Source organism: Candoia aspera, chromosome 1, assembly GCF_035149785.1.
Source record: "Candoia aspera isolate rCanAsp1 chromosome 1, rCanAsp1.hap2, whole genome shotgun sequence".
Lineage (NCBI taxonomy): Eukaryota > Metazoa > Chordata > Lepidosauria > Squamata > Boidae > Candoia > Candoia aspera.
In genome coordinates, this window is record NC_086153.1 from 296,257,455 (window position 1) to 296,401,633 (window position 144,179).

The window sequence follows — 144,179 nt, forward strand, 5'->3', positions numbered from 1 at the left end:
TTGCATTACCTCAGAGGGCACTGAGTAAGATGCCACATTAAAGGAACTAAAGTGCATCCTCTGTAGGGTATAGCTATCTCTGCAGCCTTTTGGCAATTTTCTCCAGTTTGTCCTCTTTCTTAATTTTGATCAATATTCTTAATATACCGCATGTCTCAGAGATATTTTGTAACAGAGACATTTTGTGTTGCAGAAAGGAAGTGTGATAGTGAAAGGTATAAAACGAGATGTTTGGTTCTTTATTGTAAAGGGTGGTTCTATGATTAAGTCTAAAACTCTTGTTGAAGACTGCAGAATTGGTATTAGCATGTGTGTTACATAGGAGACTAACATTTAAAAAGGGAAATGTAAATAATTCTAGGCAGTGAAAATGCAGTAATGGCATTTGGAAATCAAAATCTAGATCAATTTTCAAAAGAATAATCTATCTTGCTGAGGAAAAAATGCATCTAACTGCATTCATTTTTAAGGAGCATCAGAAGCAACCATAGAGCAGAAAAAGATTCCAAATGATTACATTTATGTGCTGTGATTTATTTATAAATATTTCACTTCAAAATTATATAGATCATTGCAGAACTCAAGAGATGTCTCTTGTCCACAAAAGTTAAAACATAGTAAAGTATGTCCTTGGGACAGTTACTTGCTCCACTTCTAACTTGATTGTTATATATCAAGGAGATCTTAAGAGAAAAAAGGCTAAAAGCTAAGCAATGAGTGGGAAGTACCCTCGTATCTGAATCTGAGTTTCCCTGCCATGGGCTCTCAGCCAAAAAGGTAAGTATGATAGATTGACACCACCCCAGCTGCTGATCTGGAGTTTTTCATGTTTCATAAAAAATCTTACTAGCAATTAGAACAGCAGGACAGAAAGTGAACAGTAATAAGGTTATGCTAGAGGAGTGTTTCTCAACCTTAGCAACTTTTAAGATGTGTGGACTTCAACTCCCAGAAATCCCCAGCCAGGGTGGCTGCCTGGGGATTTCTGGGAATTGAAGTCCACACATCTTAAAGTTGCTAAGGTTGAGAAACACTCTGCTAGAGAGAGGCCTAGCTAGGGTTTAATGGAAATAAAGGAGAGCAATATGCAATTCAATATCACATTCTGAACTGGCAAACTCCAAGAGCCCACTTGTCTGGGTTGCAGCAAAAGAAAAGTGTTGAAACGGGGGTTTCCTGATTCCCTGCATAAGGATCTCCATGTGGCTGACAAGCAAACTGCGTTCCTCCTCACCTTGAGGAATATCTGTTACTCTTTGATGGATTGATGGATTGTGTGCCATCAAGTCGGTGTCGACTTTTAGCGTTCCACATAGATAGATTTTCTCCATGGCCATTTGTCTCTAACTTGGCCCTTCAGGTCTTCCAACAGTATTCTTTCATTAGCAATCTAAATAAAACCCCTTTAAAGTAAAGATGCAGAGTTCCAATATGATTAGAACCCAAAGACGGGAGGAGTGGGGGCTGAAACTCCCTTGTTATTGTTCGGACCTGCATGAGGTGACTCCTTCCAAGCTCTATGAAAAGAGTTGGAACAGGGCCACAGCAATGGGGCAAAGAGATGAAGTCCCTTACTTCCCCATACCTGTTTCCTCATCCAGATTGTCCACTATCCTTGTAATTAATGATTTTAAAATTATCCACCCAATGTCTAAATATGTGAAACTAACACATAAGCAACAGGGAGAGAGTGTCAGCAGTCAGGTTGACAAAGTTGGTGCCTTTTGGATATGGCTGAATCCAATAACTAAAGGCCATTGATAAAGCAACTGAAACAACTATTATTCTAAAAGGGTGGGATCTCCATTTGTTAGGACCTTAGGAAACATTCATCCCTGCCACAGAACAGAGAGCTGCCCCTTTCACTGTCATACTTACATTAACATCTATTCATAAGTACTGAAACCAGTCCTCCTTCCTGCTGAATGTCTCTCAAGATTATCTAGATTGGTCAATCTACATGGAAAAACTATTTATAAACCAGGCACAGGCAAGCCACAAGTTAGTCCCTTGGGATCATAAAGGTCAAGTAGCAATGGAGTGATTTTTCCATTTTTTTTTAAGAGGGGCTAGTTCAAAATAATACAAGTACATCAAGTTCAGTCACATAGGTTTAACACATCTTTAAAACAAATTAGGAAAAAAAAAACAGTTAACCCAACACCACCAAATTAAGGGTGGGGAGATAACAACTGAGTGAGCCATCTGGTCCCATTGCCTTGTGCAAGGTCACTGCAGCTTCACCATTCCCTCCATTACTCTTAGTCACTGAAAAACATGGTTTTAAAAAAGGGTGGCTTCTTGCTGCAATAAGTGCTTCTCAGTGCTATAGATTGACCTCTGTGGTTCTTCCACAGCTGTAGAGGTATCTCCCTTTCCATGGGGAAACAACTTCCTTGAACATAAAATTCTAATATCCAAAAAAAATTTTTTTTTTTACAATATTGAGATTAACATTTTGTATAGAGTTTTGGCAGGTGTGGCCTAGGCTAGATCCTTGTGCAAGATGGGCAGATTTCTTTAGAAGATCTCAACTACCTCAACAGCCTCAAGATTCTTTAAAGATTATGAAAGAACAGAGTTAGGGTACAGGAACAAAGCCAACCTCTGTGCCAGAAGCCCTCCAGCAGGTGTTCCAGGAGGAAAGAGAAGATGTAGAAGAATTTGTATTTGTGAGAAAGGTCCTCTTACTGAGCTATTTGCTCACTGTCTGCAGAATAATTACTTCCATTGTGGTATGGTTGCTAATAAAATACACTCCGTTAAAAGGAAACCATCCTCCTTCTGCAAGAAAGGTTGAGCTCGAAGAAACAATTAGTGATGGGCAAAGAAGTCTGATTTTCCTCTACGCTCTGAATGTTCCTGCTCTGCTCACAATTTCCTCCTTGGCAGAATTCCTTATTTGGTGGCCTTTGTCCACTAAAAATCTAGCTTGCATGTGTGTCCACCTCCTGAAATATCCATACGTGGAGAAAATCCCTCACAGAGAACAAGGTGATATAGCCAGGAAGGCAGTAATGGGTTTTGGTTTGACTTTTACTCTGGGACCAGTGTGGTGGTTGTAGTTTCTCAGCTGTAGATTGCACAAGGTCCTTTTCAACTGCATTTGCAAGATTTCACAACCATGTTAGACAGCTGTTCCACTTTGGGGGTCCTTCCAACATAATACAAGATGGTCAGGGGATCCAGATCCTGGGGAACACAACAGGGGGAAGCAGATGCTTCAGGATTCAGGGTATTGTATAAACCAAGAACCTGGAAAAACAACCAAGAAATATATGAAGATATTAGTTAAGGCCAGCCAGGATTAATATTAGGCAGAAAATATATTTCAAAAATCCAAAATTTAGAGCCCCCACCTCACCTCAGCCACTGGATCAATATATTGAACAATTTACTGATCAAATTGTTTTTCATTTGGAGCAGCTGAGTAAGTCTTATAGCACCTAAACCCCTGTCTTAGCTTAAGTAGTTCTCTAGTATATTCTTCTCTTAAAAATAAATAAATAAACTGGGTGTAACCGTCTCACAGTCCTGTTAGAGTTTCAAGAAAAACAGCTGAAAAAAATCAACTTACTTTGGCCAGCATCTCCAAATCATACTGGATTTAATCCAGTCCTCCTCAAGTATCAACATTCACCTCCCAACTGTTTCAGTCCTCTACAAGTCCAAGTGAGATACTTGCTTTGCTCCATTGTACACATTGTTACAGAGGAGATCAGAAGAGAACCCAGGAAAACTACAGTATTTGTCCACTTTCCAAGATCAGGGTGTGGAACTTGTCCAGATATTGAAAGTCTACACTTTCCATCAGCCTTCTCCATGGCGATGAAATTATCCCAACAATTCCTTTCCTCTCATTATTTTAAAACAAAATATTGTATACAGAAGGTGATAATTAAGGCACACTTTTGAAGTTCCAAATTTTCTAGGTTGGGACAGACTGCCATTAACTACCAGAACTGCCATGTAGAGAAAGAACATGGCTCCTTCTTAGATGCACAGTGCCCCATTTAACAACAGAGACTGAGTTTTCACATTATACTGAGCCATAATATGTTTGATTCTTAGTGTGTCTGTATGAACCCAGCCACAGTGCATTAGATGTTTTATGATTTATCATTTTGTGTGAACTTTGTCAATTGCAGCTTATTTGCCAGAGGGGTTAAAGAAACTGACATAGTATAATGTCTAAACTGAGTCATGGATTAATTTTCCTAACAGGCAGATTTTAAGTATGCACAGCCAAATGGTAAATGGATGCTACTTTTTAAAATCCTGCACTGCTAAGAAATATTCAATCAATTCCTCTATATTCACAGTAATTGTGATGTAAGTAACACCTTGATGGAACAACTGCCAAAATGCTTCATTGGGTGTTTCCTCCCTGGGCTGGGTAGTTGTCTTCCATCATGGAAATTCTCTTCTACAGCCAAAGCTAATAACTGTTACAGTACTTTGCCACATAAATACTTACAACAGGCATTAACGGCCACAATGGTTTAACTACCGACTTCAATAATTGTTGCCAGAGGGGGGGAGATCCTTTTCAGCTAACCCTTAATAAATTTATTTTACAGAAAAGAACTAATATTTTCATTGGCCCAAGGCCCAGAAAATGGGTAGAAAGCAAAGGTGGTATAGAACCCAGCACTAGGTCTAACTTCTACTCATTAGAAATTCTGGGCAGAATGCTTCTTAATAGTAAGCCACTTCACACCATTCTAAAATTTGACCTATAGGGTGAGACGAGAGATATGCAGATTGTTTTCTTACCTTTTATGCCGTATTTTATTGTGGGCAGTTAACCTCTTGGACAAAATAATGAGTGCAATTACATAACATGGCCATCACCAGTTATGGTTTAACCAACATGTGCTCAGTGATACGGCTGCAAGTGATTTCTCCCTGATTTCCTTTTCAGCAAAGTTGGAGCATAAGTACTTTCAGTTGGAAAAAGCCAGAGAGAGAATGCATGATTGGTGTGAGCGTATTAATGAGTTCCTTCTCTAGGTTCTTCCAATGCAATTGTCATCACACTAGGTCCATATATCAGAGCAGCAGAAAGCAAACCATGGATGAGTGGATCATGAGGAGGGGGAGGGGGAGGGGGATCATCAGGTGTATCTGCAACTAAACTAGAGCAGATAATGGCTGTGTCATATTAGTGCCCCCTGAATAGGACTGATCTGAGAGTTAGGGGATGCCATTTTTCACTCCATTCCTTTATGTGTGCCAAATTAAAAACACGAAGCATTTTGGTTTTTTATACACTGTTTCCTTCACAAACTTCATTCTTTCTTCTTCTTCCTATTGTTTTTCCTGCAGCTGCAGGGACCTTTTTTTCGGATCAACCAAATGTTGATCCATTGGTTGCGATAGGAATTGACTGACCGGCTTGTAGCCCAAGCCTGACATCATGGGCTGAGAGAGAGGGCTTGCCCAAAGTCACCCAGCTGGCTTTCATGCCTAAGGTGGGATGAGAACTCTCAGACTCCTGGATTCTAGCCTTTTCTACAACTTAATTCCATTTTGAATAATGTCTTTCTTTACACAGTCTTGGAAAAGCCACAACCAGGATTTCATACTGCCTTTTTTGAAAAAAAGTAAAAACCAGATACCGGGAAAGTGGAATTGGAATTGGAGGGAGGGAGGCCACAGTGTTTGGAGAGGGGAAATGTTATACTCTCCATGCCATTTTCCAAATCTAAAATGGTCCCCTGTCAAAGCAACTGTTTTATTTCCTGTAAGGAAAAGTCAGGCAGAGCAGAAGGCTGCCTCTTTCAGCAGCCAGGGATTTTTAAGTGTGTCTTGGCTAAAGACATTTGCTGATGCCTACCAGCATTTGTCATTAAAAAGGGGGAATCATTCTGTGAGCAATGAGAAAGTTCCAGTGCTTTCGTTTGGGGAGTTGAGTGGAGACATGCTCAGAATTTTGCGACAACGTTGTGGGTTGTTTTGCAAAATGATTGCCACGGGAGAAAGGCTTACTTATTCACAAACAGCTGCCACGGTAGATGTAGCCAGCCACAAAACACACATTCGCCCAAAGATGAAGACAGAGGGTGTGGCAGAGAGGAAGTACTTCAAGTTTTGTTTGCTTTTCTTTCTGGGCACTTAAGCAGGCTTCCGCAGAAAGCGCTTTGTGCCCCATTTTTGTTTTCTGAGAATGCTGATGGCAGCCTTCCTCAAACAGGTACTTTCCTGACCTTAGACTTTAATTCCCATAATTCTTCAACCAGCATAGACATGGCTGATGGTTCAGGGAGTTGTACTGTACTCCACACAACCTGAGGGTGTTAAGGCTAGAAAAGGCTGATCTATAGTACTTATGTAGCATTCAGAACCATTCTTGTAACTAAAGATTATGCTAGAGACCAGTGTTTTGCTTTCCAGGATGTTTAACTTAAAGCTTCTTGTTTAACTTAAAAAAAAATTAAAAGGTTTCTTTTTAAAAAGGTGAGGTTTCTGGTGAGTTCCAAGAAATGTATCTACAACTTATCTGTCCCTCTGCCCATGTTTACTCAAGTTCTACTAAGTTTAATAAGAACTTAAGAAACTAGGTGCAAGACTGCAGCCTCAGTAAATGACAAAAGCCCATAAAATGGTAACTGTCCTTGTGTGGTAAGGAGAGAAAGAAGATGCCCTCAACTGTAAGCTCTTTGTGCATATTAAAACATAGATTACCGTGCTGTGTGTGGTATCTGCACTGCGAAGGTAAGGGCATGGCCCAGAGCAAAAGTTAGCAAAGTACCCCTTGGGCTCATGCACCCATTTCCAGCCCAGATCTTGACGAAAATCGATGTAGAGACGACGTACACAGCAGTTCTCCTCCAGATTCCTAGAACAAAAGGGAGTTGGTATTAAATAAATTAAATCACTTATTCAAATTCAATAATGTATTAAATAAACACAGGGGCAGCATTCCCCCAGACAGAACTTGTATGTAATATGGAGGTCCTCATGGATTCTCAGCCCCTGCTCAAAGACCAGGCAGCAGCTGTGGCCAGGAGGGCCTTTGCACAAATCTATCTTGTGCACCAATTGTACCATCCCTGGATCAGAAGGCCCTGCTCATGATCACTCATGCTTTGTAACCTCATTTCTAGATTACTGAAATACGCTCTTCATGGAGATGCCCTTGAAGACCACTCAGAAGCTGCAACCGATCCAGAATGCAGCAGGATGAGTTGTGGGCCCACCTCAGTACACTCATGTAATACCACCACTCCATAAGTTGTATTGGCTCCCAGTAAGCTGCCAAGTGCAAATCAAGTTTTGTTATCACCTATAAAGCCATTCTTGGCATAAGACTGGGTTATCTGTGGGACTACCTAGATCCCATTGCTTCTGCCACAAGATGCAATAGGGTGAGCATGCTCTAGGTCACTTCTATTAAACTATTATCTGATGGGACCCAGGAGGCCTGCATTCTCTGTCACTGTGCCTGCCCTGTGGAACACCATACTCTCCAAGATCTCGATGGCTCTGATCTTCTGGCCTTTCATAAAGCACTGAAGACCTTGCATTTCCCATAGTCTCTGAGCAAGGACATTAGGTAAGCCTATTTTTAAAGGGTGTAATTGTGCAGATATGTGAGTGGACATTATGTATTCTTTATTTTTTTGTTTTGATGGTTTTTGTCTATTGCTTTTAAAGAGATGTTAGACATCCACAGTAGCACTGAGTTAGACAATCATCATGAATGAATGAATGAATGAATGAATGAATGAATGAATGAATGAATGATAATAGAGAACTTGGCAACCACCATTATGGAATGTACCACTATGCACAGGAAGATAATCCAGAAAAAAAGTTGTGTCAGTCCCTGGCTAAGGCTTCAGATTTTTGTTTTATTGAGCAAAATTGCAAGAAGGAGAAAGTAGCAAATCTATCAGGCCCTCCTCCCCAGTTTTTGTTAATGTGAAATATCATTAATGGCACAGATGAAGAAGAGGATGAAAACCAGCCTGAAAAGAGAGGGCTGTTCCTTTTAAACAGGAAAAAGAATACAGGAAACTACTATAAATCTTTCAAAGAAGTCATCATGATTAGGTATGTTTTGCAAAGAAAACAAACATTGGGGCTGTCCTACACAAGTCACAGAAAATTCAGGGGCATATTACTCCTCTTATCTAGATAGCAAATCTTCCAAGGCAGTATTATTGTAACCCACTGTGATACCTTTATAGCTGGTGCTATGATGAGTAAATAAATACATGATCCCAAAAGGCTGCTGAGCAGAGTAAGAAGGGAATTATGAACAATTGATGAGAAACAGCGGTTTCTCAGCTCCACTTGCATTATCCCTCTTCATATTACATTCTGAGAGACAGAAAGGACAGTTTGGGCAGAAGCAGAGGATGAAAAGAGTTTAGTCTGTAGATAATCCTTTAATCCATACAGCTCATCTGTTTCTCTGACTCCATGCTGTGGACACCTGCTCTGACAGCAGTCTCGAGACTTCAGTAAAACAGGCCTGCATCTATCAAGCTAAATGCCGCCCACCAATTGTATAAAAGAACTCATATTGTGTGAACACACACAAACAAGTTCAGCTTATTGTGAGTCCATCTGAACCTGTTTTGTTCCTGGTATGACTGGGAGTGCATCATTTAAAAGGGATCTCTCTCTCTTCTCTCTCCCTGTCTCCATAATTCCTGGTTTCTTGCACCTAGTATATTAGTATAGTTGCAATCCACACAGTAAGTATCAAGTTTGAGCTGTGAAGAAACATGATTTTCCAAGTGCTGTTGGCACCTGGCTCATATCTGTAGCAAGATGGAGTAGCTTGGGGTTTTTGCCTCCTCTGGAGAGATGTCATATTTGACTCTTGATAGGGTAGCACTACCCCGGGTAGAGCAGGTGCACAATTTGGGAGGGCCTCCTGGACTCACAACTCCTGCTTGAGGAACAGATGACAGCCATGGGTAGGGGAGTCTTGTGCACCAATTGGACTCATTCCTGGACTGGGAGGCCTTGCTCATGGTCACTCATGCCTTGGTCACTTCCCAGCTGGATTACTACAGTGCACTCTACACGGGGTTGCCCTTGAAGAACATCTGGGAATTACAATTGCTCCGGAATGCAGTAGTGCATGCAGTTTTGGGCACCACTTACTTTGCCCATATTACACCACTGTTGTGCAAGCTGTTGTGGCTTCCAGTTTCTTTCCAGGTACAATTCAAGGTGCTGGTTATCATCTCTAAAGCTCTGTATGGCATGGGGCCAGGTTACCTGCAGGACTGCCTCTCCCTGAAGATATCTACCTGTTGCACCAGGCTGGATAGGGTGGGCATTCTCCAGGTCCTTTCTCCCAGATGTTGTTGTCTAGCAGGACCAGGAAGCATGCCTTCTCCAATCCATGACCCAGTGGAACACCCTCCCCCTGCTAGCTGGCAGGCCCACACCCTTCTGGCCTTCCAAGAGGCCTTAAAAAGCTGGCTTTCCCCCCAGGCATTGGGACAGGGTGAGCCTGGAGCCTAATGATTGTGGGGGTTTTATGTACTGGGTGTGGGGTTTTTTTTAGATATTGGTTTTAATTGTTTTTTACTATTGCTGTGAGCCACCCAAAGTTATGGCCCACAAGATGGGTGGTCATGTAAGACAAACAAACGAACATGCAGAAGAAGGAGAACACTTGCCTTCTCTTTTTCTTGGGCAATGACTTGACTCAAAAACTTGAATTTTCTCAAAAACTTGGGCAATGACTTGACTCAAAAACTTGATTTTTCCTTCTCTCAGCCAGAGAATAGTTTTCAGTTACTCATCTCATATTTAAAGTGAAGATTAATAAATTGCCAAGATTTATATTTTGGAAGCAAGAATGACAAATCTCAGAGCCAGCACTAATGGTCAACTCACCAGTGTGGTTAATCAGTTGCACTTAACTATCAATTCCAAATCTATCCAAAGCCTCCCCAACTTTGGTTTCCAGAGCATTTTTTGCCAGAGAGATGGTTAATTTCCAGAGGAAGGTAGGTGCAGAAATCTTAGCTTACCGAAAGCAGTAATTGGTGTCCAGTGCTCGTTTCTTTCTCTGGCTTCTCACAGTTGAACTCCCAAGACGATGTGGAGGCAGCATCATCAGGATCAAGTGGGGGTTTTGCAGATCTTTTTGCTTTTTCAGGCTCCCCAAGTCCCCACGGCCATGACTATCTTCAATGTCTATGCCTGCAAAGGTTGGGGGAAAGGCAGGCGTCAAATCCCATAGTTACTTTAGAACTGCAATAGGAGCTCTTGGAATCCATAAAAGTGTTGAGAAGCATCATTTGTAAGGACTGTGGCTTTACCAGAATAAATCTGACAGAAAATCCTGCAGGTCACTTGTTTTATAATTTGTAGACTGATGATGAAGATAATTTTAGTCTGTTCCTTGACATTGCAATCAGTTCCTGAACAGGCCAAAAGAGATGAATTACTTAATGATGGATGACATCTGATAACTGGAACTGAACATTAGAAAAAATACCTGAGATACAAAGTTTGTGAATAGTACTGTCCACAGTGCAAAGCCAAAAGCCTGGCACTTGTCACTGCTGAGTCTACAAGCTGCTGGCTCCCTATGGTACCACAAGCCATTCCTAATCTCTGTGCCCACATATTCCAACAGCAAAGCAGAGCTGGGTTTTTGAGAGGCTGGATGTGTACAGATTTATGAACTTTTATATATACCTCAGTAATGAAGGTAATATCTATAACAATTAGCAGTTTTATGCCAGTTTAACCATCACAGGTTTCCCCAAAGCTTTGTGAAAACTCTGAGAATTCTGTTAAGAGATGCCTATTCTAAGCACAAAGCTTAGAGTTTCCTGAAAAAGGGATTGCTATTAAGGTAATCTGTAAGTGTACAAATGCCCACACTCATTATCTATCCACTGCATTTCTACTGTAAATCAATCTATCTATCATCTATCTATCTATCTATCTATCTATCTATCTATCTATCTATCTATCTATCTATCTATCATCTATCTATCTATCATCTATCATCTATCTATCTATCTATCTATCTATCTATCTATCTATCTATCTATCTATCTATCTATCATCTATCTATCATCTATATCCAGCAATTGCTCATATAGAAGCACACATGTTATCATGTAATGTAATACAATTAGGGCAGGAGTGCCATAACAATCTTCAGATTTAGGTGAGTTATTTTACTTTCCCCTCCAGTTTCATTTCTGTCACCTTTGAATTTGATTTCCAGCACTTCATGCAGATTCTCCAGAATGTCACCATTGGACTGAAAGGTGTTGCATGGGCAATGGACACTAATTTCCAGTCCCAGATTAGATTCTGTTGGAAAATGAAGAATTAAAAAAAAAACCTTACAAACCAATATTCCTGAAAGCAAAATAATGATTCAGCAATTTCCATTTCTTTTCTTCCATCAATTGAATCTATTAGGAATGGAGACCCTGAAACTGATGTTCACTCATGACTGTGGAAGTAGGTGACAAGGAAGAGCTTGTCATACAGTATATGTGCAAACAATACTGGATTCTGACAAATAGCAGATCCGTATTGAGTTTTCTGTCCTGCTCTAGATTGCTAAACTGAAATTACTGCAACCCCCAACAAAAGCAAGTTGTGTATAATATGCTGTTGATAATATGGAGGGGGGGAGGAATGACCTGTGGGTAGGCTGGACTGACCTATCAACTTTTGACAGGAATCTTAATGGTTTTTGCCTTATGTAGTTTGAACCTTAGGTATAAGATAGTTTTGAGTTCCTCAGAGAGATACATTACTTTATGTAGGGCTTCTTGTTAAAGTAGGATTTGCCTGAATGATGTGGATAAAAAGTCTAGAAATCAATGACACCCCATTACAAGATTCCCAAACTTTGTTTGGATGGAGCAATACCACTTAACTCAGTTCCTTCTAAATAAATAGAAAGAGGGCTGGCTGTTGTATTTTTACGCAATTATCTTTTCCCAACCACATTCTATAAATGACATGACTAAGTAATGTACCTGTTGGAGGTCTAAACCACTGAACTCAAAATCCAGCAAGAAAAGACCTTCAGTACTACAATTAGGACTTGCATGGGAAATAAAAGTTCCAAGTTTACATATAATATTTGTTGGTATTTAATTGTCATGGAATTTGAACATTCTTGGCAGGGCTGATGGAGGTAGGAAACATGAGAGTAACAAACATCCTGCACAAGCGGAGACTGCTGGCTGTGGCCGAAAGCATAGTCTGAGGCTCAGGCCTGAAGCAGCCTTTAGCACCTGTCTAGTCTTCCCAGCTAGCTGCAGCTGCTGAATCCCACAGCGTGCGTTTTGTTCTATTATTCTCTGTTGAGTGCTGATCTCTGCTGCCTAAACTATAAGGTTCCAGGGCAGGACCTTGTCCTTTGTAGCGCTCAGCATTAGTACCACAGCAAGTTATGGGAAAAGATCTCCTGAACTTGGCCATACCAACAGTTCAGGCACATGATCACTACTGTGCTAAAATCACCTGCCTATATCTCAACTTTGGCTGACACCCAGATGCTAGTGTACCTGTGAACCTCAGCAACCAAGAAACCAATTTGTAAATCATGGTATGCTGTGCTTCTCATTACTAATTATATAAGAAAAAATGTATATATAAAAACAATACTGGAATCATTTCACACCTGACTTCTCCAATCTGGAATTTCCCTGTGTGTTGGACTTAATTCTAATTGGCCATGATAGAAATTACAGTCCAATACCTATGGCACCTGCCAAGTGGGGAAAGGCTGGTAGCCTATATGTCTCTGTCTGAGCAGGCACATACACCTTGCTAACAGAGAGGAAGGTGACTTCATGTGCCACTCACCTCTATGCAAAAGCCATTCACGGACAGTCTCTGTGACATCAAAGGACAGCCATTCAGGGGAGCCCCGTGTCAGTACATTCCGGCCACTGAGGTACCGCTGCTTTGCGATATGCTCATCAGGTTTCAGGATCTACAGAAGAAGATAATACAAGGCATTGTTTAGTTCACAAAGGACAGTTACTGGATTTCTTTTGATAAGGCCAACTCTTCCTGTAAAAACACCTGTTTTTGCTTCTGGTTTCCGGGGTACAACAGTGATCATATGTAAAATGTCTAATAATGTGATTTATAGGCACATCTAAGCAAATTCTAGCCATACTTCCCAAAGGAAGAACTGAGTATGACAGGAAAGCATGCACATAAAGACTGACACAAGGGATGATAAAACACAAGGGGATTAAGTTATAGGCTGAGGCTGAGCTGCATAATAATTGGGCCCATGGTTTCACTAGAAAACTGTTTGAAAGCACCCCATGTCCTTATTGTTGGAAGTCCTGGCAAATCCAGCATGCCTCATTAGCATGTGAATTAGCATGTAAATTGAGTTGTCCCACAATGCAACTCTGAGGAAGCTGTTTGTTGCCACTCCCACTTCCTCATTCTCTCTTCCTTCTTCCACTGATCAAGCAGGCAGCATGGATGCTGCTCTTCTCATCAGGGCCATGTGCTCAGGCCTTGATGAAGAATTCTGCCCCTTTCTTCCATGCAGCTCTTGGCAGCTGTAGAGCTGAGAGTTTAGGACAAACTAAGTATTTAGAAAGAAAAGAAGAACAAAGGAACTTCATCTTTTCCACCAAGATGGATGTAACAGAAGCAACAGTAAAGTCAGTAAAACTCTTTTTTACTTATCTTAACCTAATCTGTCTAAGTGTGTGATTCTTTATGCTTTGGATGGCTGAATGTGTAAGATCAATAACATGCTCATTGAAGCTATCTAAAGCTATCTGACATGCTCATTGAAGCTATCTTTTCTTTTTCTGTGCCAGCTTCTCAGCTGTGTTATAAGCTCTACTCCATTTCAGTGGTTCTAGCAGGCCACTAAATTGGCTTCACTTATTCTCCTGGTTGTGAGAGCTAGTTATGTCTCCACATGAAGGGCTTAGCTTCTCATATGCTACCATTAGTATGAATTCTTGGAGCAACACTAGCCTGGGGACCTAAGTTGCTTTTCATCTTCCTGGAAGCAGCTCTGTGTAAGCAGCTGGCAACGTACTGAAAGGGACAATAGATGAAATCTATGGTTCAAAGGGTTAATACTTTCCAAAATTATTAGTAGGGCATCTAGCTTTCAAATACTTACCTTTCATTCTGTTTAATAAAGGTGCTTTGAATAAGCATGGTACTCAAACTATTTCTGATACAACACACCCATTTGATATTTTCTCACTTCTCAGTCCAGATTACAACACTGGAGAACTAGGATAATGTAAATGACTAATAGTGTGATCTTTCACTTATCTACTTAGAAGTATGTTTATTTGTTTATGTTTATTTGTTTATTTAGAGGACAGCCCAAATCCTAAATGGCTCCAGAAGACTTAAAACTAAAAATCAATTTATGAAAAGAAAATACAACAGAACAGAAGAGCAAAGTACAAAAACCAAACCAAACCAAAGCCAAAAAGGGGGCTCCCCGATCATCCTGTCCCCAAGACCTTGGGAAACAACCAGGTCTTCAGAATTTCCTAAATGACATAAGGGAGGGAGCCACACAAATCTCTGGGGGGACCGTCATTCAGTAGGGTTTTCTCCTAGGTGAAAAAGCATATTTAACAATGAAGATATAGAAGTGGTGGATCAAACATCAAAAGTAAAAGAACAAGCAGTCAAGAAATACTCCACAGACTAGCACTTGGTAGAGCAGCCATGAAGGCCTTGGAAAAGATATTCAAATGTGGTGATGTTTCTATACGTACAAGGATCAGAATCATGCAAGCAGTGGTATTCCCTGTGATACTCTGTTGAAGAGAAAGTTGGACTTTGAAGAAGCAGGATAGGAAGAATATTGATGCTTTTGGTGTTGGAGAAGACTCCTGAGAATACCATGGGCAGCCAAGAAAACAAACCAATGGATCATCAAACAAATCAACCCAGAGTTTTCACTGAGACACAAATGACCAGACTTAAATTATCCGACTTCAGACACATTATGCGAAGACCCAGCTCTCTGGAGAAGGCTTTAATGCTGGGAAAGGTGGAGGGACTCAGAAGAGGATGATCAGAAGCAAGGTAGATGGACTCAGTTACAGTGGCGATGACTGCATCACTGGAAGACCTGAAGGACCAGGGTAGGGACAGATCATCATGGAGAAAAATCTATGTAAATGGCTGCTAAGAGTCGACACTGACTTGATTGCACATAATTGATCAATCAATCAAATAGGCATAAGCATTGCATTATGCTATGCTGAATTATGAAGTGGAATTCCTTGATTCAAATGGAGAACTTTCTGAGTGCCTTTATGCAAAGTATTCATTCTTTGCTGCTAGATTATAATCACAGAAAGACCTAGGCCAGGGGTGTTATCCAACTAGGGAACAATCAGCAACATGATCAGGTGAGAGACAGGGCATGGCTCGAGGGTTCCCTGCTGCACCATTGTTGACCTATGCCCTGTCTGCCCCCTGCCCACCATGTTCCTGGGATGGCTGCAGGGGAAGCAATTGGCTTAGCAGGCTGGCACTGAGTCCATCTTCCATTTGCAAGGGAAAGAGGGAGTGGTGCTTGACGATGCAGTGAAAGGAGGCTTCTTCACCCAGTAACCATCCCTGCTGGCCTGCTTCTTTTACCCCCCTCCTGCTCTACATGTCTCTTGTTCACAGAGTGATCTGCCTATAGGTCCCTTCCCACAGAAGACTCACTGCTGCCCCCTTGGTTTGGTCTGAAGGTACAATGCCCAAGAGCAAATCCCCTGTTCTCAGACCAGCAGTGCAAAGTTCTAGAGCCATTTGTGCAAAATGAGGAAAGACACAGCTCTCCAGATCTTGGGAGAAAAAGAACCAACTGCTTTGCACAAACTAGACCAGATTAGTTAGATCACATCCTTGGCTTGGCCCTGCAAAACGATGGAGCCATCTCCCTTAAATGTTAGTTTTTTATTTCACTCCAGAGAATAACTTACTCACTTATGTGATAATAAAGGAAAATGGCAGTATTCTAGCCAGTAGCTCAGAAAGAAGCAGAGTAAAGAAAGTCAAGATAGTGGCCACAATTGAAGCCCCACCTCTTTTTTATGTGTATTGCACACTTCCATCTTGGTTATACCCCCTGCCCCACCCCGGTGGAGTTCCCTGGTAAGAAATTAATAAGTTTCTCCTTCCAGCATTTTTGCCATGGGCAGCAGTGCCAGATGGACAATTTCTAAGCACTTTTTAAAATGCCATAAAATAAATATTTTTAATATCCAATCCAATTATTTTTCTACTTTTTAGGTATTTTAACTTTTAGGTATTTTAATTTTTGTTAAATTTGCTTTATCTATCTTTTATCAACATATATATCCCAGTTGCTGCCCTTAAGCGAGGATCATGTGGGTCGTTAAGCGAGGACCTTATGTGACCATGATTTCCAACTTCCTGCCGGCTTCCCCGTTGACTTTGCTTGTGGGAAGCCAGCAGGGAACATCAGAAATCGCAATCATGTGACCGCGGCTTACTGCGACAGCCAGAACTCCAAGGACCTGTTGTAAGTTCCCCTTGGTCAGCGCCGTTGCAAGTTTGAATAGTTGCTGAACGAGTGGTCATAACCTGAGGAGCACCAGTATATACATACATACACATACATTAAGTAACAATACAATGGAGATCTTAATATTAAGTAATTAGTTCAAGACTGAAACTATTATCATATAACCAGTACTTTGATGTGAATTGCAGTGGTTCTTTTTTAATCTTATACAGTGCTCAACTTTGGATGAAAAGTTAAATAATGTAATGCTTGTAACACTGACATCCTAAATGGCAAGTAATACTGATAGAATTTTTACTTTTTTCTTTTTATTTTCAATACTTTAAACTTTTTAAATAATAGAAAGTTAATAATTTTAATCATATTACATAAACGTTACAGTACTGAAATCTGCATTGAAATGATACAATGCATCAAGATCTATAACATTACAATAAAAGGAAAATAAAACTATTTCAGGTTACCAGCATTTAGGTTCCTGTTAAACCTTCCCTGAGCCTATACTAATGCTTCACAGTTTTTTCAGTCTAGGGTTCCTCAGCTTTATCCCACCTGCCCCCATATTTGCTATAACTGTACCTTAAACTGTGACTGAGATAAATGTATGTTAAGCCCTTGGAATATTCAAGAAAAGCACAGAGTGTTATAGACTGCCTACGGAATGTCTATTAAAGGCAACATAGCCTGTGCTGTGAAGGTTAGGAAGAGTGAGGTATCTGTCTTTGGGCACATCCTGATAGTCAATTGAACATGCTGTCCTCCAGCACAAAGCACACCAGCACAAACACGCTCTGTCCAAATAGCCAAGCTAGAGTCCGCATCAGTTAAGATTGTGGCTGTCAGAGCCATTTACTGTGGGATAAGTTAAGGAGCAGCAATTTGTGGATTTCCCAAACAGTGGATAAAATTTGCATCGGTTGCTCTTCCTCATGTGGGGCGGGGAAGGCAAAAGTTGTGACAGACAGTTAGCCATCTGTTAGAACCTGATCCTGGGGGGAGGGAGATTTCCAGAAGAGAAGAAAGTGCTCTCCTGATTTACCAGGAGCCCCTACCCCATGTGACCTGCCTCCCCACAATAATATACTTGCCTTCCAGATATTCTACACAAAGACCTGCAAGGGGCCATTGCCTGGAATGGGAGAATTCTCTCACATAGCCAATGAGTTACCAGTCAACATGCCGTAGGTTTATCCCCGAGATACCCCATGTGGTGCATTGGCATCCATGCTAGCTGTTTGCACATGATGATAATGTTGGCTGCTACCAGCAAGGTGGGGTAGTGGTGCAGGGAGTTGGGACTTTTCCACCTTCTCCTGGCAGGAGCATGTCAGCTGAATTGTGAGGAATCCCTGCCAGTATGTTGGCAGCCATGCCAGCTGGCTCACACATCATGCAGTGGAGAACAAGGGGAGGGGGCATGCCAACAGCAGCCAAAAGTGGGCAATAGGAGCTGGACAGATCCCATCGCTGTGCATCATTGACTTAGTAGCAGCCAAAGTACTAAGCACAGTGCGAATATCCTGGCTTCTGCCAGGGGAAGGTGGAAAACCCCCATTCAGTTTCAGTTCAGAAAAACCTGAAATCAGCTGGTTTTGGCTACGGGCTATGGTAGAGAGGAAGGCTGTATTAGGTGTAGGATCCTTCAAAATGGTTAGCCAGACATCCTCAAGATGAATGTAGGAGGATGAGAAGATGCACCTTTCAGTAACGAAGAACAAGCAAAGAACAAGAAGAGTCACTTACTAGATTTTCACCTGCTGGGTAATAGGTGGGTTGGTTATTGATTTACTTGGCATAGGAGTCAAAGCACACACCGTGGCTTGTCTATAAAATGATGGGGATGAATGTCCTAATGCTAAGACAACCATAGCCTTACTCCTCCTCCCTTTACCACACCCCTGCCTTCCATAGGAAAAATCTGTTCTGGGAAACAAAGCTATTCCATAATGGATCAGGCACCAGGGACCAGTTAGCATTAATGGTCTGGGGAGGGGAGGGGAGGGGGACTGGAAAGAAAGCAGAGATGTTCACTGCAAATAGCAGATCCTCCCTCTAAGTGCCTGGGAGGCCCTGCTAGGAAGCATGCTTACTTGAAAGAGTTCAATTCGCTGCTCAGAACGCTTGGAGCTAAGATTCGGCAAGCGCAGGACCCGAAACTCTGCCCGGAAGAGGTTGGTGCTGTTTGTCTCTGCTGAAGACACATTGAAGCGGAACATGTTGGAAGTTACTCCTTTGGGGCACAGTGGCAGCTCATCTAAGAGAAAATGACCAAAGTATGTTAACAAATGGGCTGGAATGGCACATAAATATTGAGGCATTGAGGATGGTTAGGGTTTGGGGTTAGGGAGGGTTAGGGTTAGGGAGACCATAATCCAGCTTTTCTCAACCTTGTCAACTTTAAGATGTGTGGACTTCAAATTTTGTTCGTGCAATCTCGAGGAAGCCTTTGGACAACAAATGACAAGTGGCAGTATTTGGCAGTGTGATTTTTCCTTTTTCCCCCAAATAGCCTTAGAATAGATGTGTTAACACTTTAAGAAAAATAAATAACCTACATCGCACATATTTTGGTCTCTACTGCAATTCTTGTGTGTTCCTTACCTCAAAATGGCAGGAAACTCAAATCTAGTGTTATAACCAGAGGAGATTCTGAGGGCCCTAGGATGCCCCCTCCTGATCTGTTATCGAAAGCTACAGAGAAATCCAAAAAAATCAACTCCCAATAGAAATAATTCATCAAGACCACAACAATGGATTGACTGCCAAGTCGTAGGTCAAACTCAGATTGAAATGGGTAAAGGTAATCTTTTTCAGCCCCAAGTGCTTCCTTACTCGTCCAAGCTGCTGTGCTTCCTTTTCTCCTTCTGTCTCCTCTTTGGAGGCTTTGGTTTTTTTCCAGAAGTTGGCTTCACACCTTAAGCCCAAAAAGCAGACCACCAGGAGAGGGCTAGGTGGGGTCTTTAACTCCTCGACTCCTCGCCCACACACAGGCTGCTCCCCCAAGCCCCAAAGATGTAGTGCTCTCTGCTGCTTTTGACAAGAAACGAAGATGTAGTGCTCTGGGAAGCCTGCCACATGGCGTCATGTGGACAGCAGCCATTGGATCTTTTTTTTTGCCATGCACACTCCTGTCCTAGAGATGAAATGTTGGGGAGGCAGGGTCCGTGCATGCATAAAGGTCCACTTCTTCTCCTGTCATCATTTGGAACCAGGATGTGGGACTGTCTGCTTTTCTATCAGAGCAAAAGCTCTCCTCCTGCTATCTTGTTTCCTCTGCAGGACTAAAGTCCTGGAACAAGACAAATACTCTCAGCTATCTGGTGAACACTTCAGAGCCAGGACTATTTCCTGTGTGTGCCGTTCGGAATTGTCTGTATCAGCACTGAAACCTCAATGGAATAAGACTCGCCCCACTTCCTTGGGTGGCGGGGGGGAGGAGAGTGGGTTTGGCTCTATGTTCTGAATCACCACCTGGCAGAGAGACAAAGCCAGGGGAAAGTTGAATACTGGCCACTTTTGAAGACATGGGACCAAATCCATCATTCAGGCAAGGGGAAGAAATGGCACAGATTTCAGCAAAGCAGGCCTCTGCTTTCACCAGGGTTAAATTGCACTCTTACTTTTCTCATCATGATCTAACCTCAATGGCATCTCTTGGAATGCAAATTGTTTGGTCCCAGGAGACAAGTCAAAACAACACTTTCTCCCAGAGAGCCCATAGTTCAACTTCTCACTGTTAGCAAGTACCTACCTGGTTGACTCTGGGCTAATGTCAGCAAACCTCTGCTCTTCCTGCCTTTAACTTGGCCTGCAGTTTCTCTCCCTGCCTGAGTACCCTGACTTTCAGTCCTGAATAAGCTCACACACCTCTTTGGCTAAATTTCTTTCCAGGACATCCTTCAGATCAAATATCCTTTTTCCTAGTACAGAATAGAGAACTCTCTGGGGCTCGTCCATATCTGGGATTTTAGGAGTATGTTGTAGTCACTCTCACAAAATAGGTATTCATAACACAACTGCCCGAGTTGATAGGGCCAACCACAAATCCCCTCTTAAGCAGAAGACAGATTGTTGGGGTTGTTCCCTGACATTCCCTTAGCCGCATCCAGGATACCTCTATTGCCCAACAGGGCTGCAGACACCCACCACTTTGGTTTTCTAAGAACATCCATAGTCCCCTCTTCCCACCAACAAAATGTAGCTCATTACTGTTCTGTGACTAAAGCTAAACCATTAACAACGTTGACTGCTGTCTCTTTCTCTGTCCCTTAAGATGTGCTTCTGACAATCGTTGCTGTTGACATGGATCATTTTATGGGGCAGTTTAGTCAAATTAAAATATGGAGACATTTGCATTGTCACCTCATCATTTCTTGCAGCTTGGAATAAATAGGAATCCATGGATTACGTTTTTCCTGGTTGTGATACTGGAAAGCTTGTGAAAGTGTGGTATATGTTATATCCATTAATTGTTTCTCTGCCTCTTATGCAGAGCATTGCAAGTTTCCACCAAATTCCTTGCTGATTTATAGGAAGGTGAACAGACAGAAATAGAGCATATAGGCAAAATATGCCATTTCCTAAATAACATTTCAAGCAGCCCCTCCCAGTGTTTTCATTTATCTTCTGCATAAAGACATTCTTAGGCTGCTGCACAATTTGTTCAGATAGTTTCTATATGGATCAGGAAAAGAATTGAGTAAGTTAGTAAAGTTCCAACTTTATTGAACTATTAACTCCCATGATCCCATTTAATATAACCATGTTGTCTAAGGTATTTTTTATCCTTCAATGGTACTTGTTCAGGGAAATTTGCCTCAAAATACTGCTACATGAAGAGATGTGAATGGGGCAGAATTCAAAAGGTGGTGACAAAGTTTCAAGGTATATCTTCTGTTAAATGGTTTGTTGACTGATTGCTTTCAATAACTGGATCTTCCTCAAACCTTCCAAACAGGGCAGTGGGGCCCTCTCTCAGCTAAGGCTGATGTAATCTAAGTCAGCAAAGGAACAATAGAAGCAAGTTTTGAGACTGTAGTGGTTTTTTTGAAGGCGACACAGTAAGTGGGCTGAACTGAGTATGTTATAGAAGCATCCTGTACTACTGGTTACTTCTCTTAGAGAACTGAATATGAAGGAGTGGAATTAATTTGAGGGATATTTAAAAGATGGGTTTTTTAACCTCTGCACAACTTGTATATTTGTAACTAAACTCAAATATGGCATAATTCCATAAGCCTCCTGTGACCGTCTTAAAATGAATTTACACTGGATAAGAACTGAACCTCTGAAACTTCTCACCACTCAGGAAAAATGAGGCAATCATATTTGTATGCAACAGCCTAGGTACTGCAATACCTTATTAACTCCTCTTTGGCTATTTTCCTACCACAGTGAAATGCTGAAACCCAGCAATATTATTTTACATCTCATATAGCTTCAGGGCATTTATTGTTTGTTCAACTTCTCTGACTCCATATTTCTACTGTTTCATAGCAAGAGGAGGCACAGATGTACAACATCTGTATCTTTGGGTTTTTTGACTTTCACAAAGCCCACTCAGAATCTTCTTTTCCTCTGATTTGCTGTAATGTATCTGTTCTAATGTGTATCATTTTCATAATCCCCTCAACATTATAAAGACGCTACTGTGCCACTTCTGTTCTTTTGACTCTGATTCATATCTGCATTTTTTCAACTTACAAATTTCTTTGGAGGGGAAACAGTATAATGTTGAAAATGTAAAAAACTAAGCTCTGTGGATGTCTCTCACATGAAAAGCCACTTATGTAGTGTAGCTGCTCATACATAGTCTAATGGTTTCTAACTCAGACCTCTGTTGCCAAGTTAAGGACTGTGCTGTCAGAGCTGAGATTGCCCCCAACGGAAAGAAAGCCAATGTTCTGCATGGAAAGGCACCAGCACCTTTTTGTTTTCCAACAACAACCTGGCTGCAAAACTATCGTGTCAATCAGGACATACAACCACAATGGGGAGCTGGGGATAAGGAGGAGCTTTCTGCATGCAGAACTGGCAAAAGGTTTAGGTGGCTGAATGACCAAAACTGCCAAAGCCTTACCAAATGTTTTCCTTACAATTCCAAATCTGCTCCTGAGTGCAGGCTGAATGGTCATATTGACTACTGATCATCCCATGACTTACTTCATTGCATGCAAAGCAGAATCCAAATCCACCATGCCAGTTGTGGCTGAATATACATTATGTATTCTCTGTAGGAGAAAGCTTGCCCGGCATCTGCAGTGATTGCTAGTCACATATGGAACATATTAATATATCTCAGTCCTTCAAAAATAATTTTGGCTTCAAAGCATCAAAACACTTTTTGCTCTCTCTGTCCTGAAGTGCATCGCTCCCACCCACTCATGTTCTTTGTTGCTCCCTTCCCCCCTGCCTCCTACTTTAGCTTTGTAGATATCCTTGGTTCCTCTCACACTGGCTGGATTTGGGGATGATGTTATTCCAAGACACTGAAAGCTGGCTGAGCCCTGGCTCGCTTCTTACCAGTGCTAAAGATCTTCTACCTGTGGGGAGGAGGCTGAATAATATCAAGAACATGACATTTGTAACTCTTGGATTCAGAGAGGTTAGGTGCAGGCTTCCAAGAGGCTATCTATGTTTGCTCAGAAGCCAGCCCTACTTTCCTTAGTAAAACTTACTTTCAAGAAAGAGTGCAGTGATTGAAGCCTGAATTATTTAAGCTCTGGTCCTCCTCACTCATCCCATTTTCAGCCCCTCTACACTCATCACCAACTGCCTGAAAGATATTCCTGCCATTCTCTTCTCTTGTTGCTTCTTCTACCCCTCCCTCAAGGATACTTGGCCACGTCCTCCATCTCACCTCCCACTCAGCTCTGCTGTTAATTCAAGAGCCCACGAGGACACCTAATGGCAGCAAAGGAAAAAGTTGCTATGGCCAGAGACTCATAGCCTCCTTCCCTGACTCTTCCATTATTAGAAAACCCAACTGAGCATATTATCACACCTAAACCTAAAATGTGCTTGCTAAGAGATCAGATCACAGATTGGCATGAACAAATCTACGTGCAAGTCTGTTTGGCCCACAGCTTTCAGACGTGAGTTAAATTTGTATGCCACTTCTAAAGTCAGATGCATTTTATTCTCCTATTCAAAATGTTCTCTCCACATCCAAGACATACACTATGTAGGAAACACATCTACATATGTATTGTATTTGCTGAGATACACAGACATGGATATATACATATACACATATCTATATACATATATCTACACATATACACACGAATCTTTGCAAAGATCAGTTGTGCAACTAAAGTATGTCCAGGCAATATGCATACAAATACACTGCATCCATTTGCCTAAACATCAGTGCCTTGGCAGGCACTCACAACAAATACATGCACAGTGCAGTCAACGCCGCAATGAACGGTTGTTGCCAACCTCTTGGCCAGACAGGATTCTGCATCCTAAAGAGAAAAAAAAAACCCTTCTGTTGTCAGAATACATCTTTCAAGAGACCCAGCAGAGAAATGCTCTTTATTTCTGCGACCAGGAATTTACAGACAACTAAGCGACAGGATTCAGATCTGAGCTTATGCAGGGACTCAGTCAGTCTAAGGCTACTCTGCCTCCCTTTTTTACTTTCCCGGACTGTACAGCAAAAGAAAAAAGAGAGCCCAGATGTTGTCATCCAGTCTTTCCCACTCTTGAACCTCTAGACTTCGTCTTCCCCTCCCCTTCCCCAAGATATCGCCGTCGCCCTTTCAGGCTGCTGCCTTTTTCTCCCTGAAGCGTAAGGCTCGGTAGGCAACCTCTCTCACCTCTTCCCGCTCTTTAAATGGCCCTCCGGGGACCCAGAAGGAACAAGGACTTACTGTGCTCCGGAAAGCCCTGGATCATGTCAAACTTGTGGATTTCCTTGGCGTAGTACTCGGACTCGGAGTTGTCCTGGGAGCAGCTGTCCTCCTTCTCCTCTTCCATCTCCTCCAGGAGCTCCCGGGTGCTGTTATATAGAGCCAGGACTTGATAGGGCACGTGGCTTCGCCCCACACTCTCTGGAGGGCTGGTCAGGCGCAACTTGCTCAAGATTTGGCCCCGGATGGCCTCTACCCTCTTCTTCTTGATGTGCTCCAGGTCCAGCGTCGTGCAGGAGGAGAGCGACAGGCTGACGGTGGCCAAGCTCAGGAGGGAGAGGAGCAGCAAAGTCCTGCGCAAGTGCATCTTCAGGCGTGGTGCTGGGTGGGGAAAGAGCAGCGGGGTACCTCCGCAGGAAAGCACGCACGCAGAAAGGTGCGGGCGACCGGGCAGATCCTGCAGCTTGGCACTTGGCGAGAAGGGGCATGAAGGATCTCCCCGCCGGCCTCGGGAGCGGGTTGGACTTCTAGCCTAGGAAGAATCGCTGGCCGCTCTCGAAGCAGAGGAGGAAGCGGATCGGCGCCCCGCCCCGCCGGGGTTCCTCTCCATGAGTCCGAAGGCGTGCGCGCAGGGGGCAAATCGGGCCGGGGGGAGGGGCGCGCTGCCGGCTTCACCGCCTCGCCCGGGCTCCGGATCCCGCTACGCTGCTGGGCAGCTTCGGAGGCGGCAAGCGCCTGGGAGACTCCGCCGGGAGCGCACGTGTCAAGCGGGCCCGAGAGCACACTTGTGGCTGCCTGTGCGCCCCATTCATGCCTCTTCGTCGCTCGCCATGCCGGTGGGAACAGCGCCCAGACAGGGTCGCCTCAAGAGCTGCGCCTGAATTGCCTCAGCCGCCGCCGCCGCCGCGCGCGGGGCGGGGGCGTTTGGCGCGGGCGGGCAAAACTGCTGGCGCTGCCCCTCGCCGGCTTTCGGAGCTCGTCCGCCTTCCCCCGTCGCCCGGCTGCCCAGTTTCTGGTAGAAGCCGTCTCTTTCCTTCTCCCGAGACGCTGACGCTCTGCTCGCGACCGCCGCCGAGCTCCCCTCAGACCCCTTCGCCGTCGCCTCCTCTGCGTTTTCTCGCAAGGCGCACTGCCTGCTCCTGTTTCTCTCGCTTGAAATTTTATACCTCCCTCTCATGACGTCTTTGAGACCGGGCCGGGGACAGGGGGAGCAAATGAGGGCTCTCTCCAAGCCCAGCCTTCGCGTCCAGCGCAATGTTAATGGGGCGCTTCCCGCTGTGGGAAGGCGGTCGCGCTTGGGAGTTTCGGCTTCCGAGCGTCGACCGGGTTATCAATAGGTGCTGAAGAGGTTCGCCCCACAAATTGTATCAGCCTGCTAACCGCTTTTCCTTTCTCTTTCGGAACAATCGCTGTCCCGAAAATCCAGGGTACGGGGCGTGAGATAAAATAGGGAAAATTGGTCCGAAATTCTTCAAGGAGCCTCGATTACCGCCGACGTCCTCGAAGCATCACGAAGCGTCCTTTCTGTGCTGGTGTCTTATCATGATCTCGTGATCACCGGTGGAGCCAACAAGTGAAATCTAAGTGTTGGCACACCTGTATGATCCTGCGCTCAATAATTCCCTAGTACCAAACACTTTTGACTAATTGAGCTGATTCGATCCCGTAGTCATGCTCAGATATAAAGCTTGGTGGAATGGCTTCTTCCGAGTAAACCTTGCAGATCGGTTGGATTGTAGCGAAGATCCACATTTTTAACTGTGGCCTGAGAATATGACATTAGGATGTATTGTTACAGCACTGAAGAAGCTCGCCTAACAGTTGCCCTAACAGCGTCATGACAAGAGGTTGATCCTGAAAAAAAAAAAGAGGGGGGATTATGTTGTATTTTGAAGAGGTTGTTGTTCTTTCAGGTTTTGCTTTTTTCATAAAATACTGGGGATGGGAAGCTTTCGAATGTGAGGTTACAAACTGAGATTGCAAGCGGCTTGGAACTACTGTATTGTTCTCTTTTTACAGTAATTTAATTTTCAGAATTTGTAAACCCGTTTTTGTATTTCTTTTTTATTTCCCCCCCGTTCTCTTCTTAAGGATCTTTAAAAATAACAATAAAAAAGAACTATGCTGTCTGTAGCAGCCCCGCCCCACTAAATTAATTTTATTTATTACATAAATCTCTACGGGCTAGGAGTAAAGTGCAGCCAAGGAAGCGAATCATGCCCTCTAGTGGACAGCGTTCTGTTCAGGAACTTTTAGGAGAAGCCCTTGTTGGAACAGTTTTCAAGAAAACTTGTCCCTGAAACGGAAAAGGAGAATGGATTGAATATTTTGGCATTATGTCGTCTTCCCCTCCCAGTTAATTCCAGCTGCTAAACAGAATCTTGAATCTTAAAGCTAAAGTGTACCTAATGTGACTTTTTCCGTTTTATGAACCATTTCTCATGCTGTGACATCCTATTTCCAGTTTTATTTTAGTGGCTCTTAGAATGAAAAGATGCCTGTTGGAAATATGCCATTCCTTACATCCATAACTAATATTTTAGTTGATTTATTGTTAAATATATACATTAGTTTTCTATTACAAAATAATACTCCAAACATAATATAAAATATAGCAACCAAAACACAATAAAACAATTCAATGACAAAAGTTCTCTAAACATATAAAGAGGAAGAAGATAATACAAATAGAAAGCAGCAGTTTATTTAGAAAATAAAGAAATCCTTTCTCATAAAGATTGAGTCACCTGATGAAAATCAATCACTAGTGCCCAATGAATCCAATTAACATTATATATTCCAATGTGACAGAATTGGCCACAAGAGCATTCAGTGATGCACTATCACTATCTGCATGCTGTAAGAAAAGAAGAAATTTTATGCACACTGCTGTGCATTGAAGAAAAAAATGTGCAATGAATACTCTATGTGACTGCTTTGCTAGCATGTAAGTGCAAAAAAAATTCCAGCAGGTGGAATTATGGAATTATGGAAATCAAGACAACAAACAGGCCACAGCAAATGACATAGAAAGGGGTTTCACTTTTATTCTGCACCTAAGTAAATAAAAATGCTTTCAATAGCACATTTTGTAATGTTCACTTTGTGATACTATGTTTAATCTCTTAAGTGCCATAACTTTGAAAATATGAAGGGACTCCAGGAAATATAAGCATCTGGGGCATCAGCCATTTGCAGCCCATCGAATTGCTTTTAATTATGACCTCGGTGCATCAGCCTTTCCCTTTGGTGCGTTTCAGGCCCTGGGACTGCAATTCCAATCACTTCCTCCAACCAGCATAACCACTTAGGAAGGAGGGCTGGAACTTTACATCTGGAGGACACCAGCTTAAGGAAGGCTTCTTAGTGATTGAAAGTATGGACTAGATACTTGTATATAAATGTGACCTTCTGGATCCTAAATGTTTATCCTGATTTTATTTCTACAGTCACCTCCAGTACCAGCCCTAGGCAATGGGTACAATTACTGGCAGAAGAATTGTATATAGGGAAATACAAAGCAGAAAGAGGTAATTCCAAAACAGTTACTTGCATGGAAATTTCTAATAGGAGAAATGCTCTGGGGTTCAATCTCTTGAAAATCAAATATTCGGTTCAGGGAGAAAGACTTTCTCCACTTGAAACACAAACGCACAGCCCTCGTGGGCATTAAACTTTCGACTTCTCCGCTTTTTTTAGAGAGCAGCTCGTTCTCATTACGCTTCCACAGATCCCTGACCTAGAGATATTTCTAGTTCTTTTTAAGACTGAGCAATGCTTAAACACGTGCCTTGCTGGACGTACGTCTGTGTTTCCCAGCCTTGAGAATTTTAAGATGTGTGGATTTCAACTCACAAAATTCTCCAGCCAGCTGGAGGTATACAAGACTCCATCAGCCCCTTTTCTCAATTCCTCCAGCCAGAAGTCCGCGGACTCTTTAAAGGAAGTCGCGGTTGCTATGGACGCTTGAAGGGCGGGACTCTTTTCCGGAAGTGAACGGCTTCTCTCTCCTCGCGACCCGCACATTGGGCCTGAGGGATGGAGGACGAGTTGGAGTTGGATGAGGAGGTCTGCAAGGGGGTAAGAAGAACGCGAGGACTGGGGCATGGTTGCCATAGTGATGGAGGGGCCTCTTTCCTGCCCGGTTTTTCAGCCCGCCTTGCGTGATTTCCTCTGACAGGCGAAGGATCGCCTTCCTCAGGCATTTGGCCGGACTTAGCGGCCAAGGTCGTTGCTCCCAGCTCATCCCAAGCCCTCCATAGGCGCGGAGCCGAGTTCGTGCCGCGGCTCAGCTGAAAAAACTCAGACTCGGCGCGCCGGTCGTTAGAAAAGCTTTAAATGGCAAAGCGAATTGTTGCTGCAGAACCTCCCGGGCAAACGGTTATCTCGGAGGGAGGGCGGTGTGTGTCTCAGCAGAAACGCACCTTGATAGCTGTTGCAAGCAAATAGTTGGCATCCGCAAACGGGGAAGCTCTGTCTAATTTGATTTAACAGCAACAGTGACAATGATTTTAGCTGATCACTTAACTCTTCCTGGTGAAGCCTTTTGACTTTTCACACTTCCATAACATCAGCCACCCTCAAGGTGTTTCCTACGCGATAGCTCCAAAAACCATTGCTGTGAACCTTGTCCGTCTTCCTCTCCTTAATGAACTCTTTCTGGTAACATAAAGGCATATCAAAAGAAATGGTAGGAAAACCTGATGGTTATGAACGGATCACCTATACAATGTTGTGAAAGAGACAGGACTATTAAATAGCAACAACAAAAGAACTTCACCCCCAAATACTCTCACAATAAATTTAAGGGATGGGGGAGCTTGTAAGCATGTTTCTTCAGAAGTAAACTGTACTGTATCCAGTTGAACTTACTTCTTAGTATTTTTAGGACAGGAAAGTTTGTTCAAAAGAATTGAATCCTTCAGTTTTAACCTAGAGTTGTAAACATGGCAAACATAACACACTAGTTGAACCTAAATGCTTCCACTTTCCTCCCTTGAAACTGTTCCGTTTTCACCCCCTCTCCTGCACTGGCTTATTTTTTTCACTTTTTGGCACCTTGCTAAATTTTTCAAGAAGGAAGGTATCTTGTTTTGTTTGCAGCACATGCTTAATGTTGGATTCATTTTTCACACGTAGAAATCTTTTCTCCACAAGTCACCATGCATGAATTGCTTTAGACTAAAATAGACTGATAACCACAGATTGACTATCCCTGTAGTACCTTCATTATTATGCACAGTTCTGAGGCAGGTCTTTTGAATAACTACAGTAATATTCTTCACGTAGGTGGTAAAGATGGGTAGACGTGCTCATCACGATTACTTCCCAGAAGAAAACCATCTTAGCCAGATGAACTCTCCAGCTGCACAGGTGGGTACAACTAAATTGAGCAAAATTGTGTGGACAGCTTGGAATTGAATTTCCTGGTAAATGGAGCATATTACTCAAGTAACAATGTAAGGTTACCCTATCTGGGCTGCAGAATTCCAGCTGACCACTAATTGGCCACAAAGCAACAGAAAATTATACAGTAACTTGGCAACCATCTGGTAGTTGTCTATATTTCTGCAGTCCAGATATAGTAGCCATAGATAGTGAGGATTTCTAATTGTGAGACTTGCTGGTTGTAGAAATCTTGTCCTGGAACATGTTGTCAAATATAGCTTTTCGCTGCATGATATATTTCCATAGATATATCAGCAGAAGTTCTGTGGTAGAGCTGGAAAAGCTGGTGAATTAAACTCTGGGTGACCATATACCAAGTAACCATTTACAACATGATGTATTGAATACTTAGTAAGCTGGTCATTGATACTATTTTTTCAAATAGTACTACTCACCATATTTCAGATTGGTTGCTGACATCACAATGTCTTCATAATTACTAGAAAATTATAATAGACTACTGGAATGTTTTCATGTGATTACTTGAATTCCATGACAAGTTATTCAGTGTTCATTTATATGCAACAATATATTAACATGTGTAAGGAATAGATAATCCTCTTACAGCAGGGGCATCTTCAGAAGGGCCTTTTCAGCAGATCTGAATGGATAGGTTTGTCACAGATGGGGAGAATTCTTGAATTGTCATCCCCTAAAATGTGTAGGGCTTTGGGGATTAATACAAGATCTTAAGTTATGCTTGTTAGGCAATTGACCAGCAGTGCAGATATTTCAGTATGGGCATCATGCAGTCTCTCTTCTTTTGCTAGTTAGCAGCCTAAGTGCTGCATTTTGTAACTTGTAGACACTTCTTAAAGATATTTCATGTAATGAGCATTTATAGTTAGGACCCAGTATAACTTAGGCATGAATAACTGTTGTCAAATCTTGCCAACTCAGGAAGTGTTGTGTTTGCTACACTAAGTGTAATTGTTCAAAAAAGTTCCTTTGCCATAGCTGCCACCTGCACATCCAATGACAGCTGAAGATCAAGGTCCTGCTCTTTTATGGGGAGTGCAACCCTATCTAAAAGAAGCTGAACCTTAAACCCTGAGTTCATTTCTTATTTACCAGCAGCACATCTATCTTGTCTAATTTAATTCAGCTTAATTTCCCTCATCCTACATATTATCAACAGTAGACAGTTTTAAAGAGTACTATTCTCAGTATACTGATGGTACATCACTCCAAATGATATTCCCAAATAATTTCATGTAGATATTCAACAGAATGGGGAATAAAATAGGGTGCTGTGGAGCTCTGTAAGTCAGTGGTGCTATGTGTTGTATGGTGTTCTCTAACACCACCATCTGGATTCCATTTGACAAAAAGGACCAGAGCCACTATATCAGTGCCCCTAAGGCCCATTACTGCCAGATAGTCCAGAAGGATGCCAAGTTTGATGGGTCAAGCATCATCTGGAAGTATTTGGAGCTGCAAGATCATTACCTTTCCTAAAAAGAGAATTTTTTAGATTTAGCATATAATTGAACAGATCTCCTGGGGCAAGGAAGGGTTTCTTAAAAAGAGATCTTACAACTGCATCCTTTAGGCAGAGACAATACACAGCTAGGCACTGATCTCTTATCTATGGGGTCCATCCTGTCCTGGCCAATTCAGTTAGCCAGGAGGGGCAGAGGTTGAGTAAGCAGGTGGTGGTTCTCATTTCTCCATATACTCAGTTCACATCCTTGAGATCTGTGAACTTCAAAGAATTCAAAATAGCAGGACAAGCTTTTGTCACACAGAACAGTGTTGTTCTGTTCTTTTCTGGACTCAGTTCTCTTCTGTTAATCTTTTGTTCCTGTCATTCCCAAAGAGATGAGCCTCCATCTGTGTGATCTGATCCATCTGAGGATGAGACTGTCTTTCAGCTATTTCTGTTTGTGATTCAGCTATCATTTTGTTCACCATCACTCTGAGCTCTGAGGTAAACTAAGGAGCTGATTTGTTTTGTAAGAGGACAGAAGGTGCTAGGAGCAATATTGTCAACTATATGGGCTATCTCTATGTTCCTGAAATCAGCCAAAGCTTCAACTGTATTGCCAATAGATGAGATGGAAACCCTCCCAAAGTTGAGACTTCCGGGGAAGAAATGGCAAACTGAAGACGGCTCTGCTAAAAGTGGAGCCAAGGACTACAGTGGAATGAACAGCGGGCGAGTAGACCAGCTCTTCGTAATTCCTCTCCGGACAAGGAAGGGCCTGAGATTGCCCATAGGTGCTGCTTACAGTTGCTTCTCACGAGGAGACTGTAAGACGGCTGTCTCCAGGAGGTTTAGAGCTCTGGAGACGAAGGAGTAGCTACAGTATCTTGCTCAACCCATGGTCAGTGCCTTTAAGGACACTGGGTTTGCATATTTCCTTTTCTGATCACTTTCAGAAATTGCTTGTTAACTGCTTTTCAGCTATTGGGAACCTTTGGATCGACTCGTTTTACAGCACTAGGTGAGTTTCCTTCAATCCTTAGCAAAAAGTTTTAAATACAAGTTTAAGGACATTTTTTCTGGAATAAACAGAAAAAGGCTGATTAAAACTTTGATTTTAGAAAGTTACAAATGGACTAAGGGTCCAGATAAATTTGAAATAAGATTTTGGAATTAATTATAAGAATACTTCCTGTGGGAAAATACTTTTGTTTTGAATTCTTTAAAAAAAACATGAAAACGTGATAGGATGGGACTTTGAAGGCTGGAGAGTAGAGGGAACTAGAAGGAATTAAGGATTACAATTAAAAGATACGAACACTTAAATTTGACTTACTAATACAGAATGGAGCAAAATATTTTAACATTCGACATATTGAAGGGTATTTTGAACAATGGACCCAGAAGTTAATTGTAAGGGTGTCTGCCTCTATAAATAGACTGTGTTTAAAAGATGTTATGGAAGAGGAACAAGTTTTACTGGACAAGGCTGAGACTGATCTGAAAGTGGATTTAAAAATGATAAGCCTCAAGAATGATATGGACAAAAGATGCTACACTGGACATATAAAAGAAACCAGCTGGTGTCTTAATAATTAAAAGGGATATACAAATAACAAACCAAGAGAGTGACCTGGATAATCTCCCTATACTGGAGTTACAAAAGAGGCTTGTTAAAGCTTTGAAGAATTTTGTGAGAAGGGACAAAGAAAAAATGAAAAGAAATCAAGTTTTAGGACATATTTGAAGAGATTAAAGATCAAGATTGTTAAAAGTAAAACAAAGGAATATAAAGTTGGTTTATTTGACCAAGGTTAAAATTTTGTTATCTCTGGTAACCCTTAATGGACTTTTGCTGATTAGGATTGAAATAATGAGGTTTTTAAGGATTTGTGTATAGATAAGAGATGGGATATGGGAAGAAGAGATCATTTGTTGTATTTTAAGAGTAGGTGGTAAGTTACTAAAATTGTTTATACTTGTGATGAAGGGAGAAACAATTTCTTTATATATTTCTTTTCTTTTTCTTTACTATATTATTTTTCTTTTCTATTTCTTTTCTATTTTCTATTTCTTTTCTGCACCTTCTATTTTTTATTTTTTATTTTGCATTTGTTTTTTATCATTGTAGTTGTAATTTTTAATATAACTACTATAAAAAAAAGGAAACCCAAAGTCATTCTGGAAACTACCTAGATTCAACAAGGACTGAGGTTTGACTACTTTATATGGTTTTTCATTGTTGTAGAATTTTGTGCCAATCTAAAGCTAACTAAAGAGTGATCTGTCCATGACAGTGGAGTCACACAATCATCTTGAGATCACCAGTTCCACCCAACATGGTACCAAATCTAGTGTGTGCTCTCTGCTGCATCTTTTGGGCCAGATACCATACATTTCTGGAATGACCAGTACTATAACTGGATGTTTTAAAAAGCATTAGAGGCAATTCCTTGATGATTAGTCAAGCTGACATATGTATTATATTTTATCATTTCTCTTCTTTGGCCCTATGATTTTTGTCTGAATTTCCTGGGGAATATGCTTAGATTTATCTGTATTTGATATACATTCTGTACTGCAAAGGCAAATGTAACTTCTGGTTGACTAAATCCTAAGCAGAACTATCTCTGCAGATTAGACTCAGTTGATGTGTTGGGTATCTGTGGCATTTGTGTATCATTTGCCTACAACTTAACTTGGTTAGTTCTGTGTATCTCCTAATTATTTCCTATATTGGGATAGTATTGGCTGCTTCATAAAACTGGGTAGTTAAACAAAGAAAGGAATAGTAAATAGGGTTTAGTGTGATATGTTGAGCTGGAAGAAGTGAATATGACTTGAAAGTGAAGAGATTTAGCACCAAGAACTTTTTTTACAATATTTATAATATTTTTTTGCTTGAATTAATAAACCTTAACAGGATCTTGAAAGTAAGCAATCCTACTTCCTTAATGTTTTGTGTGATAGTTGGTCTTGATGGGCTGAAAATTGATTTAGAGCAAATGCTGCATGCTACAGTTGTAAGGATCAGAGTGATGTGTATGGCTATATGCTGAAGAATCACTTTTAACTATTGCCATAAACTTCAATTTTTCTCCTCTTTGCACTGAAAAGCCTTGAAATATTCAGTGTATTTATTTCCAATTTAAAAATATAATAACTCTAGGTATTATTTATGTGCTTATCAAATGTTGCTTATTAGCCATAATATGCATATTCTGTGTTCTTCCTAATCTCCTTTTGATACATAGCAAATGATGGAAAACTGCATTGCCTTCTGCAATATCAGCATAGGTAACTCAGAAGTTCTGAGGCTATATCGTAGATGGAAAACCCCAGCTATGGCATTAGAGAACATTTTATACTTGTTGCCAGACAGTGTTTCTTGACCTTGGGATGAGAACAAATGATCTCTTTAGACTGAAATTAGGTAATATTTGCCAAGATGTTTCTAAGCCACCTTCTTCTTGCTGAAGAAGCCTGCTATGATTTGGCATTTTTCTTTTTCTCACATAATATTAAACCCTTATTTTATCATAATAATAATGAGCAGAAGTGAGTCTTGGACTTTTATTCTTCCTCACTTCTTCCTCCTCCTATGTGGCTGAGAAGGAGGCATTCAGACGTTTTTGCTTAACTATGGTTTGTTTCATCCAAACTGACAAAATGTTTTACTATTAATTATATTAAAATTAATTATTTATAACAAGCAAACTTGAAACCATAAAAATTTAAAGCAGATAGAGGTACAGCAAATATAGAAATATGGTATTAAATAATTGCAATATTTATTATATCATGCAAAACTGAGACATTATTCTTAATATCTTAAGATAGCATTGATGGGAACTGTCCACTTTCAGCAATGCTACAGTTTAGTTGTTGTTCCACCTGTTTTTTTTTTTTTGCTTAATTCAGTGCTTATGGATAGATTAACCAAAACACTTAATGTACTTCTGGGACATAAAACTCAAGTGTGGAAGGACAATGTTCACAATGATGTGCTCTGAATAACATGACTTGGAAACATTGAGATCTATAGAGTTTTTCTATCTGAATACTCGTATCTAAATATATATGTATAACTTGAAATTAAGAAATACATCTTCCATCAGAGGAGGATCCAGGCATTATTAGTATTGCCCATCCCATGCAAGTCTTTGTGGAATGGATCAGCGTTACTTCTTTTGAAGCCATCCAGCTGCCTGTAGAAGAAGTGTTGGACTTCCAACTGTTCCCTTGGAATGTTGCCAAATTCTCCAATAGGAATCTGAAAAATGTAGCTGAACTCATGTTCCCTAATTAGGCCAGCTTTCTTAAAATGAGCTGTAGCCTCATTCAGCCTGGAGCTCCCCAAGGTCTTTTATTTAGCCTGTAGAACCCTGAATAGCTGCCTAGTTATTTTCAGCCTGCTGAGGTTATCTCCTTATCCTCAATTACATTTTTCATCGTTCTCATCAAAATAACTCTCTTAAGCATCTATAGTTCCCAGTACTTTTCATTTTGGTCTTCACTGTTAGTCTGTGCTGATCATTGTGGAGTGTTGAGCACAAGCCCATGGGAAAGGGTTGTATTAAAATTCTAATTCTAAACTTGTATATCATTCTTCGAATTCTTCCTAACCTGAGCCCACCAAAAGATGAGCGAAATGGCTATTACTTGAATGCTGTTATTCCTCACATTGGCTGGCCCTGCAACATTGGAAACTATTGAGATACACTGTACTGTACCATGGGTTATGTCTCCATGGAAAAGAGTTGAGATATTTGGATATTAACAACATAGTCATGGGTATAAGGATAATAAAAATGCATTTTGCAGTTAGAGTTAAGTAAGACAAGAAATAAACCAGTTACAAGAGATATTGAAAGTTTAAACCTTTTTAAAATGTTTCAAGTAGGGGTTAGTTACAAGAGACTCTAGGATTATATTAAGGAAAAACACTTCTATTTGTGGATGAATGGGTTAATTAGACATAACAGCAATTTATATACATATGTAGGATGATCACACTTGGTGATTAATTTGTGAGATCCATATAGAAAAAAGATGACTTCCACTGGAAAAAAAATGTATTATCATGATACAATATGAAACAGCCTTCATTCAGACATAACACCTGAGACCTGCTTAGCTCCAGTGAAGGAATATGTTGTGCTTCCCTTACATCCAGTCTTGTTAATTAATTAATTAATTAATAGATCACCTGACTCCAATGTGGCATACAATATAAATTTTAAACAATAGAATACAAACAATACAAAAATTAGATGTCCAGATAAATAACAGAATTCTCAAAAATCAATTGTCACCACAAGAATTTTTACAAACCAGTTGCCCATCAAGGGATCCTCTACCCACTATAACCCAAGGGGGAAGAACCAGGTGTATAGTATCTGGGAGGATATTTCAGGGGCAGGTGCTACAACAAAGAAGGCCCAGTTCTTGGGTCTCATCAGATGGTACTGTTTAATCAGTTGGAAATGGACAGACAAAAATACCTTTTGATCCTACGTCTTCCACTTATCATTGTATGTCTCCCTTTTGTCTCTAAACTTTGCAAGCATGTACAGGTAGTCTTCGCTTAACAACCAGTCATTTAGTGATGATTTGGACTTAACAACTGTGCTGAAAAAACACATTTACGACTGGTCCTCATACTTACGACCATCTCAGTGTCCCCATGGTCACGTGATCATGGTTTGGGCACTTGGCAACCAGTTTGCATTTATGACCATCACAGTCTCCCATGGTCATGTGATCACCATTTTCAACCTCGGCCAGCTTCTGGCAAGCAAAATCAATGGGGAACCACATGATTTGCTTAATGACCACGTGGATCACTTAATGCCCATGGTGATTCGCTTAACGACCACCACAAAAAAGGTCATAAAATCATGTTGGATTCGCTTAATGACCACTTCACTTAGCAACCAAAATGCCAGGCCCAATTGTGGTTGTTAAGTAAGGACTACCTGTACTCTATAGGTATTTACTTTTATCCTCCCATTTCTATTCTTGACTAATCTATTTTTTGTCCAATCTCATTTTTACTCAGCCTTTTTCCCCCTGTAACTGCTCTTGCAAAGTTTCTGATGCCCTTCTGCCAAAATCTAAGGGCATTTTATTGACTGTCTTCTGCCTTTAACAGCCATGATACCATTTATTTCAAATACCCCTCTTCTTTGTAGGTTAAAAATTATGTTCTCTACTTTCTGTTACTTAGTGTTTTAATCTGCATCTGAAATTTATATTTGTTTAAATGAAAGTTATCTTGCTAAATCTAGTGGGATGTTTGTTTCTAAGAAAAGCCTGTCAAGGACTGCAACTTTTGTCTCCCATGAAGTTTGAATCTAGTCCCCTACTTTGACCTTATTTTTTGTCTATCCACACTGCACACACACTTTTATTTATGATTGTGGGTTACTTATTAAATCTACCTTTCTATTCTAATAATTCATCAGCTCTGTTAACCACAAATCCTCAAAGCCATTCTATACTCAAAATCTATGTAATATGTGATTTAATGTTTTTGTTAAAATCAAGCACAATTAGTTCAGCCAATATCTCGGGCACACATGATGAAAAAGTGAGGGAGGAGTGCAAGAAATGGCAGGCTAACACGTCTCACGTGATTTCAAGAACCTTTTAACATCTATATCTTGGATTATATTTTTATTGAACGATATTATTTTTTTGTATTTTAACTAGTATTTATTCTTGCTTTATTGTAAACCACCCGGAGTCGCTCTCTGAGTGAGATGGGCGGTGACTAAATTTGAAATATAAATAAATATAAATAAATAAATGATTGCTGAGTTTTGAAAAAGATTATTTTTATAATCATCATGGTTTTGTAATCTCCATTCTCATTTAAATAACTTATATTGCCTATAAGGTTTAGGAGCAAATTGGGAGCTTTGCTTTGTGAGTTTCATAATGGTATGTACAGATATCAACTATTTACACTTTAGGAAAAAGTTATTATAGACCTGTTTTTTTTAAGTATAATAAATAACAGCTTGTTCAGATATATAACTCAAATTAGATGGCTTAATGCATCTAATTAATGTTTGGGAATGCATCTAATTAGTGATTGGGAATTCAGTATAGGGTGACAAAAATATGTATGGGGTCTGCTGTGTATGTGCACTTTTACATCCATATGTGGTGTGTTTCCCTAAAGCATCCCAGTTCAAAATGCTCCTTTTTTGGCACTATAGTTTCCTGGGTTTGGCATCTTAAGAATCTGGAGAAATAATTTAAAGATCAGAAAACTCCATTCACTGCAGCCCCTGAAGGCTTCACATTTTGTGACACAGTCATTCCAGTCGACTGAGCTCTGTCGCTTGCGGATAAGCCCATGTAAGGAAGCTATTTCCTGCGTTCTAAGCTCTGTTTGTCCTTCTGCCCTTCTGCGCCCCCTTTGCTGAAGAAATCTGGTATGTTGAAACTGCAGCATTTGGCTTGTTCCTTCTCCCTGTTTATTTTTGGAGAGTGACTGTTTTTGCTCCTGTTAGGGAGTTATGCTGGGTCATGTCTCCTCCTTCCAGCAGGCAGCAACCTCCAATTTAAAATATTGTCCATTTCCCACACTTATAGATAGTCTACCTGGAAACCAACTGCTTCTGTATCTATAGGAAATGCTAGAGTTTCCCCCCAGAATTTAATATTCAGGAGTGCTTTCCATTCTTTGTGATTTTTTAAAAAAGAGAATGTCCATTTTTATTGCCTTATTATCATTAAAGAAACTTACAAAAACACTAATCTACAAATATTGTTAGAACACTTGACAGCCAGTTCAAATCTGTATTAACTGTATCACTTCGGACAGCAAGCATTACTGGAGATCACATTTTAAAAGAATAAGAGCATTGCAGATTCAGACTACAGGACCATCTAGTTGAGCATCCTGATTTCAAAGTAGCCAGCTAAAAGTTTACTAGTGGGGCATTGTAATCAATGCAGCTATACATCCAAGATGGCTCTGAGACCAGAAGAATGTTCCGTTCTTCCTTCAGGGTGCTGTAGCACTATCCAGCATAGTTCTCGCAACTTCATTCAGGTAGCAGGTTTTTCCCACCCACAGTACTTCAGTTCCCTAAGAGAAGTTTGTAGAAATGGAAGACATTCTTTTATGTCATTCTTAAGTAACAAGACTTTAGTCCAAACATTCAGATGACTTTTCTTAGATATTAACATGGATATTAATAAGCAGAAGAGAAATGATACAAACCTGAAGTACTCCAGTTGCCATAGGGCAGAACAGTAGTCCAATATGATTTTCTAGGAATGTCCTTAGAAAAAAGATTAGAATCACTGCAGTTCTCTCAGCTACTCCTCTATTTTAGACTAGGTGCTAAAGAAAAATTCCACAGCTGGTTATGTCAAAAGCTGTTGATAAATCTCAGGAAACTATCAGAGTTACATTCTGTACCTTCCTTCTCCAATTTAAGTTATCCTTTAATAGTTGCCCAGTCCTGTATTACAAAAAGTGTGCAAAAAAGATGTAATAGAAAAAGTTTGAATAAAAATGCACATATAAGGATAAATGTGCATGGAAGAAGGTAAGTTTCTAAATACTAGGTTAATACAAGGTTAGAGAAATGTGAAAGTGAGTGAAATCATACTTGACAGATTTCCAGTACGTATAATAACAGTACATTGTTTAAATTGTAGCATTTAGACTGTGTAAAAATAATATTTGGGTTACAACTATTGATTTGGCTATAATTATTAGCCATTATAGAAGTCCCCTTCTTGGGTCACAAGAATAGAATACAAATGTTGATAAATAATAATTGGAGTCTTATTTTCCTTCATATTGCTTCTTTCCTTCTTAAGCGTCCATCATCTAAACCACATATACGAGAAGGAGTGTGGTCTGGCTTGGTTGGTGTAAATGTGTCCAGGTAAGTACAATTTTGTTTAATTACACTAGAGTTCAAAATATGATGTTGTTAATCTGGGCAGCTTCCTAGCAAATGGTAATAGGAGCTTTTACAGCATGGTGTCAGCCCTTCCAGGTAAACCAGACAAGAAACACAACTAGATGAACTAATTCTACTTTATTGTAAGGCTACTCATTTTTCTTTGCCATGACCTTTGCTGCAGATGCCTTCAGGTTAGACCTGCATCTGTATGGGCAGTTGTCTAGCCTCAATTTTATCAGCTTGGCTCCCTATCTTCCTGCATCATTGTCCAGCAATCCTATCCTGCCCCTGCATTCTATTTTCCAGGGACAGATGCCTCAGCGTCAGCTTCCGTTTTGACCAGTGATTAACATGTTTTAGACTAGTCTTATATCTCAAGGCCAGGGATGAGTATCTTATGCTATTTTGACTGCATATGACCTACCAAGCATCCATAAACAACATCACTAAAATTTGGCAGGAGAATGGCTGAATTTTAATTTCACCATTTTGGGGGGAGTTGGGAGGGTTGAGTGGTATTATGGAGGGGCAATGGGAGCAGTTAGCATAACTCTCTCTCCTATCATCACTCTTAAAACCTGCCCCAGAACATGCTAAAAAAACCCTCTACCACACTCCTAGTGACCTCAGAATGTCATTGGATAGCCTTACGCAGTCCTTCAGAAGGCTGGGAGGCTGAATTTTGGCCACTAATCCCCTGTCTCTCTTATGCTCCTAGTCAACACCACTTTCTGATCTTGCATGTACTAGACTGGATGTACAAATTTCATTTCTGTGGCTCATTTCTGGGATTTATTTTATGCAGAATGTGCTAGAAAACAAAAATGGACTCTATATTTATGGTAGATGTGAGAAAAAGAAAGAGTAGAAATGAAATCAGCATAAATGATTTGACCCATTTTCTTCAATTCTGGCTAACAAATTTTACTTAGTCCAGTCTGCACTAAATATTTTTATTTATTTGCAATATATATTTGCAAGACTTTAGATGGATTAGAACAATATAAAAACACAATCACAATAAATAATTAAGACCCATTAAAATCCCACAACTATTGTCAACCTTATTTAGAGTTTTCCACACTAAAAACCCTGTAGAAGCACAGTTTTTACAACCTTTCTGAATGGTAAGAATGGATCCCACATATTGGGGCAATATTCCAAAGTGAGGAAGCTGCTATCAAGAAACTTATCTTTCAGGGCTGTGCCTCCCAGTCTCTCAGGGGATAGGTACCCACAACATCCCTTCTTGACCATCCCATATTATGTGAGCTGATGCCACCTATAGTTGGTGGTCCCAATGCCAGTGAAGGTCCAACCCTTCATAAATAATAACTAGCCCCTTGAATTGGGCCCAGAACCCTATTGGTGACTAGTGCAGCTCCCACAACATAGGTGTTACTCTCAAACTGGTTAGTATTAGGCAGCAAGTAGGTATCCATATTCTGTACTAGCTGTAACATTCAGGTAATCTTTGAGGGCACCCCATGTACAGCAACTTGCAGTAGTCTAATCTGAAGCTGACAAGGGTGTGAGCCCCTTATGTGCACCATTTGGTCCAGAAGAGGTCACATCTGGCAGACCAACTGAAGCTGGCTGAAGGCTCTCCAAACAATTGCCTCTACCTGCTGCACTCGCTGGATCAGGAATGCCCCAGACTGTGCTCCTTTAGGGGAATGCTCTATCAAGAGCAATAGATAGAATGTCCATGGTATTGAGTGCCTCTATACTAATAGCAACTCTGTCTTATGGGAATTCCATCCAAATCTGTTCCATGCCATCCAGCCTATAGGCATTAGATCAAGAATTCTGCCACATCTCCTGCTTATTCTGGGGTAGAGATACACAACTCCTCCCCCTCCCCCTCCCCCTCCCCCTCCTTCTCTGTTGTTGTTGTCATCATCACCATCCTTTTTATCCCATTTTTTATATATTTTGGTCAACTCAAGGCAGCAAACATACATAATACTCCTGCCTCCTATTTTCTCCACAACAAGAACTCTGTGAGGTGAATTGGGCTGAGAGAGAGTGACTAGCCTAAAGTCACTGAGCTGGCTTTCATGTGTAAGGCAAGCCTAGAACTCATAGTCTCCTGGTTTCTATGCCAGCACCTTAACCACTACACCCGACTGGCTCTTTTATATATGCTGATGACATCACATTCCAAACCAACAGATGAGCTCTCCCAGCAGCTTCACGTAAGAGGGCTGAACCCTGGGGCACCCCTACTGGAGCAACCAAGTGTTTGAATGTTCCCCATGGAACTACCCATTCAAGAAGAATAGTTTTGCTTTATTTTATTGTTATATTATGCACTGCTTTTGTGATTTTATTATGTAGTTATTCAAATGCTATTTTAAATGTACCATGTATGTTTTAATGATTTTTCTTATGTAATGTAAGCTATTGCAGGATATAAATCTAATAAAATGAATGAATAAAGAACAATACCACTGTTGAACAGTGTCTCCAATCCCCAACTCTTACAAGCAGCTCAACAGCATGGTCAGCAGTATCTAAGAGGACCAGGAGAGCCCTGCCACAGGTCACCTCTAAGAGTATCTATTACAGTTTCTATCCCATTCTGGAGCCTGAACCCCAACTGGAAGGGATCCAGATAATCTGTATCATCCAGAGTACTCTGTAATTGCTGCCCAATCATCCTCTCTAGCCTTCCCTAGAAAGGGAAGGCTGCATATTGGTTGATAATTATCTTAAATGGCTGGATTGAGTGATGACATCTCGAGAAGGGGAGCACCACCATGTCCTTCAAGCTAGTAGCATTACTCGCTCCATCAAAAATACATTCACCACCCCTAGCACCAATTGTCATTCCCTTTCTGGCTGTCTGAACAAGCCAGGAGGGGCACAGGTTTAATTTACTGATGGCTGAGCTTATCCCACAAAGAAACCTGTCCACGTCCACTGATGTCATAGGCTCCCAAACAGTCCCAGATGATCTTAGGAGGAAGAATCCAAGGTGATCCCACAAGACATTATGTTTGTCATCTCACAAGACACTGTCCCACTGGAGTTTAGCTATAAGCGGATATGAGCATTTTTCTCTGCAAAGAGCCTGGCAGACTGCCCAGTGTATGATGGCATTTTCCATCAATTTCTGGAATGAGAGAATCAGCATCTTTCATCATATTTTGACATTTGGTTTATTGAAGTGCTGAAAAAAATCTATGTTTATAAAAGAAATGTTGAAGGAAAGGGTAGTAGGGCCTTGTGTATATTCTCACCAGAAGCTCATATTCTTTCATCCAAAGATATTCTAGTAATGCAATTCCAGATAGGATGCTTGCTTAGTTAATGAAATTAAATGGATCAAACCCCCACAAAAGCCTTCTCTTGGATCTTGGGACCATCTTGTGGAATAACTTCAAGTTGTCTGAGCATCGCTGTTGTTTCACGGAACATAGTTTATGAAGCACTACTGTGGTGGGCAAGATAGATCATGGTGTATCAAAAAGGAAGATTAATCCAAGATATACTGTATATGAAAATGAGGTGAGAAATTAAGTACAGTGTGTTTGCATTCTCTGTATAGTTACCATCTACTCACTTCTTTACCACTTCTGTTACATTGTTTTGTCTGCAGCAAAATATATTTAAGTCTCAGTAGATATATTTCAGCTTTATAATCAGTTGCACAATCAGTGCTCCAACCAGTAGAGGGCACTCAAGTTCTGTTCTGAAAATTGTAGAAAGTTATTTTGTTTTATGACATCATTTACCTTTTGATAAACAGACTTACGGTAAATGGCTCATTATGTTAGCTCATGCATTATATTTATAAAACACAAGGGGAAAGGAGCATGTGCTTGCTGAAGAAATCACCAGTCATCTGGCAAAGAGGCACTTATTTTCATGTGTTAAGGAATTTAAATGAATGAAGGTGGGAGAGATGAGGTGGGGTGGAATGAGATAGGATGAGAGATTTGCCAATTCCTTCTTTTTAAAAATTTCATACGTACTGCTTATATCTTAAATCTCTAAGAGAAAGACATGTAAAACAGAGTATAAAAGAAATCTCTCTTTTACATGTCTCTCTCTCAGATTTAACATGTAGCAATTTATGTAGGTTTCTCTTGTTCATTTACACATGTATACCATAAATGTCTTGTAATACAAATACTTGGAAAGCCATCAATATTATTATATATTATGTTACTCTTCAGTGATAATTATCCCTGGAAAAAAAAATCTTAAAAGATGAGTCATATATTTTGCTCTCTACAGTTGGGGAGTTGAAGCTACAGTGGTGTGACTTTAAAAAAAGCCTTCAATGAAGGTTATAACATGCAAATATACAAGCCTTCATATTAGCACCCTGAATAGTTTAATTAACACTTGAACAAGACACTTGCTGATTTGATCAGTGTTTCATGTGTTCCAAACTGTTGTGTGTGGGTTGCTGTGCAGCTTGTTATTGGTTTGCTTTTTTCCCAACTTCTTCCACTTCCATCCTAGCCTGCCCTGTTGATGTTGAGCTTCAGGATAAAAATGAAATAATTCTGTGTTGGTTTCAGCTGATTTGTTGAGCTTTGGCGTGTGTGTGCATGCTCTTATGTCTTGCTGTAACGTTAATATTGTTTATTCATTTAAGTATCAGGACTGTGTTTCAGCCTTCCAACTACAATGTAGAGATAATAGTGATAAGCCTGCAAAGCTATTATAAGAATAACAGTAAGATAAAACATGTGAAACACAGTGAACATTTCATGAAGTTGTTTATTGCTTCCAAAGATGTTTCAGGATTTGACATTGGTAGATTGTTCCTCTTCCAATTGAAACCAATGGGGAGAAGATAGATATGCCAGCCAGCTGTAAGATGAGGGCCCAATCCTAACCCTGACCTAATCTTTCTTTCATAGCCCACTATTGAAGAGAATACCACCACTTAGAGATATACTTCTGCAGAGTTCTGCATGAACTTAACTGCAGCCTATGGGATAGAAATAATGGCAGAGGGGCTTGACCAATTTGTACTAGCTTCCATTTGTCAGTGAATTTGGAATTTATGATGGGCTACTTAGCTTGGCAATAGTATATATGAAAGAAGTCTTGGAACTGTAGTTAATCAAGCTGAGTATGATGCAGAAATGTAATATGTCTGTGGAAGGCACACACAATTTTAGCTACATTAATAGAAGAATACATTCCATGATCAAGGGAAATAGTAGTTGCTACTCTTTTGTTTTGGGCACCATCTCAAGTACTGAACTGTCATGAGTGCCGTTGAGCTAAAGTCATCAGCGCAATGGCACACATGACAATGACAAGGAAATAGGTGAAGGGGTACAAGATAAGTAGCCATCAACCCACAACGACTAACGGCTAACAAACAATAGCTAAACGGATCACGGAGCCACCCAAGCCATCAGCGGCAATACAACGGGGATCGCCCAGCTGAAAGCAATCAGCAGAGGAATGGGAAACCTGATGATGGGCGATCCCGGAAACCCTCACCCACCGGCAGGGCAACGTATTGGACAAAGGGGGGTGACGTGACCGTGAGCGAGGGGGCGCTGACCGGCGCGGGGTATTTAAACCCCGCACCGGCGCGCTCCTGTCACTCTCAGCTTTTTTCTACCAACGCTGTACCTGCCCTGCAAATAAACCAGAGCCTGATCCGCGAACCAGTGTCTGAGTATTATTCAGAGGTAGGCAGCGCATGACATGAACTTTATTCTGGTCATTATATTTAAGAAGGGTTTAGACAAATTGGAATGGATTAGAGATGGCAAGGAGGCAAGAGAGATTATTAGGAATTAGACATTTTCAATGATTAGGTGTAGTTAGCACTGAAAAGAGAAGACAGAAGTTACAGTAGTATGTTTTGATATCTGAAGGGCTATCATAGAATAAACATTCATTTCTCTATCATCCTTAACTGCTAAACTTGGAATAATTGAAAACAGATTTTACTCGAATATTAGGAAAAACTTTCTGATAGTAAGATTAGTTTTGCATTGAGACCTGTTACCTAGGGATTTGGTGGACTCCTCCTTTTTGTTGACTAGTGAGCTGAACATCAATTTCTGTAAAGATGCTAGAACTGGTAATAAAGCAGGCCATTTGTAAGCAACTTGAAGACAATGTCATGATTGCCAAGAGATAGTATGGCTTTGTCAAAAATCACGTGATACAATTTTGTCTCCTTCTTTGACAGAGTAGCTAATTTAGTGGACAAGGGGAATGCTGTAGATATAATCTAACTTGATCTCAGCAGTATTTTTGATAAAGTTCCTCATTAACAAGCTGTTAAAGTGTGGTTTGGGTAGCATTACAATACAATGGGATTACAGCTGCTTGACTAATTACACTTAGAGAGTCAGCTCTAATGGCTATTTCATGTTGGAGAGCAGTAAATAGTGGGGTTATGCAGGGATCAGTTTTGGAAGCAGTATTACATTTCATTAATGACTTGGATAACAACTTGGATGAGCTGCTTAGTAAATTTGCAGATTTATTTACAAAATTGAGAGGTCTAGTCAACACCCAGGATAACTATATGAGACTGCAGTATAATTTGGAAGGTTTGAAGATTGGGATGAGAGGAACAAGATGTCCTTTAACAGGGAGAAATATAAGGTTTTGCACTTTGAGAGAAAAAAAGTAGGACACACATATCAGATGGGAAGTTAATGGCTTGGAAACACCACATCTAAAAATGACTCCACTCTGGTTATTTACAACAAGCTGAATTTAAGTCAACAGTGTGAGACAACTGCTAGATGTTCTACCTTGCATGAGAGGAAGCATCATATAAAAAACATGTGAACTCTCTATTCAGCATTGGTGAGACCACACATGGAGTACTGTGTACAATTCTGGGCACATTTCCAGAGGGATATTTACAGGTTAGAGATGGTTCAGAGGAAATCAATGAAGATGACAGAGAAACTTGAGGACTGGTCTATGAAGATAGGCTGATGGAATTTGGGATGTTCAGTCTGAAGAACAGAAAACTTGAGGTGGCATGGTAATCATGTTCAGATACATAAAAGGAAGCTACAAGGAAAAGTACTATTTTTCATGGCCACAAAAACTAGGACCAGAAATAGCAGGTATAAATTGCAACTACCTAGATTTTGTTAAAATATAAGAAAAAAATTATTGACAGACTACCTATAGTGGTTGTCGTTTCTTCACCTCTGGAGGTTTTTAGGAAGAGGCTGGACAACCACCTTTCATGGATGGTTTAATTTTCCTGCACATTTCAAATGGTTCAACTAGATGATCCTTGTGGTCCTTCTAACTCTACAGTTCTATAATTCTATTGGATATGATCAAGCAGTATTGGACAGCTATCTTTCTGGGATGCTTTAGTCTGGATTTCTGTACTCACCGAAAGTTTGAACTTGGTGACTTAAATGTCTGTTTCTCATTTTATGACTTCATTAGAAATAATTAATTTAGAGAAGCGATACTGGAAATAACATGAAGTGTCTACGGACAAACGCTGGCTCTTCTGCTTTGAAATGGAGATGAGCACCGCCCCCTAGAGTTGGACACGACTGGACTTAATGTCAAGGGAAACCTTTACCTTTACTTTAGAAATAATTAATTTAGAGAAGCAATACTGGAAATAACATCTGCAGCACAGAAAACAAGAAAGAGAATAAGAGAAAAGCATGAGAGAGAATAAAAAACTAGCATGAACAGTTAAACTGAATGCCATCATTATTGGAGCAAAGAAGTTTGCATGAACATTCGTGCACTAACTTATAGTTGTTGGAGCATTGGTAATAATTAAATTGATATCTGAACTTTCCAGAAATAGACTCAGAATGGTTTATAATATAAATTACAATAGAGAGTGCAGAACAAATCACAATATATAATTTTTTAAAAGTATTTGTAAACATTAATAGAACTAACAGTAAAATATTCACTGACTTAAGAATAATAATACACCAATTTTATAGCACAGCAGTTTATAGCACATTAAAATGAAATACTGCTTTCTTAGATGCTTGACTATGAACAGCAAGGAAGCCAAGCAGACCTTTTGAGAAGGGTGTTCCAAAGATATAGCACCACAACCAAAACAGACCTTTCTTTGACTATCAACTGTTAAAGCTGAGAGATCCTAAAGAAGTTCAAAAGATAGGCTGATGTGTGATTAAGTTGTCCTACATAATTCAATTTATAATAAATGCTAGACAGGAAAAATAGATAATGTTCTGTACCATTTGTGATAGTAAAGTGGGCCCACTTCCTGGTGACTGTATGGATAAATGCCCTCTATCTCACCCTGTTCCCCATGATAATGCATAGCTCTTCCAAGGACATTCAGTGATCTTGATTTAGTCTATCCATCTTTTCTGTTTTCTATTTCTTTTTCCTTCAACCTTCCAAAGCAGAATTATTTTTTTTCTATTTCATCATCTGCTTGCATCACATGTTCAAAATAGATGAATTTTGGTTTGCTGATCATCATTTCAAGGCAGTTATCAGTCTTTATTTCATCCAGAATGATTGGCTGGTTCTTCGTGTAGTCCATGGTATTCTTAATAACTATTTATAATTTGAAAATGTATTATTTTCTTTCTCTTGTTCTCTTGCTCTTTTACTGTTTCATTAATGTACATTTTGAATAGAAAAACAGTGCTTTAACTATTCTGATCTTTCTTGTCATAGAAATGTCCTTATCTTTCATGACCTCTCAGAGTTTGTCAATGTCTTCCTCCCTAGGATTAATGTCTTTACTGCTCCAACATACTATCCATCTTTATCTATTATTAAGCTCAGGAAAACAAAACTATCTAGTACCTTCACTTCATCATGGTCAATTGTGACCAAGCTGGTTGACATTATCTTTGTCTTTTTATTTAATATTAACATTTTTCACTTCCCATTTTTGTTTTCATAATGAGATCTTCTAAATCTTCCTTACGTTCAGCTACCAAAGAGGTGTCATCTGCATATCTCAAACTGTAAGTGTTTAGACATCCAGTTTTGATTCAAACTGTCATCTCATCCAATCCTGCCATTCATATAATATATTCACTGTACAAGTGAAGCAGATATGAAGACAATATGCATCTACGTCTCACTCAGTTCTATATTCTGGACCATTTATTTTCTCCAAACTCAGTTTTTACTATACTTGTTGATTGTTAAGCTTTATCCAAAAAATAATCAAGTATTCTTGCACACCTGTTAGGTTTAATAGATTCAGCATTTTGGCATTATCAACATAATCAAAGGCCTTGTTGAAAGCAATACAGCAGAGGTAAATTTCCTGTGTAGTTCCCATGCTCTTTGCATTATTCATCTTGTATTATGTCCCTCTGGTTTTCTGAAGCCTACCTATTTATTTGGCATTTCTCTATCCATATTTAGCTCTAGTCCCTTTTTCTAAGACTTAAGCAAATCTTTGCTTGTATGAGGACTTAGTCTAATGGTTCAGTAATATGCATATTCTCTTGCCATCTATATTTTTCAGTATAGTCATTTGCACTGATCTTTTCCAATCTCTAGGCCACAAACTCACTCCATACTTGTTGACATAGAGTAGAGCTTTAAACAGTTCAGTAAGTATTTCATTTGTGCCTGGTGCTTTCCTATTTGACAGCTGGTCTTTGCCTCTTATACCTTACTTTCTAGTGGAGTTAGTTCTTGACTATACTTTCTCTACATACGTTTCTGCCATTTGAAATCTTATTTGCAAAGTGTTTCAGTATATTTTCCCACCTTCTTTTAACCTTCTTTGCTGCTATTATATCTCATCTGTAACTCTTTTGAATGCTCGTAGCTTAGCTATAAATATTCCTGTGATTTTAAATTTTTCTCTAATCTTAAAAACATTTCCTTATTATTTATCTCTATTTGTTGACATTTTTGATTGAGATATTTTTCCTTGTCCTTTCTTGCTTGATGTTGAAAGTTGGCCTTCAGTCCTCATATGTCTTTCTAGTTGCTCAAGGCTTTCATCATCCATCTTTCTTGGCTTTTATAATAACTTATTCTGAAAGCCACTTAGATCTTTTTCTCTTTGAAATTTTGGAAGTATTTTTTTCTGTTTCAGTTACCCCAATTTCTTTCATCTCTTCTCAGAACTCCTCAGATTCTCTTTCATATAAGTTAAGTGTACTGAATCTGTTCCTTACACTGTTCTTCGAATCTTACTGTATGTAATCCAGGTCAAATCTGGCTAGTGCATCTTGACTCTCTGATTTACCAAGTTTAATCCATATACTTGACACCAATAATTTATGAGGTTCCATAGTCTGCGCTTGGAAGTATCCAGGCTGACTGGATTCCTTTTTATATCTTCTGTCCCTTATTATGTAGTCAGTTTAATTCTGATGTTGTCCATCTAGCGATGTCCATATGTACTGTCTATGTTTGTGTTAGCAAAATAATTGTGTTCAGAAAACTCTGTTAAGCTGTGTCCTGCATGATTGTGTTTATTCAGTCCAAATCTTCCTAAAATTCCAGGTTCCTCTGTTTCTCCATCTTTTGCATGCCAGTCAGGTATTAGTTTTACTACATCCTTTCTAGATGTTACCATTGAATTCTTCAGTGTCTTCCAAGTATAGATATCTATCTTGTATCTGTGGTAGGGACATAAGTTTACATAACATCAGTGTTCATTGAATATCCACTGATTCTAATGGATATTATAGCCAAAACTTATTTACTGCAGCAGTGTTTTTTTTTTAATATTACTGTCATTCTATTCCTTTGTATGATCTTATGACCTGGTCGTATATCATGTAATCATCTGATTTAAAATGCCCCATTCTGTCTAATCTGAGTTCACTTATTCCCAAAACATCCAATTTTGTATGCTGCATTTCAACAATTGTAGGTTTTTCCATGACTTGTGGTTCTCACATTCCATATTCCAATTGTTTGTGTCCTTGTAAAATGAAGAATTCCTCTTTCAGTACTGATACATCAGTGACTATGCTTCCTTATAGTTTTGGTCTGGGGATGTCATCACTACTAAATCTACTCATGAAAATTCAATATTCAGTATTCTTTCCCGGCAAGTGTCTTCCAACCCTGAAGATTTGTCTTGTTTAATGTTTCAGTTGTTTCCTGCTTGCCACTGAGGTTGATTTTGGAGTTCCTTCTGGTAGGTTATGTGATTTCCTTCAGACCTACAGAGCCTTAATCTGCTTCATTCCCACTGTGGATTACTCTTAGCTTCACCTGTTCCTTTGCAACCCTTCCAGCAAGCTTCTTCCAGCTTCACTGTCAGGGTAATGGAAGTGACTGAGGTTTCCCACCATGAGATGATGCTAGTCCCCTAGGAGGAACAACATGCAACATGAATAGAGAAATAAGGACTTGCTCTATCAGCTTTGTTGTTGTTTATTCGTTTAGTCGCTTCCGACTCTTCGTGACTTCATGGACCAGCCCACGCCAGAGCTTCCTGTCGGTCGTCAACACCCCCAGCTCCCCCAGGGACGAGTCCGTCACCTCTAGAATATCATCCATTCATCTTGCCCTTGGTCGGCCCCTCTTCCTTTTGCCTTCCACTCTCCCTAGCATCAGCATCTTCTCCAGGGTGTCCTGTCTTCTCATTATGTGGCCAAAGTATTTCAGTTTTGCCATTAATATCATTCCCTCAAGTGAGCAGTCTGGCTTTATTTCCTGGAGGATGGACTGGTTGGATCTTCTTGCAGTCCAAGGCACTCTCAGAATTTTCCTCCAACACCACAGTTCAAAAGCATCGATCTTCCTTCGCTCAGCCTTCCTCATGGTCCAGCTCTCGCAGCCATATGTTACTACGGGGAACACCATTGCTTTAACTATGCGGGCCTTTCTTGTCAGTGTGATGTCTCTGCTCTTAACTATTTTATCGAGATTTGTCATTGCTCTTCTCCCAAGGATTAAGCGTCTTCTGATTTCCTGACTGCAGTCAGCATCTGCAGTAATCTTTGCACCTAGAAATACAAAGTCTTTCACTGCTTCTACATTTTCTCCCTCTATTTGCCAGTTATCAATCAAGCTGGTTGCCATAATCTTGGTTTTTTTGAGGTTTAGCTGCAAACCAGCTTTTGCACTTTCTTCTTTCACCTTCATCATAAGGCTCCTCAGTTCCTCTTCGCTTTCAGCCATCAAAGTGGTATCATCTGCATATCTGAGACTGTTAATGTTTCTTCCAGAGATTTTAACTCCAGCCTTGGATTCCTCAAGCCCAGCTTGTCGCATGATGTGTTCTGCATACAAGTTGAATAGGTAGGGTGAGAGTATACAGCCCTGCCGTACTCCTTTCCCAATCTTAAACCAGTCCGTTGTTCCGTGGTCTGTTCTTACTGTTGCTACTTGGTCGTTATACAGATTCTTCAGGAGGCATACAAGATGACTTGGTATCCCCATACCACTAAGAACTTGCCACAATTTGTTATGGTCCACACAGTCAAAGGCTTTAGAATAGTCAATAAAACAGAAATAGATGTTTTTCTGAAACTCCCTGGCTTTTTCCATTATCCAGCGGATATTGGCAATTTGGTCTCTAGTTCCTCTGCCTTTTCTAAACCCAGCTTGTACATCTGGCAATTCTCGCTCCATGAACTGCTGAAGTCTACCTTGCAGGATCTTGAGCATTACCTTACTGGCATGTGAAATGAGTGCCACTGTTCGATAGTTTGAACATTCTTTAGTGTTTCCCTTTTTTGGTATGGGGATATAAGTTGATTTTTTCCAATCTGATGGCCATTCTTGTGTTTTCCAAATTTGCTGGCATATAGCATGCATTACCTTGACAGCATCATCTTGCAAGATTTTGAACAGTTCAGCTGGGATACCGTCGTCTCCTGCTGCCTTGTTATTAGCAATGCTTCTTAAGGCCCACTCAACCTCACTCTTCAGGATGTCTGGCTCTAGCTCACTGACCACACCGTCAAAGCTATCCCCGATATTGTTATCCTTCCTATACAGGTCTTCTGTATATTCTTGCCACCTTTTCTTGATCTCTTCTTCTTCTGTTAGGTCCTTGCCATCTTTGTTTTTGATCATACCCATTTTTGCCTGGAATTTACCTCCAATGTTTCTAATTTTCTGGAAGAGGTCTCTTGTCCTTCCTATTCTATTGTCTTCTTCCACTTCCGCGCATTGCTTTTTTAAAAATAATTCCTTATCTCTTCTGGCTAACCTCTGGAATTTTGCATTTAATTGGGCATATCTCCCCCTATCACTGTTGCCTTTTGCTTTCCTTCTTTCTTGGGCTACTTCTAGTGTCTCAGCAGACAGCCATTTTGCCTTCTTGGTTTTCTCTTTCTTTGGGATGTATTTTGTTGCCGCCTCCTGAACAATGCTGCCAACTTCTGTCCAGAGTTCTTCCGGGACCCTATCTACTAAGTCCAGTCCCTGAAATCTATTCTTCACCTCCACTGCATATTCCTTAGGAATATTAGTGAGCTCATATCTAGCTGATCTGTGGGTCTTCCCTAATCTCTTTAGTCTGATCCTAAATTGTGCAAGAAGAAGTTCGTGATCTGAACTACAGTCAGCTCCAGGCCTTGTTTTTACCAACTGTACAGATGTCCACCACCTTTGGCTGCAAAGGATGTAATCAATCTGATTTCAGTGTTGTCCATCTGGTGAAGTCCATGTATAAAGCCGTCTCTTAGGTTGTTGGAAGAGAGTGTTTGTTATGCAGAGTGAGTTGTCTTGGCAAAATTCTATCAGCCTATGTCCTGCTTCGTGTTGTTCTCCCAGGCCATGCTTACCTGTAATTCCAGGTGTCATTTGCCTGCCCACCTTAGCATTCCAGTCTCCTGTGATGAAAATAACATCTCTTTTAGGTGTGTTGTCCAGTAGGTGCTGCAGATCCTCATAGAACTGCTCTACTTCAGCTTCTTTAGCATTTGTGGTTGGGGCGTATATTTGGATCACTGTGATGTTAGATGGCTTGCCCTGAATTTGAATTGAGATCATTCTGTCGTTTTTTGGGTTGTATCCAAGCACTGCTTTAGCCACTTTACTATTAATTATGAAGGCTACTCCATTTCTTCTGTGGTCCTCTTGTCCACAGTAGTAGATCTGGTGGTCATTTGATGTGAAGTGGCCCATTCCAGTCCATTTCAGTTCACCGACGCTCAGAATGTCTATCTTTAATCTTGACATCTCACCAATAACCACATCCAATTTGCCCTGGCTCATAGATCTTACATTCCAGGTTCCAATGGTGTGTTGATCCTTAGAACATCGGATTCGCCGTTCACCACCAGCACCGTCGGCCGCTAGCCGTCCTTTCGGCTTTGAGCTAGCTGCGTCATCACGTCTGGGGCTAGTTGAGCTCATCCTCTGTTCCTCCCCAGTAGCATTTTGACCATCTTCCGACCTGGGGGTCTCATCTTCCGATGGTATACCGACATATCTCTGGTTGTACTGATCCATTTAGTTTTCACTGCAAGAATACTGGGGTGGGTTGCCATTACCTTCCCCAGGGATCGCATTTAGTCTGACCTCTCTGTCATGACCTTCCCGTCTTGGGTGGCCCTTCACGGTTTAGCTCATGGCATCATTGAGGTGCTCAAGCTCCAGCACCACGACAAGGTAACGATCCTTTGCTGAAGGCTCTATCAGCTACCACAATTAACATGCTCAATGACCATTCAGTTGCTTGTCCGTGTTTGTGTGTGTGTGTATTTAGTACTTGTGTTTGATGCTGAAGATGAATGCTTCTAGAGGAGAATACTACAATATTTCTGTCAATTATATTTTAGAATGGAAGCTTGTGTAGAAACCTGCCTTGGAACAGATGATCAGGCTTGGCAACATATGAATGTGTTCTGACACTGTAAATCGGTCATTAAAGTGAAGTATAATAAAAGCATATGTATGGTTTGATGTACTGTAAAATATTAAATGGCAGGAAATACTGTGGGGTACAGTTCTCTTCTACAAAGGTAAAGACCGTCACATTCAAGGCTGGTGACTGCATAAATGCATCCATGTGGTTTCCTTGACAATGGTATAGAATGGTTTGTTGCTGCCTTCTTCCAGTTTTTTTTTTAATCTTAGTCTAGTTTACACCCTGATATTTCCTGGTGTCTCCCAGTAGTAACCCAGCACAACTACTGCTTACCTTTTGGGGATTAGCCAAACTCACCCATTTATGGAGTATATTCAAGTCATAAGTGAGAATGGCATCTATTCAGAGTGTGATTAGTAATTTCAGTTTCTGGAGGTAGAAGGTATTGAGGATGAAAGCACTGAAGAAAAGAGTTTATCACATAAAGCTGATATCTAGGAACCGGAAGTATAATCCCTGGAGACTGAGCTCTCCGTTTAAGGGCTATGATAAATTGACTAGATTTTAATAGTGCAAATTCTAATTTTTATTATTGTCCATCCTATAACTTTAAAAACACAAATAATTAATTGCTCTTGAAAACAATACTCTTGTATCTTCTGTATATTAAAAGACCTTGAAGGTATAATGGAAACAAAAGGTTTTGTTGCCAGTGTAAGGATTATGTCATCTGTGCAACTTGGATATTTGCTTAATTTTTTTTAACCACACAGGATCTTTCAATATAAAGAAGTATGAGGAAAATTCTCCATATGAATACAAGCTGGTTCATACGGAGTTTCTCCATCCAGTTCTTTAAATGAGAAAAGACAATAAATCAACCATTGGTTGAACTGGTTTGTTGTGGCATATCTGTAAAGTCTGATTCTTAATTGTTAAATTTAAACTCTTAAATGTTGAAAGAGAGTTTTCTGAACTTTTCATTGCTACCTGTTGCTCTGGTCACTGGGTGGGTGGGGGAAAAGAGCTGGAACAGATAGCAGTGTGAGGAAGCAAAACTTGAGAAAAAGGAAGTGTGGTTAAGTTTTGGCTTGAAGTGTCAGTTTTTGGGTTTGTTCCTGCATTGATCTGCAAGGGAATGAGGCAAGTAATGGCCCCTTGGGGACCTTCAGGACTTTCTTCTCAATGTCAGACGTCATTTTCAATCACCCTCTCCCTCCCAGCTATTAATTTTGGCCTGGGATCATGGGGACTTGTCCATCTATCACACCTAATTGACACTAAATGATCTGTCAGTTTATTGATGAATGGCAGGAGTGGAATTGTCACAATATATTTTACTTTCTAACAACTCCTCCTGACAATTTTACCTTGTCCATCTCACTCTCTTCACATAAATCTCCATTGGCCTCTCATTCCTTCTCTTGGGCTGTTCTGGTGCTAGCCGCCTTCACACCATCAGCTCTCATCAAGGACATCAAGATGGCGGTAAAGCTGCAGTCTGTGGGTTTCTTTTTAATAGAGTAGATATTTCAGGAATGTTAACTGGTTCCTGTCCTCTTCTCCTTCACTGTCATTGCCAGGCTGGTTGGCTTTGCAAGTCAGGCAAAAGGGATATTATCATCTTAAGGTGCTCCTAAAAGTGCAGTGATGACTGCAGACTATTTGCTTTTGTGTTTCTCTTTTCTAATTTCTATTAAGAAATCCTGAATGAATAGTATTTGACAAATATTCTTGATCTTTTTTTTTAAGGCATTATTTTCCAGGTAGCAATAAGTTAAGAATAATCACCTGAATTTCCAGGCTAAGAGTACTGATTGTCAAGGTAGACTCAAGCTATAGGAAGTAGCATGCAAATATGGATTACAAATAGAGGCATAATTCTGACAGTGTGCCTCTCCATAAAAGTTTAGGAAGGATTGGGTTAACATTTCCTAACCTATTAAAGATTGTGATTCATCCTGCATTTTAGTAATGTTTGTATCTTGTAATATCTGTCTTTTACAATTGTTAGATCACTGAAATAGCCAAACTACGCCAAATTCATCCAGGCCTTTGGCGAGGGAGGGTGAGACCCCTTGCTTCATTCCATCTGGTCTGTCATTCTTGCCATCTTTTATCTTTTTATCTTCTATTGGTTTTATTGTAATTTCTTTGTTTGATTGTTGTGAGCTGCCTAACATTATTGGGAGTTGGTGGCATACAAGTTTAAATATAATAATAATAATAATAATAATAATAATAATAGAATTGAAATTATAGCTTTATATGAGGATATTGAGACCATATTGACCATACTTAAGAGAAACAGGAAACCCTTCTAGTTAATAGCTTTTTGGGAATACTATTTGGCATTTGTTTCTACAGGAGTTTGCTTTTTATCTCTATTTATCAGTATATTTATCTGTTACAATTATATTCCACCATTTCTCCAGGTGCTCAAGGTGGCATATGCTGCCCTTCTTCCTCCTGTTTTTTTCCAAAACAGCCCTATGGGGTAGATTGGGCTGAGAGAAAGTGACTGGCAGAAAGCCAACTAGAGAGTTTCCACAACTGAGAGTGGATTGGAACCTGGCCCACCCCATTAGTAGTCCAACAGCTTAACCTACATACCATCCTGGCTCTCAACTGTTGCTTTGTATTTTACTTCACTTAATTTTGTAATCAGCATTCCCTTCCCAAGATTTTAGGAATGGTAGTATTCAAATAGATTACAATTTTTGTTGGAAAGACTGTAACACATTGCCCTGTTGGGTGATACCACTCTGGTATAATTAGGGCAAAGCCAAAAAGACTCAGCCTTTCATACTTTTATGATAATCCCACCCAAAAATGAAATTTCCTTTCTGTTTGTTTCTATTTCTTTCTTTTTCTTTTTTAATACAAATTAAAATCACGAATACATCTTTTTGGGGGAAAAAATTGCCCAACTATGATGCTACTTTCTACCCCCAGGCTCAAAGCAATTGTAGTGAAAAGACATACTTCAAGAAACCTTGCACAGTTTAGCACTGGCTAAATATAAATATAAATCTCTAGTTTTGCTAATTGAAGTACTTAAAAAAAAACTATGTATATCATTTACCCCTTTGATTCATTTTTAAAATTTAAAAAAAAGTATATAATGGCCAGACATCTGAAATTTTGGCAGATACAAAGTTTATAAGTAGAAATGGAAATCCATGTATAGGCCAAAATAATATATTTTCTGAAGAGTATTAGAAAGTAGATTAAGTGCAGAATTCCTCTTATAGTAGGTATTCGGAATCCTGCCCTAATTCTTTAGTTTGAATCTACAGCAAGGTACTGTCCAGGTTCTGTATCATGACAGTTAAAAACTTCGGCCTTGCAAATTGTTTTATCATAGTTTATGCTTTAGAGATAAAACTCTGTTTTTTTTTTCCATTCCTTGAGTTGGGGGCTATCAGTGCATACACCTAATATTTTCAGTAGCTTTGTTCAGAAGCAGAGATTTTTAATATGACAAGCCTAGCAACTGGGTCTGCTTTTCCTTTGATGAATCCTCTCTTCAAAAATAGAATTTCTGTGAACATCAGTACTTTCTTTTCCTTTCTGTTCTTCTAGCAAGAGGGCATCTTCAAGGAGCTTTCCTTTTGCAGGTCATTCATAAAAGAGAAGCAGCTTAGGATAGGAAGTATGTTCATTTCCATTTGGAAACATCCCCTTCAGCTGCGATGGGTCTTCTGCATTTGGACCTACAATACCTTTGATATTCTACTCACTGACTTCCTGCAGAGCTCATAACTGGCAGCACTGGGGACATTTTTATTTGTTACTCTCCAGAAGTAAAAAGTCAAGCAGTGTATTTCTGTGAACATATTACATTTGTTTTTCATTTCTGGAAATTTTCAAAGTAATATATGACTCCTTGAGTACAACACTACTTGTTGCTGAGTTCTGTCAAGTCTTCAGTATTCAGAAGTGCAGCTAAAAGTCATTTTTAAAGATTGCAGAGTGTACTGACCATATCATTCCAGTTACTCACTGAATGCAAACCTTCTGTAATGCGTAGGTTCTTAAAATTGAAGAAGAATAGTGGACTGAATGGTGACTTGGATAAATATTTAGCAAACATGAGATTTCTTTGTATTTGTGTGATCCCTATTAATTGGTGTATTAGGCTTTTGCTTTTCTTTTTTTAAAGCAAAACTTCCCTAGAAGTGGGGAATTTAAAATGGAGAAGGGATAGAGGAAAGGAATGAAATGGGAATACTATTCTAAATTTAGTCAGAAGGGGGCAAACATTGCACAGAAATATGTACACATTCCAGTATAGTTACAGCCCTGGCAGTCTTTGTTCCAGTGGCACTTGGAGTTATGCCCCATCTGTACTCACTCAATTTGCCTTGTAATGGTTATAAATAATTTGTGTAGTATAAACAAAAGTTTTGTTTGTACTACTTGCTTAATTGGTCATGGGAGGGGCCATTGTGTCATGTGAACACCTAAATCCAGTCAGCTATAGATTAAATTAGAGATGAACAGCTTTAATTCAAAATAGTCTTGGGATTTTGTCGGGGTTAAATGCCATGCACTTTTCAGTAATGTCATGCAAATATTGTAGTCCATTCAGAGAGAAGCAGTTGCACAGCCCCATTTATTCAGTCTTCTGAGAGAGAGCTGGTGACATAGGAAAACTCAAGTTCTAGTAGCTGCTGATCAATCCTTTAACAATGTTTGGCTGCAGGATTCAACCAAGCTCGCCCTTTACCCACCACAGTGAGACTCTTTGTGGTTACTGCCAATGAGAAAAACCTCAGCAGAGGCTCAACTCTGAAAATATTTATGCAATATTCCCAAATATCCACAAATAGTAATGCTCCAAACAATGATATTTGGGAGCACTGCTTGTTTGCCTGGCATTGATGATGCAGTTGGGATCTCGTGTTATGCTGTCCTGTTTTCCAGGACCTGCAAGTCCTGACTAGGTATTCTGGATCTCTGGGGTGTGCCCTGGTTTCTCAACCAGGGTTCCGTGAGAGGACACTAGGGGTTCCCTGGGAGATCCCGATTTATTTAAAAAATTATTTCAAATTCAGGCAACTCCACATTAAAGAGGTAAACTTCATTCTTTATTTTTAGTTTAAGCATATATAATGCATATATACAGGCCTACACATGAATGAATATAATAATTTTGTAACTTGTGGCCTATATTTGAGCCTGAATGTGCAGGGATTCACCAATGCCTGAAAAATATTTCAAGGGTTCCTCCAGGGTCAAAAAGTTGAGAAAGGATGCCTAAACTACTTAAAGTTGTTCTTGTCACCTCCCCATTCTCCCTCTCCTGGGTTGCTACAGTATATGCCAAGGCTTATCTCCTTTTCTGTTACTTTCTGTCTCCTTATTGGTTTTGTTCTTCTTGCAAGGAGTATGATCATTTTTCTTTCTTATGAGTTACACATGGAGGGCATGGGCTAGTTGTTAGGGTTAGTTGGCCAGGGAGAGGGAATCTTTTCATTATAGCTCATTTTCTATCCTCTAAGCAGGAACCAGAAAAGTGGATATTGTTTTGTGGAGGGGGAGGGTGTTGCTGCAAGGGAAGAAAACAACAGGGATAGTCAACCAGAGCAAGTTGTAAGTTTTTGTGTAAATTGGGGCACTGAGCCTTGCCTGTTTTCCTCCTCCCCATTGCCCTTTTCATCTCCTTTTCACACCACTAATCCCTGTATAATCAATGAAAAAGAGACTGGTGATGTCATGAAGCTTGCCTGTATTCCTCTGTTTCTCATTGGATACAGGCAAGATCGGAGAAAATAGTTGGGGCTCCTGTTTTCCTAAAATTGTGATTGTGTCCCATTCAATGTGGCTGAGTGCCACCAGAATTCCAGTAAGGAGATTGGACTTCATTAATAGCTGATTGAGTAAGTACGTTGTGCAAACAGGATCAGAGAATATCAGTCTGTAACAGAACTGGAGGAGAGTGTGGCTTTGTTGCTGAGGTATGTTTGGATCTCTCCTTCTCCATCAGACTAACATTAGTCTGACTGCTGTGTAGGAAAATCACCTTAATAGATTTTTTTGCTTTTCTCAGAACTCATCTGCGCATTGCTAGCTTAGTTAATTTTAACCTTATGGATTATTTGCCTTATTCTACTTTCTTTTCCTTCCTTTGAATTGAATATGCTATTTGATTGTGTTTTCAGCATATCCAGTCATAAATGACATGTTGGACTTGGTTGTGCCAAGGCAATAAGTAAAATTATACTATTTACACTCATTTTCCTAGAAGGTTGCTGGTGCTGAATTGCCTATAGATATATTACATCAGGTTCATATTTTGCACTTAATATTTGGAATTGATAGTAAGTGTGTATCTTTTATTTCTCTTGCTTAGAAGCTGTCCTGAAGTCCATTTTGGATTAAGGAGATCTAAAAATAAATAATTCTTAAGAAACAAATTTCAGGAAAACAAAGTTAGCATCTTGAAAGGTTTAGTATGATTATCTTACTACTTATGCCTAGTACTTTTTTTTTCATAGCCTCTTTCAGTTCATGCTCTTTTTATCCAGTATTCATCATAATACGTTATTTTTAATTCTCTCCCTAAACAGTCTAAAATACATTCATTTTCTGTTATATGCTTTACAGTAGGCTGACTTGCATGTAGGGACGCGGTGGCGCTGTGGGTTAAACCGCTGAGCTGCTGAGCTTGCCGATCGGAAGGTCAGCGGTTCGCATCCACGTGATGGGGTGAGCTCCTGTTGCTAGTCCCAGCTCCTGCCAACCTAGCAGTTCGAAAACATGCAAATGTGAGTAGATTAATAGGTACCGCTTGGGTGGGCAGGTAACGGCGTTCCGTGTAGTCATGCCGGCCACATGACCACGGAAGTGTCTACGGTCAAACGCCGGCTCTTCGGCTTTGAAACGGAGATGAGCACCGCCCCCTAGAGTCGGACACAACTGGACTTAATGTCAAGGGAAACCTTTACCTTTTAGGCTGACTTGCAGTGTTCAGCTACATATACTATAGGTACAAGAAAAAAGAATAACTATGTTCCTTTGTGGGCTGCAGATATTAAAGAATTTCAAGGGCATTTGCCTACATTTATCCCACTTATGTCACCTGTTAAAACAGGTTAACGGTGTCTAATTAACTGCTGAACATTGTCATCCTGTATGAATTTAGCATCCTAGCTCTTCTTGAAGCTTAGCTATTTTATATCCATTAAATCTTCAGTATTCCATTAAATAGGAATAAAATGTTTTAACAAAGAGGATGTCTACATTAATGCTGTCTTTCACCCTTTAGCACTTAACCTCTGAGATATAGCACTTATGGAGAACTGCTTCCTCACTCCAAACCTAGAAAACTTCTTAGGGGTGAAAGAAGAGATTCTGAACATCTCTGTTGTATACATATGTTTATAGGAAAGCTGCTTCCATTTCAAACCTTTGTCCTCTGATATGTATCCGAGAAGGGAAGAGTTCTATCCAACAATGTATTTTACTTTTTTTATTGAAAGGTTCAGGAGAAATCATGGTACATCATGGCCTTCTCTCTTTTTAATAATTCTGCTGGATTATTTTCCTTATGAAATAGATAGAATATAGACATAAAAACTGTTATAGTTTTGCTGATCCATAAAACAAATTTATAGTTGATTCTAATCCATATTAAGATTAATCAAAGGGCTGAACAGAGCATACAAGCTTTTGAGCTCTCTGGAACTCTTAGGGAAGGTGCTAGAAAAAGCAGGGAATCAGTTTTAGTGGGCAGATTTAGGGTTGTATCCAACTATGTCTGCCAACAGAACAGATACCACTTGCAAACATGTGAGGGAAGAAATTCACATACATGACATTAGAATCAGAGTACCCCATAATTAGATTTGACAGCTTTCTAGGGATGTGCAAATGATTCAAAAGTGGTACTTCACAAAGTATGTTAGTGAGAGCAAAGCTCTCCACAAAGCAAACAACTGTATCTTTTGGGAGGCTTGCGAAGGTGTTTTGAAGGATGTTCCTGGTTGTTCGTGTGTCTATGCCCAGTTGTTTTGTTTCACAGTCTTAGCAGAAGTGCAAGAAGTACATACAAACTTCTGGGGACAGGCTTCAGATAATCACACAAGATTTCCAAAAAGATGTGCCTACTTAACATTTCAGGGAAGAGGGCTTTGCTCACACTGACATGCTCTGTAAAGGACCCCTTTCAAATGTTTTGTACAGTCCTCCTGCTTTCTTCTCTCTCTTTTATGCACTGTCAAACATACTTACGTGCATGTGAGAATCACTGTCTTTGCCACAGTGACTCACAGGTGACTGTATAAATTGTTTATAGTAAAAGATACTGCAATTGAGGTGATACGGACTTTTTCTCTGTGATGGTTTTATCTGTAATGGCAAATTCACATATGAATCTTATCACTTGATGTTACAGTTCTCAAGTAATGGATAGTCATGAGTGAACAAGCTTTAAAACATGGCAATTTAACAACTTGTTCTTAAAATTAAAATAGGGCATTCAAAAATGTGCAAATAAGGGAAGCATGAATGATCATCTGATATATATGGTCTAGCTAAGGTAAAATAGTAGGAGTACAAATTTCCATTGGAACTGTTAAATGCTTTCTTTAAGTAGATGACTCTTATGAGCAACACAATAAAGCACTAAGGTATTATAGTCATAAAATGACAAATACTTAACCAAAACTTTCTGATAGCAGCTCGAATCTACTACAAAAATTAAGATTTAAATATATATTTGAATGCTAACATTTTAAATTATTTTCTGTTTTACTAGATTTATATCTGACTCATTTGTACAGGAGCTCGAGGCAATGTATGTAGTGTTCCCTCTTCCTATTTTTCCCTACAACAACAACAACCACAACCCTGTGATATTGACTGGACTGAGAGAGAGTGACTGGCCCAAAGTTGCCCAGTTAGCTTCTCCCTGCTGCTATTCCAATACCTTAACTACTACACTGCACTGGCTCCCTTTCTCTCTTTTTTGATACAGACATGAACAATTTATTGTATTTTGCTTAGCACAGCATTTACCTTTTGTTAAATCAGGCTTTGAAGAAGGCTGGCTAGCAGTTTCTTCAGTACTACTTCCTGATGCATCACTGCTAGTTTTATCCTATTATCTTCATCAGCATCTGTATTATCACTGACATCATTATCACTCTCTGCTCTTTTTTGTAATCACTGTAATCTGATTCCTCTTCAGATGTAGGTGAATTTGGGTCTTTTTGCATCATCAGCACATTCTGTGGCACCAGCTCCCATTTTGCTCAGACCTTGCAGATACTGCTTTTGGGCCAAGACAGTTTTCAGTTTAGGATGTTACTCTTCCTCCTATCATTTGGAGTCTGTACTGTTGGGGTCATACTGTCCTTGCCAGAGGGGAACCCTTCTTTGGAGAATGGCCCCAGCTTTATTCTCATGTTACTGCTTCTTAAGGCATAAGGTATTTTGGATGCTTCAACTCACTAGCCTCAAGCTCCCTGTGATGCACTGCCCATGTTCTCCCCAGATGACTACATTCTGTCCCTCTCCTTGGCCTGCCTTCATGAACTACCTGGCCTACTTGTAGATGATACTGCCACAGCTCCTTTGCATTTCTTTACATTGCTGTGACTGGGGCCGAGCTTGCAGAAGTCACAAAGGCTGGGGCATATGCATCAGCAATTGCATACATGCGCATGGAGATCACACTTCCTAATATAATGGTAATAAAAATTGTGGTAGCCTGAACTGGAGAATAAAATTAATTTAACTGTCAGAAAGAACAATTTACCTATAAAGAAAATTGTTACAGCAGTTGTTAGGCCCATTTTTTTCCAAATTGCTATGATAGTCAAAAATAATTGTATTAAGGTTATGTTGATCTTTAAAGACAAGATTACTGGAGAAAAGCAAGTGTTTTTATCCTCAAAAAGGGGAAAAAGGAGGATGCAGGGGACTACAGACAAATGAATCTGACATCCATATTTGGGACAATTCTAGAGCAGAACATAAAGACATTGATCAGTAAGCACAATGAAAACGATGCCATAATTACAAGACGTCAGCATGGAATTGTGAAGCACAATTCTTACTAAATTAACACTGTCTTGTTTTCTGATTAGATAACCTTCTTAAGAGATTGGGTGAATCTTATACAGTAATATATCTTAATTTCAGCAAAGCATTTGAGAAAGTTCTCCATCTAATTAACATGCTTATTGAGGGCTGGGTAGCATGACAATCAACTGGATGCATAGTTGGTTCAAAAAAACAATTCTGGTTTAATAGTTCATCTTCAAATAAATCTGCCACAAGCTTCAGTCCTGAGTTCTATATTTTCCAATGTTTGTATTAATGACTTGGGTGAAGAAATGGTAAGAATGCTTAACAAATTTGCTGGAGACAAAAAATAGGGTGGGATAGCTTATACCTAGAAGACCAAAACAAAAAGCAAACCAAAAAACTGAAGGATATTGGTAGTCCAAAAATAACAGGATAACATTTTACAGAAGCAAATACAAGCTTCTTCACTTAGGAAACAGAAATAAAAAATACAGGTCTAGAATGAAGGTTATATGGTTTGATTAAGGAATTGTGAAAAAAATTGTAGTTGGTTGCAAATTGATTATGATGTGGCTACAGAAAGATGTTCAAACTATCGAACAGTGGCACTCATTTCACATGCCAGTAAGGTAATGCTCAAGATCCTGCAAGGTAGACTTCAGCAATTCATGGAGCGAGAATTGCCAGATGTACAAGCTGGGTTTAGAAAAGGCAGAGGAACTCGGGACCAAATTGCCAATATCTGCTGGATAATGGAAAAGGCCAGGGAGTTTCAGAAAAACATCTATTTCTGTTTTCTTGACTATTCTAAAGCCTTTGACTGTGTGGACCATAACAAATTGTGGCAAGTTCTTAGTGGTATGGGGATACCACGTCATCTTGTATGCCTCCTGAAGAATCTGTATAACGACCAAGTAGCAACAGTAAGAACAGACCACGGAACAACGGACTGGTTTAAGATTGGGAAAGGAGTACGGCAGGGCTGCATACTCTCACCCTACCTATTCAACTTGTACGCAGAACACATCATGTGACATGCTGGGCTTGAGGAATCCAAGGCTGGAGTTAAAATTGCTGGAAGAAACATTAACAATCTCAGATATGCAGATGATACCACTTTGATGGCTGAAAGCGAAGAGGAACTGAGGAGCCTTATGATGAAGGTGAAAGAAGAAAGTGCAAAAGCTGGCTTGCAGCTAAACCTCAAAAAAACCAAGATTATGGCAACCAGCTTGACTGATAACTGGCAAATAGAGGGAGAAAATGTAGAAGCAGTGAAAGACTTCATATTTCTAGGTGCGAAGATTTCTGCAGATGCTGACTGCAGTCAGGAAATCAGAAGACACTTAATCCTTGGGAGAAGAGCAATGACAAATCTCGATAAAATAGTTAAGAGCAGAGACATCACACTGACAACAAAGGTCCGCATAGTTAAAGCAATGGTGTTCCCCGTAGTAACATATGGCTGCGAGAGCTGGACCATAAGGAAGGCTGAGAGAAGGAAGATCGATGCTTTTGAACTGTGGTGTTGGAGGAAAATTCTGAGAGTGCCTTGGACTGCAAGAAGATCCAACCAGTCCATCCTCCAGGAAATAAAGCCAGACTGCTCACTTGAGGGAATGATATTCAAGGCAAAACTGAAATACTTTGGCCAGATAATGAGAAGACAGGACACCCTGGAGAAGATGCTGATGCTAGGGAGAGTGGAGGGCAAAAGGAAGAGGGGCCAACCAAGGGCAAGGTGGATGGATGATATTCTAGAGGTGATGGACTCGTCCCTGGGGGAGCTGGGGGTGTTGACGACCGACAGGAAGCTCTGGCGTGGGCTGGTCCATGAAGTCATGAAGAGTCGGAAGCGACTAAACGAATAAACAACAACGCAGAAAGAGGGCAATACAGTTTTAGGCTGCATCAACTGAAGCAGTTTCCAAATCATTGGAATTAACAGCAACATTTTATTCTGCATTGGTCAGGTGTCCCACTGAGTACTGGGTACAGTTCTGGACACCAGATTTTAAGGAGAGGTCAGAGAAATTGAAACAGATGCAGAGAAGAGTTACAATGATGAGCAGACTATAACCTAAATCCCATATAGAGAGATTGAGGGACTTGGGAATATTTAACCTTGAGAAGATAAGAATGAAGAGGGGGATATGGTAGCACTTTTCAAATACCTGAAAATATGTCACACAGAAGGTTAGACCTATTCTCCATAATTTCATAATGTAGGACAAAAAATTAGGGATTCAAGTTACAAGAAATGCCAGCAGGCCTGGAATGGGAAGGGGAACAGTCACCCTTGGGGATGGCTAGTGCCCTAGAATGATCTGAGAAGGGCCCGTTATACTCACGGACTGATAGAGAACTCTCAGCCATCTAGATTCTATCACATTTTTATTTTTTATTGTATTTATAAGTGTTTTGAATTTTAACTCTTTTTATTGTAAACTGCCCAGAGTCCCTCCTTTGGGGGGAGATGGGCGGTGATAAAATTTGATAAATAAATAAATAAATATTCTGTTTGAATATTTGAAAAAAGCTTCCTATCCTGACAGTAAGATCAATTTGATAGTGATACTAGTTACCCAGAGAAGTGGTAGGTTCCCCCTGACTGGTGTGTTCAAGTGTAGGCTACACAATCATCTGTCTGGGATGCTTTAATTTAGATCCCTCACTGAGTGGTGAACTGGACTTGATGGCCTGCATGACCTTATAATTCCATTATTCTGTGTGGATGGTAGGTGGCATATTCTTGCTGAACCACACTCTATTTTAGACAGTAACTAGTCTTAGTCTCTTGTTTTATTGGTTTATGCTGTATTATTTTATTTTTCGTCTTTGACCATAAATCACATTAAAAAAAAATCTATATTTGTTTGATAATGTTCTTTCCTATTCCTTGCCTTCATATTAACTATCTTGTCCTCTCTATATGTACTATATGTGCATGTGCACACACAAAATGTCCAGAACTAGCATAGTAAAACTGTTACAGTATGCAAAACAGAAATATCTCTTCGTCTAGTACCAAATTATTTTAACCAAAACATGAAATGTTTATACCGTCTGTTATCATAATTGGGAATAATAGCTGCTTTTTTAAAAATGAGAGTGAGACAATTTCCACACTTTTAAAGAAATAGGTATTATCTCTGGAATTTTCAAAGATAGCTTTTTTGAAAAAGCAGAACATGTGGTGGTAGAGCACAGCCTTATTATGTACCTTGTCATGCTGTGCTCTTTGCTCTAGGGAGTAGAAAAAGAGTATTTCCCAATGTGCAGAGTTAAAAAACTTCATCTTGTGAAACAGTCAAAGCAATCAGCAAGTGATGGAGTATCTGTTAAAAAGAAACCTGACATTTAATTAACTTTTTAAGGTGCTGGTTCAGCAACCTCTATGTTCTACATTTTGAATATTGAACAAGCACTCCTAATCGGATCTGAATTAGTTCTGGGCTTGCTGGGGTGAAGAACAAGCAAGTGAGTTGCCTGCTGACTTTCTCTGCTCCATCTTTTTCCTCCAACATCACAATATTATTATGAACTGATAGTAATTCAACTAGATTTTGCCTGATCTGCAGGGGATCTGAAATTGGCTCTTCCAGTATCACATGAGATAGCTGGATTTATGGTTTATAGCTAAAAGTAGAAGGGAGAAGCTGTTATGCAGAAGGAGGGGTTGTGCCTATAAATAGGTTATCATAATCTTCCTCTCAGGTTTAAAGAATCTATATTTTTATATTGCTCTAATTTTGTACAAATATTCAAAGGCAGCTTTTCTGGTAGTGTTAAAAAATATCTCCCCAGGAACTATTTTTGTCTCATGATTCAATATAGCATTCCCTGAGAGCAACTTCAGATGTTACAAGAGAGTAGTGACAGTGATACTGTGAGTAATTTGTGTATCTTCACTTGGTTCACATACTGTATAAAATGAACTATGAGAGTTTTTGTATCTCTTCCATAAAGCTATGTATGAATGCAATAGAGGCAGACTGTTGTAGTGAATGTGTCATGAGCACCGTTGAGCTGAATGCATCAGCACAACGGCACACATGACAATACCTCGGAAACTAGAGGAAGGGATTTAAAGATAAGCAAAGCACGCACAACAACAGACACAGACCCCGAGGAGAAGGGAACGACCCCGGCTGGATGAACCAGCCATTAGAACACAAAGGGGGAAGAAAGAATGACAAAGACAGGGCGGATCACGAGGCACACCTGAAGCTGTCAGCAGGAACGCAACGGATATCGCCCAGCTGACAGCAATCACCGGCCGGAGGAAGAAAACGATTATGAGCAAAGCCCGGGGCACCAGCAGGGGCCCCGCGACCCCTCACCTACCGGCAATGAAGCATACAGGACTTGGGGGGATGACACAACCCAAGGTGGGGGGGGCGCTGACCGGCGCGGGCTATTTAAACCCCGCACCGGCGCGCTCCCTTCACTCTCAGCTTTTTCTAGCTATGCACTATGCTGAAATAAACCTGAACCTGCTCTTCCCTGAATCAGTGTCTGTGTTTTACTCAGTAGTAGGCAGCGCATGACAGAATGTGGGGAAATGTCATTTCAAGAGATTTGACATTAAAAGAGTTAAAGAAAAGTTGCTGACATATCAATCTCGACAATGAGTCGAGAAGACAGGAAAAACAAACATTTGTCTCAGGTGGATTTTTACAAGGGAAGAATAATCTCCATTTTATTTTATTTTATTTATTTTATTTAGTAAATTTATATGGCCACCCATCTCACTTGAAGTGACTCTAGGCAGTGTACAACTATTAAAATAAAACAAATATGTAAAACCAATTATTAAAAAAATAGTCATTATTAAAAATACAACCATTGGGTACAGGAGATAGTAGATTAAGCACAATGCTAGAGTCATCTTAAAATATCCCAGGTCGCTGGGACCCCCAGGCCTGATGACAAAGCCATGTCTCGAGGGACTTATGGAACATTAGAAGGGATGGAGCTAACCTCACTTTGGGGGGGGGGGAATGTCCGTAAAGCAGGTGCCATGGCAGAGGAGGCCTGTCTCCTTAGACCCGCCAAGTGTAGTTCCACAGCAGTTGGGACCTGAAGCATGCCCTCTCCACCAGACCTAATGGGACGGGTGTTTTGTGTCTGACGTTTGTTTAACGTATTTATATTTAATTATTTATCAAAATTTTGTATATGCTGCTAATCTTTTGATTATGGATGACTTACAACTTATGAGAGAAAACATCAATAAAATAATAAATCATTCATAGAATCAGTAAGCAATAAAACTATTAAAAATTATAAATAAACCTGTAGCTGCTGTTAAATAAATACAAATGTTCTCTTGAAGACTGGGGTCTGTTTGCTTTTTAATGTTTAGTGACATAGAATAAAATAGACAGTGATGATACAATCAGATAATTTTTTAAAAGAATATGCATAATACTGAATAAAATGAACTACAATTTTAAAAAAGAGAAAAGTGCCACATAGTATTAATGCTGAACAGCTCAAATGTTTAAAATATTATTAAATCTAGACCACATAGAAATATGTGGCTCCATCTTCTCATTTTCATAATATAAAGACATTTAAAAAGTTAAACAACTGTTTTTGTCATTTTTGTCATCAGGTTAGGGGCACTTTTAATCTTGAGGTACAAGATTTCTGAGAATCAATCTTTGGGTCCCAGGTATCCTGATTTCTTTCAGTGTGGGTACCTGGCACATCTCCTTTTTAGTTTGTGTAAGTCAGATTCAACATGAAGAAGATGGTGCTGAAAGTAATAAGGGTGTGAAGAGTAATAAGATGTGAATAGCTTTGTAAGTAATCACCAAAGTTGGACCCAGAAGTATACTGGCAAATAGTGCAGCTACTGCACAACAGGTGTTATTCTGCTAAACTGGCTAATGCTTTCTGTGTTCCTTATACCATCGGAGTCATCTTTATTGGCAGCATGTGTAAAGTGAATTGCAGTAATCTGAAAGATGACAAAGGTGTGAGTTACTGCTTTCAGTATCTCCTGATCCAGGAGGGGTGCAACTGGCACCTGAAGCTGGTCAAAGGCTCTCTGGATCACCACTTCCATCTGCTGTTCCAGAAAGAGTGTAAGCTTAGGAGAAACTCCAGATTGTGCACCATCTCCTTCAAAAGAAGCATTACCCCATCAAGAGTTACAGATGGAACATTCATGGTGTCAGAAGGTTTCTGAACAGTAGCAGTTCCATCTTGCTGTCAGTCAGTTCACAGTCATTTCACTCCATCTAATCCCCTACAGCCTCCAGGCACTGGGTCAGGGCTTCCTTAGTATCTTCTTTTCAGACTGGAGCCAAAGGCATAAGGTTGGGTTTCACCAGATCATGGATGATACTTAACCCCAAATAAGAGCAGGTAAGAGCAAAGCCATAGCCAACAGCAACCCAAATGAAATCTAGTGAATTTGGACAGCCAGCTAGGATCAGTAAAGCTAGCTGCAGTATACTTTGTGTTTTAATTTGTGGACTCTTGTCTAGGCTCTGTGTTCTGATGTGCTCTTCTATGAGATCCTGGGCTGGAAGGAACAACTGACAGGGATCAGCCTCTCCATAAAGCAATTGTTCATTCTGTCTCCCTTTCCTGTTTTTTTCTTCAAATCTTTCTAGGTCTCTGACATTGTTAAATATAATAAAGATTTAAAATTCTTAATGAGCCAATGGTACTCATTCTAGAAAAGGGATCTAGCTTTTAGCACATATCTCACCTAACAGAGAGATGAAGGAAGGGAGGTTGCCAATTATTCCCCTTCTGATAAGAGGATTTCTCTGGAGTAAAATAACTGGTGGCAGCATACCTAGTCCCCAGGAATTACAAGGAGGTTGCAGGAGAAAAGTTAGGAGAACCCTTGTGGGAATCATTAGGGCCCAAGCCACCATATCCCATGCTCATCACACCTTATTCACAGGTTTCCATTCAGCCAAACAATTTAGGATCTCAGAGTTAAAACCAGCAATTTAAATTTATCTAGCTATTGCCTTCCTCAGCACTAGTGTGATATGTGGCTTTTATCATTTTATTTGTTTGTTTGTTAAATTTACATCCTGTCTTTCCTCCAGGAGCTTAAGACTGTGTTCAGTTTTTCCCCACGGTAACTCTGTGAGGTAGGGTGACTAGCTCAATGCTCAGAAGGAAGCTTAAACAAAAAAGAACTGATCTGGCTTCTTTGCTGTACCCTCAGTGAATCAAAGATGATCCTTTTATTTCCAAGGTGAATAATTTGGAGAAAATGTAGACCTCCTTTCAGATAAATGCATTATATTTAAATGTACTTCTAAAAGAACACTTTGAAAAGTTATTGTGAGCTTTGTTTTTCCACTGTTCAGTGTAGGCCTTTTGTTGTCTTTTAGGTCAAAAAAGAAACCTGCGGAACAAGAAGTTGAAGAGTAAGTGACTCCCTCACCATCTACTTTGTTTCCGCATAAATGTAAAGAAAACCTGTCTTATATTTATTATTTTATGTTGGGGCAACTGTGCCTGTATATGTTTTTGCAAATTTTTGTAATGTTTATTGAAATGGATATAAGCTATTAGGGCTATGCAGTGATCTAGATTTGAAGGGGAAAAGGTGATCCATAGCATATATGCGTGCACCTGCCTATACCCCCTTTGATCAAACAGATCTGCCTGAGATCATGTATGACCCTGGGAAAAGACACACCTTGGCAACATGGGCAATGTATATACCCATACATGTTCCAAATAATCTTTTCCTCTTAGAAACTGGATTGCTGCACAACCTTATGAACCATATTCTAAATGCCCCAAGGGGAGTAGATTAGACTGAAGTCTTATGATCCCCTGAAGATCTTCAAATTAAAACCTGAAATATTAAAAATAATTTAAAATAACAGACATTTGGAAGGCATACTTTTAAAAAGCTGCTTTTATCCTTATGCTTGTGCTTGGATTTTTACAAGGGTTTGTTTGTTTGTTTACTTATTAAATTTATATGGCTGCCCATCACAATTACATGACTCTGGATGAATGAAAAGTAATACCTCCAAGGTTATATCTCCAACAGATGGCAGTACTGATGCACTAGAAGTTCTGAAGCGTTCTTTAGCATCTGTTCTTTCCTTCAGTTGGTAGGAATTTGCTGTGAGAAAAAGTTGTGTTTGTGAAATGAAAACCTGCAGTGAGTACTTGTCAGTATGCTTTAAGCAACTCACCATCATTGAACTTTTGACTGCTGAAGACTGCTGAATGCAGGTTGTTTGTAGTGATGACTGTGTGATGTGAATACTGTGCATCTCTGTGCATCTCTGTGCCAAAAAATGTAAAGATGGTGAACCAGGAAAAACTGATTTGTGTGTGTGGTTAAGAATGAAGTAGATGACCTATGACAGCAACTGATAAGTTTCACATGAGAAAGGTTGATGAACTGAACTAGGGGAGGCATGGCAAATTGAAGATTTCTCCACAAAAGTGGAGCTGATGACTACGACAAAGACCGAAGAACCGGTGAGTAGACTGGTTCTTTGGAACCTCTCCAGATAAAGAGAGGACGGGTGATACCCCACATATGCTCCAGATGGCTGTTTCTTGCAAGGAGATGGCAGGACAGCAGTCTTCTGTGGGTTTAAGGGCTGGGAGACAAAGGAATTAGCCATCCTGCTTGCAACTGCAAGCAACTGCAACTGCAATGGAGCCTTTTAAAGGATACTAACTTCACAAGCCTCACTTTCTAATCACTTTCAGAAAGTGCCTATTAACCATCTTAAAGCTATAAGAGACCTTTGGAATGACAAGTTTGAAAAGTCACTGGGTGAATTTAGCTTCAACTCTGAACAAAAGAAACACAGACACAGATGTCCAGATAGAGTTTCTTGAATCTGGCACCATTATCAACTCATCAAACGCTCAAAACTTTGAAACAATGATGAAGTGAAATTCAGAAGCACAAGAAGGAAATTTTGCTGCAACATGACAACACTAGGCCTCATACATCATTAGCCACCCAAGAAGTGATTGCAAAGTTGGATCTCATTGATTTATCCCATCAACCATATAGACAAAACTTGGTGCCATTTGCTTCCATTTTTTCCCAAAATTGAAGGAATACCTTTGAGGGCATCTGTTTGATTCATATGAAGAGGTGGATAGAACTGCCAGGATCTGGTTAAAGAGAGCAAGTGTGGAGTTCTGTTGTGAAGGGTTTAAGAAGCTTGTCCATCATTGGCAGAAGTATGTAGCAAATGGTGGTGCTTATGTAGAGAAGTAAATATAGATGACAAAATAGCTCATTTCAAGGATAATATTTTTCTTTTAATTTATTAAAATATCCCTATTTAAGCTAAAGTTATGAAATTGGAGGCATTACTTTCATTCAACCTTCATATATGGTCTTCATTGGAGTCAGTGAAATTGTGAAAGACCAAGGCTGATATATGTGCAAAAGGATATGCAAAGATGCACTCTCTTTTCTAATAATTTGTAGGTTTATAGTTCTTCAGAGGAACTTAAGAAGATGCTGTTTTATACACTTGTCTCTAATATTGACTTCACTTTGTAATATCTTCCAGTCACCGCCTAAGACAGCAGAGCACAGAGGCAGATGATGGAGGAGGTAAGAATTTCCCATTTTAATTGAAATTAAGGTACCTTCATGTTTCTGACAACTCCAGTTACAATACATGAATTCAACTTTTCTCTGGCTGGAAGGCAACAGAGAAATTCAGGATATCTTTCTAATGTAAAATCCAAATGTAGAATCAACAATGCTGAGTTGTTTCTGTTGTAAGAGATATGATGGTGACCAGTACCTTCAACTTCTCTGTAATGGAACAAGGAAAGAAGAAAATATTTTGATGATTTAGGTTTAGTATAAGAGGATACAGAAGTAGCCCACAACATATTTGGATAACATGAGCCTTTTAAAAAATTCAGTTTTAATTATTCCCATGTCTCCTAGTGGTTCCTTAGTTTACCCCTAAGGTCAAGCAACTGTAAGACATTTCTGAGTTTTTCCAACTCACTGCTTCTTGGTTTATGAGTCTCTTGCACTCCTCTGGCACTCCTCCTCCTCAGAAACAATTCTGCAAAGATACCAAATTATATTTAAAATATCAAGCCTATAGTATTTGTCATCATGACTGTCTGTAAAGAATGACAATGTGCAGCTTTGTTTTGTTTCTCTGCTATTTTTCTGCTGGCAACTAAATTTTCCACATCTTCCTGGTTTCCTTCTGCTATGCCTAATTTCAGTTTCTGTGAGTTTCCAACACCTAGGAACAGTTTACTCAGCCAAAAGAAATAAATTGAAAAGTACTCAAGGTATTTGCCTAAAGAAATATTATCTAAGCCAATAGGAAATCTAGCAGGCAAGAACACACCTTTTGCCAGTGGCTCCTACATTAAGGTGACTAGAGCAGAATAGATGTGTTAGATTAATAGCATACAAGTATACCTGTTTATTAAGTGCAAAATATTAGTTAAAACTTCCCTATTAAGATTAAGTAATAATATATCTGTTCTAAAATACAGAACTAATCAAATGAGTTCACAGGGAGAACTTATTTTATGTTTCAGGAACCTAAAGATTGGTTCTTATGAACAGCAAAGTGAAACTGTTGTGTGGTGGGGTAATTGATCTACATGTGCACTATCCCTCCTTGGGGGTTGTACTTTTTTTCTTTTTAGATGAATGGTTTGTAGAATAAGCTATAATGGTATGTTTTGTACATAAAGCTGAGGGGTAAGATATCTTCTCAGGCTAAGAGCAAATCTGGCACTACCTCTAGCCTTGAGGAGGTCATCTCCTCAAGAGAGTATGCATGCACATGCACATAGACCTCTTACATCTACTCACCCAGCTTCTCTCCTACAGCTATATTGACATAGGCACATATTCATACTCTCACATAACCTCTCTTGCACACACACACATTCAGAACATTCTACCTCTTCTCACTATTGGGCAAAGGTGGAAAGTTTTCCTGCCACTGAAGGAGGGAAAATTCGTTGAGTTTTGTTCACTCCCCCACCCACATGCTAGGTGGAAGGTCAGTAGCAACAGTTTAGAGGGGGGGGGGGCGGCACTGCCATATCTTCTTGTGGCCTTTCAGTGTGAACAGTCACTGCCTCTTTATTCTTGTACTCCTGCCATCTTCTGCCACTGCTTTGTCCTTGTCCTCATCACTTGCTCCTATTCATAACCCCTGCCCTCATTGTCATTTTCCCTGCCAATGACCTGTTTGACCTGTCAACCATAAAAATTCATTGCTTTGACCAGCTCAGCTGAGACTGCAGTTGGGTGGCAGACCAATTCTATTTTAAATAAACTACCCCTTAACCTCCTGCCAAATTGGAATAAATGCCTGCAAAGTTTGGCCATGGCCTTCTGTGATATTCCGCATCACCCCTTGCATCCCTCTGTGATCAAGAAAAGAAAGTTGACTATCTAATGTAAACTATGCTTGACTGATTTTACACATCGTATTTTGAATATCATGTTTTAAGTTCTGAAGAATTTAGTAATGGTGGAAGTATATTTTTGAGCAAGAAATTAAAAAAATAGGGATTCTAAAAAGGGATATTGTTTCATTGTTATACGTTTTCATGTATTTTGTTCTATTTATTTTTTCTTCTTGATATTAAGAGCCATTAGGATATAAATGTATATTATTAATTTACAACTTCTTCTAATATACAAAATTTTGTACTCAGTTTTTCTTTAATGCATGTTTTTAAGGCAAACACTTTAATAAATCCTTGTACTCTGCTTCCCCAAATATAAACTTTTACAAAGTTTAGTGAAAAGCTAGAGTGATATATAGACTTGGTAAAAACAATTGAGTTAGAGAGATATAGTGAATGATGCTGGTATAAATTACATTTAGTTATATTCCCTTTTCTTATCTCATGCCTTCCTTTAAAATTTTGCTTACTCTTTCTTACCCCCTTTCTGCAGTTTTTCTGCACTTTCACATTTTCATTGTTTATTCCAAATCTGTATGTACTACACATACGCTCTTTTTAATGCATCTTTTGAAAGTATATGTATATGCAGATATTTGAACAAAGAACAATGGCACTAGCAGACTCCATTGTTGTGCATCTATGTTACAACTGACATTCTAATTTTTATGCAACATTTTTGTAGACATTGCTATTGCACTTTTTAATTCAGCTCTACAGTCATGAAAATTAGAAACTTTTCATATTTTAAAAATTCTGTATCAGAGATAAGATTCATTAGCAAAGTTTGCACATAGGAAATAATAGAGTCTAATCAATGCACTGTGTCTTTGTGGTACATGTCTGTATATGAACATACTTGACCAATGCCCACTGAGTGACTAGTGGAATAACTTAGTTATTTCAGTCTTGTTTTTATCTTGTTTCTAGACTTAGAGAAAGACTAGCTTGCACCATGGGAAACCTATTTTAATAGGATTTAGTAGATGACAACCCTAGGAATAATAAACTCTTGCAAGCAACAAAAATTGTTTAATTCCTAAAAGACAGACCTGGTTGAACCACTTTTGGCCAGGGGCAATTGAGGACTTAATATTGTGTATGTAGCAATCTGGGTGATCTGAGAGAAAGGCATTTAAGGGTAATTGCTCAATTTTCTATCCATGTCAACAGGGAAAATGGGCAGAAATGACTGAGCTCAGCACAATAATAGAGCTGGATGAGATGGGAGATGCCAGGCTAAAATGGGAATTGAAAAAATGCTATCTGTTAAGAATTTCCACAGAGCAAGGTGCTTATTCCAAGCTCAAACTGCTTTATGGATCTAAATAAGAGGCATTAAGTCTTTTAAAGTAATCAATTTGCAGGAAGTGGTATCCTGTTCTTTGGAACTATTCTGTTTTTTCACCTTTGATTTGCTAAGTGCAAGTGAGAATGGAGTTCTGAATATAGCTGTACAATATTGTCATTACTGACTTAATTAAAATCTTCCTTCTGATTGCAGTTACTGTATGTTCTGCTATTCTTTGGACCTTGTTTTATTTGTTAAGTTCTTCATTAAGAACATAGGCAGTGCCCTGCTGAATCAGACCCTTGGATCATTTAGTTCAGCAGACTGTTCTCACAGTAGCCCAACCAATGGCACAAGGAAATCTAATCTCCCAGCAGAAGGGCTTCAGAGGCAGTCACACTGCCATGGAGGCTAATAGCCACTGATCCACTTGACTTCCATGAATTGGTCCAATCCATTTTTGAAGCCAGCCAAGCTGGTAGCCAGCATCACATCTCATGGTAGCAAATTCCAAAGTTTAACTACAAGTTGTGTAACAAAAAAAATCCTTTTGTCTATCCTGATTCTTCTAGTATTCAATTTCATTAGTTGACCTCTGGTTCTAGTATTTTGGGAAAGAGAAAATAGTTTCTCCTTGTCCACTTTATCCACACTAGGAATAATTTTGTACACTTCAATCATGTCCCTCTTGTTTACCTTCTTTCTAAACTAAAGACTAGCTGTAGACTTTTAGCTCTGAAAGACTAGCTTTCTAAACTTCTAGACTAGCTCTGTTTATGGGAAATACAGCTAGAAAATTACCTATTAAAAAAAAGGCAGGAATTATAATCTTTTGCATTTGATTGGCCTAAACAGCATAATTCTTGGCAGGTCAGCCTAGTACTTCGCTTGACTTGTATCATTTCAGTGCTTGCTTGTTCCTACAAATGAAACCTAAATACTGTACCTCATGACATGGATAAGTTAAGGGCAAAACCTCCAATCAATCTACATGACAGATGAGTTGAGTGAAAATAGTTTTTTGTCCTTTGCATACAGTCTGGTATTTCAAGTGTATTATTTATTTTGTTTGTTATTTGTAAGAGGACCTTGAAAGGTGGTAGAGGGAACATGGATGGATTGTCCCCATCGTTGTATGAATAGTATGATTAGATGACACCTACCTGGACTGAGCCTGGATTTAGTCAGTTTACCTGGATTTGGTCCTGCTTGGGCTGTCTTGTAGGTCGGAAGAGACAGAGGAGTTGGAGGAGCCAGAGGACAGGCCGGAGGACAGGCCGCACTTGCTGCTTAGCCACACCAGCCAAGTTTGCCACACCTGTGGGCCTAGCGTCAGTCGCATTTGGAGGCTTGGGAGCTGCTTCTCACTTGCCACCTGCCACACTTGCTGCTTGGCCACACCGGCTGCATTTGCTGCACCAATGGGCCTGGCATCGGACGCATTTGGAGGCTGGGAGGCTGGGGGATGGGCCAGAGGACAGACCATGTTACAACCCTGGCCGTGCTGGCTGTGTTTGCAGCTCCTGTGTGCCCTGCTTGCCGTGCTTGTGGAGGCACTTGTGGAGGGGGTCCCTTTGTGTATTTTGTGTACTGTTTTTTTTTTGCTGCTGGCATTTCTAACCCCATGGACTGTGTCCCTGACAGTTGTTGCCAGGAGCTGTGCCCTGGCACCTCTTCATCTGAGAGGCAGGGTGGAGATAACAGTAGAGTGGCAGGCTACTGTGGACCCTCCTCCCTGCATAGTCTATTTTGCCTCCCTCTCTGCTAACTCCAGAGAGAGAGAAAATGATTACTTCAGCTTGACTCCATCTGCTGGCTAGGTGCCTCTGATTTTGATTGTGGACTGTGGGTTTCCCATTGTGTACTGATTCCCCCCTCTGGGTGAGAGCCAGAGGAGAGGATTGGTTGGGCCAGGGTGAATGGAAGGGAGCCCTTAACCAGTTGGTGACAGCAGCAGGGGGGTTCCCCTGAGTGTGTGTCTGTAAATGTGTTGGTGAAGTGTGGGAGGTGGTTGCTGGGTACCCTGATGTGCTGAGAGCCAATGAAGCTGAAGTCTCTCAGGGTGCCTGCCTTCCCCTTCCTGGGATGGATGGGATTGAGAAGTATGAGAGGTCCCCGGTCTTGGGAATTGGGGGGCCTAGATTGGGGGATGGTGCTGCCTTTGGTGGGATGTGGGTGGACCAAAGCATTACAGTGGAGATGGGCATGGGGAAATATGGTGGGAGACGGGGAGTGGGCCATTCTCAGGGAACATGGGGCCGATGCCTCATACCAGTTTTGTATTCCAGCTCCTTGGTCTTAGCCCCTGTACCCAGTCGACAGGCCTTCTCTCAGGCCCAGTCCAAAAACAACAAAGAATCAGTCAATTCAAACTTCAGTTTTTTGTTTGCTCACACCATATTGACAGAATCTTGACAGACTAAAGAGCTACTCTACCTAACCTAAAGGGAAATAACCCAGGAGAGCTCTAGGGAGGAGCTATTCTGAACCTCTTCATTTTCCCACCATTGCCTCCCAGACTGTGCCTCCTCTTATCTCCTCCATCTCCTTGGAATGTGCTCCCTCCTTCCTGAGAACCAGCAGTACTGCCAAAATCCACTGCATCACCCCTCCCCTTCAGAGACACATTCTATAACACCTTCAGAGGCCCTGGCTTTTGGCTGTTGCTTTTAAATGCCAGGTTGATCTGTAACAAGGCCTCCCTCATTAGCGATTTAATCGTTGATGAGGGCTGACCTGGCATGTATCACTGAGACCTGGCTTGTTTTGGAAGGGAGGTAGCCCTTTCAGAGATATGCCCAGATGGGTTTTGGGTGTGGTATCAGCCAAGATCTCAAGCAGGGATGGAGGTGTGATGATTGTTATCCAGGAATCACTTACAGCATTCAGGGGTGCCAGATGTGAGACCCTGTTCATTAAGTTGGGCTCTAGGGATCAATTGGGATTGTTGCTGTTGTACCAGCCTCCCTGCTGCATGGCAACCTCCCTGCCTGAGCTCCATCTCTGGGTTGGCAGTAGAGTTCCCCAGACTTATGGCCTTAGGGGCCTTCAATCTGCCTTCTCTGAGAGGGGTCTGAGGCAGCTGAGGAGTTCCTAGCCACCGTGATGGCTGTGGGCCTATACCAGATCATCCAGAGCCCAACACAGGACAGTGGTTACACACCGGATCTGGTGTTCCTGTTGGAGCAATGGTTATATGACCTGAAATTGGGGGAGCTTTTGGTGTCCCCATTGTTATGGTCAGATTGCGCCCTGATTACCATGGGATTCTCTTGTGCTACCATCCACTGCAGGGAGGCTGGACCCATTAGATCAATCCACCCCTGGCAACTGATGGACCTGGATGGGTTTCAGATGGAGCTAGGGATTCCTGATGGTCTGCTGCATGGTCCATCTGAAGCCTTGGTTGCCACTTAGAATAAGAGGGTGGCTGAGGCTTTGGATCAGATCATGCCTATGTGACCTCTCCCATCTCGTGGATCCTGTCACTCTCCTTGATTCATGGAAGAGGTAAGGGAGATGAAATGAGAGATGTCTAGAGCAGGGGTCCCCAACCCCTGGGCCGTGGACCGGTACCGGTCGGTGGTCTGTTAGGAACTGGGCCGCACAGCAGGAGGTGAACTGTGGGCGAGCGATCGAATTTACAGCCTGAGTATTTATAGCCGCTCCCCATCGCTTGCATTACTGCCTAAGCTCTGCCTCCTGTCAGAGAAAGCAAGCCCATTGGCTGCCATCTCCAAACAGCGTGAAGAAAAAAGAATAAAAGGTCAGGAAAAAGAGGAAGCGCTTGAATCATCCCAAAACCATCCCCCCCCCCCAGTCTGTGGAAAAATGGTCTTCCATGAAACCGGTCCCTGGTGTCAAAAAGGTTGGGAACTGGTAGTGTAGAGCATTGCTGGTATTCTACAGGGGATGAACTCAACAAGCACAAACTAGAGCTGCTATTCTGGCCTACCTTGTGGCAGTAAGGGCAGTGAAGCGCCAATACTTCTGTTCCCTTATTGCACCTGCTTTGGGTGACATGTGCCCTCTTGGGTAGAGGGGGCTCAGAGAAACCTCTGTAGGGGTGTGTGGAATAATTTGTTCAGCATCTGTCAGATAAAGTTGCTCAAATTCGCTCACAGTTGCTCAAAGTTGCTCAAATTTGCTCACTTGTTGCAGGTCCAGGGGAGATGCCTGGGGTGGAGTCTTGCCTGGTTACCTGGGAACAGTTTGAACCTATTGGGCCTGATGTGGACAGGGTCTTTAGGACTGTGAACTCAGCTACCTGCTCTTTAGATCCATGCCTTTCCTGGCTTGTTAAAGCAGCCTGGGAGGTGTTGTGTGAGAGGATCCTAGCAGTGATGAATTCTTTGAGTGAGGGGTTTTTTTCCTTTATCTCTTAAGGAGGCCTTGGTTTGCCATTCCTCAAGAAACCATTGTTAGACACCACCATACTGGACAATTTTTGTCCAGTATCTAACCTCCCCTTTTTGAGGAAGGTAGTTGAGAAGGTGGTTGCACAACAGCTTCAGAAGACCTTGGATGAAGTGCATTATCTGGATCCTTTTCAGTCAGGATTCAGACCCTGGTATGGGATGGAAACGGAATTGGTCATGCTTATGGATGATCTCTGGTGTGGGCAGGATGGGGGTTGTGTATCCATCCTTGCCCTACTTGACCTCTCAGCAGCTTTCGATACCATAAACCATGGTATCCTTCTGGATGGCCTCAGAAGATTGGGGGTGGGCGGCATGGTGTTCTGCTGGTTTGCCTCCTTTCTCCAGGGTTAATTCCAGTTGGTGGTGATTGGACAGGAGAGATCCTGCCCTCAGTCCCTACTGTGTGGGGTGCCGCAGGGGTCAGTGCTCTCTCTGCTCCTATTCAACATCTACATGAGGCTGCTGGGTGAACCCATCCATCCATATGGGGTAACTAAGCATATATCTCTGCCCCTGGTGAATTAAGCAATGCTGTAGACTTCTTATCCCAGTGCCTGGAGGCTGTGAAGGTCTGGATGGGGAACAACAAGCTTTAGCTGAACCCTGGCAAGACTGAGTGGTTTTGGGTTTTGAGGCCCTCTGGTTTTAGGACTATGCCATCTTTGGTGCTGGATGTGGTGGCACTGCCTCAAACAGACCCTGTGCACAATCTGGGGGTCCTCCTAGACTCATGACTCCTACTCAAAGAGCAAGTGACAGTTGTTGCTAGGAGGGCTTTTACACAACTTTTATTGTGCGCCAGTTGCGCCTGTTCCTAGATCGAGGGGCTCTACTCATGGTCACTCATGCCCTAGTCAGTTCCCAGTTGGATTACTGTAACGCACTCTTCAGGGGACCGCCCTTGAAGAGTATCCGGAAGCTTCAGCTGGTGCAAAATGCAGCGGTGTGGGTAGTTATGTGTGTTTCTAGAACAACACATATTTAACTTCTGCTCTGCAAGCTGTACTGGTTACCGTTGCTCCTGAGTCCAATCTCAGGTGCTGGTTTTGACCTACATGGCATGGGGCCAGGTTATCTGTGGGACCGTGTCTCCCTGATTACATGTGCCTGGCACACCAGATCCACCAAAAAGGGCATGTTATGGGTCCTGTTGGCTAGGGAGCTACATTTGACAAGTCCTAGGTGGCGGGCCTTTTCTGCCGTGGCGCCTTCTTTATGGAGCATCCTCCCCCTGCCCCGAAGTTAGGCTGGCTCCATCCCTATTGATTTCCGGAAGTCCCTCAAAACATGGTGGTACCATCAGGCCTGGGGACCCCAGGGGACTGGTGAGATACTGAGCTGGCTCCATTATTATTAACGTCTCTTTGCTTAATATTTGTTCTCTTTTTAGCCTTTTGTTTTTATAGTTTTCAAAGTTTTTTTAATAATAACAACAACAACAATTGTTCTTTATATGTTAATGTTTTTTTTTAGCTTTGTTGTATGCTGCCCAGTCACTTGTTCCTGAGATGGGCGGCCATATAAATTTGAAGCATAAATAAATAAGTTGCCTTGTGGAGAGGGTGCTGTTCAATCTTCTTCAATCCCTATGTCAGCTATATTTCTCACTGAAATTCCTATTCATTATTCTCTTGAGAAAAGTGAATGTAGCCTTCTTGTTGATGAGTACTTTGCTAATTATTTTGAGATTCAGATGATTTCAGTTATTGTGCCCTAAACAATTAACACGAACTGTTATTTCTTTAGCAAGTCTTAAACATGAACTCTCAATGCAGATCAAAGTGCTTGCATTATAATTAAGGTGTCTTGGCAAATACTATCTAACCACCAAAGCTATGGAAGATTTATGATTTTGGTGGGCAGAGGTGAGGAAAATATGATGCAGCTATTTAGGAAGGACATTGTGGATTGGATAAAATGAAGGTTGGAAGGAGGAAGGAACAAATTAAATAGTGATTATTTTAAGTTTGAATTTAATTTAGAATTTTATGCAGATCTGATAGTATGATAGATTTGTAGTATAGTCAAAGAATTACCAGAGAGTAAAGGATGTTATAACTGGGACAATCAGAGAAAATATTTATAAGGATTACCAATTTCTGTGCTGTAAGCTTGATCAGAATTGGTATGATAGCAATTAGGCATCTAAAAAAAGTTTATTTCTGAAATTTCTGAATTTTATTTATTTTTTAATAGGACTTAGTGACTCTGGAAAGAAATGGTTAAAACAATATAGAGTAATGTGCATCATTTGGCTAAAGGTGTTGGATAATGTTAAGTGCATGTGTTTGTGAATGTTTGATGTTTTCATGCCAAAATTCTGAAAAACAGTACGTTGTCATGTTGCAGCTGTGATTGTTGAATCCTTAAGTGTGGTTGATGGACTAAGTTTTATCTAAAAGACCCTTTAAGAAAAAGCTCCTGAAATATGATTACAGAACTGAGGTGCCATCATTTGAAAGTGCCTAAGGCAAGTTCCTTTGAAAATTGCAGCTGTAGAGGGACAGCAAGAGAGCTGCATAGCCCTTAATTGTAGTGTTTTTCCCTCAGGATCTGCTCCCCACCCCCATCAATTTCTCATCTGATAGCACGAAAGAAAGCAGCAATTGGAGTCCTTGTCTGAATTATGAAAATCTGATTCTGAGTGACTGTGATCAGTCCCAGTGGCTGTCAGCTGTAATGGCCTCATGTGCAATGAAGGGGCTTCTGAGAAATTTCTGGATGTGAAAATGTCATGAATGCTGCCAACCATATATATATATATATATATATATATACACATACACATACACATACACATACACATACACATGTGTATATATATATACACATACACACACACACACACACACACAGACATACTCACAATAAGAAATTTAACGTAAAGGAAATGCAGTTTGTCTTGGTTTTTTTCCACTGGAGTATGAAAAGGATTAAATACATTCAGACATATATATATATATACACACACACACACACACACACACACACACAATAAGAAATTTAACGTAAAGGAAATGCAGTTTGTCTTGGTTTTTTTCCACTGGAGTATGAAAAGGATTAAATACATTCAGACATTCCTGTGCCCCAACAAAATTGAGTGAGATATTTATGAGAAGTTTCTTTTTGATCATATATTAAAGTAGGACTCATTAATGTACCTGTATAGTATAATAATATAGATTTTGTATTTCCTTTCCCTTCCTACTTAGTTTGTGCATTCCATGTATAAAATATCACACAGTTTTTATTTATATTAAATAATGAATATAGCTATCTCCTCTTGATTTTGTGTTTATAACTAAGATAAGTAAACATTTTACATGGTTTGAAGAAAAAAGCCCTACCCCCATTTTTGTACTGTATGTAAAAGAGTTGTTACAATGAGTTAAATTATTACACCAAAGGTAAGTTCTTACCTATTGCCACAACCAACTTTTGAATTTGAAATAACATAAAGATGAAATTGAGGATCATTTATCAACAGACTTTTAAAATCAAATTAATAACCGGCCCCAAAATTAATTTTATTGTAAACTGCCCAGAGTCCCTCCTTGGGAGGGAGATGGGCAGTGATAAATTTGATAGATAGATAGGTAAATAAATAAATAAATATCCATCTAACTACTTTCTTGTCTTCTAATTCTGTTGGCGTTAGATTCTTCTGTAGAAGTGTGTAACACAGACTGATGTAATCTAATATAAAGAAGTATTTTGATTGCATACTAGTGGTTGGAAAACTTGGATCAGATGTTCAGAAGGAATGTTATTTAATATCTGGCTGACTTGTCTGGCCAGGGAAGCAAAGTAGAGTTGGGCCTGGTTTGTACCTGGATGGGAAATGTCCAGGGAATAACAGCACCATAAACTAGATTAGGAAGGTAAAAAAATCCTGGATGAAGACAGTGGCAAACCACTTCACTAAGTTGAATATTTTTACTTGCTTGCTAAACTACTCTATAATCCAACTGGATTTGCCCATCTAATTTTGGTACACAATTTCAAATCCTCAGGGGAAAGTAACCCTAAGAAAATTGAATTATTATGGCTTTTCCTGTGATGCTATCTTGCCACTGAAGCTATATCAAGCTAAATTAATTTTAAAACAGAGGATTTTAGATATATTGTAGGAGGTCAGTTAGAATCTGCTGTTCTCTCACAGGGTATATACATAAACAACCACATTTTAGATTCTAAGCCAGCTTTTTATTTATACCACACTTCAGTTCCTAAATTTAGAAGGGCTGTAACAGTCTGGTTCTGCGTGCCTCCGCAATTCTGGAGGGGAAAAGTATCCTTCCTTTTGAAGTCTGCCTCTGCCCTGTGGTACAAGTGCCATAGAAACTCTGGCCCATGCCCTCCTTTACTGTCAGTTTTACAGGGATGTTCATCATCTGATTACCACTCTTATCAAAATTTCCTGGATGCTCTGATAAGGGTTTTTTTTTTTACATTACAGTATTTACTAAATGATCACAATAACTTTATTTCTCTAATTGTCGCAAAATTCTGTTACATCATGTGTAAACTCTGCCCACATATGATCAGTAACAGTTAATGATGTAGGTTAGGTGCTTATTTTATTTTGTGCAGACTATGACCATACTATTACAAGTCACTTACTGAAGCCATTAGAGCCATCAGAGCCAGACTGATGACTGTACCCATAAATGTGCATATTATCAGTCATTTTTAGCTCTGCTGTATAGCCTTTTAAAATTCTGTTATTCCTTTATTTTCTGTTTTATTTTATACTACACTATTATAGTTCTTATAGTTACAATATTAATATTAAATATAACTTACCTGTAGATTTTAGTGATACAGTGATTTAACGTTCCACATTTTATTCATCTGTAGTTATCCTACAGTTTTATCCAAATTATATAAATCTCAGCTGTATTTGTTAATGGTTTTCCTACTAACAGATTAAGGTGCTATTGTATCTAATCATTTTGGCCGGGTGCAGAGGTTGAATTCAACTGCCCCCTTTTCGAATGTTAATTATTGCGCCTGGGGGAGGAACCTGCCCGGACTTGTTTCAGTTCCTCTTTCTCTTCTGTGCAGGCATGTAGGAGAGCTAGGTTGCTCTCAATGAGAGCCACATCCTTTAAATATGTTTTGCTTTTGGTTTGCTTTCTGTAAATAAATTATTTTTATAGAAATGCCTGGTGTGTGTGACTTTTTTGATCTCTCCTGGGCTAAAGGCTTTCCCAGCAATCTGCCAACAGTATTCCCTTTTGAATTTAAAACCTTAATCTTATAATCTTACTGATACTGGAGTCACAATTTTATAGTTTGTGGTAGTGATTACATTTCAGTTATTTCTTATAGTGCTAGACTATAAGTTAGACTATCATCCCAATGGCTTTTGTAATTTTGCTCTTAAATGCTATGTTATGCTGGCCAATGACTGAAATAAGGCTATTACTATTACAAGTAAATTTAATAACCTTAAATATAGATAAACAAAGTTAAAGTATTGGATGTTGCATTTTAATCACTATTGTTTTACCTGAATTGTTAAAATATTAAGAAATTATTAAAAATACTTCTGCTAACATCTCTGAAATTTTTGTTTTAAAGTTGTATACATAGTCTGCAACTTTATATTTAACATACTTATTAATTTATTGAAAATCAGTTTAGGGAAATTTTAAATATGAATATTCATACCTCAACACAACTACTGCATAAATACAGTAGGCACTAGTATTATTTAATATTATTCAGTTTTGGTAGTTTAAACAGTATCATGATGAATATTTGCTATTTATTTTAGAAACATTCTAGTACTTTATAATTATAACTTCTAATATTTGTGTTTCCTGGCTCCAATATAGCTGTTTGTATATGACTTACAGTTTTGTAAATGTTTCCTATTAATTCACAGGCTGAGTTTTGAACATAAAGACTTCTACTGTGCCTTCTATGCCAACTCTGTTACTTACTTCTCACCATTATATCAATCAGTATTTATATATTCTCATTTTCTTTCATAAGCTGTTGATAAATGCAAGGAAATACTGTGTTTACAATGGATAATTGAATATGAAATTCCAAGAAGCCTTTCACAGGTACGCCGCATTAAAGAGATATTTTCCTCAGGTGGGCTAGGCTGCTTTGCCACTGCTTTTTTGACTGTAGAAGAATGAGATATAGTACAAATACTGAAAGTCATGCTTCTATTAATATTTATCAGAATAAAAACTGGTCCAAATTTTAATGATATATTATTTCATAAGTGGTATAACATTGTGAACAAAATGTTTAATTAACTGAATAATAAAGTTACTGTATTTTAAATGAAGAATTTTTTTGGTTTTTTAGTTTTTATTGCAATCTTTTTGAACTTGGCCAGTGCTGCTTTTTAAAAAAAATTGCTTTGTTTTTGTAAAGGAGAATATACTAGGTCCCCAGGATAACGCAAGTTCTTAGTAGCTTGTATAACCTTAGTAGTAGTTTTCCTTCTGTTCATTTATTCCCTCTACCAAGTATTATTCTGTGTTTTATAATTGAGTAGTTGTAGCAAATCTCTGTCTGCAAAAATTATATTAATTATATAAAAATGGAATGCTGTTCTCTAGTGTTCTTAATATAGGAATTGTAAGGCTCAGTTCTTCGGCATTACAACTAGTGAACAATTAAATATAAAAACTGTTCTGTAGGAAGCAATAATGTGTGGCATCTACAGATGTCATTTTTGTATCATGCCCTGAGGCAGCATTGATATAATTAATAGGAAGACAACTGAATCTACTTGCTTTTTTAAACTTTTGCAATCTGTTAACATTCCAGGGTAGAATCACCATGATTGGCACATGGCCAAACATAAATTCTTATATGTTTGTTATATTAAGCCAAGGAATATTATTTGGCTGAAACCATTTTATCTAACTTGTTTCTTAGCAATATGGAGCACTCCAATTCGGTAATCCAAATTTATTGTATATTGTCCATTTTTTAAATATATGGTAATAATAAACTGTTGATTTAGACCTAGTAAAAAACTTCTCAAATACGGTGAGTGCCTCCAGAATTTCAGAGGCTACAAGAATGAGGCCAAACAGTGAAGATATTCCAATGTTTTTATAGATCCTGGATAATTTATAACCACCCATGTCACCAGATGTAATAAACAAAACTGAAAATTTTAACTATGTGAAACAGAACTTTCTTGCCAAATGGCATAGTATTTGATTTACTCCAATTTATTGTATATTCAGAATATTTACTACATTGCCATACCACTTATACAATTTAGGTAAATATTTTTGTAACAATTAAAGAAACCAAAATATCTGCATATAATATCATCTTATATTCATATTCAACTAGGTGGATTCATGGATTTCACCAGTTTGTCTTATCAGGCACACTAAGTACCAAATTAAAAATTAGGAGAGATAAAGACATCAGGTTCTGTCTTGCATTTTTATTACTAGTAAAATGTCCTATTAGTAGCTACACAAGCAGAGGGATTAGAATAATATATTATAATGCATTTGAGCCAAAACTTGATTTGAACCATATCTAAAGCTTTCTTTGCATCCAATGAAACTAACACTGGTGATTCATATGTAACAATGTATAAGGCTATTATATTAACCAAAGTCTTCTATTATCTGAAGATTAAATCCTTTTATGAACCCAAATTGTGCAGAATAAACAAATGTAAACAATTTTAATTACTAAAATTTTGTAATATCTTTCCAGAGCTAGAATAGCTTGTTCAACTATAGAACTAGGAGATGTTTGAACTAAAATCACCACTTCTCTGGCAGATTTGAATTTCCATTTGTATAAATCTGCTTAATGCATTTACTTTTCCAAAAATATTTCCGATCCAGTAGAATATGTGATGTGATTCTTGTAAAGGGAAGAAAAAAAGGACACCCTACTTCATCACCTTCAATATATAGAACATCTGCCTTCCATGTTACAAATGTATTTATTATCTGAAAACAAATAAAAATATGTTGTTTCTTGGAGTGATGACCAAACTGATCCCAGGTCTAAATTGCAAATAACAATAAACAAATAAATAAATAATTGAAGCCTTAAACATTCTACAAATTATTTTTTTAAAAAAGTCAAAATGTATCTAACAAAAATACCATTCTCAAAAATACTAAGAAAACTCTTTACACAAAACTCTAAATATCTAATTAATAAAAATTAAACTGAAAAAAAATTACATCTAGTTAAGAATTGGGCAGGGGGAAGGAAGGATAAAAAAGAAAGGAAAAAATATAATCTGTTTAATTGATAGGTTCATCAAGCTTCCAATCCAATGAATCATTTCTGGGTAAACTGTTGTGTCCCTTCTGTGACTGCCTGAGTAGCCATTCATTGTTTGAAGTAAAGAACAGCCATTTCTACATCATAAAATTTCCTTACACTGGTATCCAATAATAAGCAACATATTACAGAATATTTTTTAAAAAGTCTTTATTAATTGATGCCTCACCCTGAGGTCTGCTTGGTGAAACTCTTCATGCTTCTGTATCCCTCTGTAAGGTAGATCTGGAAGTAATACAAACTGCTTTCCTTCATATTCCAAATGTGTTGCAATTCTAGCTGCTTGTAATATTTTATCTTAATCTGATCTCTGAAGAAACTCAATAACAACAGGATCACGGGATTGTGAGGAACTAGAAGACAGACAATAAGATCCCTCAGTCAGTTCAGCACAGTCTGTCTAAAATTGAAACAGGTCCAGAAAGCATTTTGTTATAGCTTCTACTAATGTTTCTTTGTGCTCTAGAGAAATGATACCAAGCAGAAGAATATTTTTATGGCTTACTTGATCTTGGATATGATTCTGGCTTCTTGACATGCCACCAGCTCTTTAGTTTTTATTGCATAATGAGCAATTAAAACTATAATTAATTTCTTAGTTTATTTAAGCTTAGTTTCTTGTTCTTAATCTTACTATATCTTTTGTTCTTATCAATTTTATCACCATATTCTGAAAGACAAGGAATAATAATTTATTAAATGTACAGTATATGCCGCCCGACTGCCAGCTGGTAGTTCATAGTATAACCAGAATCTGAAAACTGCTAACATCCCAAACTAGAACATTAGATGGAATTTCTATAGTTCCCATCTGGATTGGACTTTCAGCCACAATTTCCAACTAGTGAGGGTGGTGAATAATTATTTAATTACCATGCCCCAGCTCTGTGACAGTTTCTCTAGAAGCTGAAGCTGTGTAAAGGGCTGTTGAAGGGAGATCTGTACTGTAGCAGAAGAACGGAGGAAAAAAACAAAGGCACTTCCTGGTTTATAAGGTATTATCGATTTCCCAGAATACCAGTAGTGGCAAAAAATGGTATGAATTAATTTCCTGCTTAGTAGCTCATTTCAAACACAGTCCACAAGTTTTATTTATTTTGGGGGGAAAGAGAGAAAGAAATTGCATTTTAGTACATCACATCTTATTGGAAGTCCATTTCTGCTTGTCTTCTTGATAACCTGATGCTACAGCTTCTCCTCTTTGGTATCTCATGTTATCTTCTTCTCTGGATTTGAGTCTTTTTTTTTTTCTTTAGATGAAATTTCAGTTTTCAGACACACATGCCAGTTCTAGCTGAAACTCCCACATTTGCTTCTGTCAGGTCTCCTTTTATCACTTAGGTGATAAAATTTATACACACACAGAAACACAGACACAGACACAGACACACACACAAATATAACATTTATACAGTGGGTGGAGAAAGTACAGATTCTGGTACTTCTGGAATAGTTCTGTGTCTTGTACCTTCTAGAAGGTCTGTGTTGGCTTCCAAGCATAGAACAAAGCAGAACAGAAAAAACAGAAATCAGATAGGGGTGGGTGGGTTGCTCTTTCTTAAGCTCTCATTGCCATACTTTCCTACAAAACAAACTGGGTTCTCACCTTCCAGATTTTTGTATGACACTTTTCCTCACAAACTTCTCTAAAATAATTTATGAGAGAGAGAGATTCATAGAGCTTCCTTCTATCCAGAGTTCCAATCGCTTACCCATTTGATGGACTGTGACAGTAGTTTTGTGAGTTCTGATTATAGTCATCTGGGCATTGCCAGGTTTTTTCATTGCTACCAAGTCTTATAAACTTTTTAATTTCAGGTTAGTAATGGCCTTTAACAAATTTATTCTGGCTGCATTCCTATAACCCTCTTAGATGTAAGTTTTCCAAAAGCCAAGGAAAGCTGGCGACTTGGCAGTTTGCTTGTTTATGTGATTTCTGTGGCTGCCTATCTCATAGCTATGATTCTTTATTGTCTTGCACCTTTAAATGTATATCTTCATGCTGTTAAAATGCAAAAGAAAGTAATTATTTGCCTTAGTTTCTTGTATAAAATTATACCCATTAACAATGACACTTAAGCTGAATGTTTCATTCAAACTGAGCTCAACTCTTAGAGATTTAATGATGAAAGAATGTGCTCATGCAGTGCTTTGCCATTGTTTTCTTCTGTAATTTTTTTGACTTCTCAGTTCAGCCTCCGGTCTACAATTTTTGACTTCTACAGTTCAGCCTACAGGATTTCCTGGCAGTCTGTGGTCTCAGTACTAACCAGGTCTAACCCTGTTTAGTTTCCAAGGCTATACAGAATTGATCAGATGGGGCCATTCAAAGTACAGTTGTTTATAATAGGTATATTTTAGGAAATCTGTTTACTTGTAGTTTATAGCATAATAGCAATACACACACACACACAAACACACACACACACTACATTGGCCATGAGGCAATTTTTATGTCTCAGATTTGCCTAAGAGGACAAGGTAGACATATGCTGTACTTGCTTAGTGGCAGAGAGTCAGTTTCTAGTAATTAAAAAGTGAGTGGGATAACAGCATGCTGCTGTACTTTGGTACTCTATGACTGTATCAAATAATTAAATGATTATTAGAAGATCTTTACAGTTTGGATGAATTTGCAGAAGTTCTGCAGGGATAATAGCATGTTGCAGGACATCAGCCTCAAGCATAATCTCTATTTATACAACACCTTTGAACCTTCATAGACACAGAAGCATTCTTAGAATAAGATTGTGGGCAACTGAAGCCCAATACTTTGCCTTCCAATAGATGTCTGTTTTGTGATTGGTCCACCATGACAACTATTTCGTATCTACAATGTGCTTTCAAAATTCTAACTATATCTTCCAATTAATTCTTCCAATTAATTTTTGAAGCATGTATAGCCCTGCTGCATGCCACCCAACCTTCTACTATAGTAAAAGAGATCTCTAAATTGCCTAAGTTTATATTGCTAAAGGAAGAAAGCTCCAGAAATGATACCCATGTAACCTTTATAATTTAGAACCAAGCATTGCATTCATAAAAATGTTAGAATCAAGATGTGTGAAAAACCTCTTGGGGTGATTTTTTGTGAGCTACATTCATTCATGATTAGACAGGAATGGCTGTGAGTGCAAATCCACTGTCAAACTATCATTGAATCCAGAAGGAGTGACATTTCTGATATATACTTTTTGGGATAAGATTGGTCAACAAGGTAGAGATACTCTGCTAGAGTGGGGAACTTGTAGATGTCCAGATATCACTGAACTATCCAGCAGCCCACTTGGCTGATAGTAAGGATTACTGGGAGTGTTAAGGAGCATCCAGAGGGCCTCCATTCCATTTCAAGGTATTTTAAAGAAAATGTTTAAGAATAAATGGACAGTTTTGACCGCGCGGCGGGGTGAGCTCCCGTTGTTAATCCCAGCTCCTGCTCACCTAGCAGTTCGAAAACATGCAAATGTGAGTAGATCAATAGGTACCGCTTCGGCGGGAAGGTAACGGCGTTCCGTGAGTCATGCTGGCCACATGACCCGGAAGTGTCCTATGGACAACGCCGGCTCTAAGGCTTAGAAACGGAGATGAGCACCGCCCCCTAGAGTCGGACACGACTGGACTTTACGTCAAGGGAAACCTTTACCTTTACCTTATGCTTAAATTTGCTGTTAACATGAAAGAGCAGTTCAGACTGACCACACTGTGCAAGTTTGTAATTTTGTCAGTCAAGATAATTCCAAACTACTTATAGCTGGAATAGTTAAATGAAACATTTCTGTACAGAGCCGATATATTTGAGAGGTTGGGAAAAGATTATAATAAGGTAGCTGTTGAATACAGCTTATGCCAAGTCGGTCAGGAGTCCTGTTTGGGTTGGTTCAAGGGGAGGGGGACTCTTTTTCTTTGGCTCTTCAAGTTTTCAAATTTTCACTGCAATTTTTGCAGTAAGTCCAGTGGTAAGCAAGCAGATGAGATAGTACAAAGACAATTGGGATGCTGAGAGTCAGTTGACATTTCATGAGCAATGCAATAAAACCAGGATTAATGTAAATCACAGTTTAATGTTATATATTGACATGACTAATCTCTGTTTTTAGGAAGCCAATCTGCTGCAGTACAGGCCCAGCTTTCAGAAGAGTTCTGAGGCTGATGGATTATACTTTTTCATTTTTTCCTTGATTTTCTAAAGCTTTGGATTTGTTTTTAGTGAAAAGATTTGAAACCCACTTCCTGATACTCCACAAATGGATATTAGGCTGATGTCAAAAAATAAACTATAACTCTCAGATGTTTTTCTAGTATGGTAGCCAGTAGTACATAGTTCCTAGGGAACATATGTTTCATCAGCTTGCTTAGTGTCCTTACAAAAGTGAATGAGCAGTCTTATCTGTGTCCTGCTTCCATTCCTGATTCCTTGCAGTTTTTAAAGGCTATAGCCTGTTGCTTTCTGCTTTTCTAATTTTATTCTTCTTATATCTATTTAGAAGAAAAATAATTATCAGATTGAAATTTGCTAATTAAAGCTATTTTCTAGTATTTGGTTACTGGAGTCTTTGATGTCTCTCTGACAGGACCATGAAATGCATGGGGTGTCCACAGGGACAGAATTTGCTGAACATGGTGCTTTGTAAATGCGGGGACACAGTGTCGCAGCAGCTCATGAATATGAAACGCCCATGATGCTACCTCAGTGGACTTGAGAACACAGATGAATCCTGTCATGTGCTAAATGAGACCAATTTCTTTCATTTAACTTCATCTTCAATCAGACCCTCTTCCATTTGCCTGTTTAAAATTCCCTAAACGTGATGCAGAAGGTAACAGCACTTAGTAAAAAAAAAAAAAAAAAGTTTTGCAGTAGTAAAGAAATTAGAATTGCATGTGGCTGAAGTTCCATGACTTAAAAATCAACTTCTTTTCGTTTTAAAGCCTCTCATTGCACAAAACAGGTCAGTTAACTTTTCAAATCTCTTATTTTATGTGCTCTGCTTTTCTCTAGTTTTGTACAGTATATAAACATTATCAGAGATTTATATTCTTGTATTCTGTGGCTATAGCAAAAACTAGATGATAACTAGGAGACTTTTGTATTCTAATTTGGCTATTGAAAATAACAGGTCAATAATTAGGATCAGAGCCTGTCCCATAACAGTTTGGGTGAATTTGAAAAAGTTCTGCAGGGAACTTAACAGTTGTTTTTCAACTTCGAACTTTGGTGCACAACCCCTTGTAAAAGTGAAGGATCCTATAACTTGAAGACATAAACAAAAGGAAGAAAAATAATCTTACATAAATGTAAACATAATGTAGTTTCTGCCTTCTCCTCACAGATCAGCATCATTGTGGATTTTATGTGACAGTACAGCTGCTTTGGAATTGATTTTAACAATGAACATATGAGCAAAATTATGTATAAATAAACATATTCAGTTCACTGCTATATATGATATGTGGATTTGACCATTAAACTAATACTGGTGTTGGAAAAGGATATCTCTTCTCATCCTAAAACATGGCTGGGTTATTTATAGCTTTCTAGATGTTATAATATTAAACCTACAATCCATTGGCCATCCTGGTTAAGACTGATGGAGTTTAGTGCTTTTGTAGGGCCATGTCCTTTCATTCCTGCCATAAGATTATATGCCATGCAACGTTAGAACAAAGCAGCAACTCTTCCTAAACTCTTGTTATCAGATAAGCATCAGGCAGAGGATAGTCATTCCCAGGAAAGTAATATGAATTGTAATGATCCTTTGCCATGGAACTCTATCCACCCAGTTCCCCCTTCTGCAGTCTTACTCTGTATGTAATATGTGTCACCCTGTTCCTTTAGAAGGGTTTGGGCCCACAGTCTGAAAATCTAGAGACTTCGCTGCTTCAGAGGGGCTCAACTAAGTACCACTTTCTATATTTTACTTTAATTATTGTTCAGTATATTTTTAATCAGCCCAATAATTGGAATTCTCTAGACAGATTTGGAATGTTTAATCTGAGATGCATATATTTGAGATGTGGTTATTAGACTTCTCTGTTCCTCTGTCTAGAGTAACTTGTCTAAACCTATTATCTATCTATCTATCTATCTATCTATCTATCTATCTATCTATCTATCTATCTATCTATCTATCTACCTACCTACCTACCTACCTACCTACCTACCTACCTACCTACCTATTGAATGCAAAGGTTTCAGAAGTAAATGCTATTGATATTATTGAGAACTAAAGAAAAATAGCAAAGTTAACATGTTGCCTTAGATCATCATTTCTGATCACTTGCATCTTGTACTGATTATGTTCTCTGCACGCAGTAGTCTGAACCATGTAGGTTAGTCTATACGGAGTTAATTTGTGGAAGAACTTCCAAAGAGTTGGAAAAAGCCATTAAGGTCATCAAGTCCATTCTTTTACTCAGTACAGGGATTCTGCTTGAACTGATCAAGTGAAGTGAAACGTCTCTTCTTTTGGTAATTGATTTTATTTTTGAACTGAAGTTATCATTAGAAAGTGTTTCCTCTACCATTCCTTTGGAATCTGCCTGCCTTAACGTAAGGCAGGTTAAGGTGGAACCTGACCAATGAAGAATAAAGTTAAGCTGTTACTTTCCATGTAAACTTTGCATTTCCTTGTGCTAAATTTAATTCTATTGAATTTTGTTTCTGCCTAGATTAGCTGGCCTATACAATTTTGTATCATCTGCAATTTGGAAAAGTATTCCTTTCACGATGTCATTAAAAAAAATTGGAAAGTACAATGGCCTAGTTTGAATGCTTCTCTCCAATTTGATGAAGAACAGGTTTGAGCATTCATTGAATATATGCTTTGAGCCAGCTATACATCCTCTTGATTGTCATGCCATCCAGCCCACACTTAACTAGCTTGTTAATCAGAATGTCATAGGGTACTTTGTCAGATGCTTTCCTGAAACCATATGTAACATCTACACCTTTCCTACGTTCTACTACAGAAATTATTCATTCAACAAATGAGATCATGTTAGTTTGGCAAGACCTTATTTCCAAGGTGCTTATAGATCAATCTCTAAAATCCTCTCTGGTATTGATGTCAGATTAACTGGATGGTAGTTCCCTGGATCCTCTTTTTCAGGATAGGCTATCTTACCTCTTTCAATCATTATGTGTTTCACTAGTTCTCTACTTCTCGGCCAGAATATGTGCAGCCACATTGGGGTTTTTTTCCTATTGCCTTTTTGTCCATTGTTTGCAACATTTTAAAAACATTTCCAGTCAATTTTGAATTCCTTTTCTTATGGAATTTAAATGTATTATTGCTCAGGATTCATTTGACGTCCATGTTACAAACTTGTCTACACTTCATTTTGGTTTCCCTTAAAATCAAGGACTCAGTACTATATGGTCATTTTCCTCCAATATTCTTGATTCTACTTCCTTAAGTAAAGGAATTTTATATTTATTGGTTTTTTAATTAAATGTAGTACGCTGCCCAGAGTCACTTTTCTGTGAGATGGATGGCTATACAAATCTGATAAATAAATAATAATACTGAGATGCTAAACAACATTTTGTAGGTAAACAATATCTCTAAAAGCTAGAGGTTTTTCTTTAATGTTATCATACCCACTTCTGATAATGCAGGATATTTTATTAAAATTATTATTTATGGCTCCATAATGCTTCTGATAAAACAAAGCAGTTTTGATAGCCACTCTTATTGCTCAATTTTATACAGTATTCTCTTTGCTAGCTGAAAGAATCTTTTTCATTCTTGATATTTTTTTCTTCATTTTACATTTTGTAAGCTTTGGTTTGTTGTAGAGGACCAATTCCATTAGTCTTTTTAGTATAACCAGCATATGATGAATTCAATTCAGCCTTGACTGGTTGGCAATCTCAGTCCTGTGGTGAAGCAGTTGGATAGCCATCACTGTATTCAGTCCTCACAGCAGGCCTTGCAAGATTAAATGAGTTGTATGAATTGACCTCAATTCATTACTTAGATTAGAAGTTGCCCCGTGGTCTGTGAATTTTGTCTGCTTGCTTTAATAGCTGCTGAGTTTATTAGTTTTAATTCCTGGCTTTTAGTATGTTCAGGCATTGCAGCTCTGATCTAGCATTTTTGGACACTCAGTCTCTTAGAGGCACTCAAAAGGCAAGTTACTCTATGAAAGTATTGGGTCTTAAAGACAACGTATGTGACTTATGCAAGGACCTGAATATTAGGTAGGTGATTCCTAATGATTTAGCTATTGTCCGTCTCTGCTAGTAGATACCTTATTCAGGTAGAGCAGGGAACATAACTTCCATCTAGCTAATGGGTACATATAGTTTTGAGAGGCATAGGAAAGTATACTTCAAAGTGGACATGGTCATGTGAAATAAAAAGTTAAACATAAATAATGTACTCAAACACAGCTTTAAAGTAATGCACACACATAATTCAAACAGTGCACCCATGTGTTCATACATACCTATATTGATACAAACATACTGTACTAAATAAAGCATGTCTTTTCTTTTAGTAGTTTACTATCCTCAAATATACACACACCCACACCAAGTTTTAAAAATTGATATGTACTGTATCACTCCAAAGGAAGATGACCCTGAAGTTAAGATAATTTCCTCAAAAAGAAAATATAGATAGGAAAAAAAATATTTTGTCATAACCAGTTTACCCATCCTGTCCTCCCAGCTGAAACCGGTCCTGGAGATGTTCTCCTTCACAAAAATGTATACATCTGTTACCTTGTATGTACATGTGCTTACATGTATCTATACCTATTAGAAGCCACACTCCAAAAAAGGCAGGACTAGAACAACAAAAATGGATGAATATGAATTGTATTAATAACTATTGATTAAAATTCATTGTCTATAAAATAAGGTTCCACAATTATAAAAATCAGCAATCAAGTAATCCCTTCCAGTTGTGATTCATCTTCAAAGGCATCCATGCTTACCTTCCACCCATTTGCTTGTTTTTAACAACAACTTCTATTCTTAGTTATTGTAAGACAATCCTCCCCCCCCATTCAAGGAAAAAACTTTGTGTTCCTATGATGAAATATGGTACTTTATTCCCCATTTATAATTTATTTCAAGCCCAGTAGAGGGAGCTAAGTCAGCACTAAGGAGACAACTGAGGTAAAGAACACCATGACTGAGTTTTGGGACCAAAAGGAAGACAGGAAGATACAGATTGCTGCTGCAGAATAGAGGAGAAGAGCAGCACAGGGATGTCCACTGGGGGAGGGGAGATTGATGGTACCACATCAAGCACGCATACCTACATGCTTCCATCTTCCACCAGAACACACCACCAAATTTATTGTCTATAACTAGACTTTATGTTACAACCGCATTTCTTCTGACCCAGAGATGCTTCACAGAGATGCTCAACTGATGGAATTAAACCAGTAATTCAGGAGACTGAACTACCCACCTAGCAAGATCAATTGACAAATCAGTAGAGCCAGATCGATCCCCAGGGCAGACCTATTAAAAGACAGATCAGAAAAGTAAAACAAGAGAACACCACTGGTTGTCACCTATAGCTCACAACTCAAGCCACTCAAACGTATTACTAATAACTTACAACTCATATTGGACAATGCCACTTTTGTCAGGCTCTGGGTAGCAAGCCCAAACTTGCATACATTCAATCACACAACATGAAGTAGATTCTCACAAGCAATCAGAAGAAACATGAAAATGATGCTGACATGGGAATTAGAGCCTGCAACAAACCAGATGTCTACGATGCCTCCACTTTTTGTACCAACAGCACTATCACAAGTCCCAACTATTTCACACACAAGATTAGAGATGCCTTCACATGCTGTTCCTCTAACTGATCTATGCTATCCTCTGCCAGCAATGCCCCTCTGGGATCTATGTAGGACAAACAGGCCACACTTTGCACAAAATAATTAATGGACACAAGTTTGACATCAGGACTCATAAAAAGGACAAAGTAAAAGTAGAGCATTTTAACCCTTCAGGACACAAGTTCTGGAACAAAGAAACGTCACCAGCACAATTGAGTGAGAGATTGCTGAACTCACATACTGTACAGTACATCAAAAGGTTTCAGGCTATCTCAAAAGGTCTTAACAAACACAGTGGCATTTTAACACATGAAAATTGTTACTTGATATGGTACTTGTAATCTGCCACACAAGTACAGTAACCTGTATCTGCATAACTACCCTGTCTTCCCCCGCTTTTTCCCCTATCCCAATTTAAATCCTACTTTCAGTTTAGGCATTCCATGCATCTGATAGAGTGAGCTGTAGTTCATGAAAGCTTGTGCCTTTTAATAAAATAGGTTACTCTGGAAATGTAGCCCTTTTGATTTTCGGCGACTACATCAGATTTCTCCTTTTACTGAACGTTACTAGGAAGATGTAAGGAACAGAAAGACAGGATGGAAAAGACGGAGAAAGAAAGTGATGTGATGTGAAATGCAATAGAGTGCAGGTAAAAAGTACAGTGGCAAATGGGAGCAGGAGGCAAAGGAAAGCTGTGAGAAGGTCGTTGTAAAATGCATTCAACCTGTTGGGCTACCTGCAGCCTGGAGGCTGCATTTTTTGCATCTGAGAGCAAAATGCAGTCATGTAAAACTTCAGTTCTGTTACAGAGCATACTTTATCACTCTAGCATAGATTTGCTAAAGAAGGAATCTTAACAGCTCCATTTCCTCTTTATTCATTTGGCTATGAGCTAAAAGCCACTCTGCTTTAGGCAGCAAGTCCTTGGATAGTTGAGGAGGTGGAAGGTATAACTCTGCTGAGACTGTCCAAGCTGTCACTGTCTCTTGCTTTGGTTTGGCTCTGCTTTCAGATTCTCTTTCATTCAGCCCCTTCACCAGGCAGCCAATTAGAGAGAAATCCCACTGTGTGGGTTGCTCCAAGCAATACCCTTGTCAAAAGTCCACGCTAACCCTTGCCCTACTGCAGATGGACCAGTCCTGTTTCCATCAAGGTCACAGGAATCTGCAGAGGAGAAGGAATGTGAAGACGGGACCTGTACATTTGGAACTGTGAGAGGGGATTTTGAAAAAGGCCTGGATATGGGCACTAGACTTCATAGGAAGGGCACTTTTCCAGCTCTTGAATATTAATTTCAGCCAGGGTTGCAGGCAAGGCAGTGCTTAAACAATCAATGGCTTGATGCAAAAGCCGAGTTACAGACCAAATCTGAAATGGGCTTTGCAATGCTAAAATGCCATCATTTAGTTAAGACTGTGTGTGAAGGATTTATTATTTTTTTATTTATTGATCACATTTGTAGGCCACCCACAATCCTGAGCAATGTACAGATTAAAAATATTTAAAAAAATTAAATAACAATCAAAACTTCAGCTGAGCCTGCCAGTTCCCTAGCCATCTGACTAACCTTGACACTAGAATAAATTTCAGAATTGGAACAAGGCAGGTTTGAGAACAGGGTTGGCCAGTGCCTTAAGCGTGAGAGCTTTACACTTTAGCACCAAAGTGTTCAAGAGCTGGTTTACTGAAAGCAGACATGATGTGATTGAGGGAGATTTCATTATACTGGAATGTAAATGGAGCCTGTGTTTCTATGAGTAAGCATGTGTGCGTCTTTGTGCAAAATAAATAAAGATTATTCTTCCATTTACACATAACAACTATTTTTTTTCTTTTGTTTTTATCTGTTGGAATATAGTTAATTTTCTTCGAGAGCATATATCTGTCTGCTTAAACAGTTAAAAAAGAAAAAAGAGGAGGATGTTAGTAGTCACATAGGTTAGGACAAGGGCAAGGATCATGTGTCCCTAAAAATGTTCCTAACTTATGTCCTAGTGCCAGCAGCTATCATGGCTACAATGTCTAACAATATCTGCAGATTCCCTACACCTGTACTGTATTAAGTTACGTTTTTTCATAGAAACAAAATTTCTACAAATATTTGTACTGTACCTGCCTTGAGGTAAACTGTTAGTCCATCTGATTCAGAATTGTCTGTTCCAGCTTTTCTCCATCACCTGATGTTTTTCATTTGAGACGCCAAGGATTGAACAAAGGGCCTTCGGAGTGCAAAGCCTACATTCTATCAATGAGCTATGGTCCCTCCCCAAGTTGCTTCTCCAAAAATAAACTTGGCAAAGTAATTCTTTCTTACTCCTCTTTTATCTCTTGTAGATATACCAGTGATCCCTGACTTGGAAGAAGTACAAGAGGAGGACTTTGCCATGCAAGTGGCAGCCCCCCCTAGGTAACTGTAACCAGAATTGGTTCTGTCTAGTGTGGATCAATTTCTGCCCCACTTGGTTGAATGTTGTGCCATGTGTTATAATGATGGCAATTCAGCTCCTCTGAAGAGAGGAAGTAGCTGCTATAGCTGCTGAGTAAAGATAATAAAAGGCTTTTTTATTAGGACCAACTCCATACTTTAGGCTTCCTGGTGAATGATGGAGGATGCTGATTTCATTTCTGCTCTAACCCCAATCACAGTGTTCAGGTGAATAGAGTGCTGACCTACCGTGACCTGGACAATGACCTCATGAAGTATGCTGCATTCCAAACCTTGGTGAGGCAGTCAGATGGAAACTCAGATTTATTTATATTTCTTCCAGAAAGAAGGTAGCAGCAAGCCTTTTCTGTTGACACTAAAAGCTGACATTTGTTACCCTCTAGATGTCCCTTTTCATTCTAACGTAATATATGAATATTTTACCCACTCTTTTGATAGAGCCCTTGGTCTTGGAAGACTAGATAATATCTAGTGAGCTTATCTTCTTATTGCCTATGCAACATCTTTGATGTTACTTTTAACCATCTTTGGACATTCCTTAATTATATAGTTCATTTGGCAGAATGTCTTTCCCTCAAGTTTTCATAATAGGTTATCATATTCAGTTTATATTTGGGAGATAAATCTGGATGCCCGCCTTCTGGGGGCGGAGCAAAATGTGGGGGTTTTCCCCCCGCCCAGCTCTTGCAACTGCCACGTGGCCCCCCTAGTGTGTGCCAGGGCGCTGAACCAAGGTCCCCTGGAGGCGGGAATGAAACAGGGCTCCGTGCGCATGGTTGGTGGTGCTGCTGCCGCTGGCCAGCAGTCCGCTCGGGTGCTGTGGGGATCTGAGCTCCCTTCCTGCCGGTCTTCTTTCTGGGCTCCCACTGCCTGCCGCCTTTCGCACTCACTTTCCCCTCCCACAGTTTCAGCTCGGCCAAGTGCGCAGCCCTGGCTATTGCTTCCATCCATAATTTTTGAGAATTACAAGGATGTAATGTAGTTGTAACCAGAGAGCCTCACCCAAGAAGAAAACACTTCTCCAAATGTTTGCTTGCTGTGATTGCTTTTGAAAGCGTTTTTTGATTGAGATGTTAGTGCATTTGGTTTGCTTTGCTCCCATGCTGGCTCTGTGTGTTTTTCAGAGGAGGAATAGGACTACCTTGCTGTTAGTGGATAAAATGCAGAGGTTGCTACTTGCTCTTGGAGCAGCTGTGATTTTTAATGTGTTTTCATAGGATGGAGAGATTGATCTCAAACTGCTCAGTAAAGTCTTAGCACCAGAGCAAGAAGTACGAGAGGTGAGTTTGTTCTGAAATGGAACAGGGAGAAGAACATGAACACATCTCTTTGCTAGGCCTGTCCTTCAGTTCAGCATTGATTGAAGAATGTTTGTTCCAGTGCCACTATTTCAGTTCTTCTCAGTTTCCTTAGGAAATTTTCTTATCAGAATCAGAGCACTGATTCAGCACCAGATCTGGACAACCTTTTAATGTTACTAAAGTTTTTTAATTGGGGGTGAGGGCCACTGTGTCAAGGAGTTTGGTCTAGTGGTTAAGGCACCAGGCTAGAATCCAGGAGACCATGAGTTCTAGTCCTGCCTTAGGCATGAAAGCCAGCTGGGTGACCTTGGGCCAGCCATTCTCACTCAGCCCAACTCACCTCACAGGGCTGTTGTGGGGAAAATAGGAGGAGGAAGGAGTATTGGGTATGTTCCCCGCCTTGAGTTATTTACAAAAATAGTAAAGGCAGGATTAAAAAAATGAAAAAAAAAATCTCTATGCAGCCATCTCTATGCAGACAAGCTCAACTGAGAAGTTCTTCTGACTTTCTCCTGCAAAGAGAGCTGCTCCCGCTATTATTTTTAGCACTTAGGGATTGGGCCCTTGCTGTAGTGTTTTTTTTCCCTGCCATTTGAATTGTGTCAGCATGTTTAGAAACATCTCTCCCCTATTGGTACACGTTTTACATCTGTTATCGTTCTTTGACAGGATGATGTCATCTGGGACTGGAACCATCTCTACACAGAGGTTGCCTCTGAACTTCTAAGCGAATGGGACTCTGGGCAGTCAGAAAAAGAAGAGAACCTTGTTGTGAACAAGAATACTTGAGCTTTGACTATTTGATTGCACAGAAGCACAGTTGTAGACACATTCCTTTTTAGTATGATATTTAACTGAGGAATTATTTTTGTCTACATAATGTAACAATCGTTTTTTCAGAAATATATCTAATAGAACTCAAAAGGAGTTTTGTATTGGTGTTCAAGTTAATTGGTTATAATTTTTATTAACTGGGCAGTACCTTCAATTCTCTTCAGTACTTAATGTTTTTCCAAGTACTTACATATCCAGCTTAAGATGGTTTTTCTTAAATACATGTATGCCTCATCTTAAAAAGTGATGCTTTATCCTCAGAGCCATTATAGATAGTTCATAGATGAGTCCAGGCATATTAAATCAATTTATTACTTTTCCTCACTTAAGTAGTGACTCTAACATATATTCAAATTTATTTAAATGTACGTGAATAATGAATGAGTAAAGAGGCAACACAAACAAAAAGCAGCACAAGTGCACCATATATCACATGAGCTTTTTGAATTTGGAAATGAACTGGGAGTACGAGTTTCCTGTTCTAAAATATGCTGGCGGTTTGCTGCTTTCCCAAGATCATAATGTGTGAATTTATCTATGCTAAAAGTACACTTAGGAATGCTGTGGGCAGTGAAATGGAGCCATCAACAAAAGAACCCACCATGTTTCTGCATTGTCAGTATATTGTAGGTGTAAGAGAAAGGGAAATGGAAAAATTTTCTGTTTGACGTGCTGAGCCACAATAGTAGGGAAAGCAGCAGGGCTGAGCATATCTTTTGAAAGAGATTTGTCAGAATGTGCAAATGCATCTAAGAAGCCCCTTGTTTTAAATTGCCAAAACAGCTATGGCTCTTTCCCAGGTTTGCCTGGTTCCTTTAGAAGCTGCTCCCAGCTCCCTCCACTTGTATGTGCAAGTAGAGCCCCTCTCCCTCTTTTCCTGGCTGGTTGGCTGCTGAACCATATTTCCCAAGGGGAAGGGAGAAACAGCCTGCTCAAGAGCACCCCCACCCCCAGATCCCTCTTGCAAACTCCAGCCAAGAGGAGGAACTGCTATAGCTGCACTGCTTGAGAACTGACTTGCCCTGACGGGGAGGAGAAGTCAGGATAACTGGGCACCCCAATTTCAGAAATCAGCCTGGAAGGAACAGGCAGGCATTGTCAGTACTGAAGCTATCTATTACTCTGTGGCAAGCATAAAAAACAACTACAGCAAATGAAGGGTTTGAGTCCCTGCATTTTAATTCTGCATCCCCTTGGGCTCTTTATGTGCAGAGGTGATGCATACATATAATAATATAATAACAATTAATTATTGAGAGAGAGAGAGAATCTGGAAACATCAATTTCATTAATAAGAAAAAAAGAATGTGCAGGCCAGCTGAGTCGCTTGTTGAGCAGCCCAGCCCATTTTCTCTCTCCCTGCCCATCCCCATGGCTTTTGAGAATAGTCAAGAGTGACAAAAACAGTCAGGGGCACGGGGTGGTTCAATCTTCCTCCCAATGCTGTGCTGCTGAAAAATCTGAAAAAGAAGTAGAGGGGAGTTGATAGCCAGTATTTGAACTGTCCCTATTTGGACATGCGTGGGTAAATAAAAACAAGGGACAAGCCATTGTCTTGTATTAAATTCACAAGCAGACTGCTTTTCCTTGACAGTCTTTCTTCATTCAACTGCCTTTTCTTTCCTCCATGACCAACATAGGTTTGCTCTTTTTATTCAAAGATTTAAACAGGTAGAAATAATTGCAGATTTTCCTGAGCCAAAACCGCCATTCATTCACATCAACCTGCATACCAACCCAATGCAAAATCTAGCTGGCTAGGCTAGGTCTGAATTCTGGAAGAACTCAGGCAGGGTACCCACCATGCATAGTATCTTATTCTGGATGATGGTTCCAAAGAACTACAGTTCTTGTGGATTGTGTGTCTTCCAAGAAGGTGTGATGACTGGAACTCTCGTGCATTCATTCAATTACGACTCATAAGCTTCTGCTTATAAATCTATTTTAATGGAACGTAGCGTTCAGTACAGAGAAAAAGTTGTGAATGGAATTTCCCGTGCATTTCTACATTTTAAAATCACAGTAACTTCAATTCCCCCCCACTGTCCCCTTAGGTATGTGCCCCCTCCTCGTTCTAGCAGAAGGCTGTGACAGTTCTTTGCAGATGACCTTGGTGCGAAGAGCAGCTAGCCCAAACAAGATGATTCACACTCCAACCATGCCCCCGCTTCCTGCCGGTCGACTCGCAGGTTGACACGGGTTGCTGCAAGATGGATGCAAGTCCGATAAGATGTTCTGGGAACATTTGATTGGGGAGCATGAGAGAAGGCTTGACCAGTCCATCAAAGTTTTTCCGATCCCATCTTGGCGCTTTTATCATACTTCCTCATATGTTTCCAGCAGATTGCCATTTCCGCCTCCAGTTGTTTCAGGAACTATCTTTTGGTGTCAGAACTGTATCTCTTGTATCATGTTGCGTTCTTATTCTTTGAAGTTGTCATTCTCTGTACAGTGCCTAAGCTGAAATCTTCCTGAACAGATCTTTCTGCCTTTTTGGCTTGCCTTGAGTGGGACTCTCACACTCTGTCTTTCATACATATCCATTCACACAAATACATGGCATAAAGTTCTACATGGCTTTACTTACATATATTCTATCTTTCCTCTAGTAGCAAAGGGCAGTATACATAACATTCCTTCCTCTGGGTTTTCCCCACAACAATCCTGTAAGGTAGCATGGTGTGAGAGAGAATGAATGGTTCAAAGTCATCAAGTGAATTTCCTTAGCTGAGGGCGAACTTGAACCTGGGTCCTAGCACAATATCTTAACTGCTACACCACATTGGCTTTCAGTAATTGGCATTATATGCTGGTAACCATATCTTGGCAATCCTGATACATTAAGGCTTCACTAATGTTATACGTGGTTAACACGTTCTAACATTTTGGGCCAAATGAATTGAAGGTGCATACAGCTGTGTGCAATAGCTTAGACACCCATGTCAAATTGTATGTTTTGTTGAATCCCTGAGAAGTTAACATAATTTGTACATGTAGTAACTAAGTTAAATATATATTTCTGCATAGTTGAATGCATACTTACTATTTGTAGTGGTTTACAGATTCAGAAAAAGAAAAGAGTGAATATGGCAGGTGCAGAACTTTGTGCACCCTTTCAGTAAGTACTTTGTAATGCTTCCTTTGGTAGAGTCTTTCTATTCTTGCTTTTAGAATGTCTTCCCATTCAGAAAACAATGCAGAACCCCTCTGAGAAATATTCTTACATCTCCTCGCATGCATGAATCTCTGCACAGAATCACCATTGTCGTCGTCGTTGTCATCATCATCACCATCAGTATTCAGTCTGGAAATTGGGAACGAGACTGGGGAATCGCCACTTAACTGCTGTTAAGGTGCTTTTCAAAAGCTTCGCCATTTTTTCTCCACGTATCTCTTGTGTAGTAGTGGCAAAACAGTTCAATTTTTGTTTCTTCAGTCCAAAGCACTTGGTTCCAAAATGTTTCAGGCTTATGATGATTTATCGTGCATACCTTAGATGATGATTTTTATGATGGGGGGGACAAAAAGGTTTCCTTCTAACAACTCTCCCATGAGGATTATCGTGGTATAAATGATGGTGTACTGTGGACCTGTGGACAACTACTCCTGTGCCAGCTTCACTCTTCAGCAGGTTGTTTGCAGTGATCTGTGGGTTCTCCTGTGCAGATCAGGCATGTTTAGGGACAGTTCTAGGAGAATGTTTTTCTTGAACTTTGGGATCTTACCTGAATTTCAACAATTCTGTGTAACTTCTATTTCTTAACCGTGTTTCTCATAGTTGAAATTGCTAGCTGGAAGCAATTCAAGATTTTTGATAGCTTTCCCTGCTTTTTAAGAGTGCATTTTTTCATTTTCAAAGACTCAGATAGCTGTTCAGAGGATCCCACAATTTTTGAAAGTAGGCAGAGCAACAAGCACAACCTGAGAGGTTAGAAGGGCTAAATATTTGTTTATCTGTGGAATTGTCTTCACCTGGTTAATTAAATAATAAACCTAATCAGTCATTTGCTTTTGGGGTCTTATTAACAACTTTGCTGTACAGTAGAAAAAGAAAAAGGTAGAACTGAATCAACTGGGTATCTAAAGTTCTGCACCTGCCATATTAACTTCTTTTTTATTTTGAATTTGTATGTATTCAAAGTTGCAGAAAATTGGGTTTAATTTTGTACCATATAGAGATTGTATCATTTTCTGTTCATGTAGGGATTCAGTGAAACATACCATTTGACCTGTAGTGCTTAAACTTTTGCAGGCAACAGTACCTGGAAACACAGAAAGAAAATGTATATTTCACTTCTTAATTGCAAGCTGTGGGACTTACAAGGAAAGGATGCTTTCTGTCTTTGATGTTAGGGTCAAATTTGAACCTGTTCTTCTCTCCAGTTGGTGTCCTGGTGTCTCTGCCTTTCTGCTGTTCATCTTTGCATTCTAAAACCTGAAGGGACTGTGTACCAAGACAGAAGGTCTCTGTTGCCTCTGGGCAGGGTTGATGCAGTGGACCCTAAATCTCCTTAGATTACATGGCCTATATTTCCAGCTATGCACATTTTCCCTTCTGACGTACACATTTATTTCATTTCAGCCTGAAAACAAAAGATCTCCAATACTGGGCAATTGAAATTGAAACAGGAAAAGAAGCTATTTCATTCAACTTCTTAGACATTGTTTCAAGGACACAGAATGGAAGAGCAAAGAGCCAACAGAAGAACACAAAAGCAGGAAATCCTAAATAGGATCTCCAAAACTGACATGTATAGCATATTTTTCAGTTGCATTCATATATTGAATCCAGCAACTTCTTTTGACTTGATTTTGTCACTCTGTTAATCTCTCTCACTTTATTTCAGTCAGCTACAACAGAGAGAAGAAGAAACAGCATGATGAAGCAGGCAGATCTGAAACTCTTAACAAGAGTCTCTGCGATTTGCAGCAGATCAGGAAGGATTTTTCTTAGGGTTACTTCAACAATAGTAGCACCAAAGGACTCCCTCTGTCAAAATTACACTGCTGAAATGAAGCTTAGGAGAAAACAGTAATTCTATGTGCAAAAGAACAGTAGTTTTATTCAGTTTTGATACTCAGCTTCCTGGTTTTAGAATTACTTTGTTCTAAGTGAATGGATGCTTCCAAATGGAATGACTCCTAGCAGTATTAATGAAAAGATATCATGGAGCTATTCTGAAGACTTGACCTCCTTAACAGAATTGATCTGATAAATACAAAAGGAGAAAGATTGCTGGGAAAACACAGAACACTCAAGAGGGAAAACAACTCATAAAACCCTATGAATGAAACAGAATGACTTATTGAAAACTCATTTGTATCAAATAAGGATTCTTGGGTCTGTATGTAGTAGTGCTGTACTTTACCTCCACTGACCCACCCATGTCTGAAGCTTGCCTGCCCTTGCCTATTGAGACAGGAACAGGGGACTTCCGGTAGGGACATGGAGGACTGAACAGCTGTGCCCGTGAGCTCCACAGGCAGACTGGCATTGTGGCAGTTTTTTCAGGCTCAGGCTGGCTTCTCCTGAAGCTCAGAAGCATTTTTCTGGACCAAGGAAAACACTCAGAATTGACCCATTTGTCGGACTTCCAGTGAGAAGATGGCCGACTGAACAGCCTGCCTGAGTGCTCAGCGGGCAGATCTGGCAGTGTGCTTTCTTTTGCGGGGATGCAGGCAGGCTTTTCCTGTTGCCCTAGAGTATTTTCATGGACAGAAAACACTTGGAATTATCCCATTTGTAGTTCAGAACATCCCCTTGTAATCTTAGGTTCATCAACAGCGTTGGCACTAATTCGGTAAGAGGAGACAGGAGTCAGGGATACCATCATTTTCCAGACCACGCTGCAGCCCTTTTGGGACATTAGGTTAAGCCTTTCTCATTTCTAAATCACCTAATCTATATATGTTTTAAGTTTTGTACCCCACGAGGCTTTTTACAGCAAGAAGAAACGAATCTCTTGGTGTTAAACATCGTTTCTGAATCAGATTTAAAAAAAAAATTTTTTAACTGCTTGCTTACTTCCCATTTAAAATTTAAGGAGGACTGAGAATAAATAATAATTTCACCATTACTATTTCTGTATCTAACTTGAAGGATTTAACTTTTTCCTACATGTTTAATTTGATGTTTTGAGTTTTGAGTTTTCTGTTCACTTTCCTTGGATGCTGTATTTGCTGGTTTGAATACTTTTTGTTTTGTTAATTTTATTCAATACCTTCTGGAAGCCTTTCATTAACTCATTAGCTTTTATCTTTATTAGCCAAGTATTTTACTGCCTGAACTATGGACGACCTTAAAAAAGCTGCTTCAGAACTTTGGGCTGAACTCGGTGCTGACTTCAAACAAATTATATATGAAACTACTCAAGCTATTTTGCAAGACGTCTGGGATATGATCTTTAAAATGTATCAATTGGCTGGGGACTTTCTAAAGGGAGAAGAGATTTACCAAGAAGGAGGCATTTTTTCCGATTGTGAGAGTGAAGAAATGCCAGCTGATGAATATATGTTGGTCATGAAGGAGTTACAATCTGACTTGCAAGATAACAACTGGTTTGTTTGTCTTAGTTTGTTTTGAGAACGAGATAGTTCTGTTACATGAAAAATTTTCTGTTGACTTTTTAAGGGGGGCAGTGGGCTTGTGTATAATATGAAAAATAAATGTTCGGGTTTATTTTGAGGCAGGATAAGAAATTAAGAATAAGTATGTGGATTGATTCTAAGGCTGTATGATTCTATTTTTCTGTAATGATTTAAAGTCTGTTTTTAAGGTTTAATAGAGTTAAGATTATAGTATTAAGCATAAAAGTAGATAATTTTCAAATATTTATATAATTTGATTGTTAACATAGTGGCCAGAAATATATAGAATAGTGATAGGAGGGAAATACTTTATAAATGGGTTTTTATGGGCGGGGGGAGTTGATTTGAAGGTTTATATATTTATTTTCTTTTATATATAGGGGGAAGAAGCAATTGCTTTTATTGATATATACAATGTCTATGGGATGATTTATAGAAATAATGTGATTTTTGGTTAGATTTAGAGTAAGGATTAATTATGGAAATTGCTATATATTCTTGCTGAAAGTCAGAAGTCACTTCTTATGTAATCTTTAAAATTCTTTTTCTTGTGTTTTTCACTCTTTTTTCGTTTTTCTTTGTAGTTTTTTTTGTTCTTTGTCTTTTTGTAGTTTTTATCTACACTCTAAACTTAATAAAATTCTTTAAAAAAAAAAAGGAATTGACCCATTTGTCCTCCGGATGGCGAATTGCAGCCAGGAGATCGTAAACAGTGCTTGCAACGATGAGTTAAGAGTTCTCCAGGAGGCTGGGATGTCACCATTTCCAAGCTGCACTGCAGCCTTAAAGGGACATTAGGTCCAGCCACCCCATTTCTAAAGTATCCAATTTATTTATTTTTAAGTATTTCTACCTAAGAGAGGCTTTCTACATTAAGGAGAAATGATCCCTCTTGGTGCTTGTTATTTTTGTGATTAACTTTAAAAAAAAAAATGGATTTTGCTTTCCAGCCAATACTAAGGAGTATTGTATTATACTTATTGTATAAGTATAAGTATATTATCGTCTCCCTGTTATTATTTTTGTGCTAATTTGAAGATTTTACCATTTTTCCTATACGTTGAATCTGCTGTTCTGAACTTTTACTTTCCTTTTGTTACTTTCTCTGGGGAACTGTCATCTTAATTCAGTTTGGAAATTTTCCATTACCTTTCACTGTCTAGGGGGCATCATAACTTACTGCCTCAGACATGGAGTATCTTAACCAGGCTTTCTCTGACTTCCATTGAGATATTAAAGCAGATATTAAGCAGATTTTTTTCTGATTCCTGCCAAGTTTATTATGCAAGACATTCAGAGCATTGTGGAAAATATGTGGTCTAAAATGTACCATCTGGTTGGGGATGTGGATGAAAGTGAAGAATCTAACAGCAATGGAAATGTCTGTCCTAAGAGATTTGGGCTTCTGTTGAAATGCTGGATGAAATTGACAATGCTGAATTGAAGAACTTAAATGGAGAAATTGAGCTGCAAGACATGAGTGAATTTGACTTTCTGATGGAATGTTATGGAAAAAGTTATTATGTATGGGAGGTTTTTTGAAGAGAAGTCTGTGTTTCTGAGGGGAGCAGTTGAGCTGTTTGATTTCTTTAAGAAAATAGCTGTGTTTATTACAGGGATCTGTAAATGTTTTGGTCTATTTTGAAGTGGGTTAAGGGACTAAAAATATTTATCTGGATGGTCTTTTGGCTTTGGATGATTTTACTTATCATTAATGATTGGGATTATGATTATTAAGGATTTTTAAAAATATTAATTCATGTTTCTTGTATTATTAATTATAATGGCAGACAATTTACATGCTTTTTTATTTTTGATCTTTATTATAGTAGACAGGAATGTATAGAATAGTAGTAGGAAGGGAATAATTAAGTAATTGTTATTTTAGGGGGGGAATTGATTAGGTGATTTATACTTTTCTTTTAATGTAAGGGGAGGGAGCAATGGTATTTAGTGATTTTTGTAATGTGCTAAGGGGTTGACTTGTAGAAATAATGTGATTTTGGTTTAATATAGAGTAAGGGATTGATTATGGAAAATTGCTGTATATCCTTGAAGTTTAACATTGGAAGTCACTTGTTTTTGCAATCTATTTTTAAAAATTTCTCTTGTGTTTTCACACTTTTTTAGTTCTTTTTTTGGTAGTTTTTTGTTTTTTTGTATCTTTTATCTTTTTTTGAAATTTAATAAAATTATTTTTTAAAAAAGAGACAGAAACAGGAATAGTCAGTCTACCATCCCATGCCTTTACATAAACATCTAATATTCCTTCAGAGCTAAACATATGCTTTATAAATACTGTAGTCCCAAATTCAGCATAGCAAGGTTGGAAAAGCCCTTTCCTGAAACTCTGAAGAGCCACTGTGGGTTGTGGTAGACAATATTCATGGACAGCCATTTTGTTTTCTGATAGCTCAGAGGGTGTGGTCAGCAACATAATGCCATGGAATTATGAAATTAAATAAAAATAAGCTTTTTTTTAAAAAAAAGATATACTTCCTGTTAAAATCACAACAACAAAAATATGCTGCTGCTGAGAACTGCCATTTTGGTAGCACAGGAGATTTGAGGGAGCACAAAATAGGGCTTTGGGGTACAAGAAGCCTGGGGGCTGCCATTTGCCAACCTCTGAGCTAGATAGATGATTTTGATTTGGTATAAGAAAGCCAGCCTTGTTTCTTCCTAAAAATCAGTGTTGCAGTCATGTCAATTATAAGCAATTACCTAAATAAAGAATATGTATAATTTGAGTTCAACACTCATAATTTCAATTATGCAAATTGCATCAGTAGGAACAAAGAGAGTTGATTTCTCCATTTTATCTTCCTCTCTTTGTGGCTTCTTTTAGGTCCTAATTTTACCTGCATTTACAGTGTTTAGAAGGCAGCTAGGAATGGTTACTTCCTCTTTCAAATGACTTGATGTTCCAGGATGAGCTGTGGATAATTGTTATATAATCAAACAGAAACAATGAGACTGAACAAGTTCTCAGCTGTGTGCTGGAATGTATCCAGGTGTCACAGGTGAGATAGAGTTGCACAGCGAACACTGGTTTCTAAGGGGGTTCTCTGGAAACTAATTGCATCTGTTGACAACTACAGAGCACAGTATTCTTTTTTGTAATTTCTCTGGGTTGCATTGAAGGTCTTCTGAAACAATTCTCTTTAATTCACCAATATGATCGTATTCTTCATCATTTTCTATATTAAAATTGTTCTTTTAAATATAGATGGCAATACATGGAGAGAATGCAGTGCGTGCTACTTATGCATTAGAGCAGTCAGTCTTGAAGAAATATGATAATCAGGTGTAAAACATCAGGGAGGTTTCCCAAACAACTCTCATAATAAAGTCTCTTGCCACCTGCAAGCTCCAGAAAGGCCACTTCGTTAAATGAGACAAAGAGATTGGAGATCAGCAGAGCTACTATGTTAATAACTTGGAAAGATGATGCCAATTCCTCAAGCTGGAGGGTTTCAGGGAAAGCAGAATTAATTCATGGCATATGCTCTCAGCATCTGTTGCCATGGCCTGCAATGGCAGGATCACAGGGCAAAAGAGCAAGAGGCAAACTCTTGCCTTCCCTCATCCTTCTCCGGCTTGGCAAGAAGCCTGTATCCACTGGCTGGACAGGAGAGCAAGTGTCCTGCCCACTGCATCTGAAGTGCCCTAGAGCTCAACCTGTGGCTTAGGAAAAGAGCTGGCTATGAATTAGTTTTATATACTGTGCAAATGTCTTCAGTTATTTGGACAGGCATAGGATGTTATACTTAGCCAATATTGTTTCCCACAACCCAGATTAGGGTGGCTCAGCCTTCCCCAACGAGGGCATCTTCCAGACATATAAATATTTACTACCCAGAATCCCACAGCAAACCATGCTGAGAATTCTGAGAGCTGAATTCCTACATGTGGTTGGGGAAGGTTAAACTATAGAGGGATAAGGAATAAGAAAAGTGCATGAAGTGCCAGTCCTGGGTTTGTTACTAGGTTATTCCTCCAGGGAACCAAGAAGGACAATATAAATGGATTCTTTACCAACTCTGATCTTCACACAGCAGCCTTGAAACTAAGAGTTGGTGGGTGATCCAGGGTTTTCAACCCTGATACTTTTGCTCATGACTACGTTGTGCTGTTAGTTTGCCAAAGAGCTTATAGACTATGGGATTTGGTTCTGTCATTCTGCTCGAGCAATTTGCTGCAAATAGATGGGTTTGCAGTGGCTACCTGCAGCTTTGTCTGCATTAATATAATCCAGGAAGTTGCCTGGCATCAGGGAATTCTCTACTAAACGCTAAAAATGTTCTACAACCCATCCCAATAGTTTGCAAGTGACCACTCTGAAGCTCAGATGTTTGGTGACTGCAAATAGCACCTCTGAGTGGGCACTGCTCCTGTGCCTTTAATAACAGCCCAATACAGAGAATTTTGGCAAAAAAGTTGCTATCATTTCAAGAGCAAGGCTTATTTCTGAAACAATAACAATGGCAAATTGAACCAAACAACAAAATTCCTTCTCCCCATTCAGACCCCCATTTACCTTCCCCTCTTTTGCCCCAAGTTCTCCCATAAGCCTTTTGAATGACCTTTATCAAGGCCCATCTCCTGTCACTTTCAAGACCACTTAATTATCCCTTCATTATTCTGCTTATCATTATTAATTATCACTCTGGATTGGTTAGAGTGCTGACAGCTGCCTCTTGTCAATTCTTTTCCTCTTGTTTTAATCTGACCTCCTTATCTGAAATAAATCTGATCCTTTTTCTTTTAATTAAAAGAAATCTAGTCTGCCCTGCCCTCTTCCTTGTGTGAAGAAAAAGCTGATGGCTTCTCCTGATAGGTAGGAAGAGATTGGCAGGCTGGAGTTTAGATAACTGGGCAGCAAAAAGATCCACAGGCTGACAGTAGAGGTCATCTTGATAGTCACCATTTGGACCAGGGATTTTGGAGGGGGTCAAAAAAGTCAAGATGGCAGTTTCACCAATGTGGCTGTGGCTGCTACCCTGTATTTTTTGGAAACCTCTCCCCCGCTTCCCGCCCCTCCAAGAGGCTTCTGATTAGGACCAGGCCTCTGGGGTGTGGTCAGCCATATTCATGTGACAGAATAATCCTTCGTACAGCCATAGTTATCTGCATATTAGTAGGGCCTTCTACAAATGCTTTTTACAGCTTCCATGCAAACAAGGAGAGCCTTTCTAATAATCACTGTGCATTTTTTCTAGTAGGCATGAGTCAGTACATTATGTGTATGTTACTGTATTTTTCTTTTCATTCCAAGGTATAAAATAAAATACAAAATAGCATCTATTAAACAAGATGATAAAATAACAGGTATTCCAAAAGAACAATTAAATTATCATTTATTTTTATTACTGTAATATATTTAGAGGGGGAAAAAATCTACAAGATGCAAACCAAAAATGAACAGAAAAGATAAAAGAAAAAAAAAATCAACACCAGCACACAGATACCCAGATACATAAACACACATTACTATAGATATGCAATGGCCACTGAGTAAGAGGCCACACAAAACACTATTGATTATTCTTTTTATTATGTTGATAAAGAGCCAATTCAAAGGCCAAGAGAGAAAACATTTCTTTAATTGAGGATTTTAAGTCTGGAGTAGTAATTTCTTTCCAGCAAAGCAAAATTCTCTTTTTAATTATACTTTATTTATTTATTTATTATAAATACTATATTTATTTTGGTATTGATAAATTCTAACTTTCTGGCATATGATTCAACATCATATTATCATCTTTAAGCAGTATTATTACAAAGCCTAGCAGACCTTAGTGGGAGAGAGAAAGCACAATCTTAATTGGGGACATTAATCCCAGGGATTTGGGGAGGCAGTGCTGGTGGTGCAATTAAAAATAGCTTATGTAAATGATACTTTCCTACCTTCATACCATTACTACAGAAATGTAGTAACTGCTCAGAGACAATGCCAGACACATGCGGCTTTGGTACTATACTCTACTGTTGGTCCAATAGTGACTCCTCCTCCTTTGAAATAACCCCAAGTCAGCGCTTTTTAGGGGTCCCACACACTCGTTGTGCCTAGGGGAGGGGGTGTGCCTTCGAGTCAATGTTTTGACTCCTGGTGACTGTCTGGACAAGTCCCTGCAGTTTTCTTGGCAAGGTTTTTTTTGCTGCTGCCTCCTTCCCAAGGCTGAGAAAGAGTGACTGGCCCAAGGTCACCCAGCTGGCTTCATGCCTAAGGTGGGACTAGAACTCACAGTCTCCCAGTTTCCAGCCTGATGCCTTAACCACTACACCAAACTTTCTCTCTCTAGGCAGGAGAGGGGACTAAAAAATGGGAAGAACAGAGCACCATAACAGAAGTGCATGCTATTGATAGGATTTATAGGCTCACTACGAAAAAATGACTAATTCACAAGAATATTCTTTTGGATTATTTTCCTTTTTAAACACTGCTTTTTCTTTATGAATGGAGATGTTTAAAAACTGCCATTTTCATCAGAATATGCACCGCTCTTAAATTTTCATCAAGTCAGCAGTCATCAAAAATTGCAGAAAAGAAAAAGTAAAGCCAACTTTCTTGCTTTTTTTTTGTTCAGAGTGAACATGCAAGAGAAATTGACCTTGGGAAGATAATCTATGATTGTGCAATGGAAAAGTTAGAAAACCAAAAGCTTTAGGACATCTTTGAAAATATTCTATACTGTATTAGCAAAGCATGAAGTGGATGTGATCTTTATTACAATCAAGCAAAAATTACAAAGTAGCCTGAAGTTGTTATTCATTCTTTTAAGCTTCATTTTTTTGTTTGACAAATGTAGCAATAAAAAGGTGTGTGTTATGTTTGGAGGCATGATGGAAAAACTGCCCTATACAACATGGTATTCTTTCAGGACATTTAATACTTTGAAAGTTAAAATGGACACTTTTCTTTCTCATCCTTCAAACATTTCTACATGTGGGAAGGGTTATGGAATATATGGGGGGATAGCCATGTTACAAGTTTATACTGGATCCCTTAAACAATATTTTGACCCATTCAGAAATGCCATTCATACATTTAGCTATTGAAAATGACAACACTCAGTAAAGCACCAATTGAAGAGAATGTTTGTAGCTCAGGGTTGAATTGTGGAGTCCTTGGTGCTCTCTGAGCCTTGTTTTCTTGCAGATGTTTCGTTGTCAGACTAGGCAATGTCTTCTCACTGAAGAAGCTGCCCAGTCTGGCAATGAAACGCCTGCAAGAAAACAAGGCTCAGAGAGCTTTAGATTCTCCTGTTCAGTCCCTTTAATTATAGGATGAGACTTAAAAGAAGCATTGGTGGCACCCATTTCTGCAAACCCCAATTGAAACATAAAATCACTGTGAAGAAACAGTTGCATAAATCTGGGCTGAACTTCTATACCCACCCTTTCCAGCATGTCTACTTTGATTCTGGTCCTTGTCATTAAACCCATACATTTTTGTGTTGCAATTTAAGATCCAGTCTCTGATGCTATGCCACCTTGTCATGAGGTCAAGAAGTAGCTTGGGACTAACCGGCGTTAAGGGTTAGTCTTGCAAGACTGTAAGCTCTGGATTCTAGCACCATGTGGAAAGAGGTCCCAAGAGGGCCCTTTGGCGCCTGCTAGAAACTGAGGTAGAGAAGGCCTCCTTCAGCCCTACCATGGCTCCCAACTGTCAGCTTGAAGTAGGTGAGCAAGGAAGATTTATAGCCATGGTTACTGAGCAATGCGTGAGCAGTTTGTCACGCTGAACCCTGGCACCTTGTCCTACCTATGTTGTGTGTATTTTATTGGTGTTGAGCAAGAGGAGGCTGGAGCAGAAGGGAGACTGGAGAAAAGCCACTCAAGTGAAAAATGAACCAAGTCAAACAGGATTGAGAAAGAGAGACATGTAGGGGAAGGGGGTGAAAAGGGCCAGAATATAAAACACAAGATAAATGTCCTTACTGGCAGCAAGGATAGGGAGAGGAGGATGGGCAGACAAGAGGGAAAATAGAGATGTGGCCTGTGGTGGGATCCACTAACAGGAAAAAAAAACACCTCTTTAGCCAGAAGTGGTGGAGGAGCCACGGCAGAGCCACACGGAAGACTCATGTTGCAGACTAGCCTGGTGGGAACTTAAGCAAAACCTCTCATCAAGCCTCGTTCCCCATGGGAGGTGCTCCTTCTATCATCAAGGAGGGTGGGAGAACAGAAAGTCTTTTTAAAATTTCACATGCCTCCCGTCACCTGAATGCTGAAACTTCCAAGGCAAAAGGAGGAGGGGAGGAAAACAACAAATAAGCTGGCTTTATTGGCAAGGCAGATCCTGAGATTTTCTGTTAGGAACAAGAAAGGAAAGCGGGAGGGAGGGAGGGAGACGGAGGCTTGCTTTGTGCTGGCAACAAGCCACTGAAGGTGCATTTTTAATTAAATTTATACAAAATGTGTCAGTTTTATCTCTGTATTTCAAACCTGTCTCTTTTCTATCAAAGTAAAGTATTGATCTTCAGTACCCTGAAGCTACCTGACTGAATTAAACAGAATAAATAGAAGGAGGACTGCAAGGGCTTAGAAACAACTGCAGAGACAGAGAGGCGCATGTTTAATGGCTCTGCAGTCATTTGCTGCAATTAAAAAACAAAACCATTTAGAGGAGCTGTTAACACCTTGAAGTCTGAAAAATTCTCACTTCAAAAAAAATCCCCCCAAACAGCTTGCAGGCAAAACATTTTAATTGCCACAAAAACTTCCAGCCTTGGCCACTTGCTGGTGCATATGCGCACAACCGAGACAGGCAGGCGGATGAAGCCTGAAATAGGTGAGCTTTGCAATCTGCAGACCCAACAGGAAGCAAAAAGTATTATTTTCCTGATGCAGGAGAGAAAAATAATGGGATCCAAGAGATGATTAGCCATGTACACAAAAGACTTGGTGATCACACTACAGTGTGCATGGTTGTCATATGCTCACAACTGACAATGCCAAAACGCCACCCCCCCTTACATTCCTTTGTACAGCGACCTCACAGCTAACCTAGGAATTCACCTAAATCAATGTCCATTCACACATGCAGGTGCTTTACTCAGTGGAGTCCTTGGTTGGCTGAGAGAAGGGTGGGTTCTATCTAAATGAATCCCAAGACGGACTCCCTTCGTTCCAGAAATTTGATTAATAAAGATACACATGAAGTATGTACAATACTTTTGTTGAGAAGTTTATGAGGGCAAAAGAAGTGTGAAGTCCTGCAATGTAAAAGACTGTGGGAAATCTATTAAAAATCAATAAAGAATATATAAAATATATAAAAATGTAGAAAAGCAGTTCATAATGTAGTCACTGATATAGTAATGTAGTTAATGTAGTTTGTAATTTCCCTGGACTATAGTGATAGGACATCTGAGGAACTGTTTTGGGAATATTTCAGGCCTTTTTCTTAATCCTTTTCTTAATTATTTACATGCACGCCACCATTTCTGAGCATGGTGCCTTCCGGAATAGAAGATGGTAGGTCCCAGTGCTAAAGGGCTTGGGGGCCAATCTGCCAGAAGTGTCATCTATGTGTGCATTTGCATGTTCAAACCATGCAGGGAGTCCTTAAAGTGGCCAAGCTGAGCCTTTGAGATCATGTGGCAATTTACTGCTTCCTAAACAGTTGCTTTGAATGTCCCTGCCTTGGTCTACTGACCACCTCTCACTAAGAGGGCAGTCCTAGGCTTCAGGGCCATTTGCAGGGGCTGTCAGACCCAGGAGGCCATACTCTGCAAGTTGCTCACTGCTGATCCTCAGAGTCCTCTAGCTTATGTTTTCCATTAAGACAAAATAAAACAAAACTCTGGAGCCAACAGAATTGTTTTTTAGTTCTAAAACATGGTCTACATATGAACTGTGTAAAGAAAGTATGTTACCAAGCATGTGCATCATTATTTCCGCTGCTGATGAACCTCCAGCCTGTTCATGTTCATCTAAGATTCATTAGCAGGAGCATGCAGGTGGTCCTTGCTTAACAACCACTTGTTCAGCAACCATTCGAACTTACGATGGCACTGAATGAGTGTACTTATGTCTGGTCCTCAACGTTCTGGCTGTTGCAGCATCCCTGCGGTCACATGATTGCCATTTGTGACCTTCGCTGCTGGCTTCAGACAAGCAAAGTCAATGGGGAAGCTGGCAGGAGGTTGAAATGCCAACCACATGACGTCACACTTGATGTCATGGGATTCACTTAATGACAGCAACTGGAAGTGTCCCTTTTGGGAGATGAGCAGTGATAAATTTGATTAATAAAATAAATAAGTAAGTAAGTAAGTAAGTAAGTGCCGGAACTGCTGTGACTAAGCGGTGCAGTCACCTGATGTCACTCTTTGACTGCATTGCTTAGCGATGAAAAGTCTGGTCCCAATTGCTGTTGTTAACCAAGGACTACCTGTACAGTAGATTCCCTAAGCTAGGGGAAAATGGTTGACAGGCAAGCAAGGAATGTGATGTATCTTAACACTTATCTTGTCAGAAACCAATCCCTCCAGGATAAGAGTGTTAGAAGGATAAAACTCCTTCCTTTTCTCTGTTTGTTCCCAAGCCGAGAATTTAATAGAAATCACCAGACAATCAGCGGAGTCAAACTATATTCGCCCAAAGTTGTCAAGTTGCTCTGAGTGGCTGGCCGTGCACACTTCTCTTTGTTTCCCTTTTTATAGGCTTCTGAAGTTTAGAAATTTAGCCAATCATTATCATTGGAATGGAATGCACTAGCTTGTTACACACAAAGTTTTCCTTATCTTAGAGTGAAAGCAGATACCTCCTTATTTATGGTTAAACAATTGTTTCTTTATCTAGAGGTAAAGCAGAAATGTTTTAAATGGGCATTTTGTCTAGACATATGTGTTTTCTATGCATAAGATGTATGCCTTCCTTTACATAGGCATGCATGGATTTTGCTACGTGATGTCTCTGTTTTTCAAATGGAGAAGCCAGCTTTTATACAATGGTATTACTACTGCCTATTTATTACTGCTTATACAAACTTTAAACATATAAGAAAAAATATTCTAACAAGGGGATAACCTTGTAGGCTTAGAAAGACCACAGGTGTTTCTCCTGTGACACATCATGTGTTTTCGGTGCAAGAACCTATGTGCAAAGGAGTGTGGGAGCCATCAGTTCCTCTGAGCCACACCTCTGGGAACACAGCATTGAAGGAGGTTAATGCGGTGATGTGCTTTGCACCTCATTCATCATATAAATGAACCATAATAAGGCAGTGCCTCTGCTTATATCCTTAATCTTGGCAACTGGAAGTTTCCAAGCAGACAGTAAAGATGCCAGCTTTTTGTGTGCCACAGGGCTCTTGATTCTGCTTTTGGTAATTGCAGAGACAAGTGGTGGAGGCTTGTGTTTTGTTTTCAGTTTTAATGGCAGATATAATTGAAACAGAATTTGGAATCAGGACCCTGCGGGTAGCACTTGTTGAAAGAAGAAATAAAGATCATTTGGGTCACCTCTTTCTGTAATTTGTGTTTAATAATCGTTCCAGGAGGTACATACAAAGGGAGAGGAGACATGAGCTGCAGCAACTCAGCCAGCGTCTCCCCTGCCTCACAGCCTTTTCTGAGGAAAAGAGAAACGCCTGAAAAAGGGACTCTCTTTTCATCTGGGAGGTGGGACAATGCTTGAATCTGCTACAGTTCCCCTGGTGAGAAGCAAGGGAGGGCTGTGTGGGGAGGAATCATTGTGCCTGTGTTGTATTCTACAATGAGAGACTCGCTGAACCCAAAAACATGTTCTTTTCCTGGAGGGTCTGACTCAGATTGAGGAGCAGAGGTCATTCCAGATGACACGGATGCTGATTTTAATTGAAATTACAATTGAAATAATCTCTCCGCTCTCTCCCTTCAGCTTTTATGGGCCTTGCTCCTCCGCAGCTCTTGGATTTGTCTGACTAGATGGCTGAAGGATCATTTCAAACATAGGTGTCCATTTTTGGATGACAACTTGGGTGGTCAATGCAATGCCTGGATGGTTGAGAGGAAGCTGTACTGAATGGCATTAAATATTGTAAGAAGTTGCGAACACAAGAGTCATATATATTTATTGTCTAATATCCCTCTTTTCTTCATAGTCAGAAGGCAACCTATAACCTCTAAAACCTTTTGATGTACCTTCCAGAAACTTCCAAATTATTTTGACCAAACTATAATTTCTGTAATGGAAGGGAAAAGAATGAAATACATGACTACTGAGAAATCCTAATAATCATATTTTCATGAAATGAAATGAAATTTAGTTCATTGTTTGGAAGGTGGTCTCTAGAAAGCTGCACCAAGATCAAACATGGATTCTGGTCTAGAAAATACTGTGTAACCCAATACAACTTAGAAGCTCAAGGCTTCTGTTTGTATTTACTTGGCTTCCTTCTTCCACTCCCCAAAGTACTTACTACAACAACCTTATGAAGTGGTTGTGCTGAGAGGTAGTGACAGGACTAAGGTCACTCAGAGAGCATCATGGCTGGGTGGGGTTTTGAACCTTGCTTTCCCCTTCCTAGCCCAGCACTTGGAACCACCATGCCACCTGGCAATTCCGAGTGCTATACAGAATAATGCATCTTAGAAGTGCTGCTATTTGTATTTACAAACAAGAATGTAAGGAGAACTATTGGGATCAGACCTTAGAATTGTAGTGTGATGAACGAACGCTACAGGAACCCTGATATGTAGGCCTTGTGCTCCCACAGTGGCTATCTTATGGCTTAGGGGAAGCATACCAGCAATACAATAGTGCAAGAGCATCTTCTGGCTGCTATGCTCAGAGGAATATTGTTGTAAAATTGAAAGCAGCAATTCTCAAATTTTGGGATCAAATATGTGTTAATATTCAAAAGATTCTTAAAGTGGACTTAAAAAAAAACAGAACTGTTCCTTTTGGGTTTGATGGAGAAGCAGCTTGAGAAACAACATAGGACTTTGCTTTTATATATGATTACAGCAGCAAGACTCTTATATGCACAATGATGGAAAGATCCACAAATACCTACAGTGGAAGACTGGATTATCAGACTGATGGAGCTGGCCCAAATGGCTAAGTTAACAGCATTAATAAGAGAAAATACCGTTTCTGGATCTGTTTCTACTTGGCAACCACTTTTAGACTACTTGCTTGTGTCAGAAAAAAATGAAGCTTTGATTTTGGGTTTTAGTGATTAAATGGTTTGTTTTGATAGATACAATGTTACTAAGGTTTAACTAATGGTAAGATATTATATTTGTACACTTATTCATATCTGTATTGGAGAAAGTCAGAAGTCACTTTCTGTTTCTGTTTTCTGTCTGTTTTGCACTTTTATAGTTTTTTCTTTTTTCTTTAGTTCTATATTCCAGTTTTTCTATATTCTATATCCTATATCCTATATTTTGTATTTTAATTATATTTTGAAAATTAATAAAGTTCTTATAAAAAAAAGAAAGCAGCAATTCTCCATGAAGCATTTAAAACAGTTTTAAAATAATTCAGGTTGGCATCTATCAGTCCAGCTTGTGACACTGAATTCCACAGTTTGACTATGTGTTGTGTGAAGTCTTTTTTTCCCCCTCTTTTGCACCTTCCATTATCCAACTCTGTGGGATGAGCCTGGATGAAGTCTACATGTGAGAAAAGGATTTCTATTTGGATTTCTTCTCAACTATAACACATTTGCAGAACATTTTTTGTTGTTTTTGTTTCATTCAGAGCACTATAATGGTCGAATAAATCAAAACAGCTTAGCACTCCAGGCTGTTGTGAGGATGCAACACTGGTGTGGAATTGTATATAGTTCTAAGAGGAGAAAAATTGGGTTGAAATGCAAAACAATACAGTATATAAAGTTGTATTTGTAGAAATTAACTCTATGGATTGTGTGTGAACACTATCAGTGGAATATGAAGGTCACATATAAGCCTTGAAGGAAGCCTTTAAAGAAATCAGTAAATAAAAGTAAATAAATAAAACGTTAGTAAATAAAAGTAAATAAAACCATATGCTTGACTGCTTCAGAGTATCTTTGCCAACCTTAAATTGGCAAAATTGAAGGAGTCACCATGTATGAGTTGGGTGGCCTTATAAATCTGTTTAATTAATAAATAAAATAAATAAATTATCAGACTTCTACTTCAAAGATCAATCTGTTGCCATTTCTTATAAGACAATGCAAGCTACGTCTCACAAGTATCTGTTGGAGCTGCCTTAACACTGTTTTCTGTACTTGTTGCCAGCTCCGCTTCTGGCCAATTTCTTCCATTCTTCCTTAGTTTGTTAAAAATGGTATATTTATATTGTTCACCAACTATAATTAGACCTGGGATGGGAACTGACATCTGTATTAATGCTGTAATGAAGTTGGGACATCTTGCGTTGAAAAGGCCTTATGTATAGGATGCTCTGCTTCATGTAAAAAAATCCTTCTTTGTATAGTTATGTTTCCTGTCTTCCTTTCAACATTCTTGAATGTTTGTCCTTTGGCCAGCCTATGTTTAATACTTCTGGAAGAGTTACCCTTGATACTTTGCCAAAACATGAGGATTCCAACCCTTTCATTCTTGTATTTCAAATGGCATCAGCTGTAGCTCCACTGGCTGATTCAAAGCAGTTCAAATTATATATTAGAATTATATTTAGGTTCCCTCTGGAGAAGCTGCAACCAAACCATGCTGAACACAAATCCACCTTCAATCATTAATCTTGCATGCATGCATACCTGCACACACACCATACATACACCACATACTGCTAGTTCATCCATGTGAATCTTATATCATTTACGCATGTCTTCACATCCATGAGACTCAGAGTTTAATTTGAGCCAAAACTCTCTAGGAGAGCTTAGTTTCAATGTAAAGGCTCAGATCTACTGTATATGTCAACTAATTTTTTTTTTAATTGTATGGCATAGCAGTTCAGTGTTCATGCTACTTTTTCTTGCTGGGAAATCCTTGTGAGGTCCAGCAGCCAGATGTGTAGACTATTTAGCCATGACAAGTCACGTTGCCTGGGGTGCACCACAAGGAGGCTAGTCTACATTGCACTGAGTTGGGCTGAGAGAGAGGGACTGGCCCAAGGTCACCCAGCCAGCTTTCGTGCCTAAGGCAGGACTAGAACTCACAGACTCCTGGTTTCTAGCCCAGAACCTTAACCACTAGACCAAACTGGCTCTTATGTCAACTAATAATCATAAAGATGAGAGTGCCTTTACACATGTCTTTCTAGATCTAAAATCAAGGTATAAATCTTTCAACTTTCAACTGTGAACTTTTCCTCTGAAAAATTAAATCAGTGGCCACTCTTAGATGAGAGAATATCAGTGTGAATTAACTATTCCAACTCTATTAGGTGTTGCCCACTCACAGCTGAACACATGGGCATGTGCAGGAGGGACAAGAGGGGACAAATGACAATAACGTATGCATAATGATATAATCCCACATAAGCTGTATCTTATATGCTGGCATTAGATGCCTTGATGCTACTATGTAATTGTAGCTTTTGTGTGATTACATCATCATGTGTTATCATTTAAGGGGACTTGCAGTTTGTACAGATGCCACTGTTTCAATACAAACTCCTATGTGACCTCTGAAGTCATGTGGAAAGTCAATGCTTCAGAGAATGCCCTTCCAGCATATTAAGAGAATAAAGACTGAGATGGACATGGATGTAAATGTGTTGGAAGATTGTTTGATTTCTGCCAAGATTGAACAATATGAAATAATTAATACTTAATTTGGTGTTGTTACAACTTTATGCAAGTTATTTTTTAAAACTGTGCTCCTAAGTGTGAGTGTTATGCTACTATGTTATGCAACACAAAGAATACTTTATAAATAAATAATGTCACAAACATATGTAATCTTCCCTGGAATCTTCATTTTCACATTATGAACTATTACAGCTAAAGAAAAATTTACATGGTAAGACTCATGCGATCTGATTCACCCTTAAATGTTGATATCTTTGTGCTTATATTGCAAAGTTTTTTAATACTTTGGTTTTAATTTGTTTTATTGCATTTTTTATTTTTTGTAAACTAACCTGGGAAGAAATGTTAGAGACATATAAAACACTTAAATAACCCTATAACATTATTCTTTAAGTATCCCCCCTATCTTTTCCTCCTTCAGTTTTTAAATGAAGGTTTTAATAGTTACATATGAAAATTTCAGTGTTTTAGCAATCAATAAACTTCAAATAGCCTAGATAGGAAGCAGCACCTAGCTGACCTTGCCTTATTTTAAAAGACTAAGCAGGGTCAGATCTGGATCCATCCCTGTCCCTGTCCCTGTCCAGCTCTAGCTGTTATCTATCATCCATCCATCCATCCATCCATCCAACGGCAAGCCACTTCCATACAGGTGAAATGACTTCCAATTAATGCTATGTAGAACAATGAATATGTGCTGATGTTTTGCTAGATATGCTGGCAAGTCAGCATATAGTCACTGCCTAACATGGCATTACTTGGAAGTCATTTCACCTATAAATAGCAGCTTACAGGCTATCACTTCCATGTTGCTGCCAAGACTATTATACAGATGTGTCCATATACTCATCAGGAGCTGAAGTCAACTCAAGGGAGTTTTACTTAAACAGCAGTGAAACATTATTTTCATTTTCCTTCCCCCAACTAAGCAAATCTTGCCATGACACAGTATGAGAAGTATGACCTCACAGGTCATCTGTGTCCACATGCTTTAAGTCAGCTTGCTTACCAGCTTGCTACATCTGTTAGCTTCAGAGTAGCATAATCTGAAGGAGCCAGTGATACTACTGACTGATGTTTGGGGAAGGAAAAAATGTGCTTTCTTTTTGTACATTCTCCATTATTAGCTAAAGAGATTAATTAGCAATATAGATTCATAACTGAATCTCAACAGCATCACTCAGAGCTGGAAAGCCACACCTTTGCTTCTCTCCAGCTACTACTTCCTATTGTCTGACTTCACTTACATTTCCCGCTTCTTTTCTTGTAGATGTGGTTAAAGATTCTGAATTTCATACCTCTTGCCTCCGACCAGAAAGAAAAGCATCTGCTAGCTTCATCTAAACATGAAGAGTTCATTGGCTATTTCAGTTCTTATTTTACAGTAGGGGTTTAGTATTAGAGGAGTAAATGAAGAGCAGGAGTAAGAGCTGTGCGGGGAGGGTCATAGCCCAAAGCATTGGGACTAAATCCTATGAGTGGGGCCAGGATTTCCTGGGTTTCAAGGAGGAATTGGGAGATTCGTCCCCACTTTTTAAAAAAATGCATTTACCTTTTGTCTTACATTAGTTTTTGTGTGTTTTTGCCCCAAGTAGTTGTCCACTGCTATTCTAAATGAGCACATTATATTTTAAAACTCCGTCCTTAAATCCTGCACGTCTAGGCTTCATGCAAGTGCAGAGAAAGGCAAGAGAAAGCACAGTCATATTTCAAAAGGTTAGTGTTTATCTTAAGCCTCTTACTGGGTTTGGAAAGAAACAAATTTTTCATCAGTGGCCTGTCGGTATTATCAACAAGATTGTTCTCACTTCTTTCAAGACACTTTATTCACACACAATAGGAGGTGGCGGTTTAGGAACAGTCCAAAAAGTTGTGGGTAGGTATGTGCAGACATGCATACGAGCACATGCGCGCACACACACACACCTACCAACGCACACACAATCTGGCTCCATTCTCGCCTTGGCTCTTTGTTTGCTTCCATCTGTTTACTGTGTAATTCCTTGCCAAAGCCACTTCCTTTCCATGGCCGGCAGATCTGGGTGCTGAGAGTGCTCCCTTCTTCCCTCAGCAGTCCAGTGGGCTTGTGAACATGTGTTTCTGGGCAGCAGATGCCAGCTGGCTGGGGGAATATTTGCATATTCAGCATAGTGCCTGAGCTGAGCTGGGAGTGTGTGGAGGTAGCTGTGGCAGGAGGGAGAGAACAGGGCCTCCTTGGTCGGCTAGCAGTCAAGTGGAACAGATTTCCAAACGAATGGCCAGATGGTGAGTGGAGGTAGAGGTGGTGGCGGCAGTGGTGGTGGGGGAAAGAGGCTCAAACTTTTGCACCAGGTAAATAAATTGTTAAGTGCACAGTTGGTCAATAAACTGTACAGGAATAAACACATTTATGCTATTAGTTAAGTCTGAATTTCCACAGGGAGGAAATATTATGGAATATTTAAAGCCTAAGGTTTATAATATTTATTTGCCAAACACTTGCTGTTCTTGGGAGAGGGGTTATAACAGAAGGAAAGCCTTTCTGCTGGAATGGGGGGTTCAGTGAATTGGATACTCCAAGCCCTTACAGGGGCATCCTCAGAGGGACTAAAAAAAATCAAGATGGTGGCTGCAACTGCGCAGTCAAAGCCCTACCTCTCTGCTATGTGAAACCCATTAAGAAGGGGGCGGGGCTTTGATCATGCAGCCACAGGCACAATCTTGACTTCTTTGATGCCTTCCCTGAAAGCACTGTGGGCTCTTGAAATGAAATGGTACATTGTTTATCTTTTACTGTTAAAACAAGTAAAGGTTAAGGGGCACTTGCACATGAGGAAGAAAGCAAGAATGGGGGTTAAGAGAAGGGGGAAGCAGCTGACAGCCAGAGTAAAAACAGGGAAGGAAAAGGAGGTAATTGATAGCTGCATATAGAAAAGAGAGATTCTGCTAGTCCCTGTGATAATCATTCATTAAGCACAGAGGAGTTTGTTGATATAACTGTTTAAAGAGACCCTTTCTATACTATCTGATCATAGGATAGACACTTTGTTAAATAAAGTTTAATTTTTCATAATCAGCCAGTTTGGTGTAGTGGTTAAGGCACCAGGCTAAAAACCAGGAGACCGTGAATTCTAGTCCTGCCTTAGGCATGAAGTGAGCTTGGTGACCTTGGCCCAGTCCCTTTCTCTCAGCCCTAGGAAGGAGGCAAGAGCAAACCACTTCTGAAATCTTGCCAAGAAAACTGCAGGGACTTGTCCAGGCAGTTGCCAAGAGTCAGCACTGCCTTGAAGGCACTCATACAATACAATTTTCATAATCAGCTCAGTAAATTACAGTTAGAATATAATCACCTATCTCCATGTCAGAGATCCCACAATATCAGGAAAAGATCTGAAAAGAATAACATCTTTAAATAATATAACTTTAAATTTTATAATTTATATCATAAGTCCCCCTTTTCGGGGGGAGATGGGCGGTAATAGAAATTTGAATAATAAATAAATAAATAAATAAAATAAGTGTGTTTATTTATTCTTCACATGCCATCTATTCCCTCACCAGCTCAGGACAGCTAGCAAATACATTTTTAAAAAAAAGCAGTGTAAAGCATATATTTATCATGTTGGGATAGTGGCTATGAAATTTTAAAATATATTTACTTACCCCTTAATAAATTTTGAAAAAAATATACCTCTTCTGCCCAAATAAACTTCATTTTGCCACATCCCTGTTCTCATAACATATACAACTGAATCAATGTGGACTCCACTAATGGATTGACTCAATCAATTCACCCAGAGATGGTTAGAGTTAGCTATAATCAGTCCAATCTTGCATAACATTGGACTAACTATCTCCAGTCACCTGTGTTGTGACAATAGCTAAACATGGCATTAACTAAAACTTCTCTCTCTTCAGAGACTGAGATGAAGTCCTGGAAAGGACCCATGAAGCTGGAACTGCATCTCTATGGCGATTTTCACATTCCTCCACAGTGATATAGAAGGGAACAGGATGAAAAACAAGTAGAAAAAAGTTTTAAGTGGGTGAGATGATCCCTTACCCTGAGCCTGTCCACCATGACACAGATCGTAATAATGTCACCATGGATTTTTTTCCCCCACTGCCTTGGAACTGTTTTATTTTAGCATTTCCTAAATCAGTTTATAGCAGATGCGAAGAGAAGGTTGATTTTGAGTGTAGTAGAGAGAGTCAACCTTCTCTTCATATCTGCTGTAAACTGATTTAGGAAATGCTAAAATAAAACAGTTCCAAGACAGTGGGGGAAAAAAAAATCCATGCCGCTGAGCTGCTGAGCTTGCTGATCGGAAGGTCAGCGGTTCAAATCCGCGCGACAGGGTGAGCTCCCGTTGCTAGTCCCAGCTCCTGCCAACCTAGCAGTTTGAAAACATGCCAATGTGAGTAGATTAATAGGTACCGCTTTGGCGGGCAGGTAACGGCATTCCGTTTAGTCATGCTGGCCACAAGACCACGGAAGTGTCTACGGACAAACGCCGGCTCTTTGGCTTTGAAACGGAGATGAGCACCACCTCCTAGAATCGGACACGACTTAATGTTTCCCTTGACATTCCCTGGACTTAATGTCAAGGGAATGTCAAGGGAAACTTTTATCTTTACTTGAGAGAGTCAGACTATATCAAAGAGGATCTCTAGCTCCTAATTGTTTACTTACAAGATCATCTACTTTAAGAGGATCCATTCATTGTACACATCCTGGGGGATTCCTCCCCAGGAGACAATTGAGGGAGAGCAAGATTTTGAGGGCTTAACTCATATGAAAATAGATCAATGCTGTTTTTGGAAAAGAGTAACTGTGAACCAAGTATGTGGTTCCAAAGCAATCTGGAAACGTTCAAAAGAGATCTTTAATTATGTTAAGGATCTTTCCAGTCTCATTTGCTTGTGCAGAAATTGAAATTATAGTGCTAAATTGTGCTTCTGCACAGTGCAGTTTATTAAAAGGAACTTGGTGGAAGAGGAAGCAGCTTCCCTCCAGCATCACTAGAGGTCTCTCTTGGCTACTGAGTTCTTGTCTGGAGGGCAAAAGGAGAAAAATACACTTGCTCTCAATAACTTCTTTATTGGGTGCTTGACAGCTCACAGCTTTTTCAAGAGCAAGAATCCAACTCACCTTGGGGTGGGGGACTGAAAGCATTGGTAGCTACAGAACTGATAGAGCATGTCCTGTTACATGGCTCACATTTTGTGTGCTATTGCTACAGAACTTCCATAGTCCACCTCACCATATGAGGTGAATGAGACTCTCATGAAGGCTACATGCATACTTGTTTCTTATCTGTGGAATCCAATTCTGGCATACTACTTTGAGAGTGTAGATAGACAGCCTTAGCTCTCAGAATGCAATAGAATTTGAGACCTGTGCTCAGTCATTGCTACTAACATTGCTCAGTGGAAAATGTTTATATAAATATCATGGAAACCTGCCAGATATTGTCTGCACCATGTCTGATGAAGAATACAACTCCACCTGCATGCCAGCCCAATTTCAAGGCTGGACTCTCCCTGACTAAACAACTCTAGCTCAGTTGAACTCATCCAATGAGAAAAGATCATGTTTGATTTCATTGAATTAAAATTTTACTTATTTATTTATTATCCTGCCTTTATTATTTTTATAAATAACTCAGGGCGGCAAACATACCTAGTACTCCTTCCTCCTCCTATTTTCCCCACAACAACCCTGTGAGGTGAGTTGGGCTGAGAGAGAGTGACTGGCCCAAGGTCACCCAGGCAGCTTTCATGCCTAAGGTGGGACTAGAACTCACAGACTCCTGGTTTCTAGACCAGCACCTTCACCACTAGACCAAACTGGCTCTATATAAATAATCTATAAATCCCATCTGAGACATTCAGGACAGATGGGGAGAGCTAACAGCAGCATAGACAGATCCTCCAGCAACACTAATTTCCACCAACAAGCCTGTCTCTTCCTCTGCTATATGCAGATGAGGTATTGTGGTGCTGCTGTGAAGCAAGATTTACCAAAGTGTCCCACTGAGTCTTTGATTGGTCCTTAGCACCACTCTTCACTTTCAACTGCATAAAATGAAGAGGGGATGAAAGTCGCTTGTCCAGGAGTTAGGAATGAACAGCACACTAGTCAACTTTGTAAATAATACCAAATTATTCAGGATGGCAGGTGCCCAATAGATTTTAAAGAGTTTTAAAAGAAACCAGATTGGTAAGTAGACAACAAAAGGATAATTGAATGTGTCAATGAATTTGTAAAACGATGCACATTAAGGAAAGAAAGAAAAGCCTATTTTTATGTACACTTCAAAATCTAAGCTGGCATTGATGTCAAGGAAGATATCAGGGTGTGGTTTGTGCTCAGGTGATCAATTCTATCAGAAAAGAGTTTTTTAAAAGATTAAAACTCAGGACTGCAATCCTCTTATATAAGGCTAATGTTCAGCAATGCTTTATTATGGCCTAAGACTAGGTACATAAAGGTTGTAACAGAACTGGAAAAGATATAGACACGGCAATTAAACAGTCAAAGGCTGAAGCATTTCTCTCTGAGGAAAGATCTTTGCCCTTCCTGCTGGAAAGGAACCCCAGGCTAGGGTTTACAAGTGCTAAAATAGTGTCCTAACACAACATGTTTTCTCAAGTTCTTTCCTGAATAATATTGTCATTATTGTGCCACCATTTTTTTGTGCCAGCTAGTCAGCAATTTCTTCAGTCACCCCTCAAATCCCTCACTATCATCAATCTATCTGACCTGCCATAAGGCTGGAGAGGATCAATCTAAGAGCAAAGAGGAGCGAGTTGTTTGCAGATCCTTGGGAGCTCTCAAGGGAACCTCACAGCATTTGATGACAGTGAGTGTGGCAGGTAGCTGGGGTGATAGATTGAACAAGATGAGGCCATTGCTTGGGCTGGGAGGTGATATGCAGCAGCTGTGACAGGTTCCTATGTCTGTCCCTTCAACCTGCAATCTCTCCTAATGGGGAAGATTGAGGAGTCCAGTATGAAATGTGTCAAGTCCAAGAGGGATGGGAATGAAGTTGGAGACTCCACAGATGCAAACAGCAGAATGGAGATGAAGGGAGGAAAGGAAGCTATTATGGCTATCATCAAAATGTTTTCTGCCTACTTTTGAAACAGGAAAACTCATGTTCGATTTTGTTTTACTGTTTGCTTTGTGAGATAAACAAAAAATGAAACTAAATTCTAAAGATATTAAACGTTCTATGTTTGTAATCTATCTAACTGTGTGGTCACTAAGAGCTGACATTGACTTGATGGCACATAATCAGTCACTCACTATCAATCAAAGTTTATAATCCACATATATATCCATATACATTGCACTGAAATTAGAGGGACTTTTCGAAGTTGATAAGAACAGAAACCACTATCTGATTATTTATCTATCTGGCGTGTTTTTGGATTCATTTATAAACCTTTGGAAAATGGTTATAAATAAAAATATTTAGGTTGATGATTTTTCATTGAAGAAATCTCAGTTTTCATTAACAATTGCAAGCCCAAAAAAGTTAATCAATTACTGCTCATTATACTCTATAGATAGGATAATCTGCCTTTAACAATAACAAGTAGAACAGGGAAAACATATTTCTGTGAAATGGGAGGAAATGGCAAGTCTTCTATAACCAGAAACTTGGATAATTCCCAAGAAGACATTTAATTATTAGCATCATGACAATCTGGAACAGTCCTCTTCGAAAAGTTATGTAAAGAAGGAATCAGATTGTGGCACAGCTTAGATGAACAACTTTGATTTCTTAGAATCAGAGAACCAGAGTTGAAACGGGTCAGTTGCGCCACTGAATCCAGCCTCTTGCTCAGTGTAGAAGCCAAATTAAAGCTCCCAGACTGACAGGTCTATAGTCTCTGCCTGAACAAGTACCAAGAAAGAGAAACCAACACCTGTCTATGGAATTTGTTCCACCCATCTCTCTTTCTCTCTCTCTCCTACAAAAAGAGAGAAAGATGGTAGGAGGGAGGGAGGAGAGATCCTACCTTCCTCCTACATCTTTCTCTATCTTTTTGCAGTTTTTCCTCTCATTTATAGTTTGTTTTCACCATGGTGTGGCATAACCAAATCTCTAATGGCAGGATTTGTATAATCTAATTAAATTGAAATTTATGGGAACAGGGGAGAAGGGTTCATTCAGAATCATCCATGAGTGAAATCAAAAGAGACAAATACTGATTTTATACAAATATGATTTCTATATGGTTTACAGATAATCCTGATTCCATCAATATCAAACTTCTGTTTTCTTGGACAGTTCCTTAAATATTGGCTTGCTTCATACAATCAGCGATTCCCTAAGAAAGGAAAATGTAGACATGTGCTGAAACAATTATAAGTTCTTCTTCCCTTTTGTTTCACTTTAAGAGAACTCCTCCCAATTTAATATAACCATCAACATTGGCACTTCTGACTATTTCTATAAAGGAGAGGAAAAACTGCAAAAAGATAGTATTAGGGCTCCCATCCTTGTACCTTTTCTAGTCATTATAGCTGCAGGCACTTTGCTGCAAAGAATTGCTTTTCTACTGATGGGCTAGATTATTCATATATTTAGACAATTTATTTTATTTTCCAAACTATGCTTCATCTAGGGATCCCAATGCAGGACATAAAAATATAATATTACAAAATTCAAAATAAAATTATCAACTTATATAAGCCATTAATATCACAATGAAACCCAGCTTGCATCAGATCTGCAAAGTTAATAATCACCCTGAACCAAAATCTGGCTGAAGAGAAGCAAATTAAGCAGCTGCCATAAATAAGCTGCTCTGAACACTTTCAGAGATAGTGAATGGGCCTTGATATGAAAAGAAATAATATTCCTACTTTCCTTTTATTCCTGCTTGGAGCAGCCAATGCAGTATTACATACATCACTTCAGTAGGAAGCATTAATACTGGTAGAGTTTTGGGGGTTTTTTTAGAAATAGTCTTCTGTTAAAATTTGTATTACTTTCACACAAGTATGTAAGAGTTAAACATAATACTTCCTGAAAGGGTAGTTTCTCTAAATCACAGTTTTCCAGTGACCCAGATCAACACACACAGAGGGATCAACTTAAAGAGCTCGAAAAAGCTTAAGCATCAGAAAAATGTACCTTGATGCTTACCAGCGCTGCTTATGAAGAGCCAGGGAGATTCTCTGATTTCTTCCTTCTATTTTTATTATTTTTCCTCATGATTTTGCATGACATTTCTAACACTCTTGAACAATGGAGTGCTGGAATATTCAAAAGCATAATCCAGAAATTACATTCATATTTCCATTTCAAATCACTGCTTCTTGCAGAACTATAATATTTGCATAATGTTAATAATCAGCATTTTCAAACAGTAAGTTTATTTCTGAGCCCCAAACACTTGAATTTTAGATCTTGTGTGCAATCCCTGTGTATTTGAATTAATTTTATTATTAATAGCTTTGTGTTCCCATTTGCTCCACTTGTACTCAGTTTGTGTCCCAAAGTATTTAATCTTATTATTAAAACAAAGAAAGAAAGAAAGAAAATACCTTGTTTATTACTGTCATGCACATACTAAGTTAGAATAAAACATGAAAAGGGAAGGACAAAGGAAACAGGGACCACAGGTCATGGGAATGAATCAAACTAAATACAAACTATGCTTGAAAGACAGAGAATCTGACTCATCCGCTTGTAAGATCCATGACAGATCAACGGTGCCTTTCATAAATAATGGGCACTGGTGGTGCTTCTATGTTAATCTCCATGTTTGCCTCCTGTTTGTCCATTCAGGTCTGGGGCTGTTATGTGCCTGTCTTCCAATACAAGGTGATGACTTGCTTATTCTGCCAGTCTGCAGCAATCAATGCCATCGCGAACCATGGTACAGAGAGTGAGCTGCTGCGTTGTGCTCGTAATTATGGTAGATAAACGGCTCTGCTTGAGAGCTGCGGTCCCCTATAGACTGCAAGACAGGCAGTCCAGCACGGCCGTGGAAGTCTATTCATTTTAATAAGAGGGACACCCTGTGTTATTAAGAAGAGTGTTTATTACTGTCGCTGTGTGGTGACAGCAACTTCCATCATCGTTAAATGGCAGATGCAGGGAGGGAGGCCAGGAACTCCAGGCTGTTCTACTCTCTCAAAGGCTGGGGCCCTGCAGCAGGTCAGGGTTGGGAGCTGAGCAAGAGGACCTATGGGGGCTCAAGGGACTTGCCTAGCTATAAAAATAATTAAGTGTGCTGAAGGAGAATACAGAGTTACCTTCTGAGCAGGTAGCGTATGCCCTACCCTTCGTCTGAAGGGCTGTCCTGCAAAGGTCCAGTTTAAAATTCTAAGAAATTGCCTATCAATTCTTTAGCCACTGGTTGATCAGGCAGACAGATAGGTCACCCCAGTACAGTCTTCCTCACTATGGTGAGATACATTATTTCAATCAAAACCACTGTTTCTAAATTTGGATTTATACATATAAATTAGCACATACAAATCCGGAACTTTCTTTCTGTCCATTTCATTTCTGATGGATGCAGAAGGGGATACTTCTCCTTAATCTTACCTGTTGAACGTTTTCTTAAAGAGTCTCTGTGTAGATTAATGTACCTCTACGTATTCACTTGCTGTAACCACCAGCCAGCTCAACTTTCCTATTATTAGTTACAGCACTAAGTGAACAGCAGCTATTTTCATTTGGGGGCTTCTTTTCATTGGCAATGGTGAGAATGGTGCAACTGAAGAAAGATCCAAGAATAGCAAAGATTTAGAACTGTGGGAAGCATCCTCACTGTGCTGAATCTGAGCCCAAGCTTTTCCCCCAAGTTCAAGCTCTTTGGAATGATGTTCATGGTGCTGAATGACTACCATCTGTGAGCCACCAGATCACCTATGCCTCTCCCCTTTTAAATATCTACTTAAATAAAAAAATATATATAGTTGAGGGATACATAACACCATTCCTGTGTACCTATGGCACATTTATACCCTAAAAAAGGCCTGGCAGGGGAGGAAGAGGAAAGAATTGAATCAGAAGTCACTTTACTGCTTTGAGATACCTTAACATTCAGTTGCAAAGCTTAGGTTGATTTGGTGTTCACCACACTTGAGCTGAAGAACGTCCTTTCTCTTCATTCTTGAGAATGTAGATTTTTTCATATGATGTAGAAAATTCAGCTCTGATATCTGGCTTGACCTAGAAACCAACTTAGCCTTGTAAAGTGATTTAGAAAATTGAATCAGTTAAATCTGGGCTTCTGAATCAATTCAGGAACAGTATTTGCACATGCTGTGAGGGAATGAAGCTGGGGTTACTGTCTGTATTTGGGAAAAGCAGCTGCAGCCAGGCAGAAACACTTCCCACCCCCACTTCCCCAAGGCTGTGCTCCTGCTTTCTCTCAGACAGCCATAAAAGTTTACAGCCCCAGAAACTTGAAAGGAGATGGGCTCATTCATTCATTCATTCCCCCACTCACAGTTTACTGACAAGCATCTACCTGGTGTTCCAGGTGTATAGCTAACTGAGCCACATCCTGGTGTTTTCAGGGATGTGCTGACATCCATAGGCATCCTCACCCCACCCAGGCCCTTAGCCTACAAAAGTGTGGGTGTGTAGGAGAAAAGGTTGAGAAAAAGAAGACAACAAGTAGACAAGAAAGCAGGAAGCGATGTCTGGAATGTATGACTAATACAGGCAAGCAAGAAAGCTACCAGTCAACTACCAGGACTACAAGCTATGGTAAGCAGCCCATTGTGGTGTGATTCCTGCCTGGAGCTTGGCTTAGAGCTTGGCCTGGAGCTCAGTAGCAACCAGAAGAGGAGCAACCACACTGAGGCAGCACCCAATCCCAACCAGTGCAAGAACTTTTTGAGGGAGGCAAAGGTGGTATGCCACTTTACAGACTTTGACACTTTTGTTTGTTTTAAGGACTGAGTATTAAAGACACAGTATTTATGTGGCTACATCAACTTGCAAGGCCTAGGAGGGTGGAGTTAACCCAGGGCAACAGGAAAGGTATGTGCTACAATGAAGTATTTTGTACAGTTATCTTCTATGCTGTGGTATGTCCAGTCCTTGGAAAACAAAGAACCCTCACACATGCATAAACATCTGTCAGAGTTCTGAGTAAGATCAGTATCTTTTCAAAAAGATTTGGATTTTCAATTTGAAATGTGATTTGAGGCTGAGATTCAGGGAAATTGCCCTTGATTTGAATCTTCAGACTGAATATCCACACAGATCTGTTTGAAGCCCAGATAACACCCCTGCTGAATGTTAGCATTGGCCTCTGTATTCCAACATTTAGCTCTGCACTGGCGAATCAGATGCCTACGAGATGTTTGCAAGCAATCGATGAACAAAATAGTATTCTTCAGCTGATTTCCTACTAACTCTATCAAGAGATAATAGTGTTTCCATTACTGGTGATAGCATAAAACAGCATGGCTAGTAGCTGTTAACAACCTTATTCTCCATTAATTTATATCATTCTTTTTAAAGCCATCCAGGTTGGCAACCACTGCTACATTTCTGGAAGCAAATTTCATAGCTTGATTATGCACTGTGAAAAGTATTCACTTTTCTTCAGAATCTTCTACATTTAACTTCATTAGAAGCTTCCAGAATCTTTAAAAGAGGAGTTTATACTTTTTCCATACTACACACTTAAATGAAACTATCTCCAAACACAGCCACCCATCTCATATGCATGACCCTGGGCGGCTAACAATTAAAACAAAATAAAAGCACAACCAGTGATTAAAACAGAAATAACATAAGACAGCATAAAATAGTGGCCAAGAATAATCAAATATCATACAATCAATATAACCAGACAATGGGCTCACCCACACTATCAGGGCCCCAGGCTTGATGGCAAAGCCAAGATTTTAATGCTCAACTTTCAGCTATTCTTAACAGATATGAAATGGTAGAAGGGTAGGAAATAAAGATCCCTTTAAATTATCAGTAACAAGAGTGTCAGTGGAATGGAGAGGAGAAAGAAGGTTGTCTGAAATAGGTGAAATGAGACATTTTGTACCATTTGCTATCGGAAGGGACATCATGGGTCTTGAGGTACATGTTTGTGTCCATAGTAGGAGACAAACACATTGATTTGGGAAACAACTCTGTTGATCACTGAATCCCTGATGTTCACTCAGAAGCAAGGTTTGTAGCTCAGGAAAAAGAATGTTATGGAAAAAAGAAAAGTCAGTGGAGCAGAAGAAACGGAGAAAAAAGTTTTGTTAGGTAAGTACAGGGCATCTGCCTCAATAGCAAAAGAAGCTGAAGCTAAAAAACCAAGAAAAAACAAGTGCTTATAGAAGTAACAAACGGAAGCAAAAAGGCTAGCATTTGGCTGCTGAAAAGCATGCAAATATAAGATAGACAATTTAGTAGTAAAGAAATTAGTAAAAGCTTCAGGTGAGGCATTATAAGAAAAATAATTGGTGATGGTTCAGAAAATAGAATGCCAGCAAGCAGAGCTGCCAGCCATGGCTGTTTTTGAGAAAATGCAAACTATTACAGAAGAAGAGTGGTAGATTTGAAAAAGAAGGAAGAATTCCTTCATCACCATATGAAATTAATTATCAGGAGATACAGAGTTACCATATGAAATACAAGCTGAAGAAAAAGCTGAAATTGTTGCAAAGACAGAAGAGGAAGAAAGAAGGAATGATAAGATGGAAGAGTGTGAAATTTTAGAAGATTAAAAAGAGATTCAATTAAGTGTGAGGGGCTGAATTGGCTTTGAAAACAAGTCCTGTTGGCAGGTCTTCTGCTTTTCACAAGGAACTAAGTACAGTTGCAGCTGGTCAAACAGCTGCTAGAACTATAGACATTTCCTATCATATTGGGAAAAAGAGGAAATGAGAAGAACAATTCCAGAGGGGGTACAAGGAAACTAAACCAGAACTGGATCTAAGTGGTATGTAGAAGTAGTGCAGACATGGAAAGAATAATGTGATTGTTAATGCTTTATAAAAGATTAAGGCAGAATAAAGTTTTCTACTTAGACTTTGTATTTTGGGAAGACAGCAGTGCTAGGTCTGAAGGTGAAAGGGACTGTGTGATGAAAAGACACATTACTTTCATTCTAAAACAAGCAAAGAATTAAGTATTTATACTGAAGACATTTCCATATTAGGCAGGCCGGCAAGCAACTATGAAAAGTTGGAGAGTTATGGGTAAGAAAGTAGAGGGACAGGAGAGCAGAGTAAAAAAGGGGAAAGGAAATTAAAGGACAGTCTGTCTGTCTAAGATCCCCAAATAGATTGTCTTTGGTTTCGCCTGTTTTGTAGAGGGAGGCAGTAATGCAAGGTGGATTGTGTAGGATAGGCTTGGTTTAGAATTTAGGAGATGGAGTTAAGTTTGGGGTAAAAGAAAGAAGGATTAAGAAGAGGTTAGATTTGATGGGTGCAAAGTGGTTGGCGGGGTATTGGAGTTCAAGAGAGGACAGAAAGGAAAGGCATAGGTGACTGACCAGATGCAGAATCTGGTTGAAGTTCCAGCTGATATTTATTCATCCCTGGATAGCAGCAGATGAGATGAAGGGGGAATGAAGGGAGAGACAACAATTCCCTATGGAACAGCAACTATTGGGAGATGAAGAAACAGTGTGGCATCTGTTGCAGTAGATTGGGTAGCCATAAAAGTGACCACAGAGCTAGCCCAGCATATAGATCATGTTGTGGATGATGCCCCAGCATGAACTGGTGGGTGTAGAAACTGGGGCAAACACTGAAGGGAAGATGGTATGGACAGCCCTGGATTGAAGCAGCAGCTATGGAAGTCTGATAACTGGAAGTGGCTCCTGAAGAGGTTCCTGGAGGTTGACCCTGCAGTGGTGCTTGGAGGCCATGTGCAGAGCATTGGGTTTCTCACCCTGGGGAACTAGTCGGAAAAATGGATTTGTACTTATGTGAGAGCCAGGGAACAAGCGGGTTGTGTCTCCCTCTTGAGTGAAAGAATGGGGGAGAGGATTCTACCCCACTATAGTGCACTGGGAGCAGGGGGTAGAGGGTTTTTTGTAGGAAGAAAGTTAGAGTAAGTGGACTTAGATGGAAGTAGGGTGCTTGGTAGACTGGATTGGGAGGACAATGTTAGCTGAATTGGATGGTTTTGCTCAGTGGGCCTGCAGAAGTGCCACTTGCATTGCAGCCTTATAGAGCAAGTAGAATGAGAAGGTGGCAGATGGTAATTGGAATGCAATTTTTTGGAGGGGGTAGGAGTTCTTGGACAGTGGTACTGGGGGCAAAGAATTAGGGACCATATTGAGATAGTGGTGGACAGAGAAAGGTATGACCGGGAATACCGGGTAGGTTGTTACAGGAGAAGGGAGGTCCACACATTGCTGCAGATCCCTTCTTCTAACCCAGTAGGTCTGACATTGGGCCCAGGTAGCCAAACTGTTAGGGACTTTGGTCTCAGGCTACTGCTGGCATTTGTTCAAAATAAGATCCATTCATGCTGTGGTGGTGGATGTGTTGGAAGGTTTTTTTGGCAAATCCAGCATGCCTCATTAACATGTAAATTAAGTTGCCCACAATGCAACTCTGAGGAAGCTGTTTGTTGCCACTCCCACCTCCTGTTTCTCTTTCCCTCCTCTCCACCCAGGGCAAGGCAGCATGGTTGCTGCTCTCTTCATCAGGGCCAGGTGCTTGGGCCTTGATGAGGGATTCTGCCCCTTTCTTCCACACACCACTTGGCAGCTGTAGGGCTGAGAGTTTAGGGCAAACTATGTAATTAGAAAGAAAAGAAGAACTTCATCTTTTTCCACCAAGATGGATGTAGCAGAAGCAACAAAGAATAAAGTCAGTAAGCTTCTTTTTACTTCTTAACTTAATGTGTCTAAGTGTGTGATTCTTTATGCTTGGGAAGGCTGAATGTGTAAGAGCAATAACCTGTGTTTCTCTGGCATGCTCATTGAAGCTATCTAAGATAATTTTCTTTTTCTGTGCCAGCTTCTAAGCTGTGTTATAAGCTCTGCTCCATTTCAGTGGTTCTAGCACGCCCCTGAATTGGCTTCATCGGGTTATGGGCCCAGGCTTTTTCAAAAAGAGAAATTTTCCTTCTGGCTTGTTTTGTTTTTGCATGAGCATTATTGTTTTTGAGAAAACACTCAGTCTAGCTACTGAGGGGTATATCTTACCCAAAAGAAAAAGCCTTAAGCATAAAGTGAAGAAATTTTTCTTTTTGAAGTGATTTTTAAATCCTTTTGCTTAGACAAGATGGCCAGTGTACTGCCTCACAATCCAGTGATTTTTAAACTCAAACCAGGGGAGTTTTATCCCTGGAGAATTTGGGTGGAGAGGCAGGCAAAGATTCTGAATCTGTATAATATTTTGAAGGAAGATCCTCGTAGTCCAGATTCAGAGGGTTATGCAAACTGGGTGGCCAGTGATCTGAAACTGCAAGGACTAATTATGAGTTCCTTGGATGGATCAATGTTGGTGCAGATCCAGCAGAGAGAGACTGCAAAGGGAATGGTGGAGGAATTGTTTAAACTCTTTGGGGAAGGAGGAGATTCCCAAGTTGTTAATTTGGTGAGAGAGTTATCCAACATAAAGCTGCAACCAGATGGAGATATTGATAAGCATATTTCCAAAGTACAGTCATTATTGCACAAGCTTGCTTGTAATGATGTGATTTTGGATAATAGAATTCAAGTTAGATTTTTATTAGGATCTCTCCCTCAAAGTTTCTCAAGCTTTGCTGCAAGTTACAGGAATTCTACCCAGCCACTCTCAAATTTAATTCAGGAATTAAAATCTGAATGTTCTAGGCAGAATTTCTATTCAAATGCAAATCAAGCCCATCGAGAGGCAAGCTATTTTTCAAAGCCTCAGGGCAAAGATGGAGGTCAGAAGCAGAAAGGTGCTTCAAAGACAAAGAAAGCAATCAAGTGCCATTTTTGTGGAAAGAGTGGGCACTTAAGGAAAAATTGTCGGGCCAGGAAGGCAGATCAGAAAACCAACAGAGAAAAGGCTTCAGAAACAACTCTTGTTGTATTTTCAGCAATTAATAAAAGTTGCTCTTCTTTTATTATAGACAGTGGATGCAGTATGCACATGATAAATGATCCTTCTTTCTTTATTGAATTGAACCC

The 144,179-nt window shown here is 39.6% G+C and overlaps 2 protein-coding genes across 2 annotated transcripts; one reads left to right on the plus strand and one right to left on the minus strand.

Annotated features, from left to right (window-relative positions):
• Positions 1-243: 243 nt before the first annotated feature.
• On the minus strand, positions 244-24,772 carry TGFB3 (transforming growth factor beta 3). The gene is made up of 7 exons (XM_063290127.1): positions 24,388-24,772; positions 18,601-18,764; positions 12,823-12,952; positions 11,200-11,307; positions 10,005-10,176; positions 6,688-6,841; positions 244-3,255 (listed from the first exon to the last, which is right to left on the minus strand). Exons 1-7 carry the CDS (start codon positions 24,731-24,733, stop codon positions 3,097-3,099), a joined length of 1,233 nt encoding a protein of 410 aa, XP_063146197.1. The 5' UTR covers positions 24,734-24,772; the 3' UTR covers positions 244-3,096.
• Positions 24,773-28,356: 3,584 nt separating this feature from the next.
• IFT43 (intraflagellar transport 43) lies at positions 28,357-104,878 on the plus strand. The gene is made up of 9 exons (XM_063290138.1): positions 28,357-28,446; positions 29,656-29,739; positions 40,088-40,155; positions 72,313-72,348; positions 74,488-74,531; positions 102,542-102,614; positions 102,854-102,929; positions 103,871-103,933; positions 104,624-104,878. Exons 1-9 carry the CDS (start codon positions 28,405-28,407, stop codon positions 104,741-104,743), a joined length of 606 nt encoding a protein of 201 aa, XP_063146208.1. The 5' UTR covers positions 28,357-28,404; the 3' UTR covers positions 104,744-104,878.
• Positions 104,879-144,179: the final 39,301 nt, after the last annotated feature.

Excerpts from the sequence above, each read along its gene's own strand:
- TGFB3 (XM_063290127.1), bottom strand. The coding sequence starts at position 24,733 with ATGCACTTGCGCAGGACTTTGCTGCTCCTCTCCCTCCTGAGCTTGGCC. Across the intron at positions 12,953-18,600 it reads AGCGAATTGAACTCTTTCAA|ATCCTGAAACCTGATGAGCA; the intron begins GTAAGCATGCTT and ends CTTCTTCTGTAG. Across the intron at positions 6,842-10,004 it reads GACACCAATTACTGCTTTCG|GAATCTGGAGGAGAACTGCT; the intron begins GTAAGCTAAGAT and ends CTTTTGTTCTAG.
- IFT43 (XM_063290138.1), top strand. The coding sequence starts at position 28,405 with ATGGAGGACGAGTTGGAGTTGGATGAGGAGGTCTGCAAGGGG. Across the intron at positions 29,740-40,087 it reads TGAACTCTCCAGCTGCACAG|CGTCCATCATCTAAACCACA; the intron begins GTGGGTACAACT and ends TTCCTTCTTAAG. Across the intron at positions 40,156-72,312 it reads GTTGGTGTAAATGTGTCCAG|GTCAAAAAAGAAACCTGCGG; the intron begins GTAAGTACAATT and ends GTTGTCTTTTAG.